The 117,563-nt window shown below is 57.2% G+C and overlaps 2 protein-coding genes and 1 long non-coding RNA gene across 3 annotated transcripts; 2 read left to right on the forward strand and 1 right to left on the reverse strand.

The window, feature by feature from the left end:
• Positions 1-34,664: 34,664 nt before the first annotated feature.
• On the forward strand, positions 34,665-86,286 carry CACNG4 (calcium voltage-gated channel auxiliary subunit gamma 4). The gene is made up of 4 exons (XM_084863772.1): positions 34,665-35,131; positions 79,892-79,975; positions 83,817-83,957; positions 85,727-86,286. The coding sequence occupies exons 1-4, from the start codon at positions 34,912-34,914 to the stop codon at positions 86,269-86,271; spliced, it is 990 nt and encodes a 329-aa protein (XP_084719898.1). The 5' UTR covers positions 34,665-34,911; the 3' UTR covers positions 86,272-86,286.
• LOC311611520 lies at positions 55,122-74,966 on the reverse strand. Its single transcript, XR_014793121.1, has 4 exons — positions 74,853-74,966; positions 57,265-57,363; positions 57,051-57,141; positions 55,122-56,066 (listed from the first exon to the last, which is right to left on the reverse strand). It is a non-coding gene; the product is annotated as an uncharacterized lncRNA (long non-coding RNA).
• A 12,363-nt stretch (positions 86,287-98,649) lies between the features above and the next one.
• Positions 98,650-110,911, forward strand: CACNG1 (calcium voltage-gated channel auxiliary subunit gamma 1). Its single transcript, XM_084863678.1, has 4 exons — positions 98,650-99,015; positions 105,933-106,007; positions 109,628-109,765; positions 110,211-110,911. Exons 1-4 carry the CDS (start codon positions 98,781-98,783, stop codon positions 110,435-110,437), a joined length of 675 nt encoding a protein of 224 aa, XP_084719804.1. The 5' UTR covers positions 98,650-98,780; the 3' UTR covers positions 110,438-110,911.
• Positions 110,912-117,563: the final 6,652 nt, after the last annotated feature.

Consider the following 117,563-nt stretch of genomic DNA (forward strand, 5'->3'; position numbering starts at 1 on the left):
CCACGAGGGGGGAGCCCCCGTCTGAGGAGGCAAGTCAGGAGGCGGAGAGGAGGGTGAGTGCCCCAGGCTGCCCCATGTTTTGGCTCCCAACCTTGCATCTGAGGATGCACCACTCACTTCCTATGGTCTCCCTGCCATCGAGAATGGATTTCTCAGCAGCCAGGTCCCAGCTGTATGAATCCACAAACTACAACTCCAAAGTGAGTTCCCTGTGCATCTGTAATTAACTGGGGGGGCGGGGAGGGTCATTTCAGGAAGCAAGTGCTCCCCGCCAGCCCCCAGCTGGTTGGCATGGAAACGCCTGGCACACAGATGCAGGTTCTGGCAGGTTCTGGAAGGTTCTGGCAGAGCATATCCACGCCACTGTGCTGATGCGGCCGCCTTGGTGCCGAGGACCCTCTGACTGTGGCTAAAGACAAAACCGCTTTCGCTTTCAGATGTTGGCCCCTAACAAGTTCCCCCTCCACAAATCACGGGAAAGTTAGACGTGGAGGAAATAAAGTACAAGTTGGAACAGCGAGGCCGAGAGGACACAGCTGACCCAGGAGGGTCTGTGATCAGGGGAGGCCTCCCCGAGGAGGCGGCACCTGATGAGGAAGAGCCATTGATTGCAGGCCGGGACCAGCTGTGCAAAGGCTTGCCGCGGTGTGAGGACCTGAGAGGAGCCCAGGGCAGCGAGCAGGAGGCCGGAGGGACAGAAGAGATGGAGGTTAGGGGTGGGGATCCCGATGACGCTGACTGCACACCTTACTTGGCATTTTGGGAGAGAAAAGAAACAGCGTGTGATAGAACCATTTTCCATGAAAATGCCAAGTCAAAACTTCTGCCCAAGCCGCATAGACCCGCTCCCAAGGGCCTCTGCCTGCTCTTCTCTGCCAGGTGTTCTAAGGGCATTGTCTGTGTCTGAACACACTGCGGAGAGCACAGCAGAGAAAAGGGTGGCGTCTGTGTTCCTTCTGCATCACCCCCAGGAAAAGGCGGGGAGCCACTCACCTGTGTTCGGTGCCAGCCACGTGCCAGCTGCTGGGCCCGTCGCTGGACATAAGTTGTCTCCCCACCCGATCTTCAGAAGGACGGATCCCGGAGCGGCCATTCCCTCCATCGTGTGCCCGAGAAGGTGGGCTCTCGGGGAATCCAAATCGCTTCCCTGCAACCACTGCTCCTGGCAGGTTTATCTGACTCCAGCACCTGTCATCCTTCCACGACTGCCTGCCACGTGCAACTATTTTTTTTTAAGTTTTTAAAATTGATTTTTAGAGATAGAAACATTGATGTAAACACAGAACATTAGTCAGCTGCCTCCCGCACACCTTCAACTGGGGATCGAGCCTCCAATTCGGCATGTGCCCTGACGGAGAATCAAACCAGCAACCTTTTGGTTCCCGGGTCGACACCCAGCCAACTGAGCCACACCGGCCAGGGCTCAACTAAATTTTTTACCAAAGGGTCACTGGGCCCTTGAATGATGTTGATTGTGTGCCGACTGCGTGCCAGAGGCCGTTCTAAGCAGAGGAATTTACCTTTCAGGGGGCAGGGCTGGGGAGGGAACTCGGTAACCAAACTTCGCAGGCACCTAAGGGAGGCTCAGGTGCAAGGACAGCGAGAAGGCGGGGGAATGGGGGCAGCCTCTCTGTTGAGACCTGAATGGTGGGGAACATTTGAACTTTATTACTAATCTATTAGTAATAAAGCTTCGGATTAAGTTCAGAAAATGGTGGCATCACTCTGAGCAAGAAACGTGGTGCAGAGCCATTGGCAAGGCTGCCTGCTCAGACACAAAGGGAGAAGCCCCATCTAGTGGCCAGATCCAGCAACTGCATAAATGGAGCCTGCAGCCAGGAGAACTCCGTGCACCCAACATCCACAGGTACCAGAGAGATAAAAGAAAGAACCCCCTAAATTAATGAACAAAACCCTCTGAACTTCACACACATCTGTGTGTGCATGCACGCACGCCACGTTTCCTGCCACATCCTGGTACCACTGGCAACATTAATATTAACTTTTTGTTCTATAGACCAACTTACTTGTTTACTTCAATACATTTCCCTTAAAAGAAAAATCTTTGCAACCGCCTGCAGTGAATGGAAGTCCAAAGTCATGCACAAAAGAAGTCGGAAATTGTCCTCAAGAGAATCTACTGAACATCGAATCGCGCCCTTGACTTCCCGCTAGTTGCCGCTGCGGCCTGAGGGTTCTGGGCTGCAGGCCTTGCTCGGCTGAAGGTGGGACTTGCAGGCAGAGACAGGAGCTGAGCTGGGGCTCACGTTAGTCCAGAGGAGGAAGTGACATGGAGAGAACAGTTTTCTGATGGGGGATTGGACGTTGTCTGCACTCAGGCCCTGGCTTCCCTGTGTGCATTGGCTGGTCCAGGCCTGGAATCTCGATGGCGACATTGGAAACGGCCCTGGTGACCACAAACCCAACTCCCACCCCCACGCAGGCCCCGGGAGGTGAGAGCAAGGTCACGCAAGGTGCGGGCGCCTGCTCCAGACACGGGGTCTCCGGGCTCACGATGGCTCTGCGCCTGGGAAGGCAAGTGTGACCTCCTCCCTCCAGGTGCCTGTCTGGTTTATCAAAAGCTGCTTTAAAACAGATTTGAGTGACAGGTTGGCTCCTTTGAGTACTTTTTAGGAAGGTTTCTGCATTATGATGTAGTAGTCCAGGGAAAGTAAAGATCATTACCTGATATAATTTTTTTTTTTTTTTGCATTTTAAAATGTTTTATTTTTTTTTTAATTGATCGGCTATATTTCTTTAGAGCCGTTTTAGGTGTACAAACAAAGAGTGTACATTTCCAAGTAAAATTTTCAGAAAAGTCCTCAAGCGCAACTGTCCTTCCGATTTCATTTCATGACCTCACTGGCGATGGGTCTGTGGGAACAGGTGTTTTTCTGACCCGCTGAGGAGGAGCTGAGACGGCATGGCGGGGCGGGGCTGGGAGCAGGAGGGAGGCCGGCCGGAGCAGGTGGCTGCAGTGTAGCCACGCGGAGGCGAGCTGTGTCAGGTGTTCCTAATCAACCCCTTGCCGTTCCCATCCGGGGCCCAGGCTGCGAGGCTGGAGGCTGACTCTGAGGTCCCGGAGGCTGAAGAAGGCCGGGCTGTGGTCCGCCTCAGGGTCCCTCTTCTGGGCAAGGGGACACCATGGGGCCCAGAGGGATGCTTTCCTGCCTTCCCTGGGCCCTGCGGGGGGACGGGGGGACTCAGCGAGCTGGCAGCTTGGAGAACAAGGTTCCCACAGCTCCCTGCCTCCGTCTGCTCCCCGGTCGGCCCAGCTCTGTTCTGGAAGGACCAGGCCTGGAGGTCTCGGTGGAGGCGGGAGCAGAGAGGCCTGGGAGGGACTCTGCTCGGCAGCTTTTGGACCAGAGTTTCCTGCCTGGGACGGTGCAGGCAACCTTTTCTCGGAGCCCACGGCCTAGCGCCATGGTCGGCAAACTTCGGCTCGCGAGCCACATGCGGCTCTTTGGCCCCTGGAGTGTGGCTCTTCCACAAAATACCACGGCCTGGGCGAGTCTCTGTTGAAGAAGTGGCGTTAGAAGAAGTTTAAGTTTAAAGAATTTGGCTCTTATTAAAGAATTTAAATTTAAATTTAAACTTATTAAAGAATTTAACAAGTTTAAAGAAATTTCTATCTTTGTCCTGTTGACATTGGGCTCTGTTGACTGATGCGTTTGCCGACCCCTGTCCTAGCGGGTGCGTGAAGGTACAAACCCACCAAACGTGACTAGGAACCCCGCAGCGCTTTGCAAGACGCCCGTAGCTGACTCATCGGGACAGCACTTACACACGTTTGGAAACGGCCATCTCTGTCCCCATGAGACGCGGTATTGCCCGGGGGCGGGGCTGCCCTCCGCGTGGACTCCGGCCTGACCAGCCCTCACGCTCCCTTTGGGGCCTGGGGCCGGCAGTCGGGAACCTCTGCTTTCCGTCACGTACCGTCCGGGGACCCGGGAACAGGGGCTCTGCGCCCCCTTTACTTCGTAGTTAGATGGTCTCTGTTGAGCCTCAGGGTTTGTGGCTCCAGAATTTTAGGACAAGCGATTGCTTTGGATTCACGGACCTGAAGAGCTTCCCTCTGGTGACCCGGGACCCGGCTCCATCCCTCCCCTCACCTCTGCCCCGACGGGGCAGGTCACCGAGGTGAGCGGGGCCGGTCACTGCTGGGGGCGAGGGGGGTGTACCTCCTGCCAGACAGAGCGTGCCCCGGGTTGGCCCAAGGCCGGGGACAATGAATGGTGACCTGGCCAGGTGAGAACGTAGCCTGGTACATATTCTGACTCAAGTACTTAAGTGAATATTTTTTTTTGTCCTTTTATCCTATCAAACATGCTGTAGTTGCTATTCTGCATAACACTTTTCCGTGGTGTACGTTACATGTAGATCGGGGCAGAGGTGGGCAGGAATTTTGCACTTACGGAGCACGGTCAATTATTTTCAAGGGTAGTTTTTGCTTAAACCGTGTTTTCTCCTTAGGCGGTAACTTTAGGACCTGACCCCTCAGAACGCGTGAGCTTGGCAGCGTGAGAGAGAAGGGAGGGGGTGACTGTGTGCTCGCACCGAGGGCGGCAGAAAGGAAAGATGCGGTCACTGTGAGGCCTGTTAGTGACGCTGAGACCCTGCATGGCCCCGGGTTACCTGGCGAACGTGGCTCTGTTATTTAGTGTGGTGGAGACTACATTTTATCCCTTCGAGTAGCCATTCTTTTTAAAGTTTTATATTCAGAACTGCTCCAGAGGCCGAAACCGGTTTGGCTCAGTGGATAGAGTGTCAGCCTGTGGACTGAAAGGTCCCAGGCTCAATTCCGGTCAAGGGCACGTATCTTGGTTTCGGGCACATCCCCAGTAGGGGGTGTGCATGAGGCAGCTGATAGATGATTCTCTCATCAATGTTTCTAGCTCTCTATCCCTCTCTCTTCCTCTCAGTAAAAAAAAAAAAAAAATCAATAAAATATATATTAAAAAAAACAAAAAATAAAAATAAAAACTGCTCCAGAGGCAAGAGGTTGAAAAGCACTGCTGTGAGCTGTGACACGTTAAGGCCAGAGTCAGACCATTCGTTATTCATTCAGCAAACGCCGATGACATTATTGCTCAGCTGCCGTGTGCCGGCTCTTTGCTGAGGTTGGGACAGTCCTTTGCTAAATCCAGCGGCATGTGGTGCCAGATGCTTGGGCCAGGCCTGGCACAAACCAGCGGGCACAGGAGACTGCCCGTCCCTCTTGGACGGCAAGGGGGCCGCTGCGGTGCCCGACCTGGGCTCCTGCAGAGAAGGCGGGAACTCGGGGCCCTCCGCACCTCCGCATGGTTTGGAGTCCACGGTCTCGGCCTGGACTCCCGCCCAGGGGCCCACACGCTGCTGTTTCCCTGTCGCCTCTCACTTCGCCACCCTCGCCTGGCAGAACTCGAACCCTGGCCATCTCACCTCACATTCATACCCGGGAGCCACCACTGGCCCTCAGCACAGCCAGACAAAGTCTCCTGAGCCTGGTCAGTCCCCACCCACCTGGGGGACTATTGCAGACCTGGCTCTCTGGCCTCGACTCCTGAGCACGCCCTCCACCCTCACCCCTAGCACTGAGCCCTACGCAGTCCTGCCCTGAGGACACCGAGCGGCCCTGTCTGAGCCAGCACCTCTGCCTGAGTCACTGCCGGGGCCTCCTGCTTCCCTGGTCTCCCTTCCTGCTCCTCCCCCGCAGCAGCCGGGGACCTGGTGAACCTGGAGCTTCCATTCCTCTGCTCCCAGCCCCATGGCTCTCATCTCACTCGGGGTCCTGGTGGCCTATGACCTCAGGGCTTGGCACCCCACGCTGTCCCCAAGCACACGTCAGGGTCTGATGCCCTCTCCTGGAGACAAAGACAAGGTCAGCTAGTCCTCAGTCTGCCCTGCACCTCCATGACCTCCTGACCCCATCTCCTGCTCCTTCCCCTCCTGCCCTTCCTCCACCTCCCTGCCCCAGGCCCTTTGCTCCAGCTGCTCCCTCTCCCTGCAACTCCCTTCCTTCCCACCAACACCTGCCTGGCTTCCCTCCCCACTCACCTCCAGAATCTCCCCTCGGTGCCCGGCCTGCCTTCTCCTACTGGCCCCTGGGGAACCGCGTCTGCAGTCCCGACACCACGTACCTCTCCCCGCTCTTGGTGCTTCCTCTGCCTCCTCGCACCTCCTCGTGCTTTCTAGTTTTCTATATGTGTGTCTCCCTGCACAATCGCTAATAATCAAAGCATAATACGCAAATCGGCCGAACAGCCGAACAGCGGAATGACCGTCCGGGTGTCCTTCCAGACAACCTTCCGGACGGAGCCGGGGCTGCGAGGGCCGAGGCAGCTGGGCTGGGAAGGCCTGCTCTTGCACGAATGTCGTGCGTGGGGCCTCTAGTAGGACATAAGCTCACAAGGGTGGGGTCTTTGTCTGTGTTGCTCACTGACATAGGCCCTTACCTAGACCCGTGCCTGCCAGATGGTAAGCATTCGTTCTGCGTGAGCGAGTGGATGAGTGAAACCGTGGGGAGCAGTGCTCTGTAAACCTTCGAGAGCAGCTCAGCGTGCTCTGTATCTGTTGGTCACAGAGGCCCGGACAGAATGGGGTCACCTCGGGGCGTCTCTCTGTAGTCTGTGAGCGAGAGAGAGTCTGGCTTCCGGGGTCCCGCTGCCACGAGGGGCCACCCCCGAAGGCCCCGGGCGGACAGGCGGGTGCAGCCGGCAGACACAGGAGCAGCCCCTCCTCCCGGGAGGAGAAGTCACCCATTTCTTAATAAACACAAAACCCGAAGCAAAGCCACGTCCTCCGAGACAGCATCCTCGGAGGCAGTCTGTGCTCTGTTCTTAGAGATGAAAGGATCTGACGCTCCTCGCCTTTCTCTCTTTTCCTCTCTCCTCCCTCCCTCCTCCCCTCCCTCCCTCCCTCTCGCTCTCCCCGCCCCCCAACCCGCGCACTTTCCCCAGCCTCCCCCTCACAGGCCTCCCCTCTCCCGAAAGCTTGTCAGCGAGCTCAGCCTGGCAAGGCCGTCCTCCAGAAGGCCCAGACCCTGCCTGTGTCCGGGACAGCATCAAAGACATGCGTTCTTTTCATACGCTCGTCTGCGTGCGTCTCAACCCCGAGTGATGGTTTTGTCCTAAACGCATGGCCTGCGCTTTCTTCTCTCCCCTCCGAGGCGGAGCAGCCAGCGGCATGCTTGTGCTGGATCAGGCGACACCCCCTCTCCACCCCTGACGAGGCAGCACATTGTTTGTTCGTCTTAGAAGAAGCCCTTCTTGGCTTTCCCGTGAGCGGCGTCTGCACGATCCGCTGATGCCAGGCGGCCTATCGCCGGGGAGTGACGGCGGGGCCCTCCGTGTGCTCGGCAGGAGGCGCTGAGGCGGCACCCGCTCTGCCCTCCGTCCACAGATAGTCCCCGGGCACCCACCCTGAGCTTGGCATTCAGGGGCGGTGTATGTGTCTCTCCCCACTGAAGGCAAAGATGGTGCCTCGCAGAGGGCACTAAATACCCGTCCAACCAACGGGCCCTCGGTGTCACTGAGTCATAAATGTCCCATGTGGCTCTCAAAAGAAATTGGACTGTGTTTTAGAGCCGTTTCAGGTGTACAGACAGTGTACCTACCCCGCCATCTCACTAATAAACAGTAGAGTCAAGTTCACCTCCCTTTGAACCTGGGCTGGCCCTGCCTCGCACGGACCAATGGAATATGATGGGAGTGGCATGTGATTCCCAAACTTCCAGCGGCCTGGCGCCTTTCCTCCTTCTGCTCTTGCTGATCTTGAAAACCTGAGCCACTGTGCGAAGGAGCCCAGAGCAGCCCGCTGGCTGAGAGACAGGCTACCCCACGGTCCCAGCCCACGGCCGGCTGGCTCCCGTGGCAGCACGGACTGGCGGTCGCATGCAAACACACGTCAGCCCGGCCGAGGCCTGACCCAGGCCGGCAGTGATGGGCTGGGGCTGGCCAGTGTGCCTGGGACCCGTTGGTTTAGATCGGCCTCGTCCAGAAGGCCCACTCACAGCACTGCAGCCTAAAGCAGGGGTCGGCAAACTCATCAGTCAACAGAGCCAAAGGTCAACAGGACAATGGTTGAAATTTCTTTTGAGAGCCAAATTCTTTAAACTTAAACTTCTTCGAATGCCACTTCTTCAAAATAGACTTGCCCAGAGGCCGTAGTATTTTGTGGAAGAGCCATACACAAGGGGCCAAAGAGCCGCATGTGGCTCAAGAGCCACAGTTTGCCAACCACTGGCCTAAAGGAATCATCGTGGCTTTTTAATCTTTAATAACATTTTCCCCCAGCTTTTCAATGAAGAAAGCAATACGTGCTTTTATAGAACACTTTGAAAATACATACTGCTACTGTTAACAAAAATACATACTTCTACTGTTAACGTTCTATGTTGTTTTATGTTTATGTAGATAAACGACTTTTTTTTTTAAATGGGGTCACTCCCTACTCACTGAATTGTATCCTATTTTCTAACTTACTGGATTGTGAACATTTTTTGTTAAAATGAAGTACTATTATTTACTATTATTTTTTATTATCTGTATATACTTTGTTCTATGGTGGTAATTTATTGAAACAATTCCCTAGGAATGGATATTTGCATTGTTTTTACATTTTGCTGTCTTAAATAATATGGAGATGAATCAACTTACAGAAATCTCTTGAGACATATCACTGATATTTCCCTAGGACAAATTTATGGGGAAATGGAAATCCTGAGTGAAAGAAAAGCCCCCTCTTCGAGGCTTTAGATCACATTGTCACATTGCTCCACAAAAGCATTTCTCAAACTTTCTGGTCTCAGGGCCCTTTTATCCAATCTAATAAGGAGGGAATATGCTAATTGACCCTCCTGCCATTGCAAAGATGCCGGTGCCCACAGCCAATAAGGAGGGAATATGCTAATTGACTGTCATGCCCTCAAAAATGGTGGTGCCCACAGCCACAAGATGGCAGCGCCTAGTCCCCTCAGCCCTGCTGGGGCGGCAGGCGCATGGCAAGGCCTGCTCCACGCGCCTGCCTCTAGAGTCCCCCAGTCCCTTCAGCCCCTAGCCACTCAGGGCCAGCTGAGGCTTGCGCTGCTGGCAGTGGCAGCAGCAGAGGTGTGATGGGGCATTGCCTGCCCCTGATCGCTGGGTCACCTCTTGCCCCTGAGGACTCCCAGGCTGTGAGAGGGAGCAGATTGGGCTGAGGGATCGCCCCCCTCCAGTGCATGAATTTTCATGCACTGGGCCTCTAGTATTCTTAATAATTGTTAAGGAGCCTAAAGAGCTTTTGTTTTTTGAGGGGTTATTTTTACCAATACTAACCCTTTCAGAAATTAAAGCACAGAGATTTTAAAAACATTAATTCACTTAAATAAAAAAAAATAAACTCATTGCATGTTAGCATAAATAATATATTTAATCAAAAATAACCATTTTACAAGCAAAACAAAAAAAAAAAGTAGTAAGAAAACTGGCATTGTTTTACATTTTTGCAAATCCCATTCATAGCTGACTCAGAGACGTTGGGTTCTCCATCTGCTTCTGCATCAGTATGTTGCAATATTCCAGATCCGGAGCCTCTGGAAAACTCCATTGTACGCTAGTGGGAGAACAAGACTGAAAAGGGTGAGTAACATCTCAATATTTATGATGGAAATAGCTTCAATTTCCCAGGTACTCTGAAAAAAGCCCCAGGGAGCCCTAGAGATCCATGAAATAGTATCTTTAAAAACAAACAAGCAAACAAAACAAAAACAACCAACTTAGCTAAAAAATGTTAAGCAAAAAGCTAGATTTCTTCGTTGCTGTTTTCTTACACAAACACCTGTACTGAGATATAAATTGCAATCTGTAGCATTGACCCACTTGAAGTGTGTAAATCATTGTTGTTTCAAGCCACGACGTTCTAGGGCTGTTTGTTACACAGCCAAAGCTAACTGATATATAAAATTACACATTCATATTGACAGTGAGAGAGAAGCATTGAATAATGCATGAAATAAACAGCTCCTGTACAGCCAAGACAGCTAAATCAATACGCGGCATGACGGCGGTTATTGTTACTATTCGTAATCGTCAAGTATTTATTGGGTTTCTGCTATAAGCATTTATTACTCTCTATCTCATTCAGATTGCTCAATAACCAACCTATAAAACGGGTCTTATGAGCTTCGTTTCTGTCCCCATGGATTTTAAGAAATTGTTATTGTCCATCACAGTGGTGCCCGGGAGAGCCCAGGACAATGAGATGGCACCATGTCTGCTCACAACGACTTGATGAAACGTCAAATGCCTAAAGGGCACTGTCTGTCCATTCTTTCACGTGTTTATTTCCTAAATACCATTGGGTGCACCCGGTGAGATCCTGGTTTCTCCACGTTCCAGGACTGGGACCCGGTACAAGATATTTGATCTCCCTGTCCCTCAGTGTCCATGTCTGTGAAATAGGATCGCTCGGTTGCTAAGAGGCTTACGTGTGATGACACAGGCAGAGCACGTAGAACAGTGCCCAGCACATCACTGTTCTGTCCAGCGCTCATGCTCTGGATTTCTTCCTCTTTCTCCATCGTACAGTCAGCCAGGTCCCCCGTGAACTGAGATGAGAAAGTAGCGTTAGCAGAGGTGGGGGAGCATGCGCTGGTGACACGCTTTGCTCCGTAGACAAGGACAGACCCCATGACTACATACGGTCTCTGGGGAGAAAAGGCCGTACAGACCATCGGGCACGGAGGAGGTAGCACCTTCCGTCCCTGGCTCACGGTAGAGACACTCCTGCCACCAGCACGGCATCTCGGCTCCTACACGCCCGGCCAGCACCCAGCCCGCTGCTCCGGCAGCTCCGCCCTCCCCCCTGAAGGGTCAGCGTCAGCAGTGCTGTCTGAAGCCTTCCTCATGCCCCTGTCCCCGTGTCGCTGTCCTCCCTCACTCCCTGCTCCCCGCCTCCCGGATTCCTGCTCATTGTCCACACCAGAGCCGATCCAAACCCGCCGTGACTGGCACTTTCTTCCCTTCCTTCTCATGGAAAACGTGTCACCACGGTTCCCGTAGCCCCCACTGCTCTCTGGCGAAAATAAATAGATAAGTAAATACTTTTTCACAAAACTAATTAGCGGAGAGGAAGATGCTAATGTGTCTTGCCAGCTGTGTCTCTCCCCAGCCCCGGCTCCGGGGAGGGGCTCAGGCTGTTTGCTCTGGTGCCTCCCGGGGCGGCAGGCAGCTCTGAGCCCGTGGAGCGGGACTTCACTCCATCCTCCGGCTGACCGGCCACCCGCGGACCCGGTGGGTCCCCTCTCCACCCCCCCACCCAGCTCTCATGACGAACAGATCCTTGTGTTGGTGGAGAGGCCTGTGATGAGACGGAGCCGGATTCAGACTCACGCAGGCCTGGGCTGGTTCCTGGCTCCGCGGCTTCCTAGCCTCAGTGTTCTCATCTGCGAAAGGGGGCTGCTGTGAGGACTCAGTGAGGAGCCCCCAGCGGCAGGCGGCTGTCCCGGTCACACCGTCTCCAGTCTGCCGAGTCCCGTTTTCACACCTCACACCGTGCCGTCCTCCTGCTCGGCGGAGGGCAGCTCATCCTCGGAGCCAGCTCTGGGCCGCGGGGGCCGTGGCCACGGACATCGGGGAAAGGCCCGTCCTCCGGAGAGTAGAGCGTGAGCATGGATGCGCAGCCACAGATGGGCCCGGGCACCTAGAAGACAGAGCAGCGTCCCAGGTGCATGAGGGGTAAGATCAAGGCCCTCCAGCAGGGGGCGCCAGTGAGAGGCTCAGCTCTCTAGGCTGGACTGGAGGTGGTGGGGCCCTCATCCCTTCTCTCCTGGAATGGAGAAGAAGGGAAGAGGGGAAGAGGGGGACAGGGGGAGAGGGAGAGAAGGAAAGAGGGGAAGAGGGGAGCTTCTCCAGGCATTTGGGTTTGCAGGTGACAGAAAGGGAATTGGGGCGGGGGGGGGGGGGGGGGGGAGCTCCTTCCTCCAGAGAGCGAGGCTGTGAGGAGCCAGGCTGAGGGTTTGGAAGTGGGGGGACAGCGAGCAGGAGCCTCGCAGAGGCCTCCAGGGGCGGCGAGTCCCTCCACTTGGGTAGGACAGGGCTGGCGCCAAGTGCTCGGTCAGCCTTCGCAGGGGCCGCCTCCGTGGACCCACCGCTGGCACGCCCTACAGGGAGTGGCAGGACGCAGGGCGCCCCGGAGGGCACCCCTAGGCATCTGGTGGCGGCCCTGTGAGGCCTCCAGGTCAGGACCCCCAGGAGGGCAGGGAGACAAACTACACGCCAGTGCTCAGCTGGGTCCCAAGAAACAGCATTCCACACAGGAACGTGCGGACCCACCAGACCCGGAGGAAAAGGAAGGGAGGGAAGGAAGAAGCACAGATGAGTCTGCCATCGCCTGTTACCCATAGCTTCAGTCAGGACCTGTGGCTGAGCCTGTGCAGGGCCCAGGAGCCCGGACTTCCAGGCCGATGTTGCCCCAGGGGGTGGGGGAAGCCATGGAGGGAAAAAGAACTCATGGGGGCAGCGGGGTGGGGAGACAGCTCAGGCTCAAACTGCCGGCCCTGCCACTCCGAAGCTGTGTGCCTTAGGGAGCGCTGTTCAATGCTTCTGCACTTGGCCGCCCTGTCCCTAGCGCGGGGGTGCGAACCCTGGTCTGTTGAGCCATCCGGCAGGGGTGCGGGGAGAAAGGGCTGAGGCCCGGAAAGCATTGGTGCTGCTGCCTATATGTCCGCTCTCCAGACTGCAATTTCCTCTTGGGCCTCGGTTGTCCCGCTCCAGGATGAGGGGGCTGGGTCACATGGCCGCCGAGCTGCCCTCCAGCGCCTGTCACTTAGTGATTTGGGTTGTCTGCAGATGGCTCGCAGCTCAGGCTGAGCACTGCAGAAAGGGGTTGATAGGATGGGGAGGGGCGGTGCTCACAGGATTGGGAGGGGACAAGAGCCAGGGAGGGGTCTGAGGGCAGGGCAGCCCACACCCGGGAATCCCTTCTCTAAAGAACGGGCGCCAGGAGGGGTCAAGGTCTTCCCATCAGACTCTGGAGGCCTCAAATCCGTGACCAGCAGAGGGCAGGGCACCTGGGTCAGCAGGCCCACCGGGCTGCACTCAGGGGAGACCGGGTCCTCAGGGGGAATGGGGTGCTGTGGTCCCCAGAAAGAGGAACCAATGCCCCAGGGGCAAAACCAGCTGCCGCCGCCGCCCTGGGTCACATGACAGAGGCCGGGAAAGCACGGACTTCCAAAGACAAGGAACAAACTGAGGACCAGCCTGTTGCTGGGAGCTTTGAGGTGCTGCCTCTCTATTGCCGCTCTCCTCGGTGGGTTTTCCCTCGCCACCCAGAGGTTTGTCTCTCCGACTCGGTGTCCCTGACAGAAGCCGGCCGCTTGGGGGTGGCCACGTAACCTGCCTGCAGATGGAACTTGCAGACAGACGAGGGGAGGCAGCAGCCACAGGGAGACGAGAGGCGCTCCCAGACCTGTGGCCGGCAAACTGCGGCTCTCGAGCCACACGCAGCTCTTTGGCCCCTTGAGTGTGGCTCTTCCACAAAATACCACGGCCTGGGCGAGTCTATTTTGAAGAAGTTGCACTAGAAGAAGTTTAAAGAATGTGGCTCTCCAAAGAAATTTCAATCGTTGTCCTGTTGATATATTTGGCTCTGTGGACTGATGAGTTTGCCGACCACTGTCCCAGACCTTGGGCCGATTTCTGAGTCCTGGTGTCCAGCTCGGCGATTCCACTTCCCTTTCTGGGCACGCTGGGCACCGGGGGTGCTGATGTGTCTTAAACTCCCTTTCCAAGCCTCCGTGGAGGGGCGGCCATTGACGGATATGGGCAGGAGCTTCTGGAAAGATGTGTTTTTTCCCTGATGAAAGGGGACAGACACGGCTGTGGCCCCCTCTCTCCCCTTCTTGCCTTGAAGGCCGTGAAAATGTCTGGAGCTGCAGCAGCCATTTGCAACCATGAGGTAAAAAAAATAAATAAATAAAATAAAAACAATAAGCCAATACATGGCAGATGGGGAGAAGAAAGAAAGAGAAACCCTGTCTTTAATGACCCGATTGAGATGTCAAACCAGCCCTCCGGGGCTCTCCGCCAGACTTCTCGGGATGCGAGATCATGAAATGCCTTTACTGATCACGTCCCTGTTTCCGTCCCCCGCTGCCAAAGCATTCCTCTCCAGCTCCCCGAGCCAGGAGCCCAGGATGGAAATGCTCTCTCTTCTCCCTCACCTTTCACTCTCTCTCCTAAGTCGCCATGTCCTGGAGATTTTATCTCCACGGTGTCCCTCCTCCTCCTCCTCCTCCTCCTCCTCCTCCTCCTCCTCCTCCTCCTCTTCAGGTCAGGCTTTCAGGCTCCCCCTCTCCCGCCCCGAAGCCTCTCTCTACTGCAGCCCAGCCCGAGGGATCTTTCCAAAATGCATACACTGCACCTTGGGTAGTGTCTCTTTTTGGCTTAAAATTCTGACCTGGCTCCCCATCGCCTTCAGAATAAAACCTAAACTGCTTAGCAAGGCAGGCTCAGCCCTCGTGATTTGGCCCGACAAACCTCAGCCATTTCTCTCCTTGAACCTCTGCTAATAGTTCCCGAAGGTCGCCATCCCACAAGCCTTTGCAGGCTCTGCTCTCCTCACCCCACCCCTCCGTCCCTCCCTCCCAGCTCCAGCTCAGAGAGCGGCCCAGATCCGGGAGGAGGGCTGCACACACGCTCCGCTGCCCCTGCTTCTTCCCTGGCTCGGACCACGCTCTGTGGCTCTCTCGATGGCTTGCTTTTTCCTCCCTCCCTGGCCAGAAAGTCCGCTTCCTGACAGCAGGGCCACGTGCGTGATTCATCTCTGTATCCCTAGCGCCCGACACGCGGCCGGGACGTGATAAATGTGTGCAGAGTAAGAGAGAGTGAGCGAGCGAGTGAGTGAATGAATGAGGCCGTGCCTTCAGGAGCCCGTGCAGCCAGCGGCAGGGGGAGCGGGCTGGGCTGCCTGTGTCTTTGCAGGAGGGAGAGAACCTTCTCGGGAAACTGCCTCCTAGCCTGGCTTCCTGGAGCCCTGCCCAGCCGGCTCCGGGGAGGGGAGCGCCCTGCCCACGTGTGGAGGGAGCTGGGTCCTTCTTCCTTAAATAAATCTCCAGCCACCTGCCACGGGGAATCACCTTGAAGCGTGACTTCCCCAGATGATCCCCTTTATCTCGGAATGTGGGGGAGGGCTGCCAAGCCCTTTGAGGTTTCCTGCTCCTTTCTTTCTCCTGGTGGTGGTGGTGGTGGGGGGGGGGGGGCGGGGATGGCTTCCATGGCTCTGAGGCTGACACACCTGTCTCCAATGGGAAGGGTGAAGGAGTGCGAGCCGGGCACCCTCTTCATGACACACAGCGCCCTGGGTCCTGCTGGTGAATCAATGGTGACGGTGTGAGCGCACAGCTCCCCTGTGATCAATGGTGACCGTGTGAGCACACAGCTCCCCTGTGATCAATGGTGATGGTGTGAGTGCACAGCTCCCCTGTGAATCAATGGTGACGGTGTAGCGCACAGCTCTCCTGTGATCAATGGTGACCCGGTGAGCACACAGCTCCCCTGTGATCAATGGTGACCCGGTGAGCACACAGCTCCCCTGTGATCAATGGTGACCGTGTGACCCACAGCTCCCCTGTGAATCAATGGTGACGGTGTGTGCGCACAGCTCCCCTGTGAATCAATGGTGACGGTGTAGCGCACAGCTCCCCAGTGAATCGATGGTGACTGTGTGAGCACACAGCTCCCCTGTGAACCAATGGTGACCCTGTGAGCGCACAGCTCCCCTGTGATCAATGGTGACCGTGTGACCCACAGCTCCCCTGTGAATCAATGGTGACGGTGTGTGCGCACAGCTCCCCTGTGAATCAATGGTGACGGTGTAGCGCACAGCTCCCCAGTGAATCGATGGTGACTGTGTGAGCACACAGCTCCCCTGTGAACCAATGGTGACCCTGTGAGCGCACAGCTCCCCTGTGATCAATGGTGACCGTGTGAGCACACAGCTCCCCTGTGAACCAATGGTGACCCTGTGAGCGCACAGCTCCCCTGTGAATCAATGGTGACCCTGTGACCCACAGCTCCCCTGTGATCAATGGTGACTGTGTGACCCACAGCTCCCTGTGAATCAATGGTGACTATGTGAGTGCACAGCTCCCCTGTGATCAATGGTGACCCGGTGAGCCCACAGCTCCCCTGTGATCAATGGTGACTGTGTGACCCACAGCTCCCTGTGAATCAATGGTGACTATGTGAGTGCACAGCTCCCCTGTGATCAATGGTGACCGTGTGACCCACAGCTCCCCTGTGATCAATGGTGACTATGTGAGCGCACAGCTCCCCTGTGAATCAATGGTGACCCAGTGAGCGCACAGCTCCCCTGTGATCAATGGTGACCCGGTGAGCCCACAGCTTCCCTGTGAATCAATGGTGACCCGGTGAGCGCACAGCTCCCCTGTGATCAATGGTGACCCGGTGAGCGCACAGCTCCCCTGTGATCAATGGTGACTATGTGAGCGCACAGCTCCCCTGTGAATCAATGGTGACTATGTGAGCGCACAGCTCCCCTGTGAATCAATGGTGACCCGGTGAGCACACAGCTCCCCTGTGATCAATGGTGACCCGGTGAGCACACAGCTCCCCTGTGATCAATGGTGACCCTGTGACCCACAGCTCCCCTGTGAACCAATGGTGACTATGTGAGCGCACAGCTCCCCTGTGATCAATGGTGACCGTGTGACCCACAGCTCCCCTGTGATCAATGGTGACTATGTGAGCGCACAGCTCCCCTGTGAATCAATGGTGACTATGTGAGCGCACAGCTCCCCTGTGAATCAATGGTGACCCGGTGAGCGCACAGCTCCCCTGTGATCAATGGTGACCCGGTGAGCGCACAGCTCCCCTGTGAATCGATGGTGACTGTGTGAGTGCACAGCTCCCCTGTGAATCAATGGTGACCGTGTGACCCACAGCTCCCCTGTGATCAATGGTGACGGTGTGTGCGCACAGCTCCCCTGTGATCAATGGTGACGGTGTGTGTGCACAGCTCCCCTGTGAATCAATGGTGACCCGGTGAGCGCACAGCTCCCCTGTTTGTTACACCGCGACGCAGCGCCCGCGCCTCCCGAGTCATAAACGCGGGCGTAATAAAGAATTACGGGATCCAGTAAACGGAAAATTGGAATCAATTAGTTCCCTTCAGGCGAGAGCGGCTCGGAGAACATTCATCAGCTCAGCCCCGCAGCCAGGGGCGGCGGGGCCGGGGACCCGTTTCCTTGCAAAGGGTAGTTGTCACCCACTCGGCTCCCAGGGGAGGCGCAGGAGAGAGGGTCCCGGGGGCCTGGCGCCGGCCCAGGGTCTGCGTTGGGACCGAAGCCCTCCCGGGCAGCGCGGCAGTCAATGCGATTTCAGGTTTCCTTCCAGAAGCAGCGGCTCCTGGGCTGATGTATTAAATCAATTAGACGCCGGCGGCCTTGGAGGCCAGGCGGCTTCCCGAGCGCCGGTCCCCGGGCCCATGAATCACACGAGTGCCGGGAGGGTGACGTGTCCCTAAGCCAGAGACAGGGCGTGAAGACGGGCGTGGCAGCGTGTCCTGGGGACCGGGCCGGGTCAGGAAGGAGCCTGGCATGTAAGCAGCTGTTGTACCTCTTCGGTTTCCTCCTGAGTTTCGTTTATGGAAATCTGGGTCTGAGAGCTCCCAGCACCACCTCCCTGTCAGCCCAAATCTCTCTCCGTCCCGCGTCCCCACGGCCCCCGCCGGCCCACGCCAGCACCTCCTCTTGCCCAGGTGGCCCAGCCTCTGGCTCAGGGTCTCCCTCAGGGGCGACTCCTTCCCTGCAGACTCCGGTTTCACCTCCCTGGAAGGCTGGCCACGTTGCTCAGTCTCTTGCTTCCACATTCTTTCATGATGTCCCATGGATTTCAAGACAAGGAGGCTCCGTTCCTCTCGTGATTTGGGGGGGTGGGGGATTGTGTAAATGTCTGCTCCCAGCCCCTCCCAGCACGTGCATTGGTCCCCAGTTCGCTGGCCTGTCTCCCCTCCTGGGCTGGGGCTTCCTCAGGGGGCGGCCTGGGATCTTGGACTTCCCTTTCTTTAGCTCCGTTTCTGTAAGTGGCAAATACCCCAGTGGGCCCGGAGGAGGAGAAGGTGTGTCCCTAGGCCTGGTGCAGGGAGAGGTGCAGGGAGAGGTGCATGCGCCAGAAGGAGACGGGAGAGAAGCCCAGGGCCAGAGGGGCCAGGACCAGGAGCGATGCATTGCGCTATTCACTTATCGGCCACGGGATGGCATGGGAAGAGGGTCTGGTGCCGGAAACCAATCATCGTCTCACCAATAGAAAGAGGCTGGTCAACCTTGAAGCTCTGAAAGGTCAGAGCCAACCACCCCCTATCTAATTGAGACAATGGTAACTGAGGCAACTTCCCCATCTTGTAATCATGTAAATCCTTACTGATATGATAATCCACTTATTACCTGCCTGAGGGCTATGGGTGTTTCCCAAAGCTGCTTAAGGGTAATGGGTGTATCCCATAGCAGCCTCAATAGAAGGGATAGCAAGGCCAGAGCCTAGAGAATCTTCCCACTAGAGGTTGACTCCCACCTGGCCATTGGTCCCAAAGTAACTCTTTTCTAGTCTCTCTCTTCATTTTAGTGTGTGGCCTCCTCCAGAAACCGGACCCTGAGTGGTCGTGTTAAGGGTTCCCGCAGTCTGGTAGAGACAGCCCGGCTCTGAGGGCAGCCAGGAGTGCTGCTCATGAAGGTGAGCACAGAAAGCACCAGAAATCTCCGTTCTCTTTGGAGCAACCCCAGCCCAGGGCTGTGTAAAGAGGGCCCTCGGGGACTGCGCCACGGAGTTGGGACAGTGGCCAGCGGAGACACTGGCTGGACAGACCAGAGGTGAGGGTGTGCCTCCCGCCTCTGCCACTCAGTCCACGCTGGTGGAAAATGGCCTAACCCTCTGAGCCCCACACTTGATGCAAAATGGGGGCTGTGGAGGGGGTTCAGTGAGATGTGTTTGCCCAGCACAGGGCTGGAGGTGTGGGGGGTTTCACAGCCAATGGTTCTGTCCTCAGGAGGACCCAGGACCCAGGGGACCTGGGAAAGGAGTCCCAGGCAGCACCCAGTCCGAGGGCTGCACAGGACCCTAGAGGCTTGCCCTGAGGATGAGAGCAAGAGTGGGGTCCCAGAGATCCGCCATGTCTGGCCTTGAATAAGGTGACCAGACGTCCCGCTTTTGGCCGGACAGTCTGGTCACCTTAGCCTTGAACGTAGGCCCCCAGAGCCCAGATCCTGGCCCTCTCCAGACCTCCCACCGGCCCAGCCAGCCCTCTGGCTGCCATGCAGGCTGGGACAGGAGTCAGAGCCCCCTGAGCGCCCAGCGAGGCCCCAGGCAGCACCAGGCAGCTCCTTCCCGGTCTCAGGCTGCCCCGGGCCTCCTCCACCACCGGGAAGGGCCCACCCAGCCTGGCAGAGCGGGCTGCAGCTGGCGCGGCCGGAGGCAGCCCCCGTGGGGTTAATTACACGCCTCTCTTCATCCCGGCTCCTAATCCATCACAGCCTTCATCCCTTTTTTCATTAGAAAATAATGGCAATTATGCCTGAAATAATCGATTTTTGCAGTTTACATTTCCTGTTTGAAGGGATGGCAGGCCTGGCGCTCCGGCTGTGACACGGCTCTGTTTCCATCTGCCTTTTCTCCTCGGAGCCCCGGCCAGAGGTGAGGAGGAACGTGCTCGGAGGGCGGGCACTGCTGGCCTGCGGAGTTCTGGCCATTTCTTTGCAGCAGATGAAGCGATACCAAGGGTTCCTGTCTCTGGCTGGGATGGGAACTGAGGAGGGCAGGGAGGAGTGGGGAGGGAGGGAGGGAGATGAGAAGAGGGTGGAGCCCCAGAGAGAGGCTCAGTCTCTTTCCAGGAGGGAGATCCTTCTGGGCCCATGACATTTTGGGGGGACCCAGGCCTGCAGGGGAGGGCAGTTGTGGGGAACCAGGCCTACAGGGGAGGGCAGTTGGGGGCGACCAGGCAGGCAGGGGAGGGCAGTTGGTCTGTGAAGTTCCACCTGAGCCAGCTTCTGATCCACCTGGTCCACCTGGTCCAGCTTCTGGCCGACTCCTCTCTGACGTGTCACGCCCTGCTCCTGACCCTGCAGAGGAGCTGTCCCGGCTGCTTCCCCCAGGGCACCCCCACCCCAGCGGGTCCATCTCCTCCTCCTGTCCAGGATGTCTTTCCCCAGCCCCCTTTTCACTAACTTATCCTTCAAGTCCATCCCTCCAAAGTTAGCCCCGGGAAGCCAACTCTGAGCACAGCCCTCCAGCACCCCCAGCACCCCCAGCCCCCCGCCACCTACGTCCCTGGGCCTCAACTGCTGATTGTCCAGGCCGCCCAGTCTCGGAGTGTTAGTGTTAACCAGGGCAGGGTCAGAACCACACCTTCCAGGACTCTGTCCCGCCCCGGAATCTGGGGCTGAGAGGGCATATCAGTGTCCTAAGGCTGCTGTAACAAGTGAGCCCAAGCTCAGTGGTTTAAAACAACACAAATGCATCATCCTCCAGGCCCAAAGGTCAGAGGGCTTCATGGTCTCACGGAGCTCAAGTCAGGGTGCGGCCAGGAGGCTCCCCGGGAGAGTCTGCGTCTTGTCCTTGCGGCTCTGAAGGCAGCCTTCATGCCCGCGGGAGCCAGTGACGGCGGGCCAAGCTGCTCTCCCCTCTGTCCCTCTGACCTCCTCAGGAGCCCCCCTTTTCCATTTTAAAGGCCCCTCGTGATTACAGGGGGCCCCAGATCGTCCAGGATATTCTCCCTATCCCAAGGTCAGCTGGTCAGCAACTTTAATCCCACCTGTGACCTTAATTGTGATCAGTAAGTAATTAGTATATTCACAGGTGCAGGGCTTAGAAGGGGAGCATCTTTGGGGATTCGATAAATACAGGTTGAACAGAAATGACTGAGTGAAATGAACCTACAAACCTCACGGCGGTGTACCCTCACCGGGAACATGTTGGCACCGTCTGGCCACAATGGAACCCCTTAAAATAAGGTGATCAGACGTCCCGCTTTGGGCGGGACAGTCCTGATTTTTAACAATTTGTTTTTAGCGATTCGGGACTTTTTAAAAATGCCACGGAACACGGGACAAATTGTTAAAAATCAGGACTGTCCAGCCCAAAGCGGGACGTCTGGTCACCTTACCTTAAAAGCGTGTCCTGAGATGCGCGTGCTCAACAGATAACCTGCGCAGAGAACACCAGCTGCGGCCCACCCTCCCCCCACACGTGGGCTGTCATTCCCCATGGACCGCCCCTCCCCCCCCCTCCCCCCACCCCAGGCACCATCGGGCATCACCCCCGAGAGCTCTCTCCCCGCTCTGACACCTCTGGTGAACTCCCTTGGCACCGTGGGTGGATTCCACGCTCAAAATCTACATGTAGATTTTTTTTTGGTTTTAAATCTGAATCTCTAATAGAGACTTCTAGAAGGTGATGATGACTCATTGCCGAAGGACCCAGCCCAGGGTCCTCTAAAGAGCCAGTTCCTGGGGGCCTTTCGTACAGGAGCTGGCGGACAGCCCTGGGAGGAGCAGGAGGCACCCTGTGGCAGGGGTGGAACATCTTGCCGCCCCCAGGAGCCAGCCAGGAAGGCAGGGACATGGGGACTGAGTCTGGGCGGGCGGCGGGGGGAGCTCATGGCCCAAAGCCTGCGAAGGCCATTGTGTGCTGGGAGCAGGAGACCTCACATCGCCGCCGGATAATTCTGTTTGGACAGCTCCTTCTCACCAGAGTGAGCGGTCGCCCCCCCCCCCCCCGCCCCACCCCCGTCCCTTTGTTTTCCTTCTGGGGGAGAACCAGCCCGAGTTGCTACAGCAACCAATTTATTTCTGCAGGTGCATTCCGACTTCCATCAGATCTTCCATTTGACGGAAAGTTTTTCCTTGGGGGCGGCGGGCGGGGGTGGGGGTGGGGGTCCTGACCTTTGCGAGCAGCTCTTTAAACACACCCTTCCCCTCCTGCTGTCCCTTTTACTGGGAGGGGGGAGAGGGGGGGGCGTGGGGAGGAGCAAACTTTACAAAATGAGGCTTTGGAAGGAGAGAGAGAGAACAGAGCAATTGCATGTCCAAGGCTGTCGTCACGCGAGAATGAACGTGTGGGATCTCGGGAGAAGTTCGCACACCAGAGCCCCTTCACTCCCCTCCGCCCCCAGAGGGAACCCGTCCCTCGTCTTTTCATTCAACAAACAGACTGAGCACTGTGTGTCCTGGCCCCACGTTAGGTGGCGGAGAGTTAGAGCCGAATAAAGCAGAGGCGGCCGCTGCCTTGCTGGGCTCGCCACGTGTGTGGAGGACAGGCATGAAACACATCCACCCTCCGATCGCCATGTCACCGAGGGGATGGGAGCTGAGAGAAAGGCACATACAGAAGAAGGCCGAGGCACTGGATCCTGAATGGGCGGTGGGAAGGCCTCTCCGAGAAGGGGGACGTTTAAGTTAAAACCAAGAGACGGATGCCGACACCGGTTTGGCTCAGTGGTAGAGCATCGGTCTGTGGACTGAAAGGTCCCGGGTTCGATTCCGGTCAGGGGCATGTACCTTGGCTGCGGGCACATCTCCAGTAGGGGGTGTGCAAGAGGCAGCTGGTCGATGTTTCTCTCTCATCGACGTTTCTAGCTCTCTGTCTCTCTCCCTTCCTCTCTGTAAAAATCAATAAAATATACTTTAAAAAACAAAACAAATAAAACCAAGAGACGGAGACCAAGAGCTGGGGCCCAGGAATGGAAGGGAGAACTTTCCAGATAGAGAGCGGGCCATGTGTGTGCGGGGCCTGGGCTAGGAACGGGTGTGGGGAGGCGGAGGAAGGACGGTGGCCAGCGTGGCCAGCTCCTCTGGGGGCAGAGGAGCAGGCCGGGGCCGGATCCCGGGGGCCAGCCACGCTCGGGGGCTGGGAGTTGATCCTCGGGGTTTGAAACACTGAGACGTGGTTTCCAGGGGAGTGAAGTATAGAGGTTGGTACAGCCCCTTCGGCCGCCGAGGGGAGGATGCACTGGAGCAGACGTAGGTGGCGAGAGCAATGAGGGAGGGTAAATGGGTTGGAGGAGGGGCTGCCGCCATCCAGAGCAGGGGGATGGTGGCTCAGTGGGGGAGGCCCTAAGACCAGGGGGAGCGGGCAGGGTCCCAGGTGCTGTGGAGGCGAGAGCCGGGCAGACTCTGAGGTGGGTTGGCTGTGGGGTGAGGGGAAGGGTGGCTGGCAGGCTTGTGGACTGAGCAAGGGGCCAATGCTGATACCCTGTGAGGATGAAGGCTCAGGTTTAGAAGGAGAAAATAGGGCCCACGGCACCGGCAGTGTCCTCAGAACGCTCCTATGTCCGTTGTAGCGGTTCTAGGGCTGCCATGGGCCAGTGCCACAGACTGAGTGGCCTAAAAACACATTTCTTTTTCACGCTCTGGAAGCTAGACACCTGCCAGGAAAGTGTCCATGGGGTTGGCGCCTTCTGGAAGCTCTGAGGGGCGGTTATTCCAGGCCTCTCCATAGCTTCCCGTGGCTGCCAGAAAGCCTTAGCACCCCTGAGCTGTAGGACATCACCCCACCCTCTGCCTCTGCCTCCACTGTGCATCTCCCTATCTATATATATAAAAGGCTAAGCAACTGGTTGACCGGCCAGTAAGTATGACACACACTGACCACCAGAGGGCAGATGCTCAATGCAGGAGCTGCTGAGCGACAGCAATTTTGCAGAGTGCCCCTCTCTCACATTCCAGGACCCCTCGAGAGATGTTGGACTGCCAGCTTTGGCCTGATCCCTGCAGGCCAGGCCGAGGGACCCCACCTGCCAGAGGGACCCCGATCATCCCCAGATGCCCTTTGAGCCCTGGCACTGCCCCAGGTGCCCACCAGGGAGGGACCGTGGGAGGTTAGCTCCAGGGCGTGTCTGGCCCGTCTCACCCCACAGGCCACCTTCTAATTAATTTCCTTTCAGTGTGCACAAATCCATGCACTGGGCCTCTAGTTCTCTTATAAGGACCCTTGTCATTGGACCTAGGGCTGACCTAGCTCAGGATGCTCTCATCTTGAGATCTGTATCTTGATTACATCTGCAAAGGCCCTTTTCCCAAAGACAGCCACCTTCTCAGGTTCCCAGGGTTCGCACACAGACATTTTTTGGGGGGACCACCGTTCCACCTGCTAGGCCTGTTAACCGAGTAAGTGAAGGAGCGCATCGTATGTACCAGCACTCTCCATAGTCCCTCGTCAGAGAGAATGTGACCGGCCGGGGACCAGACAGGAGTAAGAACCTGACGAAAACTAGCAGGTGGTGCAGAATCAAGTGTAGGCCACACGTCTGTCAGGGAGCAAACTCTGCCTTTCAACCAGCAGACTGTGTAGCCCAGCCTTACAACGCCCTGTCTCCCCAGAGCCAGCCCCCCTGGGGCGGGGGGCCGGGGGGAGGTGCCCCATCCCCTGGGCCTTCCAGCACCCCTCTCTTCATGTGTGGGCCCCACTAGCACCGCCCTGCTAGCTCCTCGGCCCCTGGGGCCGCGTTACCCTTCTCCCAGGGACTCGCCTAAAAGCCATTGCAGCCTCTGCTCCGCTTGTAATAAAGTCCCAAGGCGGGTGAGTTTAAAGGCATAATTATGCATTATGGATAAAGGGCAGGCGGCACCTGCACAGGCGCCCTGGCCTGGTTTCCAGCGAAGGCCGGGGCCGGGCCGTCCTCTCCCAGCCTCGGGGCAAGCTCAGGAGCCCCCGGGTGCTGGCAGCGTGGAGGAGGCACGGCCCTGGCTGCCAGGCTGGGACTGGGCCACAGATGGGTGCGCATAAAGGACCTGCCCCTCCCCACCACCACCACCACCACCTGTTAGCAGCAATCCTTAAGGACGCTGGGCGTCTGGGGGCAGTTCTTTTGTTCTTCCTCCTTTTGCCTTTTTTTCAAATATTTATGAAGAGATTTTCCAAGTATCCTGACACATCTTCTCCACTGTGGGTGTCGGCGGGGAGGGCGCAGACAACAAACTCCAGAAGGTATTTTCCACAAAGCAGCATCTGGCTCCGTTGGCAAGGGCAGCGGAACCGGCGGAGGCAGCTGGAGGAGGAGATGGCCACGGGGCCCCCAGCCCGGGTGCGCAGCTCTGGGGTGTCCCAGTGGGCAGGGCCGGGGCAGGGCGCGTCCATCACTTGACATCCTACAGCCCCCGTTCCCGTGCGAGCCAGGGCACAGGACCCACGCCTGTCCCCGGCCTGCCTCCCAGCCTCCAGGCCCTGTGGTCTGAGGCCCGAGCTCCCCGACCGTCCCGGGTAAGCCACCTGCGTGGTGACAGCTCCCCAGGGCAGGTTCCGATGTCCAGTCAGCCGGGTGCTGGAGGGAAGATGCTGGCTGGTCCCAGGTCCCCATGCTCCCCCATCCCAGGGGCCCTGCTGGAGGCAGAGCCAGCCCTGCTTGGGGGGCCATCCCCGGCTCTGTTCGGCCGGAAGGCAGGCATATGGCAAGACGGCCCGGACAGGGGAAGTCCGCCAGGTTGCAGGGCTACAGGCGGCAACGGGAGCCTCAGGGACTCTCCCAGGTCACACCCACCTCGCAGCCGCGGGCCAGCTGGGCCGATGCCAGGCACCCCTGCCCACCCTCCCTGTTGGGTGCCACGGAGACTGGGCCAGGCGGCTTGTGCTGTCGATGAATTCTGTCGGAAACCACTTTCCAGGAGAACAGGGATCCAAAGGCACCGTGGCCTTGTGCCCGGGTCCTTTCCCAGACTGCACATTAGAAATCCTTCGGGAGCTTTAAAACACACCCATGCCTAGGCGCCACTCCAGAGTGGCCAGAGCCTCCGGCCGGAGAGCGGGCACCTCTCCGAGGCTGTGGGCCAGGGCAGTCCAGGGCCGGGAACGGTGCAGCGATGGGGAGAATATGTTCTCGGGAGACAGGCCGAGCCTGGCATCTTAGCTGTTCACCGGCTGTGACCTCCCTGAGCCTGTTTCGTCATCCGGAAAATGGGGATAATAACACTCTCCGTGTGGTGAAGGGCCAGGCGCATGGAGCTGCTGTTAGTCACGTCCCACCGTGAACCCATCTTCCTGGACACGCCTGTGGGAGCTGGGCACGGGGAGGAGCCAACAGGCAGCGGAGTCCGTGGGAAGCAGGGCCAGCAGCACCGGCTCCAGGAGGCACAAGCCTGGGACCTGCAGGGCTGGCTGCCTCCGGGCCTCCCTCCGTACGGAGTCTGAGAGGGGACAGTTCAGGCACCGGCCGCTGCCATCCTCCAGGTGACAACACTCTCTGCAGAGGCAGCACCAGTCAGGGCATCTTTTTCCTGGAATTTTTAAAAGATCTAAAGCATTTAAAGTATCTCCTCGAGGAAGTCAATTCATTTTCCATCCCCTGTTTATCTGGAAATGGCCTGTTATCAGATCCAGCTGAGCGTGAAGCTAGAGTGAGTGTCTGAGAATTTGCTCTGCCTGGTGCTGCCTCGGGTCAGGTGGGGTTGGGGGTGGGGAGTGGAGGTGGGCATGGGGGGCAGGCCCTGAGGTGTACAGTGCCCTCGCCAGGAAGCAGGTACTTCTGGGAAGACACCCCAGTGAGTCTGCAGACCACTTGAAGAGGACCCTGGAATTCTGGGTACATCACTCATCCCTACGATAAATATTATCTATTTCATATTATGTGCCTCTCGCAGTGACATCTGCTGATGCCAAACCACCTTGCCTGGGCCAGCCGGGGCCACACATATGTGGTTTGCAAATTTTGCAACAGCCCTGAGGGTGAGCCCTGCAAGGCCACATGGCAGCAGCGGAGGGGGAGTCCCTGCTCCGCTGGCTGCCACCAGCCCAGCTCTCCTGCCACGAGGACCTCAAAGGGCCTCCAGGCAACGGGCAGCAGTGGCTTTCATTCAGGCTTTGTCACCCTAAAGATCCACATGTGTGAGTTCCCAGGGGCCAAAGGGCACCCACAGAGCGGGTCCCCCTGAGGTAGGCGGCAGGAGCGGGACCAGGGTCAGACCGAACCTGGGTTCCGCTGTCTTGGTACTTGAGTTCCGAATTGAAAGAATTCAGAGCCAAGACCCAAACATTTATTGAGTTACAGAGGTAGAAAAAATAATTCCTAGAAGAGAGGGGCTTAGACAATGAGTTATGGAGGCACAGAAAGGGCCCTTGGAGCTTGGGAGGGAAGGGTGAGGGAAAGACAGGAGGGAAGGAGCAGGTAAAGGGGAAGGGAAGGAAGGGAACAGGCCTGCCCCAGGGTCAGAGATTTTAGGGGCGGTCCCAGGGGAAGAGCTCAATAGAATATTCAGCAGTTTTCCAGGTGTGTCCTTTCAGGGTTGCGGTCTCCATTGATTGATTGATTGATTGATTGATCAGCACCAGGCCAGGGGGTCATTATTCCATGCAGCTGGTCCTGAGGTTTTGTTGTTTATCTTGGCCTGGGACTGAAATACAGCAAAGATATTATCTCTAAGGAGGAAAGGGCAGGGGGTCCAAACCACATGACCAGCAATATGCCAGGGGAGAAGTCACCCTGGGGACCGAGGTCCCACCCTCCTGTTGGTTGTCCATTGCTGGGCGCCTGGGGCTTTCCACCCTGGTGACCGGCCCTGGCCCTGCCCTGCTCGTGTCTGTCTAGCTGCCTAGAGCAGTGGTCGGCAAACCGCGGCTCGAGAGCCACATGCGGCTCTTTGACCCCTTGAGTGTGGCTCTTCCACAAAATACCACGGCCTGGGCGAGTCTATTTTGAAGAAGTGGCGTTAGAAGAAGTTTAACTTTTAAAAAATTGGCTCTCAAAAGAAATTTCAATCATTGTACTGTTGACATTTGGCTCTGTTGACCAATGAGTTTGCCGACCACTGGCCTAGAGCACCACTGAGGAAAAGCCTGGTTTGGGTATGCTGATGGGTGGTGGTCTGTGTTACAAAGGAAGCTTGACTCTAGGGAAGCTAGTGATGGTTGGTGGATACTGAATAATTTAAAGAATTGTTAGGGAGTACTAATGAGCCAGATAACAGAAGCTACCATTTACTTAGTGCGTATTTCAATCAAAATAATAAACATGGGTCTGGAGCCTGGCGCTGAGGTTCAAAACCCGGTGTCCTACTCTAAATCCCTTGGCAAGTCTTACCTCCTCCAGGCCCGCATGCCTCTTTGGCAAAATGAGACCCAGGATAGTCCCTGGCTCAACCCGTTTGGGCAAAATCAAGTGAGTGACTGTATGGAAAAGCGCTGGCAATGGAACCTGGCCTTTATGAGTGCTGAGTACACATCAGCCATGCCTGGCCTGGGCTTCTTCAGCCTGGGGCACAACAGCCCCCCGAGGCAGGTGCGTGGCTCCCCATTGTACCTGGGCCCAGAGAGGTGCAGCCACTAGTCCAAGATCACACAGCTGCACATGGCAAAGCAGGACTGGAAACCTGGGGCACACCTGAACCCAATGACCTTCCTTTTCCCATTCCCAAGAAAAGGGCTCGGAGAGAAAAGCAGCAGAGAGCCGGCAGCTAGCTCTTCAGTAAAAAAGTGAGCGAACTAACCGAGGAGGCAGATGCAAATATTCAATTAATATCCCTGGTTCAAAAAGACACCTGCGGCCTGCCGCCAGTCCTCCCACCCAGGAGCAAGCACAGCTCCGAGAAGGCCAGGCAGAGCCACAGCCCCCGGCGCCCAGCAGGCAGCCGAGAGCCACAGGAGGCGGATGAATAGGAGCGTGTGTTTCAGACGTGGGAAGCGGCCAGACCTGCCCTGAACCAAACCTTTCATTCAGCAGCCAGGCGCTCTGCAGCAAAGTCCTGCATGAAACACTGCTGCCTTTTTCATCCAGCCCCTGCACACGGCGGTTATATTTTAGGTGCTAAAAGCCCCGCTTTGGTAATAAGCACCAATGACACGCATTAGTCGCAGAATACGTTGTCATTGACCGTCTTCCCCCACCCTCCTTCTCAAACGTCCCTGCCCGTGTCTTCCTCGGAGTGTTTTCCTCGGCCCTCGGACAGTCGGCTCAGTCATAGAGGCTGGCTGTGGGCAAAGGAACCTCTGGGCCTATTTGTCCTGTTGAGCGTCTTGAAAAGAATGTTCTCAGAATAACCAGCTACCTACCCAGCGTGCTGGGCCGGAAGCTTTGGCCAAGCCAGGCCATTAATATCTGTTTGCTCCTCCTCAGGCTGGTTCCAGAGCAGATCCTAGTGGGGAGAGCTGAGCGCGGCCCCTAATGGGATCAGTTTTGGAGACACACAGATCTTAGATAAGCCGTACAGACTCCACTCACAAGACAGTGTGTGGCTCGCTGTTTGGAGGGGCTGCGTTCTCCTCCGATCACAGTGACACAGCAAAGGCCCAGGAGAGGGTGGCAGCTGGAGGCCAGAGCTGTCTCAAAGAAGCCACTGGCCTGGGGTCAGGGCTGGGCCACTCTCTCCTCCCCTCAGGCCGGCACCGGGACAGGCACTGAGGTGGGGGCCAGGAGGGAGTCGAAGATGACTCCTAAGACTGATGGCTTCCACACTTGCCATCCGCCCGGAAACGGGAGCCTGCGCCACCCCCACCTGGTGGCAGGTGCAGCCTTTTGCTAAGCTCTGCGCCCCCGTGTGACTTTGATAGTCATTTGAACCCGATTTCATCTGGGTAAGTACCTGCAGGAGGACTGGGGGAGGAAGCAGAGGTGGGAAGAGACTTGGGAGACCCTGAGCCTCTGTGCGCTCCAGGGAGGGAGGTGCAGCAGTGTAGTAGCTAACGGCGCCTGGCTATGCACCCTGAAGAGCTGGGTTCAAATCCCAGCTCCTGCCCTTCCTCAGATCAGCTCCAGGTTTATCTTCTGCAGAATGGCGGTAAAGGCGTCCACCTTGTATGGCGATGGCCATGATCCAGAGACACGCACTCAGAAGGCACTCATTCAACGCTGCTTCGTTTCCCTCTGCACTTCTGGGGCCTGGCCTGGCGTGGGGACCCTGAGCGTGCCACTGCCTTTTGGTGGCAGGGCTGAAAAAAAGAAGGCTGTGTGTCCAGCTCCAATCACCTAGAAAGGGAGCGAGTAACAAGCAAATGACATGGAATAAACGTGGACATAAAGCCAAGTGGCATTTTCTGGTGTGCACGCTCCCTCTGGAAATACTAAAGAGAGAAAAACATCCTTCTCGCAGCGCGCATAATCCGCCAGGGGAAGCTGTCAGCACCAGGTCCGGAGGCATTCTTCCTGGACTCCAAGCAGCTTGGACGGGTTGCAGATAAGGGTCTGCCCTGAGCCAAGCCCTGGGACCTTCTAAGACGCATCCCCAGCCCTTAGCTATCAAAACTCAACATCACTCTTCATGTCTATTCACACACGATCTCTCCTAAGCTCCCCAAATCCCCCCACTAAAGCTTCTGGAATCAGCAGAACCGTCTGCCTCAGGCTTGGAAACGAGATATCACAGACAATCGCCACGCAGAGGCCATTATTGCTGGAGGACAAAGGGGAGGGACTGAGCTTTTCGTAGAGGCTTTCAGAGCCGTGGCAGAGAGCGATGGCGTGCCCTGGCTGGCGGCGGGCCTCTCCCTCCCTTCCCCCTGTGACTGCAAATGCAGCCTGCTCGCCGCTTTGACATGCACGTTACGCAGCGTGAGCAGCCTCATACTGTATTCCTCTCCCACCGCAGCTGCCTGGCCGCCTCCCCCTGGCGTGGGGACGGTCGGAGGGTTTCTGAGCTCATTATACAGCTCCGTCTTCACAGCCAACGGAAAGGGAAGAATCGTGGTAATTACCCAAATGATCCCAGGAGGGGAAAGAAACCACTTTGTGTTGGGGGGGAAAAAAAAAAAAGACAGCTTTGGAGGACAGGTCCACATAGCCTCACCTTCTCAGCTGTCCAGAGAGATAATAATATGTATGGTGCCACCCCCCTCACCCCCCAACAGTAAAACTTACACTGAGCAGCTCCCTGGGGGAAGATGCCAAGTGTCCAGCATCTCCAGAACAAGGCCAACCCAGAGCCGAGCCTCCCCTGGAGCAGGCAAAGGGCACACCCCTCGCTCAGATCTGGAAATGTCACATGGGAGAAGCTCCAGGGACCTCAGGCAGCAGCTAAACACTGCCATTTAGAGCTCTCTAATCCCGCTGAGCAGAAATTTCCAGATTTAAACGGCGCTCACCCGGGCATGCTGAATGGCCGCAGACAGGCCTCCGTTTGCCCCCGCTCCCTCCGCCCGCCCGAGGTCAGGTCCTTATTTAACTCCGCAGCCTGCACCCTCACCACCTCGGGTGTCCACCCTCACCACCTTTCTGTGGACACCCAGCATGGGTGCCAGCTGGGTGTCCACAGAAAGGAAGGCAAACAGCCAAGCCCCCACTGGAGTCCCCACCCCCTGGATGAAAGGGTCCATAATAACACTGCCGTCCACCCGGCCAAGGGGCCGGTGAGTGTACGGCCTTGAAGTCCTCAAGCTGGGGCCCCGCAGGTGGGAGGCATTGAACTGAGCAGGTGACTTGACTTCTCTGTGCCTGGGACTGTCCAGGTGTTGGAAGGGAGAGAACGTAACAGCCGTCCCTTATGCGGTGTCTGACGCACTGTCTCCCAGAGCAGGTAGGCAAGGGAACGTGTGCTGCTCCTTCCACAATGGTCACTGCGTGTATGCGCTGTGCAAGGCTACTTCCCAGGATTTGACCCTCGACACAGCTCTGAAGGGGGCGCCGGGGAAGTGTCTTTCTCCCGGGTGAGTCTGGCTTGTCCCAGATCACCCTGCTAGTTCGCCATGGAGACGGCATGGCACGGCAACGGCCTGGGCTGCTCGTCCACGGCTCTCTCAACTCTCACACATGCTCCTCTGGGAGCGCAAGGGCAGGAGCTAACAGGACTGAGGGAGGAAGGTTTTGGTGTCCCCATGGGATGGATGTGAGGATCTGCTGCTTGAAGAAGAGCCCCCCCCCCCCCCCCCCGCCCCGCCCGACCCCGTGTCATCTCCAAGGCACACAGGAGCTGTGTCAGGATGACGGGGTTTTCACGCCAAGTTTCATGGAACCCTAGGATCCACAGAGGTGCTTTGGGGCAAGCTCTCTCAGAGGTGGTATGTGTGTGGGGGGCGGGGAGGGGAGGGGGGGTACAGGTACCCTGGGCCCCCCATTCGACCAGAGCAATGCCAGCTCTTACCTACAAGGCTAACTTGTAGGTAAGACCTCGTTTGTTTATGTTGGGCTTCTGGTTAAGATTTAATAGGAAACAATTATTTGTTTCTTTGAAGGAGGAGGAGGAGGAGGAGGAGAGGAAGGAGGAAGGGAGGAGAAAGAAAAGAAAAAAAAAAGAAAAAACGAAAGAGAAAAGGAAAGAAAACTTGAGATGCACCCTCCGGGGAGTTTCTGAGAGCAGATCCCAGAATCCACCCAGAATCGACTCCAGAATCTACAGCAGGCTGCCCCTCTGAGCTACAGCAAGCTCTCTCGGGCCTGCTGCATGCCTGCGGGCACTCTGGGCACCTGCTGTGTGCAGAGCCCCCGGCCGGGCGGACCAGGGGGCGGTGGGTGGAGGTACGTAGAGGTGATGACTCCTGTCCTCTGAGACTTTGAGGAAGCAGAACAGACATCCCGAAGGCAGAAGAAGGGGACCAACAAATGCTAATTAATGCGGCCAGTCTGGCCCCTGGACTTTCCCCCCTTTTATTTATGTCCCCAAACCAGACTGTAATTTTCCAGAGGGCCAAACACGCTTCCCTTATCAATATTCCTTCTCATATGTGTGAGCGATGAGAAAGGCTCACCATCCTGTGGGTGGAAGACCAGCAATTCCAGCACAGGGTCACTGACCTTCCTCCAGCACAGGGTCACTGACCTTCCTCCAGCACAGGGTCACTGACCTTCCTCCAGCACAGGGTCACTGACCTTCCTCCGGGTGGTGGGGGCCTGGGAAGGTCCCCCCAGGAGGTGACACGCCAGCTGCATCTTGCAAGAAGAATAGCAGCGCTCCCTACTCTTCTTCCACTTGCCTGGGAGTTCGGTGTCCAGTCCCTCAGGAAAGCCTCCAGGGATGCCAGCGTGAGCTTCGGGGAGACCCGAAATCCCAGTAAAGCCAGGCTGGACTGCCAGGGCCTGGTCTCGGGCCTCTGGAGGAGAGAGTTCGGAGCTGGCTTTCGAAGGAGGAGGAGCCTGCTCTGGCTCCGAGGGGAAGGGAGTGTGTCCAGGTTGAGATCATGCCAGCAGCGAAGGCAATTAAGTGAAGCCAGCCGGGCTTGAGGCCGAGACTGGCAATAAAGAGGCGGAGGGGAGGGAGAGCCAGTTAAGCTCGAGTAGAGCGAAAGGCAGAGGGAAATAAAGGTGTTGGAGAGTGAGCTGGGGGAAAAAAGGGAAACGGCTCAGGGGCCGAGACGTTTGACTCCAGTCCAGCCCAGGTGCTCCAGGTCTCACAGTCACACACCCTCAGAACGGGGGTCACGGGGGAGCCCCCTGCTTCCATCACAGCCTCGCCAGCGCCCCATAAAGCAGTGAGTTCTTCCCATAGGACCTCTGGCTACAGACACCTCCCTTGTGCCTCCGTCCCAAAGTCTGGGCGCTCCCCAGCCCTGCCAGGAGCCCCTGGAGGCAGGAGCCACACGGGGCTGGGAGGAGAGTGGCGGAGGCCTGGCCTGGTTTGCGATGTCTCCCAGCTGTGGCTGATAGCTGGCATTTCTGGAAATCGAACCTGAGCACGCCCACACCCACTCCTCTACAGTCCTCGCCAGGTGAAGGTACCGATCACACACACACACACACACACACACTCACACTCACACTCACACACACCCCCACACCCACTCCTCTCAGTCCTCGCCAGGTGAAGGTACTGATCACACACACACACACACACACACACACACTCACACACACACACACTCCCACACCCACTCCTCTCAGTCCTCGCCAGGAGAAGGTACTGATCACACACACACACACACACACACTCCTCTACAGTCCTCGCCAGGTGAAGGTACTGATCACACACACACACACACACACTCCCACACACTCCCACACCCACTCCTCTCAGTCCTCGCCAGGTGAAGGTACTGATATCACACACACACACACACACACACACACACACACACACTCCTCTCAGTCCTCGCCAGCTGAAGGTACTGATCACACACACACACACACACACACACACACACACTCCTCTCAGTCCTCGCCAGGTGAAGGTACTGATCACACACACACACACACACACACACTCCTCTCAGTCCTTGCCAGGTGAAGGTACTGATCACACACACACACACACACACACACACTCCTCTCAGTCCTCGCCAGGTGAAGGTACTGATCACACACACACACACACACACACACACACTCCTCTACAGTCCTCGCCAGGTGAAGGTAATGATCACACACACACACACACACACACACACACACACACTCCTCTCAGTCCTCGCCAGGTGAAGGTAATGATCACACACACACACACACTCACACACTCCACCCGTCAGAGTCCCCGGGGCCGTCTAAGGGACGCCTGGGCGCCCCGGGGTGGAATCGGGGTTTGCGCCCCGCTCCCGGGGAGCTGGTGCGGCGGCCTGCTCGGCGCTAACAATGTGAATGGAGCGGGAGGCGGGGAGGGCGCGCGGGAGCGGGGCGGCGGGCGGGGCGAGCCCGGGCGGCGCAGGGGGGGCCGCGGCGCGGGGGGCGGCGCCGGGAGGAGCGGGCCCGGAGCGCGGCGGCGGCGGCGGCGGCGGCGGGAGGGCGCGGGGCGGAGGCCGGGCCGCGGGGAGGGAGGGCGGGAGGGAGGCGGGCGGAGAGGGAGGAGCCCCCGGACGCCGCAGCCGGCGGGTCGGGCGGTCCGCGCAGCCCTCGCCCCGCCGCCGCCGCGCTCGGAGTTGGAGCCCGCGCGGCGGAGCGCAGGCAGCGGGCGCGGGGTGGGAGCGCGGAGCGCAGCGGGCGCCGCCCCCCGGCCCTCGGCCCCCAGCCCGGCGCCCCCGGAGCGGCGCGCGGAGGCCGGCGGGCGGGCGGGCGCGGCGGGCCGGGCCGGCGGGCGGGCGGGCGGCGGACTATGAGGCGCCCACCATGGTGCGATGCGACCGCGGGCTGCAGATGCTGCTGACCACGGCCGGAGCCTTCGCCGCCTTCTCGCTCATGGCCATCGCCATCGGCACCGACTACTGGCTCTACTCCAGCGCGCACATCTGCAACGGCAGCAACCTGACCATGGACGACGGGCCCCCGCCCCGCCGCGCCCGCGGGGACCTCACCCACTCGGGGCTGTGGCGGGTGTGCTGCATCGAAGGTACGGCCGGCTCCGGCAGCCCCCCCCCCCCCATCCCCAACACACACACACACACACACACACACACGCACGCACGCACACACACGCCACCCTGTCCCCGGTCCGGGGCGCCGGCCGGGAAGGGGGTGGGCGCGGCACCGGCTGGCTCCGCGCGAGACACAAAGGAGCCGGAGCCAGCGGGCGGCTGGGGACCCTGCCCCCAACCCAAACACACCGACCCCACAAACTCTCCGCCGGCACACGCACACCCCCTCGCACACACACAATGAAACACCCCGAAACTCACGCGCGCGCGCGCAGCCGGACACCAAACCGGTCCCCAGGGCCCGCGCCGGCGCCCCCGGGGGCGGGGAGGCTCGCTGGGGGGGCGGGCGGAGGCTGGGGTGGGGGGAGCAGACACGGGAGGAGGGGAGGGCGGAGGGGAGGGGTTGCTTGGCAACCAGTGTCTCTGCGATTGCTATGGGAACTGGTCATCCCGGGGCGGGGCCGGCCGGGGGGTGGGGAGCGCCGGGACCGCTCCGATCCAGCTCCAGGCCCGGGGCCGAGGGCTGGGGGTGAGGACTGGGCTCCCAGCGGGTCTCGGGGAGCCCTGGTTGCCCGTGAACCTGACGCCGCCGCCGAGACCTGCTCCATCCCCTGTTCTTTCATGGGGCTGCTCGCCCGCTCCTGCCTGCTCGGTGGAAACGGAAAGGGAGCGACACCCAGTCTCCCCTGGCTGAGGCAGCGGGCCCTCCGAGGCGGTCCCGGGCCCGGAGGCTGCGGGAGGCCTCCTTGGAGAACCGGGGCGCGGAGGGGGGACCCGCGGGCCCGGGAGGGGCGTGGCCGCCCCCGGCCTAGGATGGAGAGGCGATGCGCCTGGATCTCCCTCCTCCCTCCGAGGCACGGGAGACCGAGTCGCGGTGTGAGGCTGGGATGCCTCTAGGGGCCGGGATGTGGGGCCCGGGACTGTGGGGACCGCTCCCTCCGGGGAGGGGGGACAGGGGAGCCCCGGCGCCGCCAATGGCCACGCGCGCCGGGCGGACTTGAGCGCCTCGCGGTGCCGGCCGCCGGCTGCGGAGCTGGTGCCAACAGGTGGCCGTGGAGGGCCCTCCGCCCCGCTCAGGTGGGGACCGTCTGCCTCTCGGGCTTGGCGTTCCCGCGGGAGGCGAGATGGGGGAAGAAGAGGCAGAGCATCTCTTTCCGAAACCTTCCGGTGGAGTTCCGTCGTTGTTTTCCTGTGGCCTCTCCCGCGTGTTCCCACCGCCCCCTCCGTGTTCCGGGGAGATTCTCCCGCACCCCTGGCCGCCCTGGCCGCGGTTAACGGTTCACAGCTCGGCGTGGCTGGGTCTCGGTGGAAGTTGGGGAGGAGCTCTGAAAAGATGGCCCGTTTCTGGCCGCGTTTGGAGTCCGATGTACAGAGGCTTTTGTCCGATGTACAGAGCTGAGTTGGCTCGGCGAGGTCCAGCTTGTCCCCTCTCTCCCCTCCCAGGCCAGGCCTGTTCTTATCTGGAGCCCTGCCCCCCTCCGACCCCCACGTCCACCCCCAGTCTCGGTGGCTCTGCCTTTTGTGGTCGGAAGCTTCCGTGCCTGCCAGGGTGCCGGTGCGTCAGGAGTTTGGGAAACACAGCTGCACAAAGGAGTGGGAGCCCACGAGCACCCCCTCCTCCTGCCTTTTGAAAAGCGTTACTTGGGGGGTGCGATGGCTCAGATCACAAACACCTACTCCCCTCCTGTGGGGGCCGTGCCCACGTGCCACGGCACCTGAGTGAGACACGGAGTGGGGGGGGCCCCGCGGGGCGCTGCCCACGTGGCACAGTCAGTCATGCCCCCGTCACCCCCCAGACGCACCCGTGAACCCGGCTGTCCAGCTTCCTCAGAGGCTCACACGCCTCCTTTATTCATCCCTCACCCTAATGAGGATGGACGTGTTCATCAGGAAGGCCCCAAGCGCTGGGCCGCCGGCGGAGGGAGGGTGGGGGACTGCCATTGGGGGGCCTTCACCTGCGTCTCTGCCAGCCCCCCGAGGCCAGGGCTTCCAGGGCCACGCCAGGCCACCTCCCAGGGCCAGAGCATCCCTGGACCAACCCAGGGCTGGAAGAGCTGGTTCAGAATTTCTTGTCGTGACTGGAATCATCATGACAGTCCCCCCACCTGTGTGGAAGCTGCCAGCTTATCTCATCACAGCACATCACAGAGCCCAACAGGGAAATCTCACATCGACGACGCCACCGCCTGCCAGCCAGTGTCTGGGCTGAGCGACAGGCAGCACATTAACCCCAGGCCACTCCCTGGGAGCATGGGGGGGGGGGGGGCGCGCCCTCGGGCACCTCAGTGTCGGTTTTTGTGTGTCAGATGCATTATTTCCACCTGTTCTCTAACAAAGTGCCCCAAAGCACTACATGGTAGAAGGAAGAGAGAGAGAGAGAGAGAGAGAGAGAGAGAGAGAGAGAGAGAGAGAGAGAGGGAGAGAGATCAAACCTCTGAGCGGAAGCTGAGGAACACTGCAGCAGGCCGCTAACAAAGCGCCGGTTGTGATGGGGAACTCTAAGGGTTCCGTTTCCCGGTGGTTCCCCATCAATGAAGTGGCCCGGCCAGGAGAGCCCAGCTCTCAGTGTGCGAACAGCAGCCATGCAGTTTGGTGGGGCGGCCTGCAGGAGGGCCCTGGGTGCTGCCCTGGTCCCCAAATACCCCCCAGGCTTTTTCTGACACTCCCCCCCGCCCCCCCCAAAAAAAACCCCTGGTCTTCCCCTCTGCCCTTCTATTGGACAAGAGTCACAGACCCCAGTGCCCAGAGCCTGTGCAGGTTACCTCTCGGCATGATCACGGTGGCCCCGAGAGGGCGCTGTCTTCACCCACCCGCAGAGGGGAAGCAGCCTCAGAGAGGGAAAGGCACTTGAAGTCCCCGGGGCCCCCAGGAAGGAGGCTGCGGGCCAGATTTGGCTCACTGGAGGGCTCTTCCCACCACGTCATCCCGCCCCTTCCCGACAGCCTCTGGGATGCCGTTACATTGCAGCACGTAGAACCAGGTACCTGACTGTGCGGGAAGGAAGGCATTTAGAAGTGAGAAGGTACAAGTGATACACAAATATTGCATAATGCATTTTCTACACACACACACACACCCCAATGCAAGCCTGCAACCTGGGCATGTGCCCTGACGGGCTTCTGGGAACTGAACCGTGACCTCCTAGTTCATAAGTCAATCCCCCCCCCCCCCCCCCCCGTCTCTTTCTCCCCCACCCCCACCCCCTCCACCATGTTCTGGACTAGCTTGTCCTAACCATAACCGGCCCTCTGCGCCTTCCCTCCCCAGGACCCCTATTTATTCTTTCTTTGTATCTTTGGTGACACTCAGCCTTCTTGGGACATCGGGAAAGAAGAGTAATAAATCTTTGCAGACTTTTCAATCACAGGAGTCGCCAGCCAACATTCGTCCAACCTCTCATGCATTTGGAATTAGGCAAGCTGCAGATAGAATGTCAACTAGCATTTCGGAGCCGTTGCTGTGTGTGTGTGGGGACAGGAGACTTGGGAGAACAAGGAGAGGGACCAGGAGACCCGGGGCCCAGGCGACAGACAGCAGCTCCTGTCAGCATGTCAACGCCAGCATGCCCACGTGGGGTCCGCTCCGGAGCGGCCACGGGGGACCCAGGCCCTGGGCGGCCACCAGGAGAGCCCTGGCCCCTGAGTAAACCGTCCTGGCCAAGGACAGCCTCGCAGCGCCCTGCCCCTCCTCTGTCAGAGCCTTAACATGGCAGCCTTGGTGCCAGGGGTGGGCCCTGTGCCCGCGGTGCCAGCTCCGCTCTGGACATAGCCTGGGAAGGTGTGGAAAGATTGTGGACCCTGAGAGTGACAGGGTCCTTTGCCCCAGTCATGCTCAGCATGACCTGCGCAGCATCTCCCCACACTCTGTTCACACCACGGCACACCGCGGGAAAGAGAAGGTTAATCCTGTCCCCCAGGGCTGGGGAGGGAGAAGACAGACATCCATGACGGCCCAGGGCTCCAGCCCCTCTTCCCAGTCCTCCGGGGTGCTCCCAGGTGGAGGCAAGCCCCCCACGATGGTGTGATGTGGGGAGCATGGCTTAAGGCAGAGCTTCCCAGCTGAAAATCAGCTGGGAAGCTCTGCCTTAAGCCATGCTCCCCACATCACACCACTCAGAAGGTTTAGATCCAAACCACATCCTTCCTCCACCTGCCCCAGGCCAGGCACTGGGCCGAGAACCATCCCTGTGTGTGTTTGCTTTCATTTTCTCTTGCAATAGCACTCGGCAGCCTGTCCGTCAGGCCCCGGGGCTTGACAGCAGCCGGCACCGGGAAGGCACAGGCCCCCTTCCCGCCAGCCCAGCCTGTGTCACCCGCCTCGGGTCCTGCTTTGCCCTCCGGTGTCAGTGCTCACAGCCGTCAGGCATTGAAGACCTCGTGCGGGGACGTACATTAGTTGGTGTAATTGTCAACAGCCCTCGGAGGTAGATGTTAATTATCTGCCTTTTCCAGGTGTAGACACTGGGCTCAGGGCGGCCACAGCTGCTGAGAACAGGACGCCTTCTGTTGTCCCGGTCTCCGCTGCGCATGGGCAGTCAGGCCAGGCTTCCACCGGCCAAGGGGGGGCGGGGGGTGCCCTTTTTTCTGCTTTCTTTTTTCTTTCTCAAATCACCCAGATTTGGGAAGGGTGTTATAATAGTCAGCTTGGGCTGCCATAGCAAAATAGGATAGATTCAGTGGCTTAAACAGCAGGCATTTTTTTTTTGAAAGATATTTTTATTGATTTCAGAAAGGCAGGAAGAGGGAGAGAGAGATAGAAACATCATTGATGGTAGAGAATCATTGAATTGGCTGCCTCCTGCACACCCCACACTGGGGTGCGAGCCTGCAACCGGGGTCATGTGCCCTGACTGACGGGCTTCGGGGAACTGAACCGTGACCTCCTGGTTCATAGGTCGATGCTCAACCCCTGAGCCGTGCCATTATTGCTCACAGTTCTGTAAGGATGGAAGTCCAAGGTCAAGGTGCCAGCCACTTGGGTTCCTGGTGAGGGCTCTCTTCCCGGCTTGCAGATTGCCACCTTCTCGCTGTGTTCACGTGGTCTCTTCGTAGAAGGGCGCTAAGTCCATCCTGAGGGCCCCGCCCTCCTGAGCGAATCCCCACTGAGTCACCCCACCTGCAAGCACTGCTGGGATTAGCGTGTCCACCTGTGGATTGTCCCTGCTGTGTCGCTGGTGCTCCTCTCCAGTCATCCGGGGAGGGGCCCTGGCAGTCCCATCTCGTGTCTACCTTCCCTCGTGCCCTGCCCCGTCTCTTCACCTTCTTCTGTTCTTCACTCTCTCCTCCTATCTCGTAATAAAATACTCGCTCCCTTTACCTGGAGCCTCAGGACTTAGGAGAAGCTGGGCATCATGGTGGGCCCCGGCCTGGGATCTGACTTAATGGCCCCACCGCAGAGCATGTCTACGGCTTCAGGAAGTTTCCACGGGAAACTGGCGGTTCTTTAAGAGAAGCGTCCTGGGCGCGCCTCCTCAGAAGGCCACGATCCTGGGTGTTCCAGGACATAGTCGTGGACGTTCAGAGCACTAGGGGCCTCGGGTCATCAGATCCAGGGTTCAAAGGTGAGGGGGGCAGGGAAGAGGACAGCCCATGCGGGGCTGTGGGAGAGAGCCTGGTGGGCCTCCCTTTCCTCCTCTGGGGTCTGGGTAACCTGGAACTTTCCTCCTACCTTGGACTTCCTGACGCCTCAGCCCCAGAGAGTGCCCCCCGCCACAGTGTCCCGGTGGAACCAGGCTCACGGTGCCTGCTGCAGGCCCATAGGATCGGAGCGGCTTCTCCAACCGGAAGAGCCTTTGAGGTTACTTAGTTCAACGGCTCCCAGCCTTTTTTCTGCCAGGCATGCGTCTGTTCATTCATTCACACATGCATGCGTGCGGCCATTCATTCATTCACTCACTCACTCACTCATCCAGCCCATGCTCACTGAGCACGTGCTGTGTCGGACCTGGCAGGCTCTGAGTCACGGTGGTGGATGGGACAGAGCCACAGCGCCGGTCCCTGCTCCCCTGGAGCTGGCATTCTAATGAGGCAGCTGGCACTTCCAGGTACTGATGAGTGCTGTGATGAAAACCGCGGGGACTGCGCTGACGGAGGCTGGGAGGGCTGCTGTCAGTGGAGGGGACAGGCAGGAGCTGTCAGAGGAGGGCTGGCGAAGGCCTGCCAGGAAGGAAAGCCAGGGCCCCCGGAGGAAAGAAGCTGATGGGGATGGAGGAGAGTGACGGGGAGGGCGGGCAAGGCTCCTCGGCTGCCTGGGGGCGGGGCAGAGGTTTGGAAGGCAGAGGCAAGAGCTGGCTTTATGTGGGATCCCGTAAAAAGCTTAGGGGGGCTTTAGGGCAGGGGCATAAAGGGAGTCTGATTTATGCTTTCAGAATGTTGTATGGCTGCATGTGGAGAAGCTTCTGGAAAGCAAGGGAGGCCACCAGGACATGAGTCTGGACATGGTTGCAAGGGACTAGAATGGGGTCCCAGGGCCAAGAGGCGGCAGCAGCGATGGAGAGGAAGAGGGAAGGGCGGGAGGGGGGGTGACGAATCAAGGGTGACTGCCTGGACTTGGGGCTACGGCGGCTGGTGGGTTAGAGGTGTCAGTGTTGGGAAGATGGAGGAGCAGGGTTGGGAAAGGCAATCAAGAGGGTACCCATGAGGGACCCAGATTTTGACACTACTCCCCGACACCCCCACAGCCAAGTGGTGTTGGAAAGTACCGCACAGCCTGACTCTGGAGAATCACCTGCCCCTCAGGGCAGGGCAGGTGTCCCCTCGGTCCTGGCCACGCCTGGGCAGAGCATCGGTTGTGTGGGGCTGTCCGTGTGTGTGGGAGGTGGAGCGGCACCTCTGGCTTCTCTCCCCAGCAGCCAGTAGCATCTTCCTTCTGCCCAGCAAGTTGAGGCCACCAGAAATATCTCCAGACTTTGTTAAACGTCCCCTGGGGTGGGGGAGTGTACTTGCGGCCCCCCCCACCCCCCGTGGGGAACCACTGCTCTGAGGAAAGCGTCATTCAGGTGGGGCAGGGGCTGGCCCGGTTGCTGGGAGCTGGCAGGAATGCCACTTGTTTCTCTCTCCTAGAAAACACATGGAATGCACGTTGGGGGAGCATCTATCCTAAGGGGGTGACCCAGCTTTAGGTGGCAGGAGACATAGATGGTGCCCGTTCTATTCCTTTTTTTTCTTCTTTTTTTTAGTAAGGTATTATATGTGTACATATCTTACCATTGCCCCTCCCACTCCCATACATGCCCTCCCCCCCAGTGTTTTGCGTTCATTGGTTATGCATATATGCATGCATACAAGTCCTTCAGTTGATCTCTTATCTCCCCCACCTCTCCCTAACCTTCCCGCTGTAATGTGACAGTCTGTTTGATGTTTTACTGCCTCTGTATCTATCTTTTTGTTCATTGGTTTATAATGTTCTTTATTATCCACAAATGAGTGAGATCATGTGGTGTTTTTCTTTCATTGACTGGCTTGTTTCACTCAGCACAATGCTCTCTAGTTCCCTCCAGGTTGCTGCAACTGGTAAGAATTCCTTCTTTTTTATGGCAGCATAGTATTCCATTGTGTAGATGTACCATAGTTTTCTGATCCAGTCATCTGCTGACGGGCACCTAGGCTGTTTCCAAATCTTAACTATTGTAAATTGTGCTGCTATGAACATAGGGGTGTGTGTATCCTTTCTGATTGGTGTTTCTAGTTTCTTGGGATATATTCCTAGGGGTGGGATTATTGGGTCAAATGGGAGTTCCATTTTTAGTTTTTGAGGAAACTCCATACTGTTCTCCACAGTGGCTGCACCAGTCTGCATTCCCACCAGCAGTGCACGAGGGTTCCTTCTTCTCCGCATCCTCATCAACACTTGTCGTTTGTTTATTCCTTTCTTAAGAGTAATGAATTCTGCTGGCGGTTGCCTGAGGGGAGGGGAGCTGGATGAAAAGGGTGAAGGGATTGGAAAGTACAAGTTGTCAGTTACAAAACAGTCATGGAGCTGTAAAGTACAACATCTATATTAATAATCTATACTAATAAAAGGGTAATATGCTAATTAGACCGGGAGACCTCTGGATATCCTTCTGGACAAAGCTGTGGTGGTGGGACTGAGGCAGAAGTGTTAGGGACGATCAGGCCAGCAGGGAAGGGCAGTTGGAAGTGAATAGGCCAGTGTGTGTGGGGGGGAAAGTGGGGGGAAAACAGGCTGGCGGGGTGGGCAGCTGGGGGCAAGCAGGCTGGCGGCGAAGGCATTTGGGGGCAATCAGGCCGGCAGGCAGAGTGGTTAGAGACAATCAGGCAGGCAGGCAGGCAGGCAGATGAGCAGTTAGGAGCCAGCAGTCCCAGATTGCAAGAAAGATGTCCTACTGCCGGTTCAGGCCTAAACCGGCAGTCAGATATCCCCTGAGGGGTCCCAGATTGGAGAGGATGCAGGCTGAGCTGCGGGACCCTCTCCGCAATGCTCACATTTTGTGCCCCAGGTCACTAGTAGGAAATATAGTCAATATTATTATAACTGCTATGTGTGATGCCAGATGGCTTCTTAACATATCAGGGGGTCACTTTATAAAGTATATAGGTTTGTCTAAACACGGTGCTGTTCACCTGAAAGTAATATAAAATAATATTGAATGTCAACTATAATTGGAAAAATTATTTTTAAATTAAAAAAAAAAAAAAAAGAAGAAGAATGAGTTGCAGGTTGCAGGTGACCCAGCTCCCCCTGCCTGTGACAGCCCAGCATGCGTCCACACAGGGGAGGCAAATTAATGATGCGGCCCAATCCTCACGCTCTGCAAGCAAATGGGGCTACAGACCAGAGAGGCAGAGAGACGTACCCAAGGTCACACAGGTAACGGAGCCAGAAGCAGAAGTGGGTGTAGGGGCTGCCTGGATAGGACTCTGTCTGCACAGCCTCCCCTCGGGCCGGCACCTGGGGGGAGGCTGGGCGAGAAGCAGCCGCCATAGCGCCGGGTGAGAAGCAAGAAATGCAGAGAGGCAAGGACCTCACTGTGCCGCGGGCCTCCCTGTGCCGCGGTCGCCCCTCCACCACAGCTCCCCTGCACACACTCCGAGCAGCGCTGTCCTCCGCAAGGGCGCTCTCCCAGGGGTGTGCACGTGCAGGTCTGGCACCCGGGGACCAGCTCCGGAAAGAGAGCACACCAGGTCTGCCCCCAGGGGCGGGCCAGGCAGGACCTGCCGGACCCCCCGGAGCCCGCCTCCTGGGAAGCGCCACACAGACCATCTTTTCTGAGCTGTAAGTCAGGACCCGGTACCAGACCAAGGGCCTTTTTCCCTAACGTATCCGTTTCTTTGTATGAAAAAACTTTCCCAAGCTGTGCAGGGTGCGTCACGTGGCTTTCCTCTGTCTGTTCTTTTTGTCTCCAACCAAAAAAGGAAAGAAGGAAGGAAGGAAGGAAGGAAGGAAGGAAGGAAGGAAGGAAGGAAGGAAGGAAGGAAGGAAGGAAATAGGTGAGGGACTGGGACGGAAGTTAAAATTAGGCAGATAAGAAGGTTGAGCCCTGTGAGTGCACGGAAGCCTGGCTCCATTGCCAGCAGCGGGCCACCGATGTGTCTCTGGGCCTCCCGGGGGCGGGACAGAGAGAACACGGCCACGTGTCAGAGCTGCAGTGCGCGTGGTAAAAGAAAACCGGCTCTTTCGGACACAGAAGCCCGGGAGAAATGTATTTGGGACTCGTTGGACACCAGACAGCCTCCGATCACATGGATGGACTTTATGGAAAGGCAGCAAGGGGCAGAGGGAAGAGGCCACGTTTGGGGGAGAGAAGGTCCCAGGGTTGCCAGGTAGCTGTGTGGCTCTGAGCAGGTTACCTAACCTCTCTGAGCTGTTGCTCACGTGTCTGGAAAATGGGATGACAAGGCTCTAAATGTGGAAGTACCCGGCACACCCCTACAGCTAGGTGCCCTGGCCTCCCTCTCCCACCGGGCTCCTGGGTGTGGGCCGGCGCCAGACGAGGAACTTAGCGGCCCTCCTGCAGCGCCCGGGGGCTGTGAGGAGGCCCGGAAGGTCCCCTGTCGCCGGGAGGCCATGGGGCAGGGGCTAGATGGCTTGCTCCTTTGTGTTTCCAGGGCTCCTGGGTGTGTCTGCTGGGTCAGGGCGGGGCTGGGGTCCAGAGGACACTCCCCCTACCCCAGTGAAGTTCCAGGGTCTTTGCAAAGACCCAGGCTGTCTGCTGGGTGGAGGACGGCAGGGTGTGTGACTTCACGCTTAGCCACGCCTGGTCTTGGCTTTGGGGCCGCCGCCTCGGCCCCTCCCGCTGCCAGAGCCAGGAAGGGGCCAGAGGCCCCAGTGTCCGGGTCCTGGAGCCAGAGCTGTGCTTGGGTCTGAAGAGTCCTCTGCTTGCTTTGGCTCTCCCTTCCCCCCCCTCCCCCGCAACATCAGGACCTCTCCCTCCTGCCCACATCCACACACACACACACACACACACACACACACACACACCCCGTCCTCCATAAAGTCAACCCCAGCTCCTCCCTCGGGCTCCTGAGCGCTGGTCCTCCGGCCACAGGGGGCTGCACAGGGCTGGATTTGTAAGGGCTTTGGATTTCAACGGGGGGTGGGGTGTGGGGGCTGCTCTTGCCCCTCCCCCAGTTATTCTCCCCTCCCCCACCTGACGCTTCTGTGCCTCCTGCCTTGCCAAGCCCATCGGAGCTCGGCAAGTGCTGTGTGTGGCTCTCCCCTCCCCGCCATGGCCCCTCTGAGTGTGGAAAGGCCCAGGGGAGCGTCTTGACCCCAGCCCAGCTCCAGAGCCTGGGAGAGAACCACGTCACTAACAACGCTTAGACTCCCCGGCTAGCGTGCCATCAGCCTCTCTGTCACCCGCTCTCCCTGGGGAGGCAGGCGGGGGCTGGGGGCTGTCCCAGCTCCTCTCCCTCCCAGCCCCCACTCATCGACCAGGAAGCCCCAGACACCAGCGCTAAAGGCACACAGACCCGGGGTTGAGTCCAGACTCTGCCACTTGTCAGCTGTGTGTCTTCAGACAAATGACCTACCCTCTCTGAACTCCAGTTACTCTCCTTGTAAAACCGAAGCATCATCGAGTCAACCCCTGGGGTTGCTGTAAAGGTCCTAGGGAAAAACAAAACAAAAACAAAAACAAAAAAACACAAATAACCCTCGTGGTGCCTGCCCGGCACCTTACTCTCAGGTGTTACCTTCTCCCCATTTCCATGTTTCCTGAAACTTGGAAGTTTTCCCGAAGAATTCAGTGGCCCAGCCTTGGCAGCCGAGCTGAGTGAGGCCCGGGCCAGCTCCTTGGTGCCCGGGGCCTGGGAGTGGGGAAGCTGTGCCTCCGGGGATGGCGGCTCCCGGGGAGCATGGTACTGTGTCCTCACCCCTCTGAGGCCGCCCCGCTCCCTGTGGCGTCCGTGCACCCTAAAACCAGGACCTGAGGGCTGTCCATTCAGGGCCCAGCTCAGAGGCAGCGCCTGGGGTGGTGATGGCGCCCCCCCCAGGACACGTGTCCCCCCATCCCCTTCCCTGGCGGGCTCTGAGGCCGCCGCAGTGGGCTCGGGGACACGGGCTGTGATAAAGGAGGTCGAGGGGCCGGGGTGGGAGTCGGGAGACGGAGGCCTGGTCCTGATTCTGCCACTCACCATCTGGACGATCATCTGTTTACCCCTGAACTGCTGAGAGCCTCTGTGTGCCGGGCTCTCCGGTTGGCAAACAATACCTGTCCGTCCCCCCCATCCGCCTCTCATCCCTCCCTCCCTCCTCCATCTCTCTCTCTCCTCCTTTTATCCCTGTGTCCTCCGCCCCGGCCCCCGCCCCCGCCCCCGCCCGCGGTGTGAAAACCCAGTGAGAGGATTCTCGGGAAAGAGCCGTGAAAAGCACGGTGGCTCCCACAGAGGCCCGCAGAGGGGCCAGGACCAGAGCCTCCTTTTCTTGGAAGCACGGCTGGCTCGGTCTCTCTCCACCCTGACACCGCACGCCGGCGGCAGCCTCAGATGGCCCTGCGCTCTCGTCTGGCCTCCACCCTCATCCGCATCCGGCCTTTCAGTCCTAGCCGGGAGGCGCTCATACAAACGTGAGTCAGATCGTGTCCTCCCCCGCTCAGCACCCTTCCGTAGGGCCAGTCCCACCTGGGATCGCGTCAGGCTCGTCCCCTGGTCTGCGAGACCCCGCCCCTCCCTGACCTCTCCCACCGGGAGTCCCTGTCCAGGAGAGGGCCAGGGGAGGTGATGCCTGAGCCAGGTCCGTGTGCTGGTCGGTAGGACAGGTGCTGGGGGGTAGGGTGGTCGGGGAGATCGGCACTTGACTCCTGCTGGTTCCTGTATTATCTCTGTGGCCTTGGGCAAAGTCCTTAGCTCCTCTGAGCCTCAGTTTCCTCATCTGTAAAATGGGTATAATGATAGACACCCGCAGGTCTCACGTCTCATTTTCCCCCAGAGCCGGGGGCTGCCCAGAGAGCAGTGTTCCTCATACCTCTGTCGTGATTGAGCATGCATGGGCACCTGCTGGGCACTGTTGGGGAAAGAGGGCCCTTGGGCACCTTACTCTCTGGGCGCCACAGAGGGAAGATGGGCAGCAGAGTGCAGCCCGGGATGTAGGGAGCATCGGAGCAGGCCTGGACGGCAGGGCCTCCTCCTGGGGCCTCAGGAGGTTACATGGGAAATACACGGCGGCTGTGTGAGCAGCGTCTTGGAGAGGACGTGGTGGCAGAGGGTCCAGATCCCCCCGGAGTGACTCGGGGTTTGCATCCGGCCTCTCCCTCCCACTAGCCGTGGCCCCTCGGCCAGTCCTTGCCTCTCCTTCCAGCCTCAGTGGCTTTCTCTGCAAAATGGGGATGTTACCCTGCTTCCCCGAAAATAAGACAGTGTCTGATATTAATTTTTTGCTCCCAAAGATGCGCTAGGTCTTATTTTCAGGGGATGTCTTATCTTTCCATGAAGAAGAATGCGGTACACATTTATTGTTAAATGAAAACAAAGGAAATTTATTACCTGTATACGGTACGGTAGTACGGTAGTTGTCAACACAAACCAGACAAACTGTGAATCCTACAGTATCAAGAATTTACTCATTTATTCAATGACAGTCATGTCATCATCTTCTGGAACATCATCCTAACAATCCAATTCCTGAATTTCCTGGTGAATTTCTGGTGACTCCATTTCTTTCAGAATCAGAGGACCAAATCTCTCATGTTTAGCCTGGGGGTGGGGGGGAGCCCTTATTTTCGGGGGGATGCCTTATATTTCACTCAGAAGGAAACCTGTAAGTAGGTCTTATTTTCGGAGGATGTCTTATTTTCGGGGAAACGCGGTAGCAGCACCTGGGCCGACTTGCCTGCAGGAGCTGAGATGAGAGGGGTGTGTGCTTAGCTTGGGGCTGGAGTCGGTGAGCTGTTCTCATTTGCTGACAAGAACGCCCTGCACGCGGGGCCACGGGAGGGGCAGGGGGTCCCAGCGTGAGGGAGGGTCTGGAGGAAGGGAGCCCTTCGCCAGCCCCCAGCCCCAGCCCCCACCACAGCGGAGAGGAGAGGCGGGTCCCCAGACGCCCGAGGACATTCCGGGACATCCAGGCTCCCTTCCAGGGGCCGGCCGTCTGGCCAAGGCCGAGTCACCGGCTCCTCTCGGCCCCGCGGCCGGAGGGGGGGGGCCGCCCCCCCCTCGCTTCCTGCTCCCGCTCTGAAAAGCCGATAACAAGCCCGCATTGACGGCCGGTTCCCCAGGGCGGGCGGGCTGTTCCCGGCGCATCGGAGCCCGCGCCCGCGCCGTTTCCTCGCCTCAGCAGTTTGGCATGTCATACAAAGGGGCTCTGATTTCCCCTGACGGCCGCTCCTCTCGCATGAAAAATAGCGTTCGTTGTCTTTCTCCCGGCGGATCCGTTCCGTTCCTGCATGGGCGGCGAGGCCAGATGCCCGGTGGGCGGAGAGTCCCCCTTTGGCCCGGCCCGTTAGGCCCGTCTCCCTTCCTCCACCGTGGTGGCCACCGATGGCCCGTGGCCACGGCCTTGGGGTCAGGCTTGCAGGGAGTTGCCCGCGGGCCCCTCGCCAGTCCCCCACCTGCACACTCATCTGACACTCTCCCCGCTCGGTGGCTGCTTTGATTTGTCCCAAAGGCCCTTGTTTTGTTTGCCGCCACACCCCTGCCCCTCCTGTCAATCACCACACCCACCTGGCCAACTAGGGGGCCGCTTCTGAGAGCATCCTTCGCAAACCGTATCCTTCCCATCCCCCAGCCTTGCCGCCCGCCCTCTCTCCCCTCTTTCTTTCTAATTATTTCTCCTCTGGGCCTTGGTTATCTGCCACACGTAAGTCACACAAGCCCCGTCCTTCCTGTTCCAGGCAGTCTTTTGAAAGTTCTTGACGCACCGACTAGATAAAAATGTATTATTTCAACGCAGCGGTTATTAGGAGGGTTATTAAACACGGGGAGAATTCTATTAAATAGCAAATTGAGTGCGTCAGAAGCCCACAGATGTGGAAGCTCCGAAAGGTCGCCCGGCACAGAATGGATGGGAGTGTGGCGGGGCTGCTCTGCGATGCTGGAGAGCGGCATTGGGAAGAAACTGGCCAAAAGGTTCCCATGCGGCCGTGGGAACTGTGCGTGATGTAGCTGCTCTCGCTCTCTCTTCTTCAGATTGTCTGTTATGCTGGGGAGGACGAGATACAAGCCTGGTGTTTAAATGTAAAAGGCCCCAAGGCCAGTCTGTCCTCAGCCAGGTGGATGAATGTACCGTGTTTCCCCGAAGATAAGACATCCTCCGAAAATAAGACCTAGCGCAACTTTGGGAGAAAAAATTAATATACCTAAGACACTGTCTTATTTTTCGGGGAAACGGTATATATCCATTTAGCAGTGATGGTGCTTCTTCTCTTTATCTTTTTTTTTTTTTTTAAGTATGTTTTTATTGATTTTCAAGAAAGAAGAAGGGAGAGAGAGAAATATCCATGAGAGCATCGATCGACTGCTTTCTGCACACCCCCTACTGGGGATCAAGCCCACAGCCCTGGCATGTGCTGTGACCGGAGTCTAACCATGACCTCTCCATGCATGGGAAGGCGCTCGGCCAACGGAGCACCCTGGCCAGGGATCTTCCCTTTATTCTTAAACTCATCCGGGAACACGCTCCCGGCACCATGCCCAGCCACCTTTTGTCAGAGCTTTATTGCCGGCCACCACCCTGACTGATCGCCACATTGATTCCTTCGCCAGCCATCCGCAGTCGAGTCTTTATTTCCCGTAAGCACAGTTTACACATTTTCATTCCTGGAAATCCATCTCGTATAATAAAAGTGCCCCCCACTGACCACAGGAGTAAGTATAAAGGAAAATAAGGCCTAGATATATGGCCTTGCCAGCTTTTATCACGTATGTAAAACCAAAGCACTTAACATAAAAGCTGTGCCAGGAAATGTCCCTTCGGGGGAATTTTTCTGCCGAAGCCAGACCGGCCCAGGTTTCTTAAAATATGAGCCCGACCAAGTATGAACAGAAGATGCTTGCTTTGTATTTTCCCTGGGAAAAAAATCTCCCCGTGGCTTGTTGAAGCATGCTTCGTTGCACCCCAAGACCTTCACGCGCTTTTAAGGAAAGGGTTCTTCCGTCTTGAAGTTTGTGCGCTGCCGATTCCATCTGTGTAAATTCTTTAGGGGGAAAAAAAAAATCTTTGCATGGTGGTACTGGAGGAAAGAAAATTTCCACCGTGCCTGGGCCACTCCCAGGACCCCTTGCTCCCTTGACCCTTCACATGCCAGTCAATGCCAAGGTCTTAGCACTTGCTCACGACCGCTGCTTCTGTTAGCGGCCGTCTGCGTGAGGACTAAAAAGTACAAGTCATTTCGTTTCCGGATATTAAGCCCTTAACAGATAATGTCACATGCAAATAGCTTTTGATCACTTGGTGAGGTTATATAAATGTGTCATCACCATGTTGTACACCTGAAACCAATTAAAAACCAATTTTAAAAAGAGATAAAAGCGCCGGGGGACGCATAGCGAGGCAGGCAGCGAGGTCCCGAGTCCAGCAGCCCTGAGCCGAGATGTCCGTGACCCCCGGGACCCGGAGAATGTGGGCGAGAAAGCGGTTCCTGGGTTCTCGCCGCGATTGCTGTGTCTCTGATGGCGGCGCCTGTTCCTTCTGTTCAGTCTTTCCTGGAGCCGGAAACAAAGCCCTCGGCTCCAGCCCTTGAAAGCCTTTCATTTTCTTGGAAGTGGTGTGTGTGTCACCTCCTCCTGTCTCCTCCTCGCCCGAGCGAGATCACAGAGGAAATGTACCGGGTTTGAGTGTGCGGGTGTTTTTTAAGCCTGGTCGCTTTCTAGTGTTTGATCAGCAGGCCTTGGTGGGGTGTCCTCTGGTGCAGAAAGCAGTCAGAGAGGTGCTGGGGCTCAGAGACCCCGAGGAGACCCTCCCACTCATCAGAGGTGGGTGATGAGAGAGAGAGAGAGAGAGAGAGAGAGAGAGAGAGAGAGAGAGAGAGAGAGAGACTCTCACCTGACTTTTGCAATGTGCCAGAAACCGCCCCCAGCACTCTAAGTGTTGATTTCGTTCATTCTCAGCCACCCTATGAGATCGGTTGGCGTGACTCCCGTTGTATGGATGAGGAAACGGAGGTGCAGAGGGGCTAAGTAACCAGTGGTGACGTCAGGATTCAAACCCAAGCAGTCTAGCTCCAGATTCCGTCCTCTTCACGAGCCACGGCTTCTGGAAAATGTCTAAGTGCAGGCACTTAAATGTAGTTCCTCTCATCCTCACAACGTGGCATGGTTACCCCGTGGGAGGTGGGGAGGCTGAGGTAGGCTTATTGGCCTGGGACACAGGCCAGCACTGCACCCAGGCCTCTGCCTGCTGCCCAGCAGGGAGGAGAAGCAGCCTCAGTTTCCCCGAGGAGAGGCTGTGGGGGCTCAGTGTCCTGTAACTATGACCCAGAGAACGCAGCGCTGGCGGCTGATGCTGGTCGGGGCGGGAGGTCAGATGTGGCGGGAGAGCCAGACCCAGGTGCGGCCCAGAGGTTGCCCGGCACGGGAGGTGGGCCCGGCAGGCCCGGCGGGCTTCTCGGAGGAGGTGGGCACAGCACAGTCGTGACCAGCACGGCGCCGGAAGCGGGGCCCGGGCCTGACCCATGCCGCCTGGAGAGGAAAGACTCGCTGTTGGACGGAGGGTGGCTCTGAAGATGGGGCGCCCTCAGCAGAGACGGTGGAAAGCGTTCTGCTCCAGACCGCTCCTTGAAGGCGGCACTCACCGCACTTCCAGCCCCCGGATCCTGCGTTCGGCAGGAACCCCACCTGCCGGCGTGCTTTCACACCCGGGTTCCGGGAGCTGGCATTCGCGGGGTGACTCCCAGCTCCCACAAGGCAGAGGGGGACCATCCCATTCAGACGCGGCAGAGCTCCTCCAGGGTCAGGGAAGGCAGTGGCTTCCCTCGAGGGGAGCTGCCTGGGAGGAGGGAGGAGACCATGAACGTGGGGTGCCCCGATCTGGGTGGCAGTCACATGGATGCAGATGTGCATTTAGCAAGTGCATTCTTAGAATGACTCATAGCATAGTATCCTCAATAACAATTTAAAACAAACACACAGCTGGAGTAACAAAGACACACACACACACCCCTCGCCAGGTGGCTTGCCACCAGGCCCCTCCTGCCCCATCAAGCCCCACCTGCTGCCTGTGTGTCCCCTCAGGTCTCGCCAGCCCAGCAAATACTCATTGGGAAAGTGTGTGCCTAGCCTGAGCCAGGTTCTGAGGACTCGGGGATTCTCTCTCATTCATTTGTTCATTCATTCATTCATGCATTCACTGACCTGCTAGAGGAGAAGACATTTCCACATCAGTGAGTCCCGCGGTTCAGAGCTGATTCAACTGACAAGACTTCTCATGTGTTCACGCCTGGAAGTCTGTCATCTCTCACGGCCTGGGTGGGCATCGGTGTGGTCTCCGGAGTCGTTCTAGACGGCAGGTCATCTGAGCCAGTTTAAAAAGATGAACACGAGTTCAGTAAGAAAATGGGGAGGAGGAGCGGGTTCCGGGCAGAATTACCTGCGTGTGTGCACCCAGGGGCTCCACGTCATCGAGCGCCTGCCACATCCCTCCCCTGAGGAGGCTCTGGGATGTGAAGAAATTCGGAGGAAGGTGTGCAGGGAGCAGGGCTAGAGGCAGGGAAACCAGCCTCAGAAAACAGAGGAAGAGTCCAGACCAGGGGTGATGAACCCCGAATCAGGACGATGGAATGGAATGGAGGAGGAGGGGGTGATTGTGCGATCCATCGTGGAGAGAGACTGGATGTGGGGAGGAGGGAGGAGAACCCCTCAGGGGTGACGGGGTGGGTGGTGTGAGCACCAGAGGACTTTGTGGGTGGACTGAGGGGTCCAGTGAGGCCCTTTCCAGTAGCTGGTCTGGTTGAACCAGACTGTACAAGGCTCTCATGTCTTCACTGATTTCTTTTCTTTCTTAATCTTTATTGTTGAAAGTATTATATATGTCCCCTTCTTTTCTCCATTGACCCCCTTTGGTCCACCTCTCCCCCACCCCAGGCCTTCACCACCTTACTGTCTGTATCCATGACACAGCTTGTGTTACGCACATATGCACACAAGTTCTGTGATTGATCTCTTCCCACCTACCCACCCCCACCTCCCCTCTGACACTCCACAGTCTGTCCCATGCTTCTCTGTCTCTGGATCTGTGTTGTTTAACAGTTTATTTTGTTCATTAGATTCCACATATGAGTGAGATCATGTGACCCTTGTCTTTCTCTGACTGGCTTATTTCACTTAGCATAATGGTCCCCAGGTCCCTCCATGCTCTCTCAAAGAGTTAGTTGTTTTTTTTTTAATTTTTTTTTTTTTTACTGCTGCAATTGTATTCCATGATGTAGATGTACCACAGCTTTTTAAATCTATTCATCTACTGATGGGCACTTGGGCTGTTTCCAGATCTTAGCTGTTGTGAATTGTGCTGCTACAGCATAGGGTTCATACATTCTTTCAGATTGGTGCTTCAGGTTTCTTAGGATATATTCCTACAAGTGGGATCCCTGGGTCAAATGGCATTCCATATTTACTTTTTGAGGAGACTCCGTACTATTTTCCATAGTGGCTGCCCCAGCCTGCATTCCCACCAGCAGTTACTAGGGTTCCCTTTTCTCCGCATCCTCTCCAGCACCTGTCATTTGTTGATTTGTTGGTAGCCATTCTGACAGGTGTGAGATGATACCTCATTGTCGTTTTAATTTGCATCTCTCCCATAATCAGTGACTCTGGGCATTTTTTCTTATCACTAATTTCTCCATTATTTATTCCCATTTCACAGGTGGGCAAAGTGAGGTACAGTGAGTTACAGTAAGTCTCCCAAGTGGCCGCACTGACACTGGGATTTGGACGCAGGCAGTCTGGCTCTGGATGCCGTGCTCCTGACCTCCACACCTCGAGCCAGCCCTAGGGAAGTCCCTCCCCCCTGGTCCCGGGGGAGCGCTGGGGCCTTGTCAGGCGCAGGAGAGGAGCCAGGCAGGCCGGTAGCCGTTTCCCAGCAGGACATGCGGTAGCTCTGCCCCCCAGGACCCTACAGGTGTGACCATCAGGGGAGAAACAGCTTCCCGACGGTGTCTCCTGGAAGGGCTGGGCGTGCCAGCTACATGGGCCTCCTCCACCTGCAGTGCTGAGAGATGCCCAGCTCCATACTGAGCCCTAGCCTGGAGGACAGAACCCAGTGATGAGACACGCAGATACGGGTGACCCTAGAAAACATCGTGCTAAGTGAAAAGCCAGGTGCAAAGGTTAGGGCTGCTGTCACCTCGTGTCACCCACTGGGTGGCTTAACACCAGACGTGATTGTCTCGTGGTGCTAGAGGCCAGGGGTCCAAGATCAAGGCATCTGCAGGGTGATGAGAGGGCCCCTGTCCCAGCCTTCCCCCGCGTCTGGTGGGTGCTGTTGCTCTTCCCTGTTCCTCGGCTTGTCCATCTCCGCCTTCTTCCTCGCTTGGCTTTCTCCCTGAGTGTATCTCTGTATCATTTCCCTTTTCTTTTTTTTAAATGTATTTTATTGATTTTTTTACAGAGAGGAAGAGAGAGGGATAGAAAGTTAGAAACATCGATGAGAGAGAATCATCGATCAGCTGCCTCTTGCACACCCCCTACTGGGGATGTGCCCGCAACCAAGGTACATGCCCTTAACCGGAATCGAACCCGGGACCTTTCAGTCCGCAGGCTGACGCTCTATCCACTGAGCCAAACCGGTTTCAGCTGTATCACTTCCCTTTTCATGAAGACATCTGTTACATCGGACTAGGGCCCACCGAATGGCCTTCTTAACTATATCTGCAATGGCTCCAGGTCCAAATAAGGTCACATTCTGAGGTTCTGGGGGTTAGGACTTCAACATAGGAATTTGAGGGGAAAGGGTGCGATTCATCCTTTAAGAACCACGTGTGGTATTATTTGTGCGAAATATTCAACATACTCGTGGGAACAGAAGGCAGATTCATGGTTGCTAGAAACTTGGGGGAGAGGGGAACGGGAGTAACTCTGAATGGATGAGGGGGGATGTGATGGAGATTCTGGAACTAGGAAACAAGCATAGGAATATTAGGTTACTGGTCTGAGGTCAGACAGCTCAGTGGTCAAGAGGAGCGTTGTCCCAAAGCTTGTGTTCTTTCCATGACAACTGAGTCCAACTGAGTCCAAATGGTCACGTTATGTATCTTCTCTGAGCCTTATTGTTCTCAGCTATGAAATTCAGTCAATATATCAACCCCCTCCTCTGCTCACGTGAGAATTCACGGAGATGACGTATGTGAGAGGCACTAGCACGTTCTGTGTGTGTAATAAATGGTCATCGTTACTCAGTCCGTTGGGGTCCATCAGGGAAACAGAAGCCACTCTGTGTCTTTCAGACAGAGGACATAAAATAGAGGGAGTTGATGACTCAGGAGATGGAAGAGCTGAGGAGCCATCTGGGGGAACCAGGAGGTACCTACAGTGGAGAGAAAACAAGAGGAGGTGGTTTTACCAGAGGCCAAGCCATAGGGTCATGGAGGAAACTGGGAGCTCAGAGTGAGAGACTTTCCAGAAGGAACTAGGACTCCTCAAAGAGATGTGGCAGCTGCCACACTGTCCAAGGAAATAGCCTCACTTCTCCTTCCTCCCACCCTCTCATGTTCTATTGGAGCCTCCTACTGGCCAAACCTACTGGAAGTCAAGAGCAAGGGAGCCTGGGAAATGTAGTTCACTGAGACACAGGGGTACTCTTGGCTGCCCTGGTGGTTGGTGAACAGTGTCTACTGTTGGTCTGCATGTGCAGGTTTATGTATGATACTGGTGTGCTGAGATTGGACCTGCCCCTGGCGTGGTGCATGCCACAGGTCCGCAGCAAGAGGGCGAGGCAGATCTGTAGCACAGGTGTGTGACTGCACACAGTAGGGCTCAGAGCCACCACCTTGACAAGACACAGCCTGGCCATCTGAGTCCCATGTGCCAACGCCTGGCGTTGTGTGAGGCCGTCACAGGGCATCTGGAGTTGCATCCGCCTGCAGCCCATCCTATTCTGTTGCACAAGCATCTCAGCTCAGAGCTCGCTCCTCCGTGGTGCCCTGTGACTCAGCCAGCCTGATCGTTTGAGCCACTGAATGGCTGCATCTTCCTTCTGTAAACTGCCCCCAGTAGGAGACAGGGCAGAGGAGTCCGGAGAAGGCCCCTGGAATATACAGCACCAGCTTTTCTTTGGAGGGAGGAAGCAGCTTTCCTGTTTTTTTCTTAGAAATACAGCTCCCTCATCAATGCATCTGCCTACTGACTCCTCAGTCAGCCTGGCCTCCCGCAGGCCTGCCTCCCATGCCCCTGTGTTTCCTTCGGCCCGGGAATCTCTTGCCGTCAGACAGCAGTGAGCAGCTCCTGGTCTCCGCTGCTCCTCACGGGTCCTTAGGGATATGGGGCACAGGAAGGATGGATTGCTCTTCACCTTTCCCAGGCCGGAATGTTCCAGATGTTCCTTGATGGCGGATTCCCATTTCTGATTCTTTCATGTGTCAGGCATTGAGAAGGCAGGAGAGCTAAACAAGAAGAGGAGGGTGCTAAGGGCTTTATACTCCCATCTCTAGCATTGGGGGTGGGGGTGGGGTGTAAATTAAGTTGAATTTTGTCCCCCAAAGATGTTGACGTCCTAGCCCCAATACCTGTCAATGAGGTCGTATTTGGAAATAGAGGCTTCTCAGGTGTGATCAGGTTATGATGAGGTTGCATTCGATCTGGGTGGGCCTTAATCCAATAGCATCCTGAGGAAAGAGAAGAGGCGCACACAGGGAGACGGCCTTGGGGCAGAGGGATGCAGCCCTGAGGCGAGGATGGCGCAGGCACCAGGAGCTAAGAGACAGGCAGGGACAGGTTCCGCCTCGGGTCCTCCCGAGAGGGCAAGGCCCACCGACACTCTGGTTCTGGACGTGAATCCTCCAGAATGATGAAAGATACGTTTCATCCTGGTTTGCGGGGCCCTGTTACAGTGACCCAGGAGACGGATCCAGGGAAACGAATGCAACCTTACAAATGGCTACCAAGCTACCCCACCTCCTGAGATTATCCCCATGTCCCTGTCCAAGGGTGGGTGGCCTCGGGTAAGGGAGAGGCCATGCCCTTAGGACCTGAGAGCTCACCCTGGGAGCTGAGAGCACATATGTGTTCTCGAGTGTAACCCTCCCACCACTCCTGTGACGCAGGCACTGGCGCGATGCCCGTTCACACTTGAGGAAACCGAGTCTCGGAGAGGCACAATCCTTTCCCCCGGGTGACAGGAACATTTTCATTTCTTTCAAGGCTGTCCTGAGCTCCTGAAGGCCAAATGCACTTGTTGGATGAGAAAGGTGTTTGTTTCCTTTGCTTCTTGACAAATTAGCCCAAGCTTAGGGCTAAAGCAACACAGACGCACTGTCTCCCGGTTTCCCTGGATGCCCTGCCCAGGTCTCCAGGGCTGATGCCACGGGGTCAGGAGGCCTCTGTCCCTTTCTGGGGCCTGATGTTCTCTTCCAAGCTCGCCGGTTGGTGGTTGAATTTGTTTCCGTGTGTCTGTATGACTGAGGCCCCGTTCTCTCACTAGCCACCCACCAGGGGCCTCCCAGCACCAGGGGGCCCACCGTTCCTTGCCAGTTGGCCCCAATGGTTGCTCACAACATGGCGACAGGCTTTCTGCCACGCCAGCAGGGGCCTCTCTCTGACGGCCCGCCTCCAGCATGCCGGCAGAGTCTTATGTAACTCACCTGATCTTACTCACAGGTGTCGCCCACACGCAAGGGGAACACACCAGGGGGCGGGGGTTTGGGGAACTATGTTAGGATTCCACCCACCGAGTTCAGATGAACTTGACTTTGAGGCCAAGATGAACTTGACTTGGGGGAGTGGCCTTGGAGAATGTTCTTCCACCTCTCCCCCTCCCACCTTTGAATCCGAGTCTCCTTATTTATAAAGGAGACAGTGATACCAGGCTCCAGCGCTGTTTTGAGGATTAGATCTGTTAAACCATCAAGCACTGCCAGTTGCTAGGAGCTCAGTCAATGGCAGCCCCCTCCCTTCCCTTTGCCACCATGTCTCCTCCGCAGAGAAAACACGGGGTGGGTGGTGCATGTGGAAGGGGCCTGGCCCTGGAGCCAGGGGGCCTGGCCTGGCTCCACCCTGCCCCTGCCCCTTCTCCCAAATGGTAGGAGTCACTACAGCTTCGCCTGGGCCAAGGTGAAGATGAAAGGAGATCCCTAAACAAACAAAAAATCCTTCGGAAAGGCCCGCCTCCCTCCTCCCCATACAGCGTGAGCACCGTTCTCTGCCGGAAGCCGGAGGCCAGAAGAGAGGGCCCCCCCCCCCCCTCCTGGTGCTGAGCCAGGCAGTGACGCCTGCCTTTGCTCCCGCGGGACCGACCGTGGGTCCATGTGGCACGTCTAGCGTGTTCTCTGTCGTGAATCTCAGAGGAGTCTCATACAGACTTGATCTTCCCAGCCAGGCAGGGCACGGACCAGCCCATGCAGCCCCATATATGATGGGGCCTGACCACTCCCGTCCATGATGGTCCTGGGGCAGGTGGACAGCCAGGAGGTCGGCCGTCTCCGTGAACCAAGCTGTATGGGGTCAGGGACCCTGGGCTCCTGGCATTGAAACAGTCAGTCACTGGGGGTAGAATTGGTGACCCCTCCTTGCTGAAGCTAGCCTGCTGGTCCTGTAACCAGCCCTGCCCACCCCCACCCCCACCCCCACCCCCCAGGAAGGGTTGTGAGTGCTTTTCCTTTTCCGGCTGTATCTCCAGCTCCCCGGACAGTTAGAAAACACTGCCCAGACTGGCCTGTCACTCCAGCCAGCAGAGCTCTCCCACCCAGATTCCCGGGGAACACCCAGAGGAACGCCCACCCCTCTTCCAGCATCCCCACGTGGCAGGCAGGCGGCCGGGCGGGTGTGGACTGGCTGTAAGCGGTCTCACACCCCACGTGTGGCTCTGCAGGCCGCCCGGGCCGCCTCACAACCCAAGGCTGCCTGACTAGTCCGTGTGGGTCCAAGGCCCGCGGCGGGGGCTCGACGTTTGCTGAGAGGTTTTCCATCATTTATTAATGAGCTTCGGCAGCAGCCTGTGAATTAGGGCTCTGCTGGAGACATCGGCTCTGGGAGGCTGGGCAGGCAAGGCCGCTGGCTTCCGGGGGCTTGTCATCCATGGCTGGAAGATGCTCGGTGCTTCTCTCCTTCCCCCCACCCCCCCCCACCCCCACGGTGCTTGTCTACTCAGAGCCAAACGCATGCACTTCAGGCAAAGGGCGGCTTCTCACCACCGCTGGGGCGGGGCTGGGGCGGGGCTGGGGCAGGGCTGGGGCTGGGCCAGGTACCGTACACAGTGGTGCACGCCTTTTCTGCCATTGCAGTCCCAGCGGGAGCCGCCATGCACCGGCTCACCCCCACGCCTGTCCGTGTACCCTGCCACTCGGGGGGAAAGGCGTGTCAGGGTGGGGGCTAAAGTGACAAAGTGCCTCTCCTCTCGGAGCCGACACCGCAGCGAGAAAGCACACCAGGCCCCGAGCCAAGGGCCTCTCCTTCTTTACCTAATCCTCCCCCACGGGCGGGTCCTGCGATTATCCGGTGAGTGGAGCGGGAAAGCGAGGCACAGGGCGGCTAGGCGGCTTGTCAAGTACCAACAGCTCAGAGCAAGGCTCAGCCCGCTGCCAACCCGGCCCCCGTGGCCACTCCTGGCGCCCGCTGCGCTGGATCGGGTTAAGGGAAACGCGTGTGTGTTGGGACCAGATCATTGAGTTCAAGCCCTGCTCTCCACTCGCACTTTATACGGCTTCCGGGAGCCTCAGTTTCCTTCCCGCTGGGTTTTCAGAGGGTTTGGCCCGGCAGGAGGCCCACGCAGATTCCTCTCTCAGCTCCCCTCCCTTCGTTCCCGGAGGCTGGCGGTGGGGAGAGGGTGATGAGTGACAGCTCCAGGACGGGGGCGGGAGGAGGGGGAGGAATCGGGAGCCACCTTGCAAAGCACCCTAGATTCCATCTAACCCCCTTACTTCCCTCTAACGGATTTCCCCAGGGCCCGCTCAAACCGAGTTACCTCTGGTGTCCGAAGGTGTAAAGCCCATAACTCAGAGGCATTAGATGCAAACTATTCAGGCCTCCACGGTCATGGGGCTGGCTCCCGGCCGCGGCTGGGGCTGCTGGACGAGGTGCGTTTTCCGGTTCCTTGAACGGGAATGGGGGAACGGGCATCGGGGCTTCTGTCCGGAGACAGGGAGCGTGCTGCTGCGGAGGGGATCGTGTGCGGTCCCCGCCCGCCCCGGTCTGACCCAGGAGGATGTGGCTTGCTGAGTCAAGAAAGTTTTGTCCCCACTCTGCGGTGGCTTCTCACGGGGCCCGAGGACCTGCAGGCTTCAGCCCCAGCTAAGCAAGGGGGCGTGATGGAGGGCTCGGGCCTCCCAGGGCCCACGCCTTGGTCTCCAGGTTGGCAGCCTCCCCTCTGACACATCAGGGCCGTGGGAAGGTGTGCCAGTGCGTGTGGAATTGGACGTGGGACCCAGGCAGACCTCTGGGTTTTCCTTTTATTTTCCTTGTTGCTCTCCTTTCAGCCTGTGTACACCATGGCGACTCTTCCTTGGGCGTTTGTGTTGCTTAAAATGGAGCTTGTCGCCGAGACCGGTTTGGCTCAATGGATAGAGCGTCAGCTTGGGGACTGAAGGGTCCCGGGTTCGATTCCGGTCAAGGGCATGTACCTTGGTTGTGGGCAAATCCCCAGTAGGGGTTGTGCAAGAGGCGGCTGATCGATGACTCTCTCTCATCGATGTTTCTAACTATCTCTCTCCTTTCCTCTCTGTACAAAATCAATAAAATATATTTTAAAAATAATAATAAAAAAATAAAATAATAAAATGAAATGGAGCTTGCCGGACGGCCGCCGCCCCGGCTCCCCAGCGCTGGGCCGGAGTGCGGCCCGTGGGTTCAGCTCGGGAACAGCCGCGTTTATCGTGTTACACTTGGCTGGTGCCCGCGGAGTGATTTGTGGACTCAGGAGGGTCGATGACAAGCGGCGTGTGGCATTGGCATCGCGTGAACAGAGAGGCGCGGCAGGCCCCGCCACAGCCTTTCAGCGTCGCTGCTGGGCACCCTGGTAGCATTTCCGGGGTATTTCACCCCCCCCCCCCGGGGGGAGTTCAGGGTGGATGTTCTTCCCACCGTGGACATGAAAACGGGGCCGAGAGCGAGCCCTGCCCCCCACAGCCCCACAGAAGCCCTTTTGGAGAAAGAGGCTCCGTGCAATGTGACCGGCGTGAATTGAGCAGAAGAGAGACCCCCCCACTCTCTCCAACCCCCACCCCCACCCCCACTCAGGGGGAGACGATTTGAATGCAATGCCGGAAGTTGCAATGATGGGGGAGTGCACAGAGCATCAAGTGCCTGCGAAGGAAAAGGGGAGGCAGGCCCAGAAGTTTCTCGGGAGAGGTGGGTACGGTGACGGGGAGAAGGGTGCCCCCAGGCAAGGGAAGAGCCGGAACCAGGACGTGGTCCAGGAGAGCATGGCGCGGACAAGGAACCCTGCACAGGTCTGCGTGTGCTTGTTTTTGAATGTATTTTTATTGATTTCAGAGAGGGAGGGAGAGAGAGAATCATTGATTGGCTCCCTCCTACACGCCCCTCACTGGGGATCGAGCCCACCACGGGGCATGGGCCCTGACCACTGAGCCACCACTGAGCACAGCTCCTCGTTGATGGGTGGAGTCAGTTGTGAGACTCAGGCCATGATGGCTGACCTGCCCAAACTTTGCCTTGCATCACTGATGGTCATGTGGTCAGAGTCCCATGTCACCAGATCACCCCTGTCGGTGACTTTGAGGGAGGCAGTGACAAGGCATCTTTAGGAGATAATATCACAAGATCAGCTGGTGGGTGAAATCTAGGCAGGGTGCAGGAGGAGGAGACAAGATGCCTGCCAGAGAGGGTGGGGGCATGAGACAAGGAGGGGAGGTGGAGGGTCACCAAGGTGGGCTGATCTTGCATGTGAGCCGTGCCGAGTCTGGTCCCCCAGGTGGAGGTGTCCGTGGGGCAGCTGGGTGCAGGGTCTGAAGTCGCAGAGGCTGTGGACTGGGGATCAGAGATTGAGAGTGGCGAGAACCACCAGAGTGCAGAGGTCACAGGGAGTGTGAAGACAGGAGGGGGGGCAGCAGAGGAGAAACTCTGAACACTCTGAGAAGAGGGATTGAAGAGGACAGTCCGGGAGAAATTATGGGCGTACACGAGAGAAAGGCAGAAAAGAAACCTTTGAGAAGAATTGCAAAGATCCAGGATGTTGAGCTGATCTCTGAAATGTCGGAGTGCGGGACACCTCAGGGCAGTTCTGGATAGAGAGTAACTGAGGGAAGACATCCATCTACACCACAAATGTGAGGGCCTCTGAGCTGGGGGACCCCGGGTGAGGTCTCCAGGCTTTGTTTAATGTGTCTGTTCCTGAGCCGAGGATTGGAAACTTCTGTCGAAGTCCCTGTCCTCCAGGACTCGGGCGTCCACTGCCCTGAGTGGCTCCCCAACCCCCAGGCAGGCAGGCAGTTCCTTTCCAGCAGGCAGTGCATGGCTGAGCTCACCCAGGGTCAGTGGGGTGCGGGCCAGCCCATGCAGTGCAGTCCATGCAGTGCAGTCCGTGCAGCCCATGCAGTGCAGTCCATGCAGTGCAGTCCAACCCCCGGCCACGTGCCCTGCGCCCAGGTCCATTTCATCTGCAGGTGAAAATGGACACACCTTCTCCCTCGCCCGGCCTGGCTCTGCCTTCCCACCGGAGCACACGTTTCCCAGGAGACGCAGCCATCATCTTGGTGCACATGGGTGCCTAGTATGGTCCCAAAGCTGGTGAGAGGGGCGCTCCTGAGCTGGTGCAGGGAGCTCGCCGAACATTCCATCGTAGGGGTTGGGCTCCCCCAGCCCTTGCATGGCCAGCCGCTGCCTGTGTGTAGTGCAGTGTGCGATGGTGGTAGAGCCGAGTGGCTTCAGGCCTCAACCTCTGAAGGCTGACTGTCCCAGGTTCTAATCCCAGCCCTGCCCTGAGGATTCAGGCGGCCCTGGCCCTGGGCAAGTCACTTAACCTCCCAGGGCCTCCCTTTTCTCACCGATCTAATGGGATCAGCGACAACAGCAGCACCTGTGCGAGAGGGTTGTCCTGAGGACTAAATGAGCTAACATCTAAAGCACTTAGATCGGTGAGGTCCTCAGTGAATGTTAGCTGCTGGTAATGGCTGTTACTATAGTAACGGTGTTGGATAGCAGCTGCTTGGCCCTCGGGGCTGCCCTCCGCAGACTTTGGCCCCGTGTCCCTTGCATACCTCCGGAGACTGGCGAGAAGCCAGGACAACTGCAAACTATTAGGACGGAGGAGGCTTCGAGTTTGGGCTGTCGGGCTGGGCCGCCTCCCGCGAGCACGGCTTATTTAGATGGATTAGGGAGCGGGCCTCCTCCTCAGCTGCCTCTGGAAGGAGCGATGGGTACTGGATGAAAAAGCCCTGGACAGGAGACGAAAGGAGTGATGTCCAGGCACTGATTGCCTCGTAATCAGGTGATGGATGCAGCGCCCCACACCTGTTTCCAGCAGGCTCCACCCGGCCTCCCCCCGGCTCCCAGGGAGCACAGTCCTGCCAGTCCAGGCCTTTTTTTTTTCCCCCCTCTTCGCCAGCATTCCTCTTGCTTAATGACGAGGAGCTGGAGTGTGGCTTCCCATTAACTTTTATCCTCCCCATAAACGGCCTGCTTGACTCACAGTGACAGTTGTTCGCTCTGTTCCCCGGGGGTTCCTCCATCCTCCATCCTCCATCCTCCTCTGCTCACAGCCAGCCTGTCACCGCCTCGGCCCCGCCCACCAACGCCCCACTCGTGGGCCCTGCTGTGCCCATGGAGGTAGGGGAGCTGGCTTTTACATTTTATTTACTTTTTTCTTTTTTTTATACAAGCAAAAGCTTCAGGCTGTAGCTTCAAAGCCCTGGAGGGAGCTGAGGCTGGGCCTGGAGACAGAAGGGCCACGGGGAATCTGCCCTGGAACCCTGAGCCACCAACAGACTGGGGGCTCTGGAAAGGACTGGGAGGGTCATGGGAGGACAAATGAGGGCTAGGGACCATGTTGCCCAGGAGGATAGGAGTGAGCAGCCCTGAGGAGGCCGCCTGGGGAGGTCCTAGTGTCCCTAAGCAAAGGTTACTTCCCAAGGGGAGAGATGATGAGTCTGAGGAGGGATTCGATGGGGGCACAGATCAGCTTTGGGGAACCCTCCCCCTCTACTCCAAATCAGCCGGTGACCTGGGGTGAGGCTTTTGTCCCAGAGCCTGGATTCCACCTGGCCTTCCTGCCCCCACTCTGTCCCCCACCCCTCAGAAGGACAGATCTAAGAAAGCAAGCCTGGAGAGAACCAACATGGGGGCGTAGGTAAACGCCTGTACTCACTGCCTCCCACAACCACATCAAAATTACAACTGAAATACAGAACAATCCTCCTCCAGAACTGCCTGAAGGCTGGCTGAATGAAGTCCTACAACTAGAGAAGTAAAGAAGAAAGCACCTGAGACTGTAGGAGGAATGGAGGGGTGGAAAGGGCTGGACCAGCACCCACGTGGGCTGCTTTTGTAATGGGGAGGGAGATTGTCTCTGCGGAGGCCGCTCATGAGAAGCAAGGGGCCCCAGCATCACACCAGATCCCCAGCCCAGGCTCCCAGAGCTGGGAAAAGTCATTCTTATAACTGGGCTGTAAAAACCAGCGGGAATTGGGGCTCAGTGACACAGGGGCTGCTGGAGACCCAGGTGTTTCATTTAAAGGGCCACCACACAAACTGAACTTACAAGGTCTCACTATGTGCTCCAGCACCAGAATGAGGCTCTGGGGGACCCAGACACATATGAGGAAGGACTGGATTGTCTGGCATCAGATTAAAGGGGCGGGGGGGGGGGGGTGTTCCTTGCAGGGGTCTTGTTCCTGTGCTGGGACCTTCCCTGTCACCAGGCTGACTGGCAGCCTTATCTGCATCTCCATCAGCCCAAGCACACTGTTTGCTCCACGCTGGGGAGTCCCCGAGACCACTCTATCCAATTTGCAACCCCACTCAAGCTGTTTGCAGCAGCTTTTCCATATGATTAGCCTGTCCTGGCTTCAGGCTTTGCTAAAATCTCTCAAACAAGCTACAGCTGGTGACAGCTTGCCCCCAACACATCAATAAAGGGCCCAAGCCCCGGCACTAGCACCAGCCTGCCTTGCTTCACAGCTGGGCCTCCCCTGGGCGCCTCCAACCCCAATACAAAGAGCAAATAGCCGTCTGCTGATCCCACTGAGCTCCTGCCAGGTGGTCCCTGGCAGTGGCTGACTTTGCACCACCCTGGAGGCCCTAGAGCCAGTGAATCCGGTGAACAGCTTCAGACCATAGCAGATTACAACTCTACACATCCACACGAGGCAGACCCAGTGAGCACCAAAGCCCCACTGAAGCAAGTCCTGCTCCCTAGGGGTGTCTCCCAAACACAGTTCTTCCCACTGTAGTCGCAGCTGGTTCTCACAGCCAATTGGCCTGGAGGTAAATTCCTTCCAGTGACACCATCAGCAATCAAGACTTCACTACAACAAGACCATGCACACAACCCACAAAGGGGCACACCTAAAGTGCCCAGCTCAGGTGACTGGGGAGGCTGAGCCACTGGGCCCTATAGGACACCTACTACCCAAGGCCACTCCACCAATTCCAGGAGACCTAGCAGCTCTACCTAATACATAGAAACACATCTCAAATGGAAGCAAACTACCGGAGAGAGTTCAAAACTGTGATTATAAGGTTACTCAAAGGCTTTCATGAGACTGTCAAGGATCTTAGTGAGAATGTCAAAGACATGAAAAAGGACAGTCAGAAATTAAGCATATACTAACAGTGACTAACTGAAATAATTTACAGGGATTCAACAGTAGAGGATTCTGAGAATTAAATCAACGATTTGGAATATGCTCATTTTGAAAGCTGCCATGGCGTGGGCATATGAGGAAGAGTCCATGTCAGTCCTGATAGGGGACAAACCTGGCCGGTGCCCTTTAGATACCTCATGGTCACAAGAGCAGGGCTGATGTAACAGTTTATGCCCAGCTCATGTGGCTCACTGCTTGAGCGCCCACCTATGAACCAGGAGGTCACGGTTCGATTCCTGGTTAGGGCACATGCCCAGTTTTCAGGCTTGATTCTCAACAGAGGGCATGCAGGGGCAGCCAATCTATGATTCTTTCCCATCATTGATATTTCTCTCTCTCCTTCCCTCTTTTAAATCAATAAAAAACATTTTTTTTTTAAATGACAGCTTACATGTTTTAAGCATATGATGTCCCAGGCATAGTGACATTCAAAGACTACATTAACTTGTTTAATCCCTCAAGCAGCCTTCGGAAGGTTTTCCCATTTCTGAGCTCCATTTCACAGGTGGGAAAAAATGAGGCACAGAGCAGTTCATTACAACCCCAAGTCACACAGCTAGTAGGTGATGATGGAGCCAGGACTCAAACCCAAGTGGAATGATTCAGAACCTGACACCTCTATGGTATTCAGCCACGGGATGATCACCTCGACTGGTAACCCTGCATGGAATACTGCTTTGAGAAGCATTTAGATCAAGCATGTCAAACTCAATGGCTAACACGGGCCAAATAAACGAGGCATGCAGGCCGCAAGTTTGACATGCTTGATTTAGACTGTGATCAGGAAAAAAAGTTCTGTAATTGATTAGCAATGTCTGCCCTGGACTTGAGGAAGGAGGAGTCAGAGTTCTGCAGGCCACTTGGGCATCACAACCCTTTGTTGATACTCTAGGCCAGATCCTTCTTTAACATGGAGCTGCCCAGTGCATTGTAGGAGGATTAGCAGCATCCCTGGTTCCCACCCACTAGGTACCAGTATCACCACCACCCCCAGTCCTGACAATTAAAACTGTTTCCAGACTTTGTCTCCTGGAGGCAAAATTGCCCCGTTGAGAACCCTTGCAACAGGGGATTGGCAAAAGAGCACTGAACTTGAAGTCAAGAGAACAGGGTTCTAGCTTGGCTCTGTCACCATGGAAATGGCCCTACTCCTCCACAGGCATCAGGTTCTTAAAGTGTCAGGTGAAGGGGATGAAGTGGATGGTCCCAGGAGCTCTTTCTAGAAGCCTGTGGTCACACAATTTGGTTCCCTTCCCTCACCCAGGCCTTCAGTTAAAACTCGGGTTTTGGAGCAATAACTTTCCAGAGACCTGCAGGGGAGACCAACAGAAACGTCTGGAAGCTGCAGCAAGCCCTTTGACCCCTTGGAGCTTCATAGTTGCTCCTCATTAAAGGAGAGAAAGAAACAAAGGGGAGAAAGCATTCAAATCTTGGTACTAAGATTTCCTCCAAGCCGCAGTTACCAAGCAGATACGAATAGAAAAACCACAGAGACAATAACTGAACACCCATTTCCCTGTGTTAGGAGAGGAAACCAGCTATTGGTTGGGGAAATCTCCCCAGCTCTATTCAATTATGAATCTCGGCAGGAAGCCTGGAAAATCCCGGCTTCTCTGCAGCGAAGGGTTGGAGGAGGCTCTGTGGGTTCTGGAAGAACTCACGGTGAGAGATGAGGGATGGCAGGTGGTGAGAGCGAAGCCAGGGTCCTGCCTCCTGTCGAGGGCCAGGATGGGTGGGCAGGAGCCGGTGGGGAGGATGGGGGCCTCTGGGACCCTAGAGCTGTAGCTGAGGTCCACACAGCAGGCATCCCTTGCGAAGGCAGCGCTGTGTGGGAGGAGACGTGGTTCCAGGGCTTGGTTCATGGGCCACCCGCAGGTAGGAAGACTTTTTCTTCATTGGAATGGAGGGGAAGTCACCACTTCTGGGAGCTGTTTCCATGCTGACTCCAAATGGCCTCATTTCCTGTTCCTCCTGGAAACTGTGTGAAGTCCATGGACACCCCACATGGTCCATCAGGAAACAGATGCTGTACGGCTAACTGGTCAACCCAGTGCTTGCTTTCCCAGATGACTGACATCTCAAGAGGCTGAAGCGCACAGGTCACACAGCTTCCACACGGTGCATGGCGATCAGCACCCCATCCCCCAATGCAACGTTCCTTCTCCCCCATTGGCCCTGTAGTCTCTGGGGAGCCTGTGTCCCATCCCCCCCCCCCTTTTTTTTTTTACCTTGTAAAAGTGTTGCAGGCGTGCCCCGAGGAAGGAAGTATGACTCGGGCTTCGGAGCCCATGAGAACTGGGTTGGAATCTCCTTCCCCTGAGGAAGGTACGGCTGGTTGGAGGTTAGGGTTTTCCTGGTTGCAGGCACAGAAATCAACTTCTTCCTGCCTGATCCCCAAAGAGGACTTTACTGAGTGTGGAGGGTCCCAAAGCATTGAAGGCGTTTAACAGTCAAGACTGAGGAAGGGGAGAACAAGAAGCTTTGTAGCCGGCAGCACAGACCACTGAGAAAATGCCCCATTGCTGAACTCCCCAACATCTTTCAGTCCCTGGGTCTCCTCTGATCCAAATCCACACTCCCAAGAGTGCGTCTGATTGGTCAAGCTCAGGACAGATGTGGGCTAGGATCTCGGGCTGGGGCGGGACCACCTATGTGAGCAACCCATTCCCACAGGTACACCTCAGAGGCACATCAGAGCCTCGGGATGGGCTTAGCAGTGGGCAGATGGCCCACCCTTCTCTCCCCATTTCCTGCCCCCAGGATCACTGCCAAGCGTCCAAGCACAGAAGCCCTAGAGCCCAGGATCGAGAGAGATGTCTCACTTTACCAGACTAACTGATCTCCAGTTTCAGGTCTATAGAGATAAGACCTGTCTGGGGCAGAAATAGAGTTGTGTCTGGGAAACCTACTGCCTGGGGAAGGGTCTTGAACCAGAATTGGTTCCTGACAGACCCCATCACCTAGTGGACATTGAACCAGAGCCCAGCCCCAATGCAACAGGTGCCACCTTCCTGATGCTGATGACAAGGGTGTCTTCTCCCCCAAATCCTCCACTGGCCTTCCTCTGGGGTGTCCCGTTTGGGGGAAACATCTGCCCTGAACCTACTGGGCCTAGTCATCACCTAGACCAGTGGTCGGCAAACTCATTAGTCAACAGAGCCAAATACCAACACTACAACGATTGAAACTTCTTTTGAGAGCCAAATTTTTTAAACTTAAGCTTCTTCTAATGCCACTTCTTCAAAATAGACTCGCCCAGGTCATGGTATTTTGTGGAAGAGCCACACTCAATCGGCCAAAGAGCCACGTGTGACTCATGAGCCGAAGTTTGCCAACCACAGACCTAGACTGCTAGAGATAGAAGGTGGCTTAGAGATGGAGCCCTCTGCCTGCTGCCTGGTCACAGATTAGAACTGAGGGAGGAGACTTGGGGTCCAAGTCCCTATAGAATTCATCCTCCGTCAGGTCTGAAATACCGCAAGTTGAGGCCCAATGCTCCTCAACATGGGTCTCTCCTTGTGAGTGACAGGGAGCGAGGGGGCGGCAGGCACAGTCCAAGGTCCCGCTGGCCTCCTCACCCTGCGCTCCTGGCAGCAGTGGCTACTGAGGCTGCCATGGCCCGTCTGGCAGCTGCAGGAAGCTGCCGACTGAGCCAGAGTTTAAATGTGTCCCTCCTCACAAGGAGCTCCAGTGTGAGGGGAACAAATGAAGAGAGAGCTTGTTAATCCTGGGGGAGTGCAGCCTGCAATCTCCCGGGCAGCTGGGCTCCTCTGAGACTAAAATAAGATGCCCAAGAGGCCCCGGGGTGGGGCCCTACAACCTAACGGGTCAAGTGCCACCTCGCCAGGCTGGGAATAAAATCGCAGACATGCAGAGCCGAGAGGGACTGGAACTTCTGGCATTAAGGAAAGCTCACGGTGGCACCTTGGAGCCGGAGGCATTAAATCCAGTCTCTTTGCAGGGCAATCCAGGCCACCTCCCTGACTGCAGCCCCACCTACATGTTCCAGCCTCAGTCACCACCCCACACCTGCTATTTTCCTAACTCCCTAACGTGCCTCTGTGCGAAACCACCTAACATCTGATACCACTTCCCCCCGGCTCTGAGCCCAGCCCCTTCCCAGCACTGCCCAGATGACCCATCCAACACTCGGGCCCAATTCTTTGGGACTCTGTGAACCTGCCGCCTCCCCTGTAGCCTGTGCCGCTCACTGGCTGCCTTGTTCTAAGGCGATGTGTGCACGCACCTCCCTAACGCGGCTACAAGTTCTTGCCAGCAGGACCCGTGTCTTTGGGCTCCCACAGCCTGCCATCAATCCATTGATTGCTGAATTAAAAGGAAGAATGAGCAAAGGGCGGAATGGATGAGCCGTGTTTGCGTCAAAACCCAAGCCAGATCCTATAAGGATAAAGGGCACCTCAGTGACTCTCAGCCAGAGAAGAGCACGTGTGAAACCCTGGTTGTCAGTGTGCTCGTTGCCCAGAGAGACTGCTCTGAACCCCACGCACTGGGCCATGGAGGGGACACGTGGGGAAGGGGGGTCCTTCTCCCCAAACTTTAGTCAGAAAACAGGTCTGTTCAAAAGCATCTCCAAGAAACGAGGAGTTAAAAACTATCTTCTCACCGTGACATCACCATCAGGATTTATCCTTCTCAAAACGCTTTGACCACCATGGCCTCCTTGGGCCTCCCCTCAGCTGGAAAGACGGTAAAATATTTCCCCATTTTCCAATGGGGAGAAGCTTTCCTGACCTCTGCCGTGCGCTGAGGCCAGGTCCCTCCGTGAAGGCCATGCCCTTGAAGCGCTGGACCCCTTTCAGGCTGCTTTCCTCAGTCATCATTGGATGACCATAGCAGCAAGCTCCACAATGGCAGAGACCATGTCCGTCTTGGTTTTTTCTTGTGCGATTGATTCTGGCTGTAGCTGAAACATGCCAAAACGTATAATGTCTTAAACATAAAAGAAGCGGATTCGTTGTTCATGGAACAGCGCATGGTGGGTGGTCCTCTTCGTGGCCAGTTTCCCCCGCCACGGCATCCAGGACCCAGGTCCTTTCCATCTTGTGGCTCCGCCATTCCCTGTGGCTGGTGGGAAGGGTGGGAGGGGGGCTAATGGAGTTGGTGTGAGCACACCAACTTCTCTAGGGCCTTATCCGGAAAGGGCGCAAGTCACTTCTGCTCACACGCCATTTGCCAACTCAGTCACATTGCCACATGGAGCTATAAAGGAAGCTGAGAAACAGACCGTCCCTGTGTCCAGTCAGAGAGGATGTGAGTTCTGAGTGAGCAGACACGCTGCTGGGTCCCCAGCATCTATCACACGACAGGAGCTCAGTGAACACAAGTTGGGTGAAGGGACCGAAGGTAATCCGTGGCTTCACAGGGTCTCAGCCAGGAAAGTCCAGCTGAGTCCACGCTGCCTCTCCGAGCCTGGGGTTTCTTTATCCGCCAGCCTGCCTCGCTGCAGCTGGAGAGAGGCCAGCCCTCGGAGGACACCAGCGGATGCCAATTGATAAATCACAGCTATTAGGAGTGTTCTTTGGAGATAGCACGGAAGTCAGTGAATTATGAGGGAGAGTTCTGAGGGGGGAAGGGAATTACAGGGAGCAAAGAGCTCCAGTGGTGGGAAGAGCATGAGGCCTGGGTTGACAGCAACTTGGAGCACTGGCCTGGACACCTCGCTGAGCATCTGCTCCAAAACCTGTGTGATGAGCTGAACCGTGTTCCTTCAAATTCTTTATATACAATATATTATTGATTTTCCACAGAGAGGAAGGGAGAGGGATAGAGAGCTACAAACGTCGATGAGAGAGAAACATCGACCAGCTGCCTCCTGCACACCCCCTACTGGGGATGTGCCCACAACCAATGTACATGCCCTTGACCGGAATCGAACCCGGGACCTTCCAGTCCGCAAGCTGACACTTTATGCACTGAGCCAAACCGGTTTTGGCTGTTCCTTCAAATTCTTACATTGAATTTTCAGGGACACAATTGAAGTCTTAACCCAGCGCCTCCCAATGTGACCTTATCTGGAGTATGGGTCTTTAAAGAGTTAACCAAGCTAAAACGAGATCATTAGGGTGGAGCCTAATCAAGTATGACTGGTGCCCTTCTGGGAAAAGGCAATTTTGGGGATGGACAGACACACACAGGGAGAACGCCATTCGAAGATGAAGACCAAAATCAAGGTGAAGGTTCCCATAAACTAGGGGTGTCGAACTCAATCAGAGAAGGGGCCAAAATCTAAAATCCAGCCTAAATCACGGGCCAAATGGTTTACTGAACAGTCATAAACTGACAATGTCATAAACTGACAGCAGAGTGCAGTGATGACAGCGCGGTGCGGGCCACATTGCAAGACCTGGCGGGCTGGATTTGGCCCGCGGGCCTTTTGTTTGACACATGTGCCATAAACCAAGGAACGCCAGTGACTGTCAGCAAACCCCCAGATGCTGAGAGGCCTAGAACACGTCCTTCCTCAGAGCCCTCAGAGGGAACCAACCCTGCCCACACCTTGACCTTGGCCTTCTGGCCTCCAGAACAGCGAGACAAGGTATTTCTGTTCATTAAGCCACCAGGTTTGGGGCACTTAGGTATGGCAGCCCTAGAAGTGAATACCCCTGCCTCTTTGCACTGGAATGAACTTGGCCAAGTCATTTCCATCCTGGCCTCTGGCCTGTCATCTGCAGGCACATCAAAGGACAAGAACTGGGTCCCCCAAACCAGGCGCACCGATTGCCACTGCCTTTCTTCTTTTCACACCTGCTGCTCCTTTCCGGAGTGGCCACTGCCCACCCAGGGTCTTCCAACCTCAGGTGACTCCATGGAGACTGTACCACCAAGTCCCATCTGAGCCTATCAGGGGAGACCCTCGGCCCAGCTGCTGCACCCCATTGCTGCTCCCTACCCATGCCATGCTCTCTGAGGTTCTAGAACACAAGGCTGGCCTACCAGCACACCCTCTGCCTGAGCATCTCCGTCTTCCAGTCACAGGTTAATTCAGCCTCAAACATCAGCCAATGCCCTTAGCCCAGTGGTCGGCAAACTCATTAGTCAACAGAGCCAAATATCAACTGTACAACGATTGAAATTTCTTTTGAGAGCCCAATTCTTTAAACTTAAACTTCTTCTAACGCCACTTCTTCAAAATAGACTGGCCCAGGCCGTGGTATTTTGTGGAAGAGCCACACTCAAGGGGCCAAAGAGCCACATGTGGCTCGAGAGCCGAAGTTTGCCGACCACGGCCTTAGCCCAAGAATTTTCCCACCAATAAAGCGTGTCGGGCACCCACATTCCCCCATCATGCTCCAGCCAATCAGAGCTACTTGTCGCTCGGAGAGCACACTGTGTCCTGCCTCCAGGCGGGGATGGGGTGGCCTAGGTTCAAGTCCTGACGAGGGCAGCTAATAGCAAATAGTGTCAGTAACCCTCTTGACCTTCATCGGTTATGATGAAGGTGAAGGGAGTTAATAAATGTCAGATGCTTGAAAGTAGTGCCTGGTACATAACAGGTGCTAAGTAAATCCTTGCCATCCTTTTTTTTTTTTTGGTGAGGTAACACTCTTCCCCCAAGTCCTCACCCACCAGCCTGGCCAAATCCCTGCCCCCTCTCAGTTCTCCACCTCCTCCATGAATGCCTGGGTCTCTCTGGATACATACAGCCCTCCAGTCTGCTCATCTGTTCCCACGGAGGTTAGGTCAGGGCAGGGACCAGGCTCACAGATAAGCAGCTCTGGGAAAACACTGAAGGGGAAGCCATCCTGGCAAGTGATTGGCCCCAGGACGGGGAGCTCCTGCCAGGTGCCCCACTTTGAGATAAGGATTCGGTCCATTTGGCCCTTGGACCAGGGCTGTGCCCGGCAGGCAATGACCCAAAGTGCCGTAGGACACAGCCACTTCAAATGCTTACAAAGTTCAAATGGATAGCCATTTAGAAAAATACGTGTTGGGTTGTTTTCCAACACAGATGATTCAAATGAAGCTGGTGGACTGTCTGGCCCCATGTGGTTCTCATTTTCCCACCTCCTCCCGTCTGAGCAGCCCCAAACAACAGCTGGGCCTCTTCTGGGTTGTTCCACTTCTCCAACTGACCGGGAGGGTGGGAATGGTCAATGAAATCCCGCAGGGGTATCTGTTCGCAGATGTGGGCCCACGCCTGAGGCCCCAACCTCAGCTTTGAGCTCAGCCACAAGTTCGGGATAGGAGCCCTGGACCTAAATCACCTCCTCCCCCTTCCCCTGCCTGCTCTTCTCACCGCCCGAAAAGAGACCGACAGCCACTCATTTCATCTTTCTGTCTTAACCAGCTCCCCAAGAATGGGAACTTAGGGCAATGCCTACCTCAGACCTGTAGCTCCAGCGCCGGGCGCAGCAGTGTGGGCTCAACAGTGATGTGGGGAGGACGGTGCAGGAAAGCCCCACGCAGCGCCTTTTCTCCTGGCCCTCTGGCCGTGTACTCACATCCTGTCCTGGAGCCGGAAGGAGCCTTCCACGTGGGCCTCCGTCTCCAACAGCCCCGCCCACCCCCAGCTGCCTCTACCAAGGCCTGGAGACCCCATTGGAGAGCATTTTGAAAACGTAATCAGCTTTGGGGAGAAAGGCCAGCGGCCCAGGGGTTTCCAGGGAAGGCAGCGTCAGGCTGATCAGAGGAAATGATGAGACTTCCAGGAGCTGGACTCCAGGGGTCACGCCTGCCACGTGCACCCAGGCGTCCCCTGAGCCCCGCCTTGAAAGTGGGCGAAGCCTTCCCTTTGCAGCGAAAGGAGATTGTCTGATCGCCCACAGCGGGGCCTCTGCAGTGAGGGTAGTGAAGACAGGTCCTTCAACACATCTCAGCCTCTTTCTTCCGGTTTCGAAAGAGCCTTATGCCGCAGATGAAATGGGCTGATGCATCACACGTGCTCACACATGAGCTTTCATCTTAGCCTGGGCAGGGCTTGCATGTAGGCGGCGTTTATTGGGGGGGTCCCCCTATGGGGAGGGGGAGGGCTGGGAGAGTGACGCTGAAATAGAGGGAGCGCCAGTGCAGGAGTGACCCTGAGTGGATCATCCCGTGACTCAGTTCTGCTGGACCTGCCTTCCTGAAGTCGGTGGAGTGGATCTAAGCCAGGAGGATGGGGACACTGATCCACCAGCTCCCATCTTCCTGCTCAAAGGCCATCCCTCGAGCTTTTAGCGTCCACACACACACAGGTGCAAGGCCGCTCCCCCGGCCATCCACCCTGAGCCATGGGGCAAAAAGCAAGAAATAGCTGAATGGAGGCATCGCAGGTGCTGTGTGGGGGCGCTGGTGGCTGCATCAGCGAAGGCTGGAGAAAAGGGGGTGCCGAGAAGCACTAAGTGTGGCTCAGGGTGTCCGCTCTCAATAGGTGTCCGCAGCTGCTGGTTAGAGCAAGGGAGGGGCACGTGAACTCGTGCTTGTGAAAGCAGGTGAGCACCATTATTAAGTCTCCCTCCAGCATTCTTTCCTCCAGGTTCCCTTTGTCAGGACAGACCTCTGAGGTGGCCCACTGTGGGGGCACCCTGGAGAGCCTCACGGGGTGACCAACTCATCCCGTGTGCCTGGGACTTTCCGGGTTTTACCCGTGTCCTTGTTCCTTGAGGCCTGGCCTTCCTAGCTAAGGGCAGCCCAGCCCAGAGACTAACCTGCTGCCGGCACCCTCCCTCCCGGCACCTCGGCTCACATTCCATTCACCTGCTTTCTGTCCGGGGGCGGGGGGGGGGGGGGGGGGGGGGGTGTGTCTGTGCTCACCTCAGACACACCGCCACCCTTCCACTCAGAACCAAAGATTCCGTTTCCTTTCTTTTAACAAGCCATATTGACTCATTTTCACTCATGGTGGAAAACTCCAAAAAATACAGGAAAAGCAATCTAAAGAAGAGAATTTTAATTCGCTCATAACCCTATCACCCAGAAGCGAAACACTGCACACACTTTAAGATCTTTCTTTCCAGATGTTTCCTTTAACAAAGGTGGCTTGTGATGGATGTGTACATCCCTGGACTCTTAGGGCAGAGAGAGCTCCCTCTGGCCCAATTCCTGAGTTTTGTTTTGTGTTTGTTTTTTAAGATCTGTTCATTGATTTTTAGAGAGAGAGGAAGAGAGACGGGAGAGACAGAAACATTGATGTGAGAGCGGAACACCAGTGGGCTGCCTCCTTAGAGAGAAGGTTAGCAAAATACATTGGGAGAGATTTGGAACAATCGTGTGTATACCCTAATGTTTCAAAACCTGAGTTTTATTTTCAGATGGAATGTATAAATACATAGCTTCCTCATTTCTGTCAAAGCATTTTTTCCTTTTAGCATTATCAGTGTTGGAGCAAGATTTATCCCACTGGTCCCTACACTATTCATTTCCTTCCAGGATTTTCAGCAGTTTTGGATTAATATCAATGTATGGTTCTTTGGGTTAATATCCAAGATATAAAGCACTCATGCCACTCAACAAAAGGAAGACAAAATCCAATTGAAACATGGGCAGAAGACCTGAATAGACATTTCTCCAAAGAGGATGTACAAATGGCCAAGAGACATATAAAAAAATGATCAAAGTCACTGATCACCAGAGAGACACAAATTAAAACCACAATGAGATATCACCTCATACCGATCAGAATGGCTATCATAAAAAAAAAAAAATTTTTAAAAATCACCAAACAACAAATGCTGGCGAGGATGTGGGGGAAAAGGGAACCCTTGCGCACTGCTGGTGGAAATGCAGACTGGTGTGGCCACTATGGAAAACAGTATGGAGTTTCCTCAAAAAAATTAAAAATGGTACTTCCATTTTGACTCAGCAATCCCACTTCTGGGAATATATCCTAAAAATCCCAATGCACCAATCAGAAATGATATATCCACCCCTATGTTCATAGCAGCATAATTTACAATAGCTAAGATTTGGAAACAGCCCAACTGCCCATCGGTAGATGAGTGGATACAAAGGTTGTAGGATGTTTACACAGTGGAATACCATGCAGCTATAAAAAAAGAGTTATCTCTTTCCTTTTGGGACAATGTGGATGGACCTAGAGAATATTATGTTACATTCAAGAAAGACAAATATCACATGATTTCACTTATTTGTGGAATCTAATGAACAAAATAAGGCCCAAGGTATGGAGGCATGGAACAGACTGACATATCTTGATGTGGGGTTGGGAGGATGAGAAGAGATAAACCAAATAACTTATATATTTACATGCATAACCCATGGGCAATAAGGTGGTGAAGACCTGGGATGGATGGATGGATAGGGGCTAGGAGGATGGGAGTAAGGGGGGGGGGGGGGGTAAACCAGAGACATCTGTAATACCATCAACAATAAAAAATATACATAAATAATAAACAGGTTTTCTTAAAAGTAAGATCTATAGGTATTGACCTGGAGAGATGTGTGTACATATTGTTCAATGGAAAAAGCAGGTTTTAGAGTATAATTCCATTTTAAAAATAAGGATATAGGCATTCTTGAAACCCGTTTATCAGACCCTTATAAAGCGAAACCTGCACCTCTCGCATGAGCCAGAATCTGCACTCCTGGGCATTTATCCCAGAGAAATGAAAGGTGAGGTTCCCCCCAAAGCCTGTGCCTGAAAGTTTACAGCAGCATTGTCAGAAATAGCTGGAGTCCTGGCCGAGGTAGCTCAGTTGATTGGAGCATCGTTCCATGCACCCGAAGGCCATGGGTTCAAACCCCGGTCAAGGCACATGCCCCGGTTGCAGGTTCCATCCCCAGCCAGGGCAAGTGCGGGAGGCCCACCGGCCTGGAAAATGCTTGCTCTGAGTCTGGGGTACGGGTGCCAGGAAGGAGAGGAGGGTGTGGCTGGCCCATTCTGGCCCAGCCTGCCCTGGTGCTCTCACTCTTGATCACAAACACTCTGCCAGCTCGCTCGCTCACGAAAGAGTAAGGACCCGCCGAGCAGAGGGTGTGTGATTTCTGGGCCCAATAGCAGCACACCTGCTTGGCGCCATCACCAGGGGCCAAGAGACATCTAAGTGCCTTTTACGTACTGTCTTGTGCCAACTCCTTAGGCGTAAGGCTTGTGGCTATCTCCCTTCTGCAGAGGAGGAGTCCGAGGCGGGCAGTAAGTTGTGTGTGTGTGACTTAGCACAGAGAACATGGCCAAATGCCTAGCACTCAAGGCACCACCTAGACCCTCCTCTGCCCCTCACCACCCCTCACCAAGCCCGGCCCACCCACCAGTGGCCCTCCGAGGCCGGAGCCCCGTGGGCCTGCAGGAAGCAGGGGGCCTTACCCAGCACCCTGGCTCTCCGGAGGCAGCGGACAGCGGGGGAAGCTCCGGGAAGCAGCCAGGAGGACAGCTAATTGTAAACGTCGGGAGAGCAGGTGCCCATGCCCACCGGCGGCGGCTCCTGATGAGACGTGCGGGGAGACGACCCCTGGCCTGCCGCAGGCCCGGCCTTCCGCTCGGTGTGAGGTCAGGCCGAGCCCCGGGCCGCAGGGCGCCTGGCTGCAGCTGCAGGACGTGAAGTGGGCCCAGCTGGAGGCCCGCCCAGCCCGGCCCTGCGGGGCGGCGAGAGGAGCTCCTTGCAGGAGCCGGGAGGCTGCCCCAGGGTGAGGGCTGGCTGGGCAGGGCCGGGCCTGACATCCTCTGTGCCCCCCTCTCCACCGTGTCCAGTTCTGCCCCGGGCGTCCCCAGACTATGGGGAGCAAGGGCTGGGAGAGCTGGATGGAAGGTTCTGGAAGGGAGGGCTGGCCTGCCTTCCTGCAGTCGCTCAACTACCCACGGTCCTGCCTCCCATCTAGGAAGGTGCTTCTCACAGTGGGCAGGGGAAGCCAGGCGGTCAGGAGATGCCCCGGCCTTTCTGGAAGTCTCTCCCACTCCAGGTTCTCTTCCTTCCATCCGCCTGAATGAGGGGGTTGCAATCTGTTGTGTGGATTCGGCGTGTACCTGGGGGAGGGACTGGCCATGCCTGTGTGTTTGAGAGAGGGGGAGATACAGACAGACAGACAGAGCCCCTCCCCATACAGCCTCCAGCCCCCTCCTCAGCCCCCACCCCTCCCCCTGCACAGGCCGCCAAGCTCCAGCCTCATCAACCTCCACTCCACTCCCCAAACTCAAATTCTTGGCCATTTTTTGCAGACGTGGCTCTGCTGTCCCCTTGGGTCGGGGATCGCACGTCCTGCTTGCCCAGGTCGGTCCGGCCGGAGGTCTCTCGTCCCCGGATAGCTTTGGGTGGTGTGGTCACCTTTGGGACATCTTCCCACCGCGACGCCTGAGCCTTTCCCCTCTCCCCGCGCCCAGGGCCTGCCCAGGGCCCAGCACACGTGCAGCGACCCAGTCCGGGGTGAAGGGGCGAACGAATGACCCCCTGGCCCAGCCCCCACATCCCTTCCCTCCTGTTCCCTCCAGGGATCTACAAAGGGCACTGCTTCCGGATCAACCACTTCCCAGAGGACAACGACTATGACCACGACAGCTCGGAGTACCTCCTTCGTGAGTGTCAGACCCCTTGCTCCCTTTGTGGGGGAGGGGGGGAGGGGAGGGCACCAGTGGCAGGGGGGAGGCTGGAGGAAGGATGGGGTCCATGGGGGTGGAGAGGGTACCGTTCTCCATGAGCGCTTGTCCCTCCCTTTCTGAGTCTGAGGATGGAGTTCTGTTCTGGGATCCCCTGTAGTTCCTAGGCTGATGGAGACTGAGGCCTGGGGAGAGCGGATGTGGTGTGGGTGCCCCCACTCCTCTGGTTGCTGGGTGTGGCTAGCTCCGAGGAGCCGGCTGCTGCCGCTGGGCCTGGGGCCCGGAGGCTAGAGGTGCAGGCTTGCCCAGACCCAACATCCCTGGGGGACTGTGACCCCGGAGCCCATTCCCCCCCAGTCCTGGGTCCACCCGCCCCTCCACACACCCAGCATGCTGCTCTCCTAAAACCAGAGTAGGTGGCACACAAAGACAGCCTGCTGGGGTGCCAGACAGCCCGGAGGCAAAGGCGAGGAACGTGGCAAGAGCAGCCTCTGATGCCTGGGCCTTAGGTGTCTTCTGCCCCGATGGGTGGAGCCACCATGACTGCCTGTGAGCTGCCCCCTGAGCCCCTGCCCTCCCGGTGGCCAGGCTGGCCCCAGGATGGAGCAAGTCACAGCACATACTGAACCCACAGGACCAACCCCGCCCCACGCCTGAGTCCAGGCCCCTTCCCGGGCCTCCCGGGAGGCGGCGGGGCCGCGGCCGGGGAAGGAGCCTGGGCTGGGAGCAGCGGGGGAAGGAGCCTGGGCTGGGAGCAGCGGCGCCGCTGTGAAGTCATTTTCCCTTTCGCCTCGGCCGCTGCTCCCAGCGGCACCCAGGGCCTCGGGCCGGCTGCCTTTATGGAGAATCGATGCCGGTGTCCTCAGAGGAGGCACAAATCACTCCGCACCTGCCCGTGGAGCGTTCCGTGTGTGATTTTCTAAGAGGAAGGATTTGAGTGCTGAGTCATCTGGAGAAATAGAACAGCGTGCTGTTCTCTCCCATGGAGCCGGGGACCGTGTCCGGCTGTGCTGGCCAGGCCCAGAACCTGGAATAATTCGGCCGGATCTCCCTCCTCTTTTCCCCTCCCTGCCTCCCTCACCTTCTCCTCTTCCTCTCCCGTCCTCTCTCTCTCTGCTTCCTGGGGGCCAACGCTGAACCTAGAGGGTGCTATTCCATGGGGCTGCCACAAACGGTTGTGCCAGTTGCCCAACACGCGCTCAGACTATGGTATCAATGGCACCCTCGAGGTGCACAACGTGTGGCCTGCACAGCCATCTGGGGCGGGGGGTGACCCCTGGTGCTTAGGCAGCTGAGATGACTCAGCTCAAAATCCACCCTGACTCAGCACTTGCCCTTTGCTGCCCGACGCAAGGCCAGCAGGCGGTTGCTGAGGCTGGGGGTGTGGATCTGCCCCCCATGGACCCACCCAGGACTGCAGGAAGGAGGCACGGGGGAAGCAAACCACACCGTCTCCACGTCCCCCTTCAACTTGCCTGGCACACTAAGGTTGTGGGCACTGGTGCTGGTTCTCCCTCCTCACCCCCCTGCGCCTGCCCCCTCACGGTCCCCAGGGCGCTGGGACCTCTTCCTGGGTTGGCCTCCTGACACCTCAGCCGAGGTCAGACCACTGGCTTCCTGAGGGCCCAGCTCGGGGTGAACGAAGGGCGTTAGTGCGGGGCTCCTGGCAGAGGTGCGGGCGAGGTTAAGGGATGGTGAGCACACCGGCCGGCGCAGAAGGAGCCTGTGCTCTCGGGGCTGGGCTGGTGGAGGCAGGCGTGGGGCCTGAGGAGGAGCCGGGAGGACGGGCAGCAGCTGCGGGTGCAGCCACTTCCTGTGCAGCCTCGGGAAGAGCGAGGAAGGAGCTCCAGCCTGCACGCTCCTCCCAAAGCCGGAGTCCAGAACAGGATGGAGACATGAAATGGGCTTCCGAGGGGCAGACCGAGAGTGGGCCACGGACTCGCCACCCAGCCTAGGGCTCCTGCTGCCCTCAGACACAGCAGACACACACACACACACACACACACACACACACACACACACACGCCCCTGGGTTGAGGCCCAGGGCTGGGAGGGCCTAGCAGAGATTTTCCCAACCAGAAGGATGGCGATGGCACAGCAGCAATGGAAGGAAGAGCTCTCCTCAGGGTGGGCTCATGAGGACCCCAGTCGGGGTCACTCACAAGCCCAGAGACTCCCCAGAAAGAGACGGGGTGATCAGTTTGGGGCAAAGGACAGTTGCTCACATGATGTACCTGGGCCGGATGGATGGCTCTGAGCCAGGCCTGACCTCAGCCACCTCAGGGCACTGGGCTCCCTTCTCTCCACCCCGCTGAGCCCTTTGTGGGATGAGGGCGTCCAGGGACCCCCGATCCTGGCCTTTCTGGCCGGCACCCCGCACAGGCACGTCTCAGAGACACACAGGAAGCCTCCTCCCGGAGCCCAAGGCTGCAGGAAAGCAGAGGGAGGAAGAGGAGGTGGCGGAGAGAAGAGCTTCATTTAACGCCCCGAACAAGCCCCTGTCTGTGAGGCGGGGAACACAGTGGTGTGCTCACAGAGCAGGAGACAAACGCCGTCTCAGAGGCTGGGGCTCCGCACACTGGCTCAGCGGGCTGAGGGGGGCGGCGCCTGCCAGCGCCCCTGCCTCCGTGTCCCCCGCCAGGGCCACAGGGCCCACGTGGCGAGCTTTCTGCTGGGCTGGGGGGCATGCAGGGCCCCGGGGAGGCCCCTGGGGAAGGCCCAGCTCGGCTCCTCTTCCCGTCCTCCTTCCCCTCCTGCCCTTCTCCCAGCCAGGTGCTAAGCTCGGGGACCCACATCCCCAAGCCCCTACTAAGTGCCTTATGACCCTTTATTTCATCAGATTCTCACAACAACCCTCAGGGGCAGGGCGTGTCCCTTTTCTAGAGCTTCCATAATAAGTGACCACAAACTGGGTGTGAAGGATCCTTCACCCAATCACACCTACAAAGACCCGTTTTCCAAATAGGCTCACCGCCATGGGTACCTGGTTAGGACTTGGGCATGCTGGGATTTTGCCAGGATTCAGCCCCTTCCCAGTACGTATTCCTGGTCTCCCAGGTTATAAAGAGGGGACCGTGGCCGAGCACGGGTGCAAACCCATCTCTGCTGGACGCTGTGGTCCACGTGTGTCCCTCTGTCCAGCCGCCTTCCTCTCTGTGACCTCCGGAGGCCCGGCGCTTCCGTGTCCTGGTCTGTCTCCAGGGTCGATGACAAGGCAATAACGACAACAGAGATAAAGGCTGTCACTCAGGAAGTCCGAGCTCTGGCCAGGCCCTGGGCTGAGCTCCTTATTGTTACAAAACCAACCATAGAACGTAGGGGCTCGTTAGGAACTGCATCTCACACATGAGGAAGCTCAGAGATGACATGGCTGGACCATGGCCACACAGCCAGCAGCCAGCATGTCACAGGCCAGGGCCTGCCCCCCACCCCGACCCAGCCAGGGCCAAAGCCTGTGTCCTGAGCCCCCATCAGAGCTGCCTCATGAAGACGCCGTTTCCCTGCCCCCCAGAGGCTTCAAGGAGACTGTCCACGGCTCTCATGCTGGCCCCTTGGCCCCTGAGGGGCCCTCCTCACTTCTGGTGGCGACTCACACCCCGGGAAGCCTAGGCAGGACCGGGGCCATGTGGCCTTGGCCCACCTGTGTAACCAGCCAGGCAGGCCCATCACTTACATCCAGCCCAGCTGCCCACCCTGCCCCGCTCCCCACGCACCGCGGTACCAGGGCCTGACGGGACTATGCCAAGTCAGGGGCTGGGCCTGGTCTTCAGCATGGTGGCCAGTCTCACCGCCCTCCCTGCTCTGTCTCCTGCCGGCCCAGGCATTGTGCGTGCCTCCAGTGTCTTCCCCATCCTCAGCACCATCCTGCTCCTGCTCGGCGGGCTCTGCATCGGCGCCGGGAGGTTCTACAGCCGCAAGAACAACATCGTCCTCAGTGCTGGCATCCTGTTCGTGGCTGCCGGTGAGCCGGGCCCTCTGGTCCCCACTGCAGAGCACACGGGGGTGAGGGGGGTGTAAGCAGGGGGAAGCGGGCAGCAGACCATACAGTCTCTGTGTGTAATTAACCCCAAAAGTCCGTGTGTGTGTGTGTGTGTGTGTGTGTGAGAGTGTGAACTGTGGAGTGTGTGTGTGTGTGTGTGTGTGAACTGTGGTGTGTGTGTGTGTGTGTGTGTGAACTGTGGAGTGTGTGTGTGTGTGTGTGTGTGAACTGTGGTGTGTGTGTGTGTGTGTGTGTGTGTGTGAACTGTGGGATGTGTGTGTGTGTGAACTGTGGTGTGTGTGTGTGAACTGTAGTGTGTGTGTCTGTGTGTGTGAACTATGGTGTGTGTGAGTGTGTGAACTGTGTGTGTGTGTGTGTGTGAACTGTGGGATGTGTGTGTGTGTGACCTGTGGTGTGTGTGTATGTGTGACCTGTGGTGTGTGTATGTGTGTGTGTGTGTGTAAACTGTGGGATGTGTGTGTGTGTGAACTGTGGTGTGTGTGTGTGTGTGTGTGTGTGAACTGTGATGTGTGTGTCTGTGTGTGTGAACTGTGTGGTATGTGTGATGTGTGTGTCTGTGTGTGTGAACTGTGGAGTGTGTGTGTGTGTGTGTGTGTGTGTGAACTGTGGGATGTGTGTGTGTGTGACCTGTGGTGTGTGTGTGTGTGTGTGTGTGTGTGTGAACTGTGTGGTGTGTGTGTGTGTGTGTGTGAACTGTGGAGTGTGTGTGTGTGTGTGTGTGTGTGTGAACTGTGGTGTGTGTGTGTGAACTGTGGTGTGTGTGTCTGTATGTGTGAACTGTGAACTGTGTGGTGTGTGTGTGTGTGTGTGTGAACTGTGGAGTGTGTGTGTGTGTGTGTGTGTGAACTGTGGGATGTGTGTGTGTGTGAACTGTGGTGTGTGTGTGTGAACTGTGGTGTGTGTGTCTGTATGTGTGAACTGTGAACTGTGTGGTGTGTGTGTGTGTGTGTGTGAACTGTGGAGTGTGTGTGTGTGTGTGTGTGTGTGTGAACTGTGGGATGTGTGTGTGTGTGAACTGTGGTGTGTGTGTGTGAACTGTGGTGTGTGTGTCTGTATGTGTGAACTGTGTGAACTGTGTGGTGTGTGTGTGTGTGTGTGTGTGTGTGAACTGCGGTGTGTGTGTGTGTGTGACCTGTGGGGTGTGTGTGTTGGGAGGGAGAGCCTGTATTTAGGGTCCAAGCCTACAGCTGGTTTGCTCAGAGCAGGGTCTCTGGCCCTGTAGCCAGAAACAGTCGAACCATCCCCCTGGGACGGGGCAGCAGGAAATGGACCGAGCGCATGGCAGTGCTCTCTCCACCTACGTTCCCCGGGCCATCGGGCGGCTAAGTGTCCCATGCTCCTTGTCTGAATGCCATGGCTCCCCGACTCCTCACCCCCTCACCCTGGAGCTCTCACTCGCCCGCTCGCCCTCTGCCCGCCGAGAAGGAGGGAGGGGCCTGCGAGAGGCTGGCCGTGGGCCCCTGTAGGACAGACCGTGGCAGCGGCCACTCTCCGGGGGCAGCTGGGAGCTAAGAGCCCTCGCTTTAGTGCAAATCTCATCGGAACGTGCACTTCGCTGCCCATTCGAAACGAGTTCCTTCACAGACACGCTGGCAGCCAGAATCAAGCTGGGGGCCCCTCCCACCGAAGCAGGGAGTGGCCCCCAGCCCCTCTTCCGCCCACGGGTCCCCCTGCCCCTCTGGGTCTAACCTCTGCCTCCCCCCTGCGCCCCCTCTCCCCTCCCCTCTCAGGCCTCAGCAACATCATAGGCATCATCGTCTACATCTCCAGCAACACGGGCGACCCGAGCGACAAGCGCGACGAGGACAAGAAGAACCACTACAACTACGGCTGGTCCTTCTACTTCGGGGCCCTGTCCTTCATCGTGGCCGAGACCGTGGGCGTCCTGGCCGTGAACATTTACATCGAGAAGAACAAGGAGCTGAGGTTCAAGACCAAGCGGGAGTTCCTCAAGGCGCCCCCCTCCTCCTCGTCGCCCTACGCCCGGATGCCCAGCTACCGGTACCGGCGGCGGCGCTCCCGGTCCAGCTCCCGGTCCACCGAGGCCTCGCCCTCCAGGGACGCGTCCCCCGTGGGCCTGAAGATCGCCGGGGCCATCCCCATGGGCGAGCTGTCCATGTACACGCTGTCCCGGGAGCCGCTCAAGGTGACCACGGCGGCCAGCTACAGCCCGGGCCGGGACGCCGGCTTCCTGCAGGTGCACGACTTCTTCCAGCAGGACCTGAAGGAGGGCCTGCACGTGAGCATGCTCAACCGGCGGACCACCCCCGTGTGAGCGCCCCCGCGCCGGCCGCCCCCGGAACGGCCGCCTGGATCCCACCGGAGGGCGTCGAACCCTTAAAAGACACACCCAACACCCCCCACCCCTGGTCTCCAGAGGCGTGGAGCGAAGCGCCAGGATACTGGAATCCGAAGCGAGAGGCTGACTGTACCCCCCCGAAGAGGGCGTGTGGGCGGAGGCCCTGGGTTCCCGAGTGGCTGTCCTGAGACTGCCCGGCCTTTGCCCGCCTGAGGAAACCCAATCGAGCCATTCTCTCCTCTGGGAAACAAGGATTTCCATTCTCTCCTCTGGGAAACAAGGATTTCCATTCTCTCCTCTGGGAAACAAGGATTTCCGTAAGAACTTGCCCTCGGGGCCTTCCCTCCCCGCCTGAGCGCAGGGCCGCTGGGAGGCCACCGGCCGGGCCCACGGGGACCTAGGACACCACTGGCCAGCTGCTTGTTCACCTGAGGTTCCCGGGCCCCGGGAGCCGGAAATGTGGGAGCCGAAGCTCGCCCCTTCCTTCCTTCCCTCCATCCGTCCGTCTGTCTGTTGTCCGTCTCTCTGGCAGTGGCCTGTGGCTGACACGGCTGTGACCCCCGAGGAGAAAGACCTGCGGCCCATGGTGCTTTGGCCCCGGTGCCCCTCGCCCGGAGGAGCCCGGGGCCCGCAGGGGAGGGAGCCCACCCAGGGGGCCTCTCGCCGCCCTGGCGTGAGCTGGAGGCCGCAGTCTGTGGCTGGCTTTCCCATCTGCTTCTGGAAGTCTCTGCCTCACCCAGAAAGGGCAGAGCACACTGACTGTGCGTGCGAGGCCGGAGGGCCCCGGGGGGACAGGGGTCCCAGGTGGCCCCGTGGCTCCCGCGGGGTCCTCCTGGGGCGAAGACAGGTGGGCCTGCCACACGCTCTGGTTGGGCATCAGCATCCCAAACTGCTGGGCGGGAGAGGGGGCACGGAGGGCGAACAGGGACCAGGACCCCAGAGAACACGCTCCCGTTTCCGAGGTGGCTGTTCATCGTGATGTATGACCGACAGTCGCCAGGAGGGCACGTTCCATTCACTTCCTCGTCTTACAAAGCAGCAGGATGCCCCCCACAGCTCCCGTCCCTGTGACTTATTCTGCTGCTCCCCCTCCCCCCAAAGGGCTCAGCGAGGAGGGGGACGGGGGCCAGGCCTGGCTTTCTCCCTCTTCACAGAGGGCCCGCTCTGAGGAGGCGGGTTCCCTGGGTGACGTTTTTCCAACCCTGCCCCCGTCCCCCCAAAGCCAGCAGAGGCATGGAAGCATGTGGGGTTCAGGGGAACACGTTGTGGAACACAGAGCTTACCCCCTTTTATATATATTATTTTTTAAAAAGTCCTTTCTGACTTTTGGAGACTTGGGAAGCCGGCCTGGAGCGGTCCGCTGGGATTCCCCGGAGCCGTTGGACTTGGAAGTGACAAGTGAATTCTTACCTCAGGCCCCTGCTCACAGACCCCCTGGTGGACTTGGCCCCTAGGAGTTCAGATCCAGGTCAAGGTCACTGCCATCCTCCCTTGCTCCCGAGAGGACATCTCCACGTGTCCCGCCTCTCACCTCCATGGACGGCTGCTGAGGGCTGGAGCTGAGGCTCAGAGCCCCCCCTTCCTCCTTCCCTCCCCCCCCCCCCTTCCTCCCTCCCTCCCTTCCTCTCTCCCTCCCTCCCCCCTCCCTTTCTTTCTCCCTCCCTCCCTTCCTCCCTCCCTCCCCCCTTCCCCCTTTCTCCCTCCCTCTCTCCCTCCCTCCCTTCCTTCCCCCCTCCCTCCCTCCTGCTGACCTTGGCGCTGTGAGGTTTGCCCAGCATGTGCCGCAGTGAATGCTGGGGTGTCAGGGCGCGTGGCCGCCGCTGCCTAGGGCTGACCCCAGCTGTCCTGCCTCCCCCTGCCACCCACACCCCTCCGCACCATGACTCCATCTTTCCAGGCTGGAAGGAAGGGGTGACGCCTGGGGACCCATGGCCCAGCAAGGCCCCAAGATTCCACAGCCGGGCAGCCTGGCTGTTCCTCCCACAGAAGCCCCCACCCGCCCTGCTCCCCCGAAGCCTGTCCTTTCGCGGAGAAAGCTGTGTTCCAACGAATCCTACCTCCTGCCCAGGCCCAGGCAGAGCACGCACAGCCCACTCGGGGGACCGAGAGAGAGTAGCGAGAAGCCACCGAGCGCAGGGAGAACAGCCCAGACCCCGGTCTCCGTAGCCTTTCTCCACACCCGCTGCCCCAGGCCCCGGGCGGGGGGGGGGGACCCCAGCTCTGGTTCCCGGCCTCCTCACAGCCTCTGAGCTGGGGCCGCCGGGGGAGGGGGCGATGGAGCCGGACCCGCCCCGTCGTCCTGAGACCGTGTGCTCCAGCCAGCCCTGTGTGTTTCGCCAATTAAGCACCTGTGAATCCTGTACCTACCACTGGTTTGGGGTTGTTAGTTCGGTCTTTTTTTCTTTTCTTTTTTTTAATTAAATAAAATGATTTTTAAAACGTTCTCTTCCTGATGCGGGGGGGCGGGGGGGGGGGGTAGAGCACCCCTCAAGCCTGTGGACACTGAGAGCCAAGCGTGTCCCTGAGTCTGGGGACGCTGCAGACCCCCGAGGAGAGCGGATGCTCAGCCCGGGTCAAGGCCAGTTTCTCTGGCTTTCATCCGGTCGCTGGCCACCCCCCGGCACCAGCGGCTGGTTTCCGACCGGGGCCTTTCCCAGCGGGGCCGGGGATGGGCATCTGAGCGGCTGAACAAGCCAGGCCTCAACCTGCAGGGAGGCCGCGGGGAGAGCCACAGCTCGAGGCCGAATGCTGCTCAGAGGGGTTCCTCAGTCCACCGACCAGCCTCCTCTCTGTCCAAGTTCCAAGCTGGCTACGAAGTGGAGGAGCCTGAATTCCAGGCTGAGCTTCAGTCCTGAGACAGCTGGATGGGAGGATGTGGCCCCAGCCAGAGGCCAGAGAGGACAGAGCCACCCGATCCCAGAGGGAGGGAGGGAGGGAGGGAGGGAGGGAGGGAGGAGGGAGGGAGGAGGGAGGAGGGAGGGAGGGAGGGAGGGAGGGAGGAGGGAGGGAGGGAGGGAAGAGGGAGGGAGGGAGGGAGGGAGGGAGGGAGGAAAGGAGGGAGGAGGGAGGGAGGGAGGGAGAGGGGTGATGTGGACATGACTGCTGAGGTCCCACAGGACAGTGTCACCCACCAGGTTCAGCCCAGCAGGTGGCCCCTGGCTGGAGGTCACCCCCACGCTCTTGGAGGCGTGAGGAGGATGAGCAGTGCGCCCTAGTTCCACCCAAGCTGCAGCCCAGGGGACCGTTCCCTCCAGTCACGGGCTTTATCTCGGGGACTAAGACCCTGAGTTTTCCTGAGAGCCATCCTGGATCGGAGCGGCCTGTCACAAAGTCCTTTCCAACCCTCATCCCAGCAGAGAAGGCTGAGGGCCCAGTGTCCCGTGTTGCCATCCTTGTGCTGCAAGAACCACTCCCGCCTGTCCAAACTTTCAGCCCTGGCTTTTTTTCTTTCTTTCTTTTTAATCTTCACCCAAAGAGAGAGGATATTTTTTCCATTGGTTTCAGAGTGAGTGGACGGGAGGGGAGAGGAGAGAGAAACATCGATGTGACAGAGGCACATCAATTGGTTGCCTCCCCAACCTGGGGCAGGGGAGGGAGAGGAGAGGAGGCAGAGATGGGACCTGCAACCCAGGTACGTGCCCTTGACCGGGAATCGAACCCGAGACCTTCTGGTGTGCAGGCTGATGCTCTAACCACTAAGCCATGCCAGCCAGGGCCAGCCCTGGCGTTTTAACCCTCTTACTGGTGTCCCAAATGTGCTGGGCCACCAGGTCTCAGGGCCAGGGCAGCTTTGGCCCCCCACCCCACCAACTGACCCCCTGCCAAGCTCTGAGCTGATGGCTTCACCAGCCCAGAGCCAGCGCCACCCAGCGTTGGCACCACGCGCCCGGACTCCTGTGCCTCCTGTGCCTCCTGTTTATTCTTAGCCTGGAAGAAACTGGCTCGGCACATGCGTCGCAGCCCTCCCGGTGGCCTCCGGTGGCAGTCTGCAGGTCGTGTCCTGGTGTGGCCTCCGGTACAGGGCTCATGGGGTCACATGTCTCATTCATTCATCATGTCTCATTCATAACCCTCCACAATGTGCAGGGTTAGGTCCACAGAACTGGCACAGAAGTGGATGTTCTGGTTCCCCAGCCAAACCGCCATTCAGATCCTCCCTCTAGCCCAGCAGCCCCCATTCTGCCCTTCACTTACACTGAGCGGCCAGATTATTATGATCTCTGGCCACTCAGAGTGTGTGTGTGTGTGTGTGTGTGTGTGTGTGTGTGTGTGTGTGTACACGTACACACACACACACATATATATATATTAGAGGCCCGGTGCATGAATTCATGCATGGGTGGGGTCTGGCCAGCCTGGCCAGGGGGAGGGGACATGGGCAGTTGGCCAACCTGCCCGCTGGTCAAACTCCTGGTTGAGGGGACAATTTGCATATTAGCCTTTTATTATATAGGATATACACTGAGTGGCCAGATTATTATGCGTTCAGAGATCATCATACTCTGGCCACGCAGTGTATATTATTTAGAATAGGCTAGCAACATAACAAACAATCCCAAAGGAGGAATGGCTTACTACAATAGAAATCTATTTCCCACTCATCCAGTTCAATCAACGGGGCAGGTGAGGCTGCTCTGCTCCACACAGTCATTCAGAGATTCAGGGACCCACTCTCTGGAAGCTGTGCCGTCTCCATCATGGGCTTCTAATGTTGCCCCTGGCACTGACGCCCAGCAGGCAGATGGAGAAGAGAGAGGGCAGGTGTTCTTGTGAGTAGACAGTCTTGTGGGAGATTTCCATGGACCAGGAAGTTGTGACTCTCTCCCCTGCCCACATGCCATTGGCCAGAACTCAGTATCACAGTCCCATCGAAGAGCCAGGGAAGATGGGAAATGTAGTTTAGCCCAGGATGAAAGGGACACAGTTTGGGGAACAGCAGTCTGGGCTTTCTGGTCCATGTCTTTCTGTATCTCCTTCCTGCTGCCCTGCCCCCAACTTGTCCTTGGAGCGCCTCCTTGAAATGGATGTCTTTGTCTGGGATGGGTCCACCTCTGCGGCCTCAGCCCTTCCTTCAGCTCCAAAGTGATATCTGGCCTTTTCTCGGCTCCGGATACCCCGTCTGTAAAATGGGTCTGTGCTACCGTCTCCCTAGGCTGGAGGAGCAGGCTTGAGCTCCTGACTTGACCCAAACAAGAACCACAAAAATCACGGGACACCGTGACCTGAGCAGCAGTGGCAGGAACCTTAGGAATCATCTCATTCGGTGTTTCCCAAACTTTTGACATATGTGTACCCCTTCTATAATTTTCGTAACGCTGAGTCCCCCTCGTACTCATGAGAACGTAGAATTAGGCGCAGCTAAACACGGTGCAGTGCATATCCCCACCAAACTCCAGTGCAACGCGTACCCCCACCAAACTCTTAGCGTACCCCTGGGGGTACGCGTACCACACTTTGGGAAACACTGATTCAACATTTTCATTATAGAAGAAGAATCAGCCCAAAAAAGGAAAGGAAATGGCCGGGGCCAGGGGAGGAGGAGTTGGGGCGGGGGGGGGGGAGGGGGGCGTTTTGAGCAGAGCAGCCTCACCAGCCTCACCTTTTATTCATTCATGGGAGAATGAATAAAAGGAAGGAAGGAAATATATGACAACCATGGAAGGAAGTCACCACTGGCCCAGTGGTTCTCAAGTGGGAGCCGTGTTGCTCTCCAGGGCACATTTATCCATGTCTGGAGGCATGTCTGATTGTCACAGCCTGGAAGGCGGGTGCTACAGGACAGCGCTCACCCCCGCCCCCAAGAATGATCTGGTCCAAAAGGCCAGGCTGAGACACCGTGCACACGTCCAATTTTACAGTGAGGGAAACTGAGGCACAGAAGGGTGAGGTCACTTGTGCACGGCCACGTAGCAGCTTCTTGGTACTTGCGCCCAGGCTGTGGGCATATCAGGAAGTCCCATTTACTTATCCCCGGGGTTTCCTTTCCCTGCCACACATTCCAATCTCTGCCTCTTCTGAGCCAACCGTGTTGGAAAAAGAAGTTGCGGGTTGAAGAAGGAAATGGGGAAACAGCTGCCTGTCCTGGGGTGGGGTTTGGGGGTGCCTTTGCCCCTGGGTTTGGGAACAAAGCTCGGGTGGAATGGAAGCAGGCAGCAGGAGAAACTGGCCCAGCCTGACACCGGACTCGCAGCGCGGTGGCCTCCTGCCCCGCTCACCCACCCCCCTCCCGCCCCGAGGCTGCAGTGAGTGGCCAGGGAGGTGGCCAGGAGCCAGAAAGACAGGGATCAAATCTCCAGTCACCCGCGGGCAGCCCTGGGCAGGCCGCCCGGCCTCTCTCAGAGCCTGCGGTCAAATGAGGAAGGTTACGATTCCCTCCCCGGGTTGTGGGGAGACGGGGTCAGCTTCAGCGTAAACAAGGAAACAGGAGCCTGGCGTCAGAGTGAGCGTCCAGAGGTGTTTGCTGACGAACCACACTCAAGAAGTGTGTCAACACTGACTGCCCTAGGGCCGTGGTCGGCAAACTCATTAGTCATCAGAGCCAAATATCAACAGTACAACGACTGACGTTTCTTTTTTTGAGAGCCAAATTCTTTAAATGTAAACTTCTTCTAACACCGCTTCTTCAAAATAGACCCAGGCCGTGGTATTTTGTGGAAGAGCCACACTCAAGGGGCCAGAGAGCCGCAGGTGGCTCGCGAGCCGCAGTTTGCCGACCACGGTTCTAGAGGCGTGCTCTGAGAGCCAGGCCCCAGCTGACCAGGTGCTGTGCGGTGCTCCCCACTTCCCGGGAGAGGGGTCCTCCCCCAGCTGCTTCCCTGGCTGATGCCCACTCACTTCTGCCCTCAGTGGCCCCCAGCTGTGGATGGGTGGTCAGCGCTGCCACATGGCTGCAGCTGTCTTTGCAGGCCCTGCAACCCCAGAGCCCCACTGGGGCGTTCCCGGTCCCACACAGGTGACTCAGGCTGCAAAGGCTACGTCCCGAGCGCTCTTAGATGCCCTGAGAGCAGGGCTGCATGGCGAGGTTGTCCCTAGTGTCAACACTGGGTCCCTAGTGTGGAGGAGCTCGCAGAGAGGAGAGACCTGGGGGAGGGGAATCCGTTGTGAAGGGGAGGGGGGCCTCCCTGCACTGGTTCCTGACATAGCACCCCTGGCTGCCCAGCCCTAGAGATGAGGGGCAGGGGAGGGACAGAAGGGAGGAACAGTTGCTCGGGGACCCTGGAATCCAGAGGAGGAGATGGGCAGGTACACTCGAAACAGGTGTTTTTAAACCGGCAGCTTCCGGCAAAACTGCAGGTGCAACCTCAGAACCAGAAGTCTGTGTAAGAGGAGGTTCAGAACTCGTGTCCTGAGACATATTGCAGGCGCAGAGGATGATGGGGGGCTGATACCTCCTAACCATCACTCCTCCACCCTCCTGGGGAAACGCTTTCTCTAAGGGCCTACACCTTTTTTCATCACTGTCATCTCCCCAACTCTTTCTTGGCCACTTCCTTCACCTTCAGCAGAGACGTCACCGCTGGCTCAAAGCCTTCCTCTGTACCTCAAGTCCTGCCACCATCAAACTGAGCCACACCAATGTCAGCAGGGCCAACCGCTCCAATGCCCTGGCCTCAGAGCTCTGTCTTCTCAACCCCATTGGCCACCTCCCCTTCTCAACCCCATTGGCCACCTCCCCTTCTCAACCCCATTGGCCACCTCCCCTTCTCAACCCCATTGGCCACCTCCCCTTCTCAACCCCATTGGCCACCTCCCCTTCTCAACCCCATTGGCCACCTCCCCTTCTCGCCGCCATTGACTATCTGAGCTCATCTCCTTGGGCCATTTGGTCTTATCATCTTCATTGACCTTCCTCTCCAACCTGGATCTTGCCATCACCCCCATGACTGTCCCCTCCTATAATCTTCAGAGACGTTGTCCTCCTCTCAGAGCACAGCTTCCAAAGTTCCCAATTCCTTCATTCCCTACCATCACTACACCCGTTTTCCAACCTCGTCAAGCCCTTCAGGGCCTTGACCTCCCCATTTTCTCCCAATATATTGACCCTTCCTGGTTGCAGGGCCATCCTAACCAGCCCAGACATGACAAGTCATCATCTAAACCCACCCTTGCCGATGCCCTCGGTTCCCCTGACCCCTTCTCCTTCTAGCTTTTTCCTCCTGGAAAGGCCCCAGCTGTCTTTCAACCTCACGGTCCATCTTCTCCATCCCTGCATCTGAGCTACAGGTGACGCCAGAGAAGATCAAGCGAATTGTAAATCGATGCCTGTGGTAGGCAGAAGAGTGGTTCCCAAAATGCCCAAGTCCTAATCCCTGGAACCTGTCGCTATGTCACCGGACATGGTCCAAGGGACTTTGCAGGTGTGGTTAAGTTAAGGATGTTGAGATGGGGAGATTTTCCTGGGGTATCAATAAAACCACAAGGATTCAGATAACAGAAAGGGAGGCAGGAGAGTCAGAGATGAAGATGCGATGATGAAAGCAGAGGTCAGACGAAGTGGCTTAAAGAGGCTGGCACCTCGTTTTTCTACAATACCTTAAGGTCACCCAGCGCCATTTCTTAGCCTCATTAAGCCTGAGCTCAAAATTAGATCAGCACATGGCCAAAAGAGAGTTTATTTGGCCCCCACCCAGGCGTGCCCTGGTCCCAACTCTGTATGAGGCCCACCTGTGGGGGATATTTTCCCTCAGCCTAGTTATGCCTGGTCCTTCTTGGGACAAATGAAAACTGGTTCCTCTGGGTGAGAAAAACCCAGACACCGCCCAATCAGCTTAGAGTGGGAATCTCCTTTGAAGACTGCGGAAAATGCCCTACCTCAGGAGGCTGCTTCCTTTTGAACTTGATCACAGAGGTGACAACAGTGCCCTCCCGGGGTGTCCCTCAGAGCCTGGAGGCAAATTAGCTATTGGTCCAAGCTGTCCCAGGGTGGCCCTGTGGCCTTGAGCCACAGAGAAATGTCCTTTGGATCGTCTGGTGGAGTGAATTATTTGAGCTTCTGGTCTCGTTCTTTCAGTCCATCTGTCCATCCTTCCATCCATCAGTCATTTAACAAACATTTATGAAGATCCCAAACCGGGCTCAGATCAGGTGGGTTCTCTGAGGAACCCAGAATGAGTACCTAAACCAGTCTCACCATCTCTACTCTCCAGAAGCTTATGGCCCATTAGAGCAGTGTTTTTCAACCTTTTTTGGGCAAAGGCACACTTGTTTCATGAAAAAAATCACGAGGCACACCACCATTAGAAAATGTTAAAAAATTTAACTCTGTGCCTATATTGACTATATATAAAGTAATTCTCTTGAATAGGAATCAAATAAACACAAAGAAAGTATTTTATAATTACTTCATTATGAAATATTAAGTAAACAAAATAGTGAAAAATTATAAAATTCTTGTCTTGTCTGCACCTACGGCACACCAGGCAACATCTCAGCGGTTGAAAAACGCTGCATTAGAGAAAGCTGATCCATCTGCAGTTTATAAATAATAACAACAGCCATCTTGGATTGGATGCCAACTGTATTAGTCAGCTCAGACTAAAGACCATACCCTGGATGACCTTAACAACCAAAATTTATTTTCTCATAGCTCTGGAGGCTGGAAGTCCTAGACCAGCATGGTTGTTGGGTCCTAGGAATTCTGCTTCCTGGCTTTCTCCTCCTCACAGGGTAGAGAAAAAGAGATGGCAAACTGTTGTTCCTTCTTAAGGGCACTAATCCCATCATGAGGACCCCATCCTCATGGCCTCATCTAAACCTAATTACCCCCCAGAAGCCCCATCTCCAAATACTATTACACTGGGGTTTGGGCTTCAACATATGAATTGGGGGGAGTGGGGCTTAACTCAGTCCCTGGCACCTACCCTGGGCGAAGCTGATAAATGCATGATCTCTAATTCTGCAGCTCCCAGTCAGCCACTGCCCTCATTTTATAGCTGAGGGGAGGAGTGCTCAGAGAGGTTGGTGACTGGCTGGAAGCCACACAGCTGGACGCCAGCGGGACAGGGATCTGACCCAGGGGTTGCTGACTCCATCACTGGCAGGTTGGTTCCTACTCCCTAAGGAGCTGTCCTTCCTGATGCCTGGACAGGGGAGGACCACGGGGAGCAAGCATGTCAAACTCAGAGGCTAACACGGCCAAGTGAACGCGGTTGAAGTTTATGTGGGCCGCAAAGAAACAAACGCTCCAATTTTCATAGAAACGTAGGTTTATTTTGAATAGTAAAAAAAAAAAAAAAAAAAAAAAAGGATAAAATTAATGTTTTCTTCCTGACACTTGGCATCTCTTCTCTGCTACTGTTTTTCCTACTTTGGGGAAATCTTGTTCTCAGTGACTACTTTCAAAACTGACCCAATGCCGATTTGGCTCAGTGGATAGAGCATCGGCCTGCGGACTGAAATGTCCCAGGTTCGATTCCAGTCAAGGGCATGTACCTTGGTTATGGGCACATCCCTAGTAGGGGGTGTGCAGGAGGCAGCTGGTCGATGTTTCTCTTTCATCCATGTTTCTAACTCTCTATCCCTCTATCTTCCTCTCTGTAAAAAATTAATAAAATATATATTTTAAAAAAAGAAGGCTTGTATACTCTTAAAAAAACAAACAAACAAACTAAAAAACTGACCCAAGGTGAAGGTCAGTAATTCTGGATCTGTCAGGAGACTTATTTTCTTTCATAATTGTACATAACTGCTCACACTGTTATATTGGCTGGACTACTAAATTATTCCTTGTGGCCCGCATGTGGCCCACAGCCCTCGAGTTTGACACCCTTGATGTGAAATCAGCCTCATGCTAGGTTTGCACACAGATTATGTTGAAAGGAAGAGCCATCCACCTTGAATGCATTTGCTGGCTGGGTTGGGGGACTCAGCACCCCTGCTGGGCACAGACCTGCCCACCTCCCCCAGGGAAGGTGTGAAAATTAACTCAGCAGAGCGCTGAGGATATGGCAAGCTCTCACTGAAACCTGCTCTTGTTAGGATCATCCCTGGGATCAGTGGTCTGTGACGCCAAGCTGGGCCCCTGCGTGTTCTCTGCACACAGACAATCTTTCCATTAAGCACGATCAACCTGAGGCCAGGATCTTGAAGCTCAAAGCCCTGCCCAGCTCGGGGTCTCTTACTGCACTTACATCAGCCTCAACTGCACCCAGAGAGAGCCACTGGTGACCTGAGGAAGAGGAGACAGACCCCAGGAGGTGGGTCGTGGCCTAGAGACCCGCTAGGGGGGGTATGGGGGCAGGTGGGCCTCTCGGAAGCCGGCCCCAGACTTTCCCAAGTCCTCTGCTATGTCCACCCACCGTGAGGCTCTTAGCTGTCACCTGTAAATCAACTTACTTCTGTTCTTTTTGACTTACGTATAGCTGTTTTGTAAATAAAAGCATAACCAGGAAAACCTGCATCCCCTGCCATTCATAGAGGTAACACTGAATCATTGCAACGAAAACAGCTGACGCTCTGTCCTCTGCCGGCCTTTCGTTGCTGTGTGAGATTCGGGAAGCCGTTACAGACTTGCCCCAGATAGCTGTCTTTTGTTTTTCTTCCGCACCCAGGTGGGAGGCTGGGAGAATCGAATAGAAAATAACATTCAGCCAGAACCAGTTTGGCTCAGTGGATAGAGCGTCGGCCTGCGGACTGGAAGGTCCCGGGTTCGATTCCAGGCAAAGGCATGTACCCTGGTTGCGGGCACATCCCCAGTAGGGGTTGTGCAAGAGGCAACTGATCGATGATTCTCTCTCATTGATGTTTCTAACTGTCTATCCCTCTCCCTTCCTCTCTGTAAAAAAATCAATAAAATATATTTTTTTAAAAAAGAAAGAAGATAATGTTCACACGCTGGGCAGTCCCAGGAACCACTGAGAGCTCCCTGTCACTGGCGGATGCTGTGGGGCTTGGGGCTAACGCTCTCGCCTGGGTAGTGGGCTCCAGAAGCCCTGGGCAGGGGATCCCCACAATGTCCCTGGGCATGGCCCCGGGTCCCCCAGACTTACAGGACCAGGCCCCACTCGCCCCCCTCTGGAAACAGCTGCCCAGGGTGAGAACAGACGGCTGAGCCCCCTGAGCCGCAGGGTCTCTGCCTTTGCCCAGCAGCGACCTTCAGCGATGCAGTGTCCCTCGCCTCGCCCACACCGGGAATCCCGAGCAGGCGCTCCGGCAGGTCTCCCGTCGCCACCCAGAGCCTTCTCCCCTGCCCCCTCCCCGGGTATTCTGGCTCCCAGCCCTGAAACCCGAGAGGAAGCAGTCCTCGGAGACGGGGCCGCGCCTGAGCGTGTGCATTAATAGAAGCCTCCCTCAGGCCCCTGTCACGTGTGGGCAGCTGCTCAGCCCCAAGGCCAGCCCCCTCTGGCTCGGCCCAGCACACTAAACTTAGCTTCCCCCCCTCTGCACCATAACTGCCGCCGCCGCCACCCCAGCCCGCTGCAACCTGCCCGGGGAGACGCCGCCAGCCACCCGACCCTGCCCGGAGCACCCACTCCCTCGCGACCACCATGTCCCAGACCGGAACCCTGAGGGTCCGCCTGACGCTCTTCTGCCTCCTGGTGGGCATCGTGCTGGCCACGGTGGCCGTGGTGACCGACCACTGGGCCGTGCTGAGCCCCGAGGTGGAGCACTACAGTGCCGTCTGCGAGGCGGCCCACTTCGGCCTCTGGCGGATCTGCACCAAGAGCATCATCGTGGGCGGCAGCAAGGAGGGGAGCTGCGGACCCATCACCCTGCCTGGGGGTAACGTACCCGCCCTGGCCCCCCGGCCCTGCCCCCCGGCCTTCTCTGTTCCTTCCGGGAAAGTGGCTCCGGACAGCCCTCTGTGCCCGGGAGAGGGGGTCTGCATTGCATGAGGCTGTGCTGGCGGCCTTGGCCATGTCTCTCTCCCTATTTCTCTGTCTTGCAAGGCTTGGGGCTTTTCACCCAGCGCAGAGGGCTGGCCATGTGGGGCGAGAGGCTCAGTTTTGAAAGACACCATGGACCTGCCGGGCCGGGGGCTCCTGGCCCCACCAGCGGTCACTCTTCTGGGTGCCCAGCTCCGGGCTCTCCCGGCAAGGAAGCCGGTGGCCCTCGGTGCTCAGGCTGGCGGGCCCTGTGGGAGGGACAGGATGGGCCACGGAATGTACAGGCCCCGGGCAGCCTGAAAACACAGGCTCCTTGTCGTTGTGTAATCAGGGGTCTTCAAACTAAGGCCCTCGGGCCACATGCGGCCCGCAGAGGAGTCTGATCCTGCCCGCCAGGTTTTTTGGGCAGTGAGCGCAGCCGAGGTGTTACAGTAGGAATTAGTAGTTCATATAGTCCGGCCCTCCAGCTCTCTGAGGGACCGTGATCTGGCCCCCACTTTAAAAAGTTTGAAGACCCCTGCGTAAGAATTTCAGAAAGGTGGTAACAGCAGAGAGAGAGAGAGAGAGAGAGAGAGAGAGAGAGAGTGTGTGTGTGTGGGGGGGGGGGCCTTGAGTGACGGCACAGGCTGAGCACCTGTTTGGGAACTGGGACCTGTTGCAGATGAGCCGCCTGCCTTTTTGTGAGAAACACCAGCCCTCCAGCCCATCCTCCCTCAGCTCAGGCCCCTGCAGGGCCGGGAGCACGTCCTGCCGCTGGAATGTACGTGCATTTCCCACTTCCACCCACGGGGCGCACCCAGCGAAGGGGAGCTCCCGGTAAGGAACACCCACACGGGACCGGGATGACGAGCCTCCCCGGCCATCGGCCATGCGTCCCTGGTAAATGGAGCACACGCCCAGGAAAGAGCCCGCTTGGATTCAGAGGCCACGGTCTAATCATTACCCATGACCCCCCAAAATGACGATTGGCAGGGGGCGGGGGAGACAAGCCCAGCACAGCCTCCGCTTCCTCCCGCGGTGCTGGGGCTCAGCAGGGCAGAGTCCCTTCCAGCGCTTCCAAATGTCACTCCCAGGTGCACGGACCAGGCTGCGTGGGGCATCCCACTTGGCGCTCAGAATTATTCTGTCTGTTACCGGACTGGGTGTCCACTGAAGCCTCCCCTGCAAGGGAGCCAGTGCCACGTCCCCCAAAACCCTGCAGTGTATGTGTGTGTGTTGGGGGGGTGGGGGTGGGGGAGAGGAGGGAACAGAGGAGCCCAAACCTTGTTCCTCCCTCTTCCCTCTTTTTCCTTCCTTCCCCGCCCGCCGCCTCCCGCCTTGCTCATTCCCACGGGACACTCGGAAGATTCATAAATACCCAGCTGTCCTGGACACACGGAGTCCCAGGGCTGAGGGCTTTAAATGGCATGAGCATGTGCTGGGAGGGTATCACATAGCCCCGATGCCCATGCCCCTCGGCCTCTGCTGGGCACGCCTGTAAACAGATGCACCGTCCAGCCAACTCCCCCGGGGAGGGCAGGGCAGGGCAGGGCAGGGCAGGGCAGCTCCCCCAGAAACGCGCTGGGATGGTCCTCCCACCTGAGCTGGGAGGCATCTGCCTTTTAAAGCCTGGCCAGTTCGCGGAGCAGGGGAGCAGAGGGCGAGCTGAGTCTATACAAGGGAGAGACAGGCTGGCAGCAGGTGGCAGGGCCAGCCCCTGGGGACCAGCAGGCACGGCTTGGCCTTGAACCTGGCCAGCGTCTATCTCAGTGCCTTCTCACTCTGACCTGAGTGAATCCTACTTGTGAGCACAGCCTTGCCCCCAACAGGCTGCTGCTGGGTGCTCCTGACTTCCTCCCTCTCCTTTCTCTGCACGTGAGCATCTCTTCCTTCCCCCGCCCCTCCTGTGCTATACAGGACCACTCTTTGCTGAAGGGATGGACAGAGTTCATACATGTTCCTTTTCTTTTTTTCTTATCCTCACCTGAGGATATTTTTCCACTGATTTTTAGAGAGAGGGAAAGACAGAGAGAAACATCGATGTGAGAGAAACACATCAGTTGGTTGCCACCTGCATGCGGCCTGACCAAGGTTCGAGCCGAAGAGGAGCCTGAAACCAAAGTACGTGCCCTTGACTGGAATCGAACCCAAGACCCTTCAGTCCTCAGGCCGACACTCTATCCACTGAGCCAAACCAGCTAAGGCATGCATGTCCTTATCTATTATTAATAACAGTAATAAGAAGAACTGCAAACACAAATAGAGCACTACCTGCCAGACATTGTTTTAAGTGTTTTACATATTCGGATGGCATGGGGGGGGGGGGGGGGGGAAATGACAGAGTTAGAACCTCCAGAAATCCTCCTCTCCATAAAAGCAATGTGAACATTAGCAAAAACGATCAGAATCAAGTTTTTCGGAACTCAGGAATGCATACTGCTCAGTGGAGTGCTGAGCGAAGCACAGAGCCCCTCAGTAAACACTGGGAAGTGAATTAGTTCCAATCATTGTAGGAAATCTCCGTGAGCTGACCACCAAACTAACGGAGCAGAGATTTCAGTGGCCACACATGACAAAGAATATAGACTTTACAAAATTAATTCAGAAAGCCACTAAATAAACAACAATAGCAAACAGAAATAGGAACAATCCTTGGGTAATGTTAGAGTCTGATTTCTAGAGTTGCTACATTATATTGTTTAAATTTTCCAGTTTTAAATTTAAAAAAATGTCAAGACATGCAAAGAACTAAAAATGCATGGCCTATACCAGTGGTCGGCAAACTGCGGCTTACGAGCCACATGTGGCTCTTGAGCTGCGGTTTGCTGCTCTGTTGACTAATGAGTTTGCTGACCACTGGACTAGACTAAATGTTACCATGTAGTTGGAAGCTGTGAGGACTAGGCAATTGTGGCATATTGTGTGCAAAGAGGTAAAGGGTAGTATATGACAATGGTCGGCAAACTCATTAGTCAACAGAGCGGCAAACCGCAGCTCGCAAGCTGCATGTGGCTCACAAGCCAGTTTGCCGACCCCTGGCCTATACAATAATAACGTCAATAATAGATTCTTAAGGAAGCCCAGCTATTGGACTTACTAGACAAAGACTTTAAGTCACCTATTTTAGATATATTCAAGGAATTAGAAGAAACCACTGGCCTTCCTCATGTGCTAAGATAAGAACGATGTCTCATGAAATAGAGGATAAAGATATAAATTATTTTTAAAGGATCTAATAGAAATTATAGAGTTGAGAAGTATAATAACTGAAATGAAAAAGTTCACCAGACAATTTCAATAGCAGAGCTGAGCAGGGAGAAGAACAAATCCATGGAATTAAAGATAGGCCAACTGAGATTAGCCAGTCTGAGAAACAGATAGGAGAAATAACGAAGAAAAATGAACAGAGCCTGTGGGACAGAATGAAATGTATCAATGCACACCTAATGGTATTCCCAGACAAAGGGAGAGAGGAGCAGGAAGTACCTATAAAAAATAACGGCCAACATTTTCCCAAATTTGATGGAAAACATTCATCTAGAAACCCATGAAGCTTAATGAACTCCAAGTAGGATAGATCAAAATCTGGACACATCATAATCAAAAGGTAGATAAGATGAAAAATAAAGACAGACTCTTGTGAGAGCAAGAAGTGACTCATCACATACAAGGAATTCTAACTAAGAAAAACAGCTACTTCCGCCCCCCCCCCCCACCCGAAAAAAAGAAAGAAAGAAAAATAAAAAAATAAACACATGAAGGGCAGGGCAGTGGGATGACATATATATATTAACTCATCTAATTCTCACAAAATCCTCTGTGAGGTCCATGCTATTATCATCATCCCATCTGACAGATGAGGAAAACGAGGCGCAGGGAAGTTGAGTAATTGGACCGAATTCGCACCATTACCACAGCAGCATGCTGGGCAATTCCCGAGTGACAGTGGCAGGTGCCTGGCTCGATTGGTCCTAACCGAGATGTCCAAATGGAGCACTGGGTCTGACACCACCCACCCCCCCACCTGTGCTGGGGCCAGCAGGGCCCACAGAGCAGCCTGTGGTCTCCCATGGGCAGCCATGGGGCCCCGATCGGATGCCCCTCCCAGGCCTTCCTCACGTGCTGAGCCCAAGAGAGGGGACAGGGTTGGCCTGTCTGCCCTCAAGCCCTAAGTTCAGCCACATTAGAGAGAAGCTGAGACTTCCCGATGTCCTCAGTGGGAGCCCTGCCCACCGGGAGCCCCTCCCCCATGTGTGAGAGCCTATAACTGGGGAGGGGAGGGATAGGAACACTGACGGCCACTGATGGGACCGTCTCCCCAGCCCCCAGAATCCGCAGGCTGGCTTCCCAGACAGGCTGTTCCCCGGAGCTAAGAAAGCCTTTGAGCAAGGGCCTGGTGGCAGCAGCGGTTTATCCAGAATGGAGCCCGGTGTCTATCTCCTGGAGTTGACCCCCCGAGCACACCCTGCGCAAGAGGGGCCTCAGCACCCCAGAACTGCGCCTAGCTGGGCCTTCATCCCCTCCCCCGCCCTCTCCCTGCTCCGAACGCCGTTAACTCTGGGATGGCGAGTTGTCGCAGAAGCAGCTGACTGTGAAATACACTTGAATTCAATCAATGCCTTTTAGAGGGTTTTCAATGATGACCGAAATTGGCCCTCACAGAATGAAACAGAAATGTTCCTTTGTCCAGAGAGAGGCCGGCGGTGACTGAGGACACAGCACAGGCCATTTGGAAGCCGTGGCTGAAGAGAATCCATAGCTAATAACCTAACGAGCATCGGAGGGCTGCATTGTGTTCTGAAACAGCCCCGGAAGCTGTGAGAGAGAAGAGAGCGGCTCGGCTCTGACATCACCACTTACTGGTGTCAGACACCCCGGGTCCCTCGGTTCTGGAGGAAAGCGATTTAAATATAGAAGCTCAGAGGGAAGGCTTTTACCGCTCGAACATTCGCTGCTGCTAACGACGCCAGGCTTGGTCTCCAGGTTCATGTCCTCCCTCCACCGTGGGAGCGGCAGAGACCCTGACTTGGGGGAGGACGGAGGAGAGGAGGCCACGGGCTCCGGGGGCAATGAGGTGACCTAGGCCAGAGAGGAGGCCTGCACCCAAATGAAGGCAGCACTGGGGCGCGTCTCCAACAGAAAGGAGGCGTCCGTGGCCTTGTGGACATGCAGGGACAGCCTGGCCTGTTTGGCTCCGGGAATAAAGCTTCCACCCACGGACTGAAGGGTCCCAGGTTCAATTCCGGTCAAGGGCATGAACCTTGGTTGCAGGCTCAATCCCCGGCTCGGTCGGGGCATGTGCAGGAGGCAGCGATAGATGGGTCTCTCTCATACATGGATGTTTCTCTCTCTCTCCCATCCATGCTCTCAAAAAATAAAAATAAAAATAAAGGAAAAGTATTCTCGGGTGAGGGAGGGTTAACAGAAAAAAAGAAAATGCAAAGACAACCTGAAGGCCAAGAAATGAATGCACAACCCAGAGGCTCTCTAAACACAGATGTTTGGAAAAAGTAATCACTAAAGGGCCTCACACCAAAAAAAGCAACCTAATTTACTTTTCTTAAAGAAACAACCTAATATCAAATAACCCATTCATCTACTTCCTAAGTCAAGAGAACCATATTTTTCCGGCGTATAAGACGACTTTTGAAACGAAAAAAAGCCTGCTCAGATTGGCCAGAGTCAGAGAGGCGGTCTATTAAAAAAAGAACTGGTGTTGCCTCGGAAGTGGGGGGTAGTCTTATACAGCGAATATAGGCCTAAACCTGTGTTTTAACTGTAAAATTAGGAGGTCGTCTTATACGCCGGAAAATACGGTAGATAATATTAACCTGTATTCAATATGCAATAAAACTATTCTTTCATTGGATAGTATCTCTATAGGAGAGATGAAAAGGAAAAACAGAGGAGAAATTATGGCTGAAATTATATTTAAAATCAGCATCAATTTCTTTGTTCTGAGAGCTTCCTCTACTCCCACTACTGTCCGCTGATCCCCTTCGGCTTCCTGACAGTTATCAGGCAGACCGGGAAGCCGGCCGGGAAGGTCTGGGCTGTGCTGCCTCCGCAGCCGCAGGTGTTGAGGGCCCCCGAATGGGTTCTCTGACCCTCACCCAGGTCCCCCAGGTGGCCCACTCAGAGGGGCACTTATCAGGGCCTGGAGCAGGGCCTCCCAACATGGCTGCTCTTCAGAATCTCCTGGAAGCTTTTGAAAAGCCAGTGAGTGAGGGTGGGCCTGATGCTGAGAAACAGCTCCAGACGTTGGCAGGATCCAAGGGTTCTCAAGCTCAGCGCTACTGGCACGTTGGGGCTGGAGGATTCCGTGATGCAGGGGCTGTTCTGTGCACAGGGATGGTTAGCAGCATCCCGGCCTCTACCCACTAATGCCACCAGCAGCCCTGCCCAGTTATAACAGCAAAAATGTCTCCAGACATCGCCCGAGGTCCCTGGCGCATATAATCGGACGAACCACTGCGTAGCCTTTTGTTAACGAGTATCCTGTTCTCCTGACAAATGACTTGAGCCCTGGGCCTCAGTTACCCCATCTGCCTAATGGGCTCGGTCCCCACAGAGCTGTCTGCACCTTTGACTCAATCAGCCGTGGCTCCCTGAGGATCTCCCAGCCTCTTATGCAACCCCCTAACCTGGCGAAACATTGGCCTTAGGGTCAGAGACCGGTTTTGTCTCAGCCCAGGGCGAGGGTTTGGGAAGAAGACACCCGCCGAGAGTCCCCTCCGCCCACCTGCTGGGATCACACCCACCCTCTCTCAGCCGAGCCTCTGCCTCAGCTCCGGGCCCGTTCCCCTCAGCTCACAGGTGTCTCCTCCTTTGCAGAGAAAAACTGTTCCTACTTCCGGCATTTTAACCCCGGCGAGAGCTCCGAGATCTTCGAATTCACCACTCAGAAAGGTGAGCCTGGGGCAGGCCCGGAGCAGGGAAGGGACTGGGTCACACCTGCGGGGGCAGGAGATCCTCTGGCGCCGAAGTCCGCCCTCCCCAGCCTGACGAGAGCCCGTCCCCCTGGGTCCCAGCCCCCCTCTGTCCCCCTGTCCCAGCCTCCCCTCTGTCCCCCTGTCCCAGCCCCCCCCTGTCCCCCTGGATCCCAGCCTCCCTCTGTCCCCCTGTCCCAGCCCCCCTCTGTCCCCCTGTCCCAGCCCCCCTCTGTCCCCCTGGATCCCAGCCCCCCTCTGTCCCCCTGTCCCAGCCTCCCCTCTGTCCCCCTGTCCCAGCCCCCCCTCTCCCCCTGGGTCCCAGCCTCCCTCTGTCCCCCTGTCCCAGCCCCCCTCTGTCCCCCTGTCCCAGCCCCCCACTGTCCCCCTGTCCCAGCCTCCCTCTGTCCCCCTGTCCCAGCCTCCCTCTGTCCCCCTGTCCCAGCCCCCCCCTGTCCCCCTGTCCCAGCCTCCCCTCTGTCCCCCTGGGTCCCAGCCTCCCTCTGTCCCCCTGGGTCCCAGCCTCCCTCTGTCCCCCTGTCCCAGCCCCCCACTGTCCCCCTGTCCCAGCCCCCCACTGTCCCCCTGTCCCAGCCCCCTTCTGTCCCCCTGTCCCAGCCTCCCCTCTGTCCCCCTGTCCCAGCCTCCCCTCTGTCCCCCTGTCCCAGCCTCCCTCTGTCCCCCTGGGTCCCAGCCTCCCTCTGTCCCCCTGTCCCAGCCCCCCACTGTCCCCCTGTCCCAGCCCCCTTCTGTCCCCCTGTCCCAGCCCCCCTCTGTCCCCCTGTCCCAGCCTCCCCTCTGTCCCCCTGTCCCAGCCTCCCCTCTGTCCCCCTGTCCCAGCCTCCCCTCTGTCCCCCTGTCCCAGCCTCCCTCTGTCCCCCTGGGTCCCAGCCTCCCTCTGTCCCCCTGTCCCAGCCTCCCCTCTGTCCCCCTGTCCCAGCCTCCCTCTGTCCCCCTGGGTCCCAGCCCCCTTCTGTCCCCCTGTCCCAGCCTCCCTCTGTCCCCCTGGGTCCCAGCCCCCTTCTGTCCCCCTGTCCCAGCCCCCCTCTGTCCCCCTGTCCCAGCCTCCCCTCTGTCCTCCTGTCCCAGCCCCCCTCTGTCCCCCTGTCCCAGCCCCCCACTGTCCCCCTGTCCCAGCCTCCCTCTGTCCCCCTGTCCCAGCCTCCCTCTGTCCCCCTGTCCCAGCCCCCCACTGTCCCCCTGTCCCAGCCTCCCCTCTGTCCCCCTGTCCCAGCCTCCCCTCTGTCCCCCTGTCCCAGCCTCCCTCTGTCCCCCTGGGTCCCAGCCTCCCTCTGTCCCCCTGTCCCAGCCCCCCACTGTCCCCCTGTCCCAGCCCCCCACTGTCCCCCTGTCCCAGCCCCCCACTGTCCCCCTGTCCCAGCCCCCCTCTGTCCCCCTGTCCCAGCCCCCCACTGTCCCCCTGTCCCAGCCCCCCACTGTCCCCCTGTCCCAGCCCCCTTCTGTCCCCCTGTCCCAGCCTCCCCTCTGTCCCCCTGTCCCAGCCTCCCCTCTGTCCCCCTGTCCCAGCCTCCCCTCTGTCCCCCTGTCCCAGCCTCCCTCTGTCCCCCTGGGTCCCAGCCTCCCTCTGTCCCCCTGTCCCAGCCCCCCACTGTCCCCCTGTCCCAGCCCCCTTCTGTCCCCCTGTCCCAGCCCCCCTCTGTCCCCCTGTCCCAGACTCCCCTCTGTCCTCCTGTCCCAGCCCCCCTCTGTCCCCCTGTCCCAGCCCCCCTCTGTCCCCCTGTCCCAGCCTCCCCTCTGTCCCCCGGTCCCAGCCTCCCCTCTGTCCCCCGGTCCCAGCCTCCCCTCTGTCCCCCTGTCCCAGCCTCCCCTCTGTCCCCCGGTCCCAGCCCCCCTCTGTCCCCCGGTCCCAGCCCCCTTCTGTCCCCCTGTCCCAGCCTCCCCTCTGTCCCCCTGGGTCCCAGCCTCCCTCTGTCCCCCTGTCCCAGCCCCCCACTGTCCCCCTGTCCCAGCCCCCCACTGTCCCAGCCCCCTTCTGTCCCCCTGTCCCAGCCTCCCCTCTGTCCCCCTGTCCCAGCCTCCCCTCTGTCCCCCTGTCCCAGCCTCCCTCTGTCCCCCTGGGTCCCAGCCTCCCTCTGTCCCCCGGTCCCAGCCTCCCCTCTGTCCCCCTGTCCCAGCCTCCCCTCTGTCCCCCGGTCCCAGCCCCCCTCTGTCCCCCGGTCCCAGCCCCCCCTCTGTCCCCCTGTCCCAGCCCCCCTCTGTCCCCCGGTCCCAGCCCCCCCTCTGTCCCCCTGTCCCAGCCTCCCTCTGTCCCCCTGTCCCAGCCTCCCTCTGTCCCCCTGTCCCAGCCCCCCTCTGTCCCCCTGTCCCAGCCTCCCCTCTGTCCCCCGGTCCCAGCCCCCTTCTGTCCCCCGGTCCCAGCCTCCCCTCTGTCCCCCGGTCCCAGCCTCCCTCTGTCTCCGGTCCCAGCCTCCCCTCGGGCTGGCGGAGGCGGGAGGCCGGTGCCTGGGGCAGGAGGGGGCAATGGAGCCAGCGCTCCCCATCCCCGGGCGGGTCCAGGGGGGCGGGTCAGAGTCTGTGGGGAGCGGAGTGAGTCCCTCCCGTGCCATCGAGCGCTCCCCGAGAATCAGGAGGGCCGGGGCGTGGGGAGACGCATCCGGTCCAGGAGCCCCAGCACATGTGCCCTGGGGTCTTTCAGAGCCAGGGAGCTCGTATGCACCCTCTGTCACGGGTACAGACCCATTCCTACACGTGTACGATCGGCGGCACACGATGTGGGCGTGCACACACACACTCACTCTGGTAGACCCTTATATGCCGGTGCAACACCAAATCTTACACCTGTCACACACACACACACACCCCCACACACACCCCCCCACACACACACATACACACACCACAAATCTTACACCTGTCTCACACACACACCCCACACACACACCACACACACACACATCACTCACACACGCCACACACACACATACACCACACACCACACACACCACAAATCTTACACCTGTCACACACACACACACACACCCCACACACACCCCACACACACACATACACACCACACAAATCTTACACCTGTCTCACACACACACCCCACACACACACCCCACACACACCCACACACACACACACACCACACACCACACACACCACACACATCACTCACACACGCCACACACACACACACACACACACACACATACACACACCACACACCACACACATCACTCACACACGCCACACACACACACACACACACACCACACACACCACACACATCACTCACACACACCACACACACACCCATGCCCATGCTCTGTAATAAGCCACCTTCAGAGGCTGCCGTCAGCCCAGGACAGACCCCCGGCCAGGCGCCCGCTGCTCTCCGCCCTCGGCCTGGTGGGGGTGGGGGAAGGGATGCAGGTCAGTGCAGCCCTCGAGTTAGAATGGAGTCATTGCTCAGGTGCGGCTTGGGTGAGCAATGGCTTCCCTCGGGCCTCGGTCTCCCCGTGTGCAGTGGGCACCGCAGCCCCGGTGTGCTCACCTGGCTGGCCGCACCGCCGTGCCCCGGGCCGGGCCGGGCCACTGCTGAGGCGCCTGGGCCCTGTGTGTGTGTGTGTGTTGCAGAGTACAGCATCTCGGCCGCCGCCATCGCCATCTTCAGCCTCGTCTTCATCATCATGGGGACCATCTGCGTGCTCCTGGCCTTCACCAAGAGGCGGGACTACCTGCTGAGGCCGGCGTCCATGTTCTACGCCTTCGCAGGTAGCGGGGCCCTGGCCTGTGAGCCCGGGTGGAGGCGGGGGGTGTCCCGGGGTGAGGGCTGCTGCCCCCATCCTCCCTGCGGCCTTGCTGTAAGCCGGGAGAAATTCCCGGGCTCCTCCAGGAGCAGACTTGGTCAGGACTCATCAGCGCTCGGCGGCGGCGGGCCTGGGGAGAGGCTGGCAATGTGTGCATTTAACCCACACGGCACTGGGAGCAAAATGCCGGTCACCATCCCGTTTTAAATTCATCCAAAACAACCCGAACCAGAGAAGGAAAGAAGCGCAGTTGAGCATCCGCGCGGTGGGCGGGCAGGCGGGTGGGTCACTTCTGCAGGTCCCCACGTCCGTCCACTCCCGCCCCGGGCGGCCTCCGCGCGGCCGGGCCTCCCCCTGGTCCCCGCGGGAGCCCCGGGGGGCGCGGACACAGGCCGTCCCGCTCTGCCCAGGGCTCTGCATCTTCGTGTCGGTGGAGGTGCTGCGGCAGTCGGTGAAGCGCATGATCGACAGCGAGGACACCGTCTGGATCGAGTACTACTACTCCTGGTCCTTCGCCTGCGCCTGCGCCGCCTTCGTGCTCCTCTTCCTGGGCGGCCTGGCCCTGCTGCTCTTCTCCCTGCCTCGCATGCCCCGCAACCCCTGGGAGTCCTGCATGGACTCGGAGCCCGAGCACTAGCCCTCCCCCGCAGGGAGCCCGGCCCAGAACATTCTAGAGAGGAGGCGGGAGCGAGCGTCCCGTCCCTCCCGTTCCCACCTGACCCACACACACTGCTGCCCGGCTCCCCCTCCCCCAGCGCCTCTCGGGCTGCCACAGGCTCCCGGGGGATCCGGCAGGTGGAGGTGATTCAGACCTGCCTTGGGTGGGGAGGGGGGCGGTCCGGCAGGTGCACAGGGTCTGCAAAGGCCCACCTCCCGCTGGAGCCCATAGCTGCCCCCGGCGCCAGCTGCCCGCGAAGCTGGCTCCCGCTGCCCCGTGAGCCTCATCCCCCGGGACGCCCTGTGCTCAGTCCCCGCGCGGGTGGGTGTCTCCTCCGGGGCAGGCAGCCAGCCCCGCTGTCCTCGGCGCCGAGACGCGCTGTGTGTGTTGGAGGCCCGAGAAGCCTTTCTCACGGGGCACTTTCTGACTGTGGTTGGAAATAAACGTTCTTTGAAAAACGTGCTTTTTCCTGGTGTTCTGCGTAGAAAACGCCGGGACCCCTGCCTGCAGCCCAGGGGGCGGGGGGCCGCAGGGAACCCCGGAGGAGAGAAGCGAGGCCGCCCCTGGGCCTGCGGGGGGCGCCCGTGGGGACCCCAGGGGAGAGGGCTCCGTGTGCCCACGGGACTCGCCGCTCGGAATGCCAGCGTGCACCCCCGGGCCCTGGGGTTTTCTCTGGCAGAAACCGGAGACCGGCCGGCGGGCAGAGGGTGTTAAAAATAGGAGGGGTTATTTCCAGAGCGCGGGCCGGCCAGGGCCCAAGTGTTGACACAGCAGCCAGGCCGCCCGGCCGCCAGTGTCTGACATCCGACGCCGGGTTTCTGCTGCAAAGAACACGAGGAAGCAGGGCTTAGCTGTCAGACGTGGAGGGCGGTGACTCACACTGCCACCAGCCAGGGCCCCGCTGTCCTCTCCCCGCCCTCGGGGTGGGCTCCCAGAGCCGGCCAGGGGAGGACCGGGAGCAGGGAGGGAGGAGGGCGGGGGGCTGTGTGAGTCCGAGAAGAGGAAGATTACAAAAAGCTGAGAGGAGGCCTGGTCCACGTGAAACCCATCTGGGTTTGCTCACGGGCACTTATCAAAGTGAGCTCCTCCCCTCCCTCGGACCCGGGGACAGGCCCCCCTTTCAGGGTTTTCTCGGTGGGCACTGGAAGGGGGACTGGGCCATCCTATGGGTGCGGCCCTGAGCTGTCAGGAACGGCCGGTGTTTGCTCAAGCCTTTACACAGTGGAATCGAGAAGAGGGCCCCGCCGAGCCTGGCTCTTGAGTCTGGTCAGGGAGGGAGTCGGTCAGAACACAGCCGCCCCCTCCGGTTTCTAATGGCCGGCTCGACGGCAGCAGGAAGCAGCGAAACACAGGCCGGCTGGGCTTCTCATCAGATCCGACTGCTTCCCCTGCCCGTTTGGGTCCAATGTTTTATTTACACGTTCATGGCTAATTCATATCCTGCCCACTCTCCCAAAAGTTCCCAAGCGGGGACGAGGTATAAATAAAGCCGTGAGGTGGAACATTCCTGTTAAGCCCAGGGCTGGCGTTCGGCCGGGTGCGCTGCCCTCGGCCTCGCGGGCCCTCCTTCCCGTCTCACTCAAGTGCGGCCGCCGAGGCCGTAATTAATCGCCACACGCGGCATCGGTCCTGCGGGCGCAGCCAGTTCATTACGGCGGCCGCCGTTTCCAGGAGCGACGCTGCCTCCAGTGTTGCTCCTGACGAGAATGTCTGGCCTCAACGTGAAAGAGCCAGCCTCCTGGACATTCTTGTTGATCTGGGATTAGACCCTGCCTCTCTGGTCACCCACAGCACGGTCCTGCTAGCGGGCCCCCCTCCCCACGCCCCCCCCCACACACACACACAGAAATGGAGGATGGGGGATTTGTCTGTCGCCACAGCCTGAGAGTCCTGGGCTCTGAGCCTGAGGAGTTCAAAGTCGATTTCCACGTCCCCGATTGAACCGCTAACACGCCTCCCGCCCCCAGCCCGCCAGGGGCTGCTAACAAGGCCTTCTGGGGGCCAAGGGGGAGTTGTAAAGCACGGAGGAGCGTCATAACACCGGGGGTGCAGTTTTCCCTGGAGACGCCCAGGAGGCAGGGAGGTGACAGGTATAACCTGCCTGATGGGGAGGAAGACAAGAAAAGGGACAGGCCACAGCCAGGACCGCCCCAGCCCGGGACAGAAGCGGCCAGGGATCCGTGACAAATGAGACAGCGGCCAGGCCGCCCGCCGCAGTGGCTGAGCTGACAGGGATGCTCTGGGGCCACCCGCGAGGGGCCACTGCGATGCCGGTGTCACAGGAGTGGTGTTTACCGAGGACCCTGGTAGACTATGCCTCCCCGCCTCCTCACTGTCTTCAGATAGTTAGGTGATGTCTCCTGACCAGCAAGGCACCTGGGAAGTGAGCTCAGACCCAGCTCCAGCCTTAGCCGGGGAAGCCCCCCACTGGCCTCCGTGCACATCCCAGACTTCCGTTTATTCCAGCACCCCTCACTTCCCCCGTCACCGGCCCCCACAGCCCCTCCGCAGAGCTGAACCTGTGCTGGACCCTCCTCTGAAGGGACCTCCCGGCCACGTTTCTTCGACCTTCTCTCTGCATCCCTGCCAACTCCCTGCCTGCGTTTCAGGGGCCGGGAGTTTTGTTCCGTCTTCGTGAGGTTCAGGCCTGGGCCCATCTGCGCAGATAACATGGCCCAAGCAAATATCCCTCTGTTTGTCTTTCTGAGTCACAACGTTTGCTCATATTGTCCAACCGAAAAAAAATAATAAAATAAAACACCAGGGCTAGATTTAGATACCAAACGGCATCTGCCTCTGATAAATCCCATTTTCAAATGTTTGTGTGCTTCTGCATACCGTGATTGCTCTAGCAAGCTGATTTTACAAGAAGCTACCATAAAACGTATACACGGGAGGTATAGAAGTAAAACATATACTTAACGTATTATATATGTAAGCCTTACATTTTTTAGGTTCTCACATAACGCTAAGGGTTTGTTTTTTTTCTGAACAAGGATTCTGTTGCTTAGATTTCTGGGAACCACTGACAATCCTCTGATCGGGTGACCTTCAAGGTCCTTTCCAGCTCCTTTCGGTGCAGCTGATTTTGGTCAAAACTTGTAAGAGTTCAAGAAAGAAGGAGCTCCTTGGAATGCGTGTATCTTGCTTAATGACGGTGGCCAAGGAAGGCTGTAGAGGAAGGAAGGGACACGATCCAGATACAGGAACAGAGAGGCGCAGATGAGATGTGTCTAAAGGGCAGAGGTCACCGGCGGAGGCAGACGCCGGCTAGAAAGTATCCGGGAAGTCAGCGCAGTCCCTTTTTCACAACCTCCACCCTTGCCTTCATCTGTCCACTGGCAAGTGTCTTGAAAGAATTCTCTGCCTCTCCTGACACCCTGATCTTGAGGGACCATTATTCTGTCTACCCCCCTGTGTGACCACACTGCGTCCTGGGTGCTGTGCTAAACTAGGCCATGACTGAGAGGGTCAGGTCGGCGGTGTGCGGGCATCTCAGACGGTGATGGAAGAAAACTGAATTTATTTAAAGAAACTGGGGTGGGGGATGGGGATACCCAAAGGGAAGGGCTACACAGCACTGAGCCAAAGAGTACTGGATCCATGATGGCAGCAAAAAAACACTAAGGATGCTCTATCAGTGGATAGAGCGTCAGCCTGCGGACTGGGGGTCCCTGGTTGGATTCTAGTCAAGGGCATGTACATTGGTTGCGGGCACATCCCCGGTAGGGGGTGTGCAAGAGGCAGCTGGTCGATGATTCTCTCTCATCCATGTTTCTAGCTCTCTATCCCTCTCCCTTCCCGGTGCTGGGCGTCGGGCTAGCTCTCAGCCTCTGCACGCTTTGGTCTCTGAAGGGAAGGGACTTGCTTTCTTCCGAATCATGCTAGCAGTCAGAACCTCCCCATCCTTTCCTCCGAACCTCTGCACAGCGGGCAGTACGCAGTACGCAGCCCTGGGGCCATGCTGGGGCCTGGACCACGTGCCCCAGAATGCTGCGAAGGAGGCGGCGGACGGGGAGAGCGGGTGCCAAGATGCTCGAAGAGAAGAGGCGGGAAGTGCCGTCCGGAGGCCTCGAGGAGCCAGAGAGGCGCGTGAAGGAGCTGCTCTCCGCGCAGCTGCCCGATCCCAGGTGTCCGCAGCCTGCGTGGCTTGTCCCCGCGCTCGGCCTGGGTGGGAGGAGTGAGGCTGGGTCGGCCGTGCTCCCTACAGCACAGAGCACGCTGCGTTTGTCCCCATGAGACGACTTTCTGAGTTACTGCGCAGCAGCGGACAGACAGCCCTTAAAGAACAGACAGATTTCCGGAAGTACTTTTTCCAGAAGGCTCAAAACCTTCAATTACCCTAGATCTCAATTTTTTTTCAAACCGTGTTCTCTACCCCTCTATCAGCAGAACCAGCCCGGTAGGAATTTCAGTCCCAGAAAGCCTACAGGGTCACCCTGAGGAGATGTGATTCGCCAGGGAAAGCCTGGGTCCAGCACTTCCGTCACTTTTGCCCCAAGTTAGGCAACTTAGGTGAGGCCCGGTCAGGAAGCTGAGGACTGCATCCACACACCTTTCTCTCAGCAGAGCCTCTGCCTCACTTTGTAAAACCATGAACAAGTCCGCATTCCAACTAGATGACAGGCCTACCCAGCAGGGGGACAGGGCCCCCCCATCCCTGTTGGCTGCCAGCGTCTTTTGCTCATAAAGGAAGCACAGGCCTGAGGACTGATGAGAGCACGTCTGAGTCTTCTTTTCCAGCTCTCCTCCACTCTCAGGCCCTCTCCCCATCTAAAGAGGGCCTGCCATCTGATTACATTTCTATTCAATTAGTGAGCAAACAATCTCAGAGCACATTCTCCCGGGTTTCTTTGCTCTTTCTTTGCTCAGAGCCCAGAGCCTGGGGGGTAGCAGCGGGCAGCCACACCCACCTTCCAGAACCTTCTGCAGGCTCATCCCTTCACCTAACCAGGGCCACTTCCTGCTCAGGGATGATCCACAGTTTCCCCAAGCAATGATTCAAAGCAATTTGCAGAGCATCCGTTTTAATGAGCTAAGAGGAGGATAATACCCTAGGTTTCTGCAAGCTGCAGCTTCTGTTCAATTTAATTACCTCCCTCTGAGAATTTAGCATCCGCTGGAGCTTCAGACAAAGGGGGATTTCATCACTCTCCCGAACGCTGCGCGGTAGACACATGCCCACAGACCCTGATAGGCTCAAGTAGGCAGCATCCATCACGACCCAGGTAACCATGGTGAAGCTGTCAAACTGAGGGATCTAGCAGCGATACCTGGCAAGTCACAAAATATCCGTGAATGCTAATGCGTTGTCCCCGCTCGGAGAGCTGAGGGGAGTGGGCGGGTGTCACTGCACAGGACAGCTTACTCCTGCTCCACCCGAGCCATCACCCTGCCATCTGGCCACGCACCATTGGCCAAGGATGTCAGGGGAAGCAGAGGGTGTCTTTTTTATTTTTATTTTCTTTTTTAATGATTTTAGAGGTAGGGGGAGACATTGATTTGTGGTTTCGCTTATACATTCATTGGTTGATTCTTATGTGTGCTCTGGGCCGGGGGGGGGGGGGGGGGGTGTTTGAACCCACAAACTTGGTGTGCCAGGGTGATGCTCTAACCAACGGAGCTCCCTGCCAGGACCAGGGAGGGTGTCTTTAAGTTATTCTCTTAGTCAAGCCTGCGTTCCATCTCAGCAAGTGTGCAAGGGCCGGCTGGCTCTGTAGAGGCCTGAGACATAACTTTCCAGAAGCTCACAGACTCCTAACTACAATCCCCAAACTGTGATGACAGAGGTATCAGACTTCACTGCGGGCAGAGGAGTTGGAATTCACAGTCTTGAATAGTAAGCGGAGCGCCTGGTAGTAGTTGGAGGGTCTGAGTGCTGAAGGGCATGCTCCCAGGGAAGCCCGGAGGCAAGAGAAGCGAGGGCTGGTCCGGGGAGGGCAGGGCGCCTGCCTGTCTGCCTTAGTGTGCCGTGTGCAGAGCGCTCAGGAACAAGGTTTGGGGTGCCTCCAAAGTGCAGTTTAGGGTGTGATGGGAAACTCTGAGCAGAGTGGCACGATCCAACCTGTTGCAGGGAGGTAACTGGAAAGGGAACCAGCCGAGGCAATGCCATCAGCGAGGGGTTTCAAAGGAAAGGACTTGCATCCACAGGGGCCTGGTTTGTTAGGACAACACTGTGTGAATCAAGCAGCAGAGTCCACGTCAGACCGGGCTCTTCGGCCAGGAGAAACCAACGGCAGGGGTGTTTGGATGTTTCTAATCCAACCAAGGTAAGCACAAACAATTCTGCACTCACTGAGCCAACTCTCCATCTCCACAGCGCCCCCACCTTGCAGTTTTGGTGAAATTACGCTTTCCCCGCTCGCTTCCACACTAATACCTTCAAAGAGCACAGATATGACATAGAATTAACACCCGAGAGCGTCTTAAACTGCATTTTCCCACCGAGATTGGGGCCCTGAGTTACTGCATCTAGAGCAGGTAAGCAGCTCAAGGAGTCCTCCGCATCCAGTTGATTTATACATTGAGTGTTTTTTTTTTCTTTCCCAAACCCAAGGATGATTTATGCCGTTATCACGTCAACTCAAAGAAGCAAGGTACCTGGCTTTATAAAATGACTCACCGTGTTGAGTTAGAATTATAAGTTGTCTTTATGAAAGGCTGACTGTCCTACCTACTTACATTTACAGACTTTGAGCACAGTATATTCAAGTTAGATTTATGGTGCCACATTAATAAGATGTTAAAAATAAAATCGCCGAGGCACACAAAGCATTCTGTGACCTGCTAATGCTTCTCAAAACCGCATTCCGGCCAATGCAAAGGATGACGCCCCGACAAACACAAGACCCCAATTCGGGCCAACTTTCTGCACAGTCGGCATTGGGGGGAGGAGATGAAAGAGGGCAGGAGATGGCTAATTCATGCTTGTCACAGGCCACCGCCAAGCGTATTCCTATATCCTCATCATGAATCGCTCTAAACTAGGTGGACACATTCTGAAGGAAATTCTGGGCTTCTTCATAAGCCCAGCATTAACAAGGGTCATTCGTCATAGTTTTGTTAAATCCCTAAGATCTGCATTGAGTGACTTGAAAAGGGCACA

The sequence above is a fragment of the Pipistrellus hanaki genome (genome assembly GCF_964339955.1).
Source record: "Pipistrellus hanaki genome assembly, chromosome: 16".
NCBI classification, from domain to species: Eukaryota; Metazoa; Chordata; class Mammalia; order Chiroptera; family Vespertilionidae; genus Pipistrellus; species Pipistrellus hanaki.

Excerpts from the sequence above, each read along its gene's own strand:
- CACNG4 (XM_084863772.1), top strand. The coding sequence starts at position 34,912 with ATGGTGCGATGCGACCGCGGGCTGCAGATGCTGCTGACCACGGCCGGA. Across the intron at positions 79,976-83,816 it reads CAGCTCGGAGTACCTCCTTC|GCATTGTGCGTGCCTCCAGT; the intron begins GTGAGTGTCAGA and ends CTGCCGGCCCAG. Across the intron at positions 83,958-85,726 it reads CATCCTGTTCGTGGCTGCCG|GCCTCAGCAACATCATAGGC; the intron begins GTGAGCCGGGCC and ends CTCCCCTCTCAG.
- CACNG1 (XM_084863678.1), top strand. The coding sequence starts at position 98,781 with ATGTCCCAGACCGGAACCCTGAGGGTCCGCCTGACGCTCTTCTGCCTC. Across the intron at positions 106,008-109,627 it reads CGAATTCACCACTCAGAAAG|AGTACAGCATCTCGGCCGCC; the intron begins GTGAGCCTGGGG and ends TGTGTGTTGCAG. Across the intron at positions 109,766-110,210 it reads CATGTTCTACGCCTTCGCAG|GGCTCTGCATCTTCGTGTCG; the intron begins GTAGCGGGGCCC and ends CGCTCTGCCCAG.